Here is a 142652-nt window from a genome sequence, read left to right as displayed (position 1 = left end):
GCCGTCCAAATGTTTCAAACTTCAGTCCATCAGCCTACAAATAATCAAGAATCCTGGTACCTTAAGACATCTGGAAAGCACTCGCTCAAAAAGGACCACAACTTAAACCGTGATAGCTCTATGGATCTCCATCCCATATCACTTTTATTTTTTTATTTTCGCCGTTAAAAAATATACAATGGTCACAGTTTTAAAACTAAAAACAATTAAGCATATTAAAACCAAGATTAAAAACAATGTTTAGAAACAAAATATTTGAAAAGCTATTTGTGATGAAATGCTTCTTTAATTTGTTAGCTTTTTATCTATTAGCCAGTTTCTACCAGAAGCTTTCTAGTACTTGGCCTTAGCCTCTTATCATTTGGATAGCTTGTATTTCTAACCAGCATCATCCTTCACACCAAATTTAATAAGGGTAGGATAAATCACTCTGGTGTTCCAAGAAGCAGAAAGGTCATGATTTTAGCATAGTGCAATTGGAGAACTATTCTCCATGGCTCTATAGTGTTAGCCCTATTCAAGCGTACAACTGCATGAAGGAAATCTACGAACAGAAAACAGCAGTCGGGGTTTACCATTGCCCTTGATTAAAGCCTGTACAGCTTCCTCGTTCCGTGACTGACTTCCACATCTGAATTCTCTACACTTAAGGAGAAACCAATGAATGTGCACCCCAAAACAGGAAGCCTTTCAAAAGAACTGGAATCCTTCATGATTCTGGTACCAACTTCTATAGTAACATTAGGAAGATGCAGGGAATGACACAGAAACCATGCAGTGGCAGGGCTGGGACAAACAACACTACACAACTGCCCTTTTCTTTACATGGATAGGAACCTGGAATGTAAGATCTATGAACCTGGGGAAGCTGGATGTGGTCAAACAGGAGATGGCAAGAATAAACATCGACATCCTGGGCATCAGTGAACTAAAATGGACACAACTACGGGAAGCAGTGGAAGATAGGAGGGCCTGGCGTGCTTTGGTCCATTGGGTCACGAAGAGTTGGACACGACTAAATGACTAAACGATGACTGTAAACTAACATATTTTCAGAGTAAACACAAGTTCTCCTTTGTAACCATTCCCAATGCACTGGTCTAATTAGTAATAACTGTGTGCCATCATGTCAGGCCTCAATTATGGCAACCCTTTTCAGGGTTTCCTAGGGAGACAGTACACAGGAGTGCTTTACCATTCCTTACTTTGGGGGCATCCTGGGACCGTGCAGCTTACTCAAGGCCACATAGGCTGGCCCTTCTGGGATGCACAGCAAGGAATTAAACTCCCAACCTCTGGCTCTGCAGCTAGGAGCCCAAACCACTGAGATATCCAGCCAGCTAATACTGGCCTTTTTATCACAACCCAATTGGTACCTGGCCAAAAGAATACACCTTTTGGACTATTAGTTGAAGGAGCAGAACTTCTGCATGGATCAAACTCCAGATGTACATTTATGTGCTACACTACTGAAAAATGAGGTCCGGAAAGAAAAGTAATTGTGTTTTTTTGGAAAACACACACACCTTCATGAAAATGAGCACATAACCATTTATTCACAAAACGTATTTTGGGATTCCTGGTTCCAGAAACTGTGGTTAGACCCACACTGAGAACAGTGTTCTTTTCTGGGTTTCAATGTGAGCTCATCCCACGGCTCTCGAGGATTTAGAAAGGCAGGATGAATGTATTTCATGGCCAGAAGACACAAAGCACTCACTGGCCTTGCTCAGTCTGCTCGTGAGCCACGATTCACTTCACCTGGAGAAACCAATGAAAATATTTTGTGGGAACATTTAAATACTGACCGCAAGTCCAGGGCAGAGGCATGAACATTGGTCTATAATCCAGCATGGAGATCCCATATCCAGGAAACAGCCACACAACAGTGCAATCCTGAAGTAGATCTAGGTCTAGAAACCTTTGTTGAACCAACAGGGGTGGGATGAGGTTAAGGAATTGAACCTCCACAGGACGTGCAAGCCATTGACATATTATAGAGATAGGTATGGTTGAAACAGAAACAGACTCTCCATTGTCCAAGGAAGAACACTGAGAGTGAAGAGTCCCAGAAATATTAAAAAGCTGCATCCCGTTATAGATGGGGTGCCATAAGCAACAAAATAGAGATCAAATTAATTTGAGCATTTATTGCATGATCACCTGATAGATATGTTCTTTTTCTGGGCAGATGCATACTTACCTTGGCCTGGCAATAAAGTGGTTCTGAATGAAGCAGAGTTAACAACCCAATATTAAGAAAAGAGAGGGATGCAGGCCTGGGACAGTCTTTAAGCCCAAAACAACTATGACTGCTTTGCAACACATTTGCACAATCTAAAGCTGCATGAGGTTCCTAATGGATGTGTTTATTAGTGTTTTATTCAAAACTAAGCCCTACAGCTGTTGAAAACAGAACTGAATAGATCTGTCCTACATAGTCTTCTCCCATTCCTAATAATACAGTATACTTGCACTATGGAGGGAGAGAGTACAAACCAACTGTTGTGTGCACATACTGTATATTGAACAACAAAGATGTCACCTGAGCTTGTAAAGACTCTAGGGTCTAAAAATCAATTAGCACCACTTGTTCTCGAAGTCCTTTGGCAAACACTGACCAGGGGAACAGTGCACAAAAGCAAAGGTCTGGACCTCAACTCCAAATGTCAGTAACGACCCATCACATTAGTCTTTTTGTGGTATTTTCCGGGTGCCAACAACTCCAATGCTAATTCAGTTATTATAGCTGTGAGACCCCACACACGGTGAGGACCACGTGGGAAGACGGGCAACGTGTAGCTGTAGACACCATTGTAGCAGTAGTGGGTGTAGCCCTGGTTCTCTTCTTGCAGGAGGTGGGAAATGGAGAGGGTGAAGGCAGCCTCAACCTGGAAATCAAACAACAAAGATCACCACCCTCCACAGGGATACAGACTCACTCTCATGTCTTCCACCCAAATGTTTAGGACTAGGTAGCCAGGAAAGCACTTCATGGCTAGTGCTGAGCCTTGCCTTCCCCAAGCATCTCCCTGGTAGCACATCCAACAAAAGGTAACCATGAGAGGATCCCATGGCATTCTTGCCACCCTCTGTCTCACCTCCTGGGCGTTAGGCTTCAGAACCAGGTGCTCCAAAGGACCCAAGTTTGCTAGCACTGGAACCACTATAATTTTTGTCTGAAAGGGAATAACAGGCAAACACAAATGACTTCCAGACCACTCCATATTCTCTCTTGCAAGGCATGCCTCGAGGTAATAAACCTTTACATCAATAATTGCCCTCTGACAAGCCCTCTGATCCACTGCAATATCCTGAAACGTCTTCCATTTTCTGCACCAATAGATATTGCTCCATGAGGATCCCCCTCCTCAAGTAACCCCATTAAAAATGGAGCATCAGCCGCTGCTCCCTTAAAGAAACCCCTAAAAATACTGTGATTCCAAATGCAACATTACCCTGTCAGGCAGAGGTCTCATGATCCCCCAGACGCAGTCCTCCCCTAACTGCACGCCCAGCTCTTCTTGAGTCTCCCTGAGTGCCGTGGCGATGATATCCCGGTCAGAGGCCTCACGCTTGCCGCCTGGGAAACTGCATGAGCAAATCACCGTGTGAGACAGAAGGCGAGAGGGATGCCCCACTCGATGGAGAGCCGTCCCTCCCCCCATAACAAGAATAAGGAGGAGAGTCCCCAGCCAGCACCAGAACCTGCGGCAGAAGCTCAGCAAGGGACAGAAAGAGGGGAGTTGACTGAGAACTTGCAGGGTGTGACAATGAGAGAGGTCCATGAGGAAAAGGTGGGAAAAGAGAGGAAGAAAAGGGTGGAGTTTGAGGCAGGAACAGGAGAAGTAAAAAGGAAGAAAAGTCAATTGCCAGCAGGCTGGGGATGGGTGTGGATGGAGGACCCCCTGGACAGGATTCTGGGAGAGGCTGAGAGTGCCTAAAGAGGAGGTGGATTACAGAAGAAGAAGGGAAATTCCCCCCAGACCCTCTTATTGGGGAGAAGCTGAGGTGAGAGAGTGGAGGAGGGGGTTGAGAGAAGAGAAGGAAAGAGTAGAGAGAGAAAGGAGAGAGAGGCTAGAAGGGAGAATGAGAGATGAAGAAGTACTACAGGGAGGACTCTGGGAGGACCGAGACCCTGAGGGACGAACCCTGTGGAATGGCGATGGGGATGACGAGACCGTGCCCTTGGTGGAAGGTTCAACGGGGCAGACCGTGAGAGACTGCGACTCTGCTGATTTACCAGGACCATGGAACAATAGTTATGGCAACCCGTTCCTGTTTGAAGATTGGAGACCCCTTCCGGACCCATTGGCAGAAGGACAAAAGACTCACAATCATGTAACAGACAATTGTTTATCGTTAAATGCACCAATGAATCTTTCGCCTGTTTTCAAGCAACAAAAATCTACTGATTTCTTTGGACTGAAAGAGGAGCCTAAAGCTGAACCCTCACTCATAGTTCCTTTAAAAAGGAAAAAAATTAAGAGTGGAAAGCCAGGGGGCTCTTAAGATTACTGAGGAGTTCTGAAAGCCTCAAGGGGAAAAAAAATCTTAAGAGCTTAGTGGAGATCTTGAAGATGTCCAAATCTCACATCACTACAGGATCTACACTGAAGACTGCAAATTATACCACATCTGACCAGTATCCCACCTTCTGTTTTAATATCTTTGGTGAAGGAGTGGCCTCAGTTTCCTAATACAGGCCATTCCATTTCCAAGTTCTCCTAAAGTTTACCCAAAATCTGCATCCTGGTCATTTTCACTCATTGATTCCAGCCCTGGCCTCTGCACCAAAAGAGGACAAGCCTGCTCCATCTTGTGCACATCAGCCCTTGAGATACCTGAAAACCACTAATAATATTTTCCACATAATCTTTCCTTTTTGAGTTACATATACTTAGCTCTTTCAACAGCTCCTCACAAGACTTTGTCTCATGTCCCTCTAAGAGACCAATCTGAGAGGAGGTACATAGAGACTGGTCACAAGGTACCCCCGAGTCCACCAGGAAAAAACATGAACGGGCCTGCCAAGTACCTGACATCTCCTTTGTGCAAACCACTCAGGGTGCTGGACCGCAGCGTGTACAAGATGGCTGGCTCCCCAGCCACAGAGCACAAAGACACCAGAACAGCTGCGGAGGCAGCTTCTTGTTCTTTCCTGTACTGGTTGGCAGATGCTTCTAGCAGCCCTCGGCACCGCTGCTCATTTTCCCAGGATAGGTACCTACGAACTGGGCCCATGTTGGGTAGAGAGATAGAGGACACACCCTGGCAGAGGTGGCGAAGAGCTGGAAGCATAGTGCCCTAGGGGGGAAAGAAGAAGAAGAAGAAGAAGCCGCCTTGAGTGCTCCTCTCCATCGCAGCTGGAATAACCACCAAGGTATGAAGAAAAGTTGCCACCTTGTCGGAAACTCCCGTCCATGACAAAAAGACACCTTTTTGTGTCAGTCTGGGGTAGCTTGGTTACTCAGTACTCACATGGTTTGTCCCACTTGATCAACGGCTTAGACCAGTAATGTGTTTTTTTTACAGTTAGACCATGCTACATGCCTGTGTTGGCTAGAGTGCCAAGGATGGGGGAAAAGATAATTGCCCAGGAAGCATATGACTCAGTAAAGCAGCGGGCAAGTGGCAAACCTATATAGATGGAACCCATGCAGCTGTCCAGTATGGAATTTACACCAAGGACAACCTCAATCATTTTGGAATTGAAGGTCACCCAAAATGAAAGAAAAGAAAGAAAAGCATATACACACGTCAACGGGAAACATCTTTCCAGGCTTTTCAAACCATCCACAAGCACAAGAGATACCCCCCCCCCTTATTTTATCAATATTGCACAAAAAGCCAACACTTCAGTGCTGTTGTTATTTATATGGTACCACCCAGGAGGGGCAGAGGTGGACCAAGCACGTCCCTCCAAATACGGTATCGACTGCAGCACAGCCAATGGTGAGAAATGCTGGGATTTGTAGTCCAGCAACATCTGAACGGCTACTCCAGGGTCTAGGAGAACACATACACGCACGGAGGGGAAAAACATTTAAATCCGAAGAGCAAGGAGTCTTGTGGCACTTTTAAGAGTCGATCAAGTTTTATTTGGCATAACTTTTCATGGACTATAGCCCATATCTCCCGAGGCTGTGGAAGACTGGCATAACTATTCACCCACTCACCCTCCTCCGGAAAAAAAAATACCTCTTAGCTCTTCTTGACCTTCGCACTTTGAAAAACATCCACCTCTCCCGATCCTTCAGTTCTGCCTCTTCCGCTTAGAAGGCTTCTGAGCCTGTGCGCTCCTTGCACATGCTCAGAACAGGCTCCGGCAGTGCTCCATTCATGCAGGGAGGAGCCTCCGAGATTGCCCGGGAGAGCTCCTGGCAAATTACTTCACCGAGGGCTTCTGAGCATGCCCAGACAGCAAACCATTCAGAACTTCTCTAGCGTCAGAATCGAGAACAGCCAGCGTTGCCACGCCCATGTCAGCTTCGAAGCACCCTCCTTGTATCTGCTCAGAAAGGGAATTTGTTGCTGTGGCGCGATAGTATTCATGACGTTCAAGTTGTCGATCCACTTGCTAATACTGTAGGAAGGGTCAATATCATCCTAGGGAAGGCAGTCCAACCATAAGTGGCTATAATGTTATAATCTCTTGAGTTCCCTGCTCTTCCGAGACTCCCTGCCATAAAGAAGGAGGGCGGGCGCAGCAACAGGAGTGTGGCTCTGACTTTTCTTAACTTCTATTGCTGAAAGAATTATTATTCAATGCATTATTCATATGCAGAGAAAGAAGAACAACCATTTCTGTACCTTCTCACAGGGAGCAATTATCAGAAAAAGGCAGGTATCCTCCATGCAATTTTGTCCTGATCAATTAGGCATACAAACTACCAAGCTAATTTGCACAGGGTTATAGAACTGTAGGGACTCCCAAAGGCAATTCAACCCAACCCTCCACAAACGCAGACTATCACGAATAATCATTTAACTGGTTTGTTCATGTATGACATTGTCCTGCCTTACACTTGGGTGGTGCATTTGATTTTTGTTTCTACTTTTGTGCATTTTTCTTGCCCTAACTGCCTCCTCAGTGGGATTTTAAGGAAAAGCAGACTTGTCAAGTGGGTTGCTTTGGCATCCTGAAACTGTTTGATTGGGTTGGATTCACTCACAAACCACTAATTCGGTGCTATCCTTTCCCTTCAGATCTAACTCCACCTGTCCTGTTAACAAAGTGGATCTTGAGAATTTTACAGCCATGAACACCACAGCAGCGCACCAGCAAACTCCTCCAGGCTCACAAGCTGCAAGTGAAACCAATGGGAATGGAGAGACATGACGGGGCCCTCTAGCAAGCTTCCAGTGACAGAGGCAAAGACTGCATTCAGACATTAAATGCTTCATGGCACTCTAAGAAATTGCTTCTTGTAAGACTCAATATTTGTTCTGCTTTTCTTGCTTACAGTTTTGATGGATGAGAAGTTATGGACAGGAGTCAGAGGCCTAATGCACCTCACAGAAAAAGTTGAGATATGACACAGCCGGGATACATATGGTCAGCTGTCTGCAGCTGTTGGGGTGAGACAGAGCACATAGTGCAGAGAAAGTGAGTGAAACTGCCAGTGAGGAAGGATAAATTGGGGAGGGGAGAATGACAGGCATCTCCTTTTATTCCCCAGAATCCTGCTGCAATTTTACTCCAGAATAAGTAACAGAGTGTAATTTGTGATAATTAATAAGGTACCAGTTGTGCGCCTGGGCATGATCAGGACTCTTAATTAGCTGCAATTTGCTGCTGCAACTTAACACAATTTCACTGACTCCAAAATAGAGATGGGGGTATTTCTATACAAATACCCTCGCACAGCTGGACTTAACGACGCATGACCATCCACTCATGTGTACAGCAGTGGTAGAAGTCTCGGTCAGCCTTCCAATTGCTCCAGAGCACCGCACTTTCCGCTCATCTAACCAACTCCAGGAAGGGGGAGAGAGGATGAGTCCCCCTGCATGGCTGCCGAGTGGCTAGATGAGTAGAGAGTGGCACTTTGGGAATGATTGGAAGGCTGATTGAGGCTGCTACTACCAGCGGACACGTGAGTGGACGGTCCGGCCCCAGGAGCTAGACCCTTGTTAAGTCCAGCTATGAATGCCCCCATCACTATTTCAGAATAAGTTCCAGGTAGGATTTTGGCCCCTGACTGTGTATAATTCTGTGGAGCCTGAACTGGTTCTTCATGGACCACCAGATTCTACAGATCCATTTTTCAAGACGAATCTTTTGGCAACCAAGTGCTACAGTGTTCAGAGGTGCTTCAAATACCATATAAAAGGAACTACTGGATGGGATTTTAAAAGCAGCAAAAATTCGTGACACAGCAGCTGAAGAAAACAGGCTAATTACACCACAGGTACCTCCATACACAGTCAACATGTCAGTTTCCCATTACACCAGTGAAGAAGGCTCAGCAGTGGAACAGTTTTGAGATTTACTCAGCTGCAAGACTCTCAGTCAGAAAGTGTTTCTAAAGTTTGCTTTGGCACCTGATGGAGTTGTTCACAGTGACAGGAAAAAAAACTGACCACCCAGAACTGTGATGGATCACTTCCAGAATCTTAGTTGCCCAGAGACAAGATATGAACTGAGCAGATTTATGTGCAAAAGACCCTAATATATTCAGACATCCACTGTGTTCACTGCTATGCATATTAGTTGAATCTGGTCATGCAACAAGCAGTATCCATGATCACAGGACTGGCTTTCTTTTTGGATACTTTCAGAGTCCTGACATTTCTTTTCCTGAAACAGAAAATGAAATTCTGGAGGAAGGAGGTAGAAGGCATTTCCCAAGATCAGTGCAGACACAATGTTATTTCAGCATCAAAACAGTGAAGGTGGCTGAGAAATCAGAATTTACCAAAAGCTTTCAGCAGGTAAGAACTTGGAAGCTAGACTGGATTGTTGCCCAGGCCAATTTCTTTCAGATGCTACAAGATGGTAAGTTCCCATTGCTTTCACCATTCATAGAATCACACCACACTTGGTGTATCCTTACCTCTGCAGTCATATCCACATGTGCTGAACAGAGAGGAAAGGGACTTTGGATTTTGTCATTGCCATAAATGCTGAGAGTCCATCTGCAGCTTGTTATCTGAGTCACCTTCAAAATCTTAGTTGCCCAAAGACAAGAGGCCATGGAATTACAGTGGTGCCTCGCACAACGAGTGCCTCACACAACGATGAATTCACACAACGATGCCTTTTTCTGTTAAATTTGCTGCCTCACACAGTGATGTTTCCTATGGGGGATTTTCACACAACGATCTCCCTTTTCGCTCCTGTAAAAGTGTCTTACAATGTTTGGAAGCTGTTTTAAATGATTGCAATGGTTAGTCCACCTCCTGAAACCTATGCAAACTGATTTTGGTGTTGTTCTGACACTTCGTTAATTTATGATGATTTTTTGAATTTTCTCCATTGGAAACCATTGGATGGTCTGTCTAATGGTTTCCAATGGAAAAAACAAAAAATCATCATAAATTAACGAAGTGTCAGAACAACACCAAAATCAGTTTGCATAGGTTTCAGGAGGTGGACTAACCATTGCAATCATTTAAAACAGCTTCCAAACATTGTAAGACACTTTTACAGGAGCGAAAAAGGACTTCGCAAAGGCATTGAAATGTATTGAGTCGGCTTCAATACATTCCAATATAGGAAACATTGTTTCACTCAACGATGTTTCCTATGGGGATTTTCACTGAACGATGGCAATCCGTTCCAATTGGAACGGATTAACCGGTTTTCAATGCATTCCTATGGGAAATGGTGTTTCACAGAACGATGTTTCACACAACGTTGATTTTTTTGGAACCAATTAACATCGTTGTGTGAGGCACCACTGTAATTGCAAATGATGCCTGCAACATCACACACACCAAGGAAAATTTTGTCTTCACCACTTTTCAGCTGCAGTTCTTATACAAGGAAATTTTTTACAGCACACAACTAGATATTTCTAGGAGGTATTCAAGCAGTAGAGGAGGTGGGAGTGAGCCACATTTCTAAGGGAAGAAAGTAGGCTGGCATGTCCCACCTCCAGTGGTACACTAATAAATGCTGCCTAAAAACACTCCAACACAGTGAGGAGCAAACAGAGCATCTGCCCTGGCTATGTTAATGTTGTATTTATGGGTATCATTCTATCTACAATCCAAAAAGTATAGTCCACTCTAGAATGCAAAGAGAAACTGAATAGAGCTTCAAGGCATTTAGAAGCCTCAGAATCTTGATTCCCGTTTTACTCCCAACTGTGCTATACAGAAAGATAAAGGCACTTTATATAATATGGAGCGATCCACCTTATTTTCCCTATGATAAGAAAGTCCACAACAGAGGAAAGTCACAGGGCTTTAATAGATAATTTGTACTGTAAAGAAGCAAAAGAAAAACAGTAACAGAGGCAGGCTGTCACCAGTATGACAGGATCACATAGGTGCACTGCGTTCCCAATACCCAAGGCCACAACAGCGACTGGCCTGTTCACCCAATCATAGGAGTGACTTGAGTAAGGTGGGTGTTCTAGCTATTCATCCAGATGCCTGCTGTGCCTTAGATGCATTATATTGTCTCATTCGTTCCTCCAGCTCCGGACGAAAATGACGAATCAGTCCCTGCATGAAGGAACCAGGCAGAATTAGCAAAATATACATTCATAAAATAAATCCATTCCCCACTTTGCATTCATTCATCTCTAGACCATAATCAGAAGTTATCTGATTTGTTCTCATGCCCTTGTCAGGCTAAGTAAGATATAAGGAAGTAAGGACGTTACCTGCACAGGCCAAGCAGCTCCATCACCCAGAGCACAGATGGTATGTCCCTCAATCTGTTTGCTAATTTCCCATAAGGAATCAATCTCTGCCACTTGCGCATTGCCACTCACAAACCGCCACATCACCTTGTTCATCCAGTCAACACCTATAGGAACAAAATAAAGAAAACCAAGCACAACGCCATCATTCTTGAAAGGACAATTAGTTCAAAGACAGAGATCAAACTACAGCCCAATACCAAGCAGAAAAGATTAAGTAGACTTTTCACATTGGCCTGTTAGTTTTAACCTGACAACTTGTGCCATTCCTTTTCAGAGAGCTTTAGGGAGATGCTGATAGCACCCCTTGCCTGGGAGGTAAGAGATTTGGAGCTTTGCACTAAAACCCTTCTCTCCCCTCCACCCCAAATCCTTGTTCTAGAGAAGAACTGCAGTGGAGTCATGAGCTGCAATGCTCACCTTCTCGGCACGGTGTGCACTGCCCACAGCTCTCATGCTTGTAGAATTCAATAAGACGTGCAATGGCTCGAACTATGTCTGTCTGGGAAAGAAGACAACAATGAAGACCTGCTCAGCAGGAAGACACAGAGGCAGGATCAAAGGACTGTCCTTACCGATTTGTCCATGACAATGACAGCTGCAGTCCCAAGCCCAGACTGTGCCTGCACCAATCCGTCAAAATCCATTGGCACTGTCTCACATACTGACTTGGGGATGAGGGGAGTGGATGAACCTCCAGGAATCACAGCAAGCAGGTTATCCCAGCCACCTCTAACACCCCCTAGATGGAAAGCAGAGATACGGTCAGGCCTGACTCACCTGCCTATCTCAGAACACAACAGAAAGCACACAGCACTGCAGAATTTTACCCACTAATACAAAATATTTGAGGCGGACTAATGGCCATTTCCTTATGACATGCAAGACCAGATGGCTGTCACCTGCATGGAGTTCGATGAGGTCACGCAGTGGTATTGACATCTCCTCTTCTACAGTACAGGGTGTATTGACATGGCCTGAGATATTGAAAAGCTTGGTTCCAGAGTTACGCTCACGTCCAAAGCTAGCAAACCAGGTACCCCCTCGCCGACAGATGGTAGGTGCCACCGCAACTGTCTCTACGTTGGCCACTGTAGTTGGGCAACCAAAAACCCCTAGAGGCAGGAAGAAAAGTGAGGTAGCTTTAATCACTTTTACAGCTAACTACTGAATTAAGATAATGGGAAATGAGCAATGAGTGTTGTAATTTTCTTCTATCTATACCATAATTTCAAAAAGAAATCCCTGGGTAGCAGGAACAACTATGGAAAGTTCCAAGGATAGAACTCTTGTAGCTGTTTTGGGTTGGGAAACCTATTTTGCAAATGTCACAAGGAACGAGACATAATAAGGGTTCTTAAGGGGCTGAGGTTGCATACTCAAGCTGACCAATATAGGCATTTGGAGGCCATGTTTAAGTATGCAGGAAAATATCATACCCACACCAACCGCCACAGAGGGAGCATTTAAGATGCCGTACCCACATCAGCTGGGAAAGGAGGCTTGAGGCGTGGCTTCCCCTGCTTGCCCTCAAGGGATTCAATGAGTGCGGTCTCTTCGCCACAGATGTAGGCACCTGCCCCTCTTGCCACAAAGACATCAAAGTCATAGCCGGAGCCACAAGCGTTCTTGCCCACCAGTCCTGCCTCATAGGCCTCTCGGATTGCCACCTAATGAGACACCAGGAGCACAGCTAAGAGCCAGACCACAGAAACAGTTCAAATGGTTTTCCAACAACAGTAAAACACGTAGGCATGAAAGATAGAACATAAAAGCTATCCCAAGTAAAGGCTAAGAGATTAATCAACTATTTCTAGCACTTTTCACAAAATGGTGTAAGAATACTGCTCAGCTACACACCATAATGAGAGCAGTGACTCACTTGCAAGTTTGAGGCTTCATTATAGAACTCCCCGCGAATGTAGATGTAGGCAGCTCGGGCTCCCATAGCCCGTCCTGCTACAAGGCAGCCCTCCACCAGCTTATGGGGGTCATGACGCATGATCTCCCTGTCCTTACAGGTTCCTGGCTCCCCCTCATCTGCATTTACCACCAAGTACTTGGGTCTGAAACACAGGAAAAGTTATGTAAAGTTCCCTGGGAAACAAAGTCTCTCATAAAAAAGCACCTGCTCTATTGAAAACTGTATGCTAATCAATCTGTTTAATTCATACTCAGGATACAGACCAAGTAGTCAGGCCAACAATCCATCATGTTTAAGATCCTGCTTCTGTTCATGGTCAGGGAACTGAGACCTCACTCACAAGCTGTTTTTGCTGTTGGAATTCTGTGAGCATTCAGATGCATTTCCAAAGGACTGTTTATTACTGGGACATCTGTGTCCCCAAATCTTCCAAAACACAGAATATTTTAAATTAAGAACAAGTCTATGAGTTAGGGTATGCTTGCCAAGGCTGATTGTTCTGCAGTGACTTTAGTACACTGCTGTTCTAACCTCACTTTTGTGAGCACAATATACATTTTCACAGTTCCTTTTGTGTTACACTCCCTTAACTATTTTAGCACTCTATACATACAGGCTTTCAAACTCTGACAACCTCAGCAAGACCTCTATCTCCAATGTTATTTAAAACTGCACTTCTCAAGTCTAATCTGAAAATATGTACCCTGTGTCAAACTGTGCCTTTAGCATATGTGAGTGATTTCTATGATGAACAGCATGAAATTTGAAGGTACTCTTTTGCCAATGTAAAGATGTTTGTAAGATTAGAGGTAAAGCAATTGCATAGTTCCAGATTATTGTTCAGCGTGCAGGCATATACAGCACAGAACTTGACACCAGACTGGAATTTGTTCCCACTACAACACACCTGCCATCTGGGGGCTTATTCATGAAGCTCCATTTGAGACCTGTGGGGAAGCCAGCCCCTCCACGGCCCCTTAGGCCTGAAATCTTTATCTCATTCAAGATCCAGTCAACACCTTTCAGCAAGATTTCCTTAGTTTTATACCAGTCACCACGGCTCAAAGCCCCTTTCAGCCTACGGAAAATAGAAAGATTAGGTAAGAAAAACTATCCACATTATTTCATTTAGCAAACCAATTTGTAGAAGGTGACATCATCAATATTATCTTCATGCAGAGCACAAAGACTGAGAGAAATCTGAGTAATTGCAATATAGTATTAATCTGCATTTGGACAGAGCAAAACCTTAGTTAACAACACAGTAGTTGCATTGCAAAATCCTTTCAGAAGTCTATCAAAAATTGACAGGATTTTTAAAGATGTTTTAACACCCACAACATGTTGACTTTCCTTTCCTACATTAATAACAGTGAGTATACAGATTATTTATCATTAGTACACAACACAGACATACCATACTTGGACAACTCTCACCTCCAGTCATGTCGTCCATAAAGATTTGTAAAGATACGATCCTGATCCTTCAGGGGCCCAAACTTTGTTTTCTTGGGAGGTGCCTACAGAACAGAACAAAACAGCTTAAGTCTGCAATGAAACGCCTCTGCCGGGCCCATCCTAACTCTCGATAGAGGACAACACCAAAGAAGGAGGAGAGGGACGTTGTTATGTAACTACTCACAGCAACGATCAGTCTTCAGAGCAAACAAAGCTTGTCAAAGAAGGTCAGAAAAACTCACCGGCTGGGAAAACAGGGGCGAAGTTCAAAGCACCGCATGGCCAGCCACCTATTGTTTCCAGTGCTTAGAAACGTTACTTTGTTGGCCTACGAAAAGTAACGTTCCCAAGCCCTGGTTTCTAGACTAATCTTTCCTCCCCACAAGTTGTCAGGAGGAAGGAGGGCCACAAGCCTACCAAGAACTCACCGACTCCGGAGCAGCGGCAGCGGCTGAAAGGAAGCGAGCTTGAGCGCAAGACCTGCGGAGCCACAGATGCCGAGCCACCCACATCTCGCCGGTGGGGGGGCAGGAAAGGGGGGGGGCGCTCCCTGCTTTTGGTGCAGCCGCCGACCGTGTCACCTTAGCGCAGTGATTCTACGTCACGACTTCGGGCGGCGCTCCCTAATGTCGTGTAGCCCGAAAAGACACATGCGTGCCTCCCCTCCTGGCGCTCGGTTCGCGCGAGGGATTATGGAGATTGTAGTTCAGGTTTGCCGCCTTTATCGGGCTGCTGAGAGGCTTGCTTCCGTACCAGACCTGAAAACCCAGGCTGGTTTCGAGATACAGGAGGCCCTGAAAAAAACTAGAGTCAAGACACTTTATTCTGGGAGGCCTTGAATGATCGCTGTCATCAACAGCAGGTCGTGAAAGCTCTGTTCGGTAATAGCAGAACCGAATCTTCTTGGGGAAATGAGGGTGATAATGATATTGACGCAGCTGGAGCCATCTCCGACAAGACGCCCTCCCAGAGTTTTCTAGGCATGAAGCATTCAGAAGTGACTGACGAGTTCCTTCTTTTGGGGATGCTCTCGCGTCATGCACCTTGGCCAAGGCCACAGAGACCCTGTGTCACCCCATCATCAGCCACACACGCTCGGGATGATCTCAACTGTACCAAACTTTCTCCCAAGAGACTCCCTGGGGATTCAAAACTCTTGGCACCTGACACTCCAGTCCGCTGAAGTTACACCAGCTTCTCGTGGAATCAGAGCCATAACTCGCCGTTTTTGGCACCTGGGTTGGGTCGTGCTTTTCCCCACCCGTTGCCCTGAGGCGTGTTCATGAGCCCTCCGTAAAAATGAGGACCTGCCTTTCCATAAGAATGGGATAGTTAATGCTTTACCAAAAAAAGAAAGTGTTGCCATTTGTTTCTAACACTCATGAGCAGGGTCATCTGTAGGTTTTGCTGTTCTCTAAATTTTGGTGCCCTGGGACAAAGTACCAGTAGCTCCACTGGTTACAATCATGCTTGGAGTATATAAAATTGTGGCTAAAATCCAGTTGTAAGTTGCAACTAAAGTAAGCCTATCGAATCAATGAAACTTACAAAGATTTGACTCACAAAATTACTCCTAATGCAATCGGCCCACTCTAGTTGTGATTTACTATTGGAATTCAGCCCAAAATTACTAGAGTACTGTAGTTCTTTGTAAGCAGTTTGCCTTTTCCTCAGCAATAAACATCCCTTATCCATCTTTCTGCATAGAAGGCATTTTCACATGCAGTGGGGTCTTCCCTCATGCTCTATTAATTATTAAATATTAATGCATACCAGAAATCTGAGGTTGTACATATGAGTCCTATACTTATGTGACAGTAGGCCCCACTGAAATCTATGAGACTTAATTTCTGGACATCTATACAATTCTGCTGTACTTAAATGCATGTTCTCACCAATTATCTCACCAATTGAAAATGTAGAAAATGTAGAAGGGTTTCTTATACACTCTTCCATGAAGGTCCTCTACAGATCAATTAGATTGACTTCCAAATAAAAATGTTCTTGGTGCTTTTGGATATTCTTGAAGCTCACCTTGTTAAGATTTTGGTGCCTCTCATTAAAAGCCGATGTTGTGATGCAAAACATGTTTGCTAAGTAGTAATTCATGTTTCTTTTTAATGGATCTTATTTCTGAGTAGATATATCTTGAATCAAGATGCATCCTGCATATGCATTCCTTCAGATCCAAACTTTGTTGAGTGGAGTTTATTGCCAACTGTATGCAGAGAACTGAAGCTTTATGTGGAGGTCTCAAGTTGGGACTCAGCAGGACTTTTTTAAAATGAGGGATGAAGAATTCCAGCTTCCGTCAGCTCTACCTAGCCTAGTTAAGGGTGCACAGTCAGGGAAGATGCAGCCCTACAGATCTGGGAGGCCATGGTTGCCCACATGTGCTTTGAAATAAATATGGATAGGATTGACTGCAAGAACAAACCTATCCATTCTGGAATGATCCACTGGAAGGACAGATCCTGAAGCTGAGGCTCCAATACTTTGGCCATCTCATGAGAAGAGAAGACTCCCTGGAAAAGACCCTGATGTTAGGAAAGTGTGAAGGCAAGAGGAGAAGGGGACGACAGAGGATGAGATGGCTGGACAGTGTCATCGAAGCTACCAGAATGAATGTGACCCAACTCTAGGAAGCAGTGGAAGACAAGAGGGCCTGGCGTGCTCTGGTCCATGGGGCCACGAAGAGTCAGACATGACTAAATGACTAAACAACAACAAGGATTGAGCCGCAAGTTTGCAATCAGTGAATTCAGTGGATTTGACTTCTGAGTCTATATGCCTGGGATGCTCCTTCTTGTTTACGATATACAAACATCCTATGATATATGAGAAGGAAATCTGCCATATGTACATTTTTAACTTCAGTTAGCTATGTGCTGTCAAGTCAGAACTGATTTATAGCAACCCCAATAGGGCTTTCAAGGTAGGTGAGATATTTAAGAAGTGGTTTTACCAGTTCCATTCCCCCAGTGAATTTCTATGGCCATGTAGGGATTCAAACCATGGTCTCCAGAGTCCTAGTCTGTCACTTGATCCACTATACCACATGGAGTAACCATTTTTAATTTTAGTTCTTGTATATCCTTATTCCCTTCTTGCAAGTACATCTTAACATGGTGTAGGGGTTTGTGTGCATCAGAGAAGCAGAAAGCAATGCTATCATTGCAAGCCTGGACAGCAGGATCACTCAAGGCGGACATTTCACAGCAGAACCCCAAGATGAAGATGCACTTGCCCTCTTCAAGAGTTATGACCTCATCAGCAGCAGAGAATGGATAGTTCCAACAGTGATGGGGGTGGAAAAACCTCTGGAGGACAGCTACTGGGCAGCAGTGGTAGCTGAAGGTGAGGCTGATGGAGGATCTTTCACAGACAACAATAGTGACACACAAGTTAACTTCATGAGAAGTAAAAGGTGACAAAAACGCGAGTTCAGTTTTTCAGCAACTGTCACGTAGAGATAAAGAGAACGGTGTAGAGTGCCAGTGTATAGGAACAGAAGAGAATAATAAAAAAGGAAAAACAGAAGAACCACAAAATCAAAAGGAAATTTAAGCTTGGATTAGGAATGCTGAAAGACCAATTAGTAAACATATTCTCTCACCAGGATAAAATAAATACAAGGTAGAAACAGTGTGTTCAAGATGTATACAGAATATTTGGTCTTCATTTTAATTCCCCTCCCCATTGAATCATCATTCTGCGCTCTGAGAATATGCTCATAATATACTCATGCATGCACCTGTGCTGTACAAGCGTGTAAGACACTGAGAGGCTGCACTTTAGTGATAATGATCTTTGTCTATTGACAGAAGACTTGGGGCTCTATAGCCCTCAATTTCCTTTTATTCTGGAAAGGCTTGGCTTCTACCAGTTTGCCTCATTTTCAAGCAGCTGTTGAGCTGTGTTGCCAAGAGCAGGATTACACAGCTGATCTCTCTGATCCTGTTGATTCTTGGTCTGAGAAGGATGATCCCATTACATTGGGAATGTGTTGTGGAGATAGCCTGGTTAGCACAGTAGTCTGGAACTGCTCCAAGATGCTGTGGGTTCTCCAGCTTCTGCTTGGTCCTTGAAGCACAAACTTTCCAGATTTATTCACAAGGATAGCAAGGTACTCCTAGTTTTAGACTGACAGATAACTGGCCCAGGTGGTAGATGTTGGCAGTGGCAATCCCAAGCTTTTTTCTTCTGAGCCCTCCTTTCAAGCACTCCACACTAACACTCTCCCGTGTTGATACCGGCACCTGCTTGTCATATTCTCGGCTATCTGTTTAACCTGGCTGTCTTTTAATCATTGCATCACATACGATTGGTCTCTTCCCAGCTGTACTAAGTGAGCAGGCAGAGAAGCAAGCATTATTCTGTTAGCATTATGTATGCTATTGTTGTGACAACTGCTGCTGCTTTATGGTATTCACATCAGCATGCAGGAAACATGTGCCCTATGGTGTGGGGAAGGAACAGCAAGGTGCCAGAGGCCATAGCTGCACATGTCATACGGCCTGTTCAGTGTTCCATTGTTACCTTCATATGCAATGAAGAATTTTTCATCAAATGGTGAAGTCTAGCTCACTGTCCCAAAAGACATCCTTGAACTAAGTTAGCCATTTAAACGGGATCCTGAAAGATATGTGCTCAACCAACATGTAATTTTAAGAGTAAATACAGCTCTAGGGGTGTGATTCTAGTGTGTCAAAAATCTCATGGGATGCTTAGCTTCCCTCTTGCCTCATACTATAAATCCATAGTTGAATTTATCCCTTTTAGATCACCTCAAATCATCATGCCTAGTTGCATCCTCATTTGTAGTTTCATTAGCGGAAAGCTATTGGAACTTAAGTCCAGAGCTTGGAAAAGTTACATCTTGGGGCCTATATGGTCCACCCCAACATAGCTATTGGTCAAACTGGCTTGGAAATTCCATATATTATAGAAAAAAACATAACTTTTCCAAGGTCTGCGAAAGCCTAGAAACACCATGAATCAGATAGCCCTTATTGCTCCGCTTCAGAGACCATACTCCAGATTAGTAGCACCTCTCTTGACTACGACAATTTTCTGGCCTCCATTATTTTCCCTTGCAAGCAAAGAGAAGCAAGTTTTTAAATCAGCTTTATTAAATCAAGGAATAGAAAACTTTGGAGGTCACTCATTCACAGGCTTGCCATTGGTGGTACGTGACTTAATAGCACATAACAGAAAACAGCAAAGGATTCCAGGAACCGCTACATAAATTGTATTGTGAAGGAGGAACTGGTTTCACTGCTTCCCATTTCCATTGATAGGGCGCTGTTTGCGGGCATCAGATTCTAAGTAAGCCTTGAGCTGTGGCCGGTTATTAAGGCGCTGCACATAACCAGCCAGCAAAGGAAACGAAGCCAGACAGTCAGGTGCTAGGACCAGATGCAGGTGCAATATGTCCAACAGGTTATAGTCTACAAAGGAGATCTGCAGAAGAACAACAGTAGAGAATCACCTTAGAAGAAGGGGGTTGCAAGTGATCATCGTGTTTTGATATGCTAACTTTAATATACCACAAAGTGGTAAACATGCTAGGGCCAGCTGAGTGTTTTCATCTTTCACAGCAACCACTTGCTAACTTGTGTGCGTATCCTGTACCAACAACAAAAAAAGGGGGGGGGGGACAATTCAAAGCAGCAAGTTCTGTTGAAACTGTACTCCAAAAAGCAAGGAATCCACAGACCAATACCCTCCATCCCTGCTCAAAACAAGGACACAATGAGGGACTCTTCTTTTATCATAATGTCCAACCAAAGTAAACATTACAACATGACCCCACTAGCCGCTCTACTTGTTACCCAGAACATCACTACTGATATGGAAGAGAGGAAATTAAACACAGACTTTAATATTATCAACATATACAAACAGTAGATTTGTACTGTAGTACTATCCAATGACACAATCTTGACATCCAGGTCAAATTCTAATTGATTTGTACTTGGGGGAAGAAAATCTAATTGCATTTAATAGTCTCAGATTTAGGGAATGTTCCTTCTCCTCTTCAGGAAACAAAAGTGGACCTCATCTCTTGTGTTTAGCTGGGGTAGGAATTGCAATACAAGAAGATACAATACAATACAATGGGCCTGTATTTTTAATGAGAATGGCACAGATTAAGCTGTGGTCTGAATGTCCTTGCTTTTCAGAGTATAACTTCAATCATAACTCTTTCCTTTAACTTGAAGGGGATTTTTCCCCATTTGGGAAATTGTATGTTTTGCAAGGTGGGAACACACAGGCATCACTAGTGGGAAAAGAAAGCTTCTCTTTACTGAAAAGCTTAATTTATAAATTCCACTGTATTGCTAAAAGAAAGCAAACTGTTATTAGCAGTAAGTGTACTACACAGGCCAACTTTTCCTAGCCTGGGAGATTGATCGTTACGGAAATCATAGGGGAAGACAAATCTCCTATTTACAACTGTCTTTTAGAGACTTGTAGTGTGTGTTGTAAAGTGCTCCTCATACATTTGCCCATCCCTACATCAACTGTTAGTGTGCTGCTCAGTGTTTTGTCAGAGAAAACATATTCCAGAATCAGATCTCTAATCATACCCAAGGAAGTGAGTAACAGAAACTCGCCATTTTCCTTCCAGAATTGCTACTCTATACTGTCCACTTGGGTAAAGGTTAAGAGCTGACCATGCTTTCAGAAAATAGTACTGAAAGACAAAACTGCAGTCTCAGTGAGTGACAGCTGGAATAAAAATGTTTCCAAAAAATAAAAGAAATCTACATTGTCACAAACACCAATATGAATTTACAAATTGACCAAATTTCTGTTTGCATAATTACACCAATGTAAACTGGATAACTTCCTGTCTCATCCCCCACCCCTCCCTAGATTCTCTTTTGCCCTGGGGAAGCCTTTGGGGGAGTAAGGAGCCTTTCATAATAAAAAAAAATTATGGCCTGGATCAGGCTGGATGGCTGGAAGCAATCCAGCACTGAATTTTTACTATGAAAGGATCCCCACCCCTGTCCTGAAGCTCAGAAAGGGTTTCACAGGGCAAAAGGGAGGCCCTACAGAACCTTGGAAAATGAAAGAGGGGGGATATAAATCTTTTGATTAATTTAAATGGATTATTTCTAATTTGGTTTATGCTGACATAACTATGTGGACCGGATTTTGCCCATCAAGTATCATTATAACTAGTTTTCATTCCTATAAATTTGAAAATGTTGTTTGACGGTTCATAAAATAATAAAACTGAAGCATGTTTTGGGAATAGCATTTTCAATTCTTCATCCTGGGGTAAAATTTGAAAGAAAACATGTAACAAATAGCTGGCTGGGTAGATAGGTGAGTTGGGGATCTGGCTGTGGAGCCAGAGGTTGAAAGTTCAATCCCCCACTGTGCTTCCTGTGAACAGAGCCAGCCTGTATGGCCTTGGGCAAGCTGCACAGTTCCAGGGTACTCCCAGAAGAAGGGAATGACGAACCACTTCTGAGTATTCTCTAGGAAATGCTAAAAAGGATCACCATAAATGAGAATTGACTTGATGGCACATGATTATTATATATAGCACGGAAGTCTCAAATGACTGCATTAAGTAACGGAGTGTGGCATTTAGTATTAGTGCCTTACATAGATTTTTGTCCTTCCCTATGACAAAACATATTATACAAATAAGAAATTATGTTAATTTGCTTAATTTGCAGAAAAGAATTGCAGAAATCTCGATTGTTGAATGAGATGATTTAATTTTTATACCAGATGCATCTTTGGATAGAGGGAATAAAACAAAGTTTAAGGTTCTAAAGGGGGGGGGGGGAATGGCAAAAATAGTTAGGAAGTGTTTCCCCAAAACTGAAAGCAGACTCCAGAATAAATGCAGTACCATCTGAGTATGTTCCAAAAACAGAAGCACAGCCTATACTGGGGGTGCGGGAGGAGAGCTCAGAAATCAAAGCTGGGGAGCAAGAAGATATACCACCCACTTATCAAAAAATGAGATTAATAAACAATAAAACAAAAACACAGTGGAGGAATCTGCACCTACCAATTCAGCATCCAACATGAAGACTGGCTTACCTTTTTGCCCACAATGAAGCCCTTGCCACCATCATTCTGAGCTAGAAGAGTTTCAAAAGGGCGCAGCTGCCCTGGCAGCGCCTCAATGTACTCAGCTTTGCCTGCATCCTATGAAGAAACAACAATTAGCATGGAGAGAAAAAGATCTCACTCCTCTGTCTCCTTGTCTGCCAGAGAACCCCACTGCCCAACCACCTGGGGGAACAACTGTGAGGTATGATGAGCAGTTACAGCTAGACTCAGAGCTATTTATATGATACTGTAAAGATGCAGAAGAATCCTTTGGCTTCTACTTCCTACACCTTGCTGACAAGATTCACTGCACTGGGAGCAAGGAGTCTGGATTCTGAGGGCTTTCACTCTTACACTCCAGCAAAGAAAATGTCAGATAAAGAAGGATGTAGGGCTGTCCTTTCTCCTAGCTTTTGTGCCTCTGTTCCTGAAACTCTTGTGGCCCGAATCTTCTCAGACTTCTGCAAAGGTTGGGGAAAGTTTTTTTTTTTTTGGATCACAATCCCAGAATTCCCCTAACCCATGCCTACACTCTATGTGTGATTCTCAGAGATGTAGCCCAAAGAAAAGAAACAAATGTCCCTAATTCAAACTTTCAATAGAGAGACCAGATTCACTGGGGGCCTAGGTTTTATCTTTCATGTGTGAATATTAAATAGCAAACTCCAAGGTCATTTACTCTTTCAATAAAACTATGTCCCTTACTGATATGCTCTAAGAGAAGCCCAGGACTTATTCTCTGCATTCCTCCTTCTGGTTATCAGAAACTCCTAAGAAACCTTTTACAGTACAGGGCTCACAATTCTAAAGGAGAAAAGCAAAGTTAAGCCTTCCCACACCACAACTCACGTAGTTCTGATAGATGAGGCGAACGTATTTGAGACGCATGTCCTCCACTCCATCATTCACCATGTCTAGCAATGTCGCTTCCCTTGCATTTTCACCATACAGCCCTGAACCACAGCAAAAAGGGGTTGGAAAGAGGTTGTCCTAATGGCCAGCAGACTCCCTCATAGGCATATAGATGAAGAGTCATGCGCTCGCATGTTTTCTCCACAGCCCTCCCCAAAATGCTCACACCTAGCATCTGAGTGTGTTGAAGAAGCTAACTTTACAGCGGCCACCAACCTTACACTGCAAAAGGGGACAGAAACCACAGTGCCCTAGACATAATCTGGTCTGCAAAGCTCCCATCCTGACAGCCGAAAATCTGGCTGAATCCTGACATCTTCCTAAAGGCTCTCCCCCCAAAACACACCCACAAATTGGGAAAGCAAGAGGCAACATGCAGGAAATCCCACTGTTGGGGGGGGGGGGCTATACAGTTACCAAGGACATGCCCTGCTTGACACTGGCTGCTGCCTTCAGATAGTGAAGAACTTGCAACCAAATACATTTTTAGTTTCCAGTTCATTATATTTATGGATTTCACTAACTCTGATCTATAATTTAAGTTTACAGCTTATCATGTATGTCTACATGTTTTTCATCTTACACCTCTCCCTGCCTTTTCTGCTCATGGTTTATATTCATTATCTGTCATCAAGTTGGAGCAGATGTATAGAGACCCTAATAGGGCTTTCAAAATAAGTGAGATATTTGAAGAGTGGGTTTACCAGTTCCTCACTTTCAGTGAACTTCTATGGTTCAGTTGGATTCAAACCCAAGCCCTCTGAGTCCTAGTCTATCACTCTGTCCACTACACCATACTGGGTATCTTCATGGCTTATACTACCACTACTGATAGCATCATCTCACACACCGTGATCTATCCTTACCAACTAAATGAAGAGAAAGCTCTACTTGTGTGCATACTGTGCACACAGGTATCCAACTTTCCCCTTCTTCAAGACACAACATGCACTTGTCTTTGCATAAAATCGCAGCTACATGCAGTTCCTTTCCATGTTCCCCAGTCCACCCAAAACCATACCATGATTCCTAGCCAAGTGGCGCAGGATGGCATTTGACTGGTAGAGTACAAAGTCTCCATCTTGAAATTTTGGCAACTGGCCAAAGAGCTGGTGGAGAAGAGGAAGTTAAGAAAAATGTGTTAGAAGCAGAGTAAATGGCAGAAATTGGGAAAGTTACTTTGCCAATAGCTACACTGGATGGGAGATTCTGGGAACTGTAGTCCAGAGAAATAACACTTCCCGAATAACATTTCCACTGTTTGGCTACAGACTAGTCTGAACAGCTTGGCAGATCCCCTTCCTTTGAAGCACCCCCCCCCAATGCCAATTCCTAAAATAAAACTTCACCCCAGAGATGGTATTACTCACACATGACTTCTTCAGATCTCCCTTCTGCCAAATCTCTCCTGTCACCACATCTTCTGTCCACTGCTGCCCCTGATCAGCCAGCAGCAGGCGAGTGGCCTCACCTCGACCTATGAGAAAGCCAAGTCAAATGTGAACACTTCGCAGGTGGCAAGAGACTGCAGCCCTCCCGTTACCCCAGCCATAATTGGGGAAAGGCATAAACCAGCAGAATGGCTTGCAAAGAAGAAAGCCTCAGATAAATCAACCACAGAAAATTAACAGAAATACAGGGGGCATCTCAGTGTTCATTTACAGTCCAGATCATTACAGAATAAGTTAAAGAGCACTAGGTTTTATGGAGAACCCTGAAGAGCAAATCAGTCTATTGCAAGAACAGACCATTTATTCCTACTGTTTGCTTTCTGCTCTTTTGCCAGTTTCCAGTCCCAAAGAGGACTGCTACTTGTACATCCTAATTGCTAAGTTTGCTCAGGAGCTGTTGGTAAGGATTTTATCACAAACCTTTTGGAAGTCAAAGTACAGTAAACAAACTTGTACCTGCCTACATAGTTACTGACTGATAAGTGAAGTTTATTGCTTTTTAATGATCAGTACTGGCAAAGCAAATGGAGAGGAAACTGGCTCTATATAAAATATCACTCAGGACAGAGAACTAGTGGATCGGGAGAAAAGAAAATATTGCCTCCAGGGTAGAAGTCCATACAGCAGCAGAGTGAGCAGAAGGGTCCTCAAATGCATCACAGATGGCTTGTCACATGTTGAGGTAACAAGTCTCAGAATAGCTCTTTCCCCATATAAGATGGTTAGCTCTACAGTCGAAAATGGATTTACTGCACCACTGAATTCACTTGCCTCATACTTCACCTTTCCTCTTACTTCACCAATGAGTTCAAACTCATTTACGAATTATTTGGAAGCAGCTCAAATATCTTGTTGCTCAGTAACTTAGATAAAATCTGGGCCCAAGGTTTGTAGAGTGTGAGAGAATGGGCCATCTTAAAAATCATTATGCCTAAAGAGCTGGGTGTATTTTTCCTAGAGGAAAAAAAAAAAGCATCTACACAATTATCAGAAAGTGTTCTGGAAAAGAGGAAAAAAACTGGCATGCCAGTGCACACTTACCAGAGAGTACGCTCTACTGAACACAGTGCAACATACCTCTGAATACACTGGAACACAATGGCACAGCATTCTCATTGTGTTCTGCTTCCCTCAAGGCACAGTATCACAGTATATACTGCACCGCTACACCATCTAATCAAGCTAAACAGACAGGTAAAAGGAAGCACTCTCCCTCACAGTAAATGGTGAAATTCACTATCACCTGATGTAGTGAGGGTTGCTAATTTGGCCAGCTTTAAATGGGGACTGGCCAAATTCCTGGAAGACAAGAGGATGCTGATGGCTACTACTCATGGGGTGTTTGTGTCTGTTTGGGACAAGACACAGAGGATGCCTTGTATCCATTTCTGGGAAGCATCAGCATGAGTGGCATTTGTTTGCCACTCCTTTCACCTCTTGCTGGTTGGCTTCTTATGGACAAAACACTGGCCACTGTGTGAACATTACGCTGGGCCAAGACAGGTCTTCTGTTTGGTCAACTCCAGCAGGGCTTTCCTTCTTATTCCAAAACAGTATCCTGGGAGCAGAGAATTTGCAGGATCTGTATTTTGCCCCTCCTCTGAGGAAAAAAGCCTGTTGCCTACAGGCTGTCTGCCTACCAAGTGCGTGCAATCCCTCCTCCTTCCCTCAGCCTTTTGCCAGAACAATGGGCTTTAACTTAAATATTCTTTAAAATTCCATCAGCACCTTTCCTACAAGAAAGCATCCCACCGAGGCTGTCCCTTCTCCAGCCACCCTTATTTCCGGATAATCTGCCGCCCCATTGCAGAAAAATAAAAAGCCCTCTCTCTGCCTCCCCCTTCCCCGCATCTGGCCCATGGGGTGCCTCTGAGCCCGCCTCAGGTGGTGTTGCAGCACTCACCGCGAACGGGGAAGTAGACGAGGGTATATTTGCCAGGCACTAGAAAGGGAACAAGGAGAAAACAAAATGTATTGTTAAGAGACTTCTCAAAAAGCCTCTCCCCCGCCCCCCGCCGACCCATCTCACTGCCCTGCCTTGACCTGCAGCTCTATCGAGAGATTAAAACTGCAGTCCTAATCCTCCTTTACCTGGGACAAACCCGGGGAGCTCGCCCTTAGCATTGCCCCTTTTACGCGGCGTTATCCACTGGGATCAAAGCAACCCCATCTCTCTTCTTCCCCCCCCCCCCGGTCCCGGGGGCGAACGAGGGCCACCCACCCGCCAACCCAGTGGGGGTGGAAAGGGGCGCCATCCTCGCCAGCGCCGCCAGCACCCTACTCACTGTCGGGAGCACCAGCAAAACAAAGATGCAACAGATCCCAAGCTCGTTCTCTCCTTTGTGGGCGGACCCGACCCGAGCGGCTCAATAAATGTTCAGGCAGCAAATGCTGAGTCACGCTGAAGGCGCAAGCCTCGGACCCGCCACGCTTAAAGGAGCAGGCGCCGCCGCCGCCAGAATCCGGCTCCTCGCCTTGGCTTAATTATTCACTGGAGCACGCAACCAGGTCAGGCGCGTTGAGAGGCCGTGGCGCCACAATTCTCGAAATTTCTGGGAATTTCAGAAGCCTCGGAGATTTGCTGCCTTGAGAAAAGAAGACAATTGCCCACTGAATACTGTACGAGTCCATGTATGCCTTCTCCTGACAGCTAGAGGCTCGGTAGAGATCTCCTGCAGTTAGGCTTGTGCCGCATCTCCTTTATGTTAGCGCGCTCTCCGTTGTTTTACTATTTCAGTTCTTCTGTCCAGCGGCTGTACCTGTGGATTTTGTTACAAAGTTAACTGCAAGCGTGCCCAAAAGAGCTTATAACACCTTGGAAAACGCACCCAGCTTTCCCCTGGTGTATTATGACGTTCAAAATGGATGAAAATGCACTGTGTTTTCTTTTAGGAACAAAACCACTCACCCTAGATACTGTTTGAACGCCTACTTTTCCGAAGCTGTGTCTCCTGTGGGCTTTTAAGTTTGTTGTCAGATCATTTGCACTGATTCAGAGCCTTTGATCTTCTACAAGCCATGTCCACTGAGCTGATCCTGTCTGTAGGATGTAGTATGTGCATTGAGTGCAAATGGTAAAATATGCTAGTGGAAGATACATGAACTAGGTATTGTTAGCATGACCTGCAGTGCTGCACAATGTCTTCTGTAAGTCACCAAAATCAGTGGCATTTCCCCACAGGTAAAGCTAGTAAGCATCAGAGAAATGATACCTTTCCCCCTCACACTGCTTTGTACACTTGAATGTACACCAACGTGACCCCTAAGTACAGAGTGTGGGCCAATACACTATAGATACAATCTAACATAGATTCAATCATGTGAAATGCGGGACATGGTGAGATACTGTGCCCAAAGTAGCTGGCTTTGCATGCTGTACCACCCCTGACTTCTGTGTAGTGAAGATGCAGGCCTAATTATATTGCAATTAGCTGTATTCATTACAGCACAGATCTCATGGTTTAGCTGCACATATTTAATGTACAAACATCCTATGATAAAGCGTAGCTAGCACACACTGTGGGCTAGATGTAAAATCCGCTTGTGGATTTATGCTGCCAGCAGCATGGCATATTGTAGTTCCTAAGTGGTCAAAGGTAGGCTAGGTGGAGCAGATCCAGACATTGGTAACCTGCTAGAGTCAACACTACTAAAATTGAGAAGAGAAGGACAGTTGATAAAGCACATATGCTACCAGTCTGTTATATGACTTTAGGATATGTAAGCTGGACTTCCCTAAAGGAAGTCACAGGCTTGACTTTACAAGAACTGGGCAGAACTGTTGAGGACAAGATATTTTGGGGATCACTCATCCATAGGGCCACCTTAAGTTGGAGTTGACTTGGCAGCACATAACAAGCCAAATGACTACTCCAGAATAATTTGTTGCATTATATTGCTTATTAATTTATTATTAGAAGTATTATTATATTTATGTCCCATCCTTCCTGCATGGAGCTAAAAGATAATATACATCATTCTGCTTCCTATGACTTCATACAACAGCCCTGAGAGATATGTCATGCTTAAGGTGAGTAGCCCATAGTTCCTGCAGTGACTGGGCATATGAAACTGAACTGCTCTGCTTTTAGTCTGACCTTTTCACCACTACATTGCGTAGTACACCTACTTTCAGGCAATAAAACATTCACACACACAGTAAACATCCTGTTTCACATTTCTCCCTCCCTATAATCTATAATTAACCCATTCCCCCTTTCCCCTTCTACATGAATTTGTGACTTCTAGCCCTCTGTTTGCTATGCCTGCAGCCATCTCACTGCTACCACTCACCAACTTTTTAAACTCCTTCCGCAAAGCTTTTCTTAGACCAGCAGTTCTTTAACATGGACACCCTTTAAATATCTTTATTTCAGCAGACTACCAAGACTTACCCCTTCATGGATAGCTGTCTTGTCATGGTGAAGGGGCTTGAGTAATTCAGAGAAGTTATGAGCTATGCTGTGCAGGGACACCCAAGATGGACAGGTCATAGTGGAGAGTTCTGACTAAATGCAATCCATCAGGAACAGGAACTGGCAAGCCACTCCAGTATCTTTGCCAAGAAAACTCCATGGAGAGAAACAAAAGGCTAAAAGATATGATGCTAGAAGATGAACCCCTCAGGTCGGAAGGCATCCAAAATCCTACTGAGGAACAGCAGAGGAATTAAAGAACCTCTTAATGAGGGTGAAAGAGGAGAGTGCAAAAAATGGTCTGTTGCTCAACATCAAAAAAACTAAGATCATGGCCACTGGTCCCATCACATCCTGGCAAATAGAAGGGGAAGATATGGAGGCAGTGACAGATTTTACTTTCTTGGGCTCCATGATCACTGCAGATGGAGACAGCAGCCACGAAATTAAAAGACGCCTGCTTCTGGGGAGGAAAGTGATGACAAACCTAGATAGCATCTTAAAAAGCAGAGACATCACCTTGCCGACAAAGGTCCACATAGTCAAAGCTATGGTTTTTCCAGTTGCGATGTATGGAAGTGGGAGCTGGACCATAAAGAAGGCTGGCCACCGAAGAATTGATGCTTTTGAATTGTGGTGCTGGAGGAGACTCTTGAGAGTCCCCTGGACTGCAAAGAGAACAAACCTAGCCATTTTGAAGGAAATGAACCCTGAGTGCTCACTGGAAGGACAGATCTTGAAGCTGAGTCTTCAATAATTTGGCCATCTCGTGAGAAGAAAAAACTCCCTGGATAAGACTCTGATGTTGGGAAAGTGTGAGGGCAAGAGGAGATGAGGATGACAGAGGACGAGATGGTTGGACAGTGTCACTGAAGCTACCAACATGAATTTGACCAAACTCCGGGAGGCAGTGGAAGACAGGAGGGCCTGGCGTGCTCTGGTCCATGGGGTCACGAAGAGTCAGACACAACTTAACGACTAAACAACAGCCAAGACTTAAGTCAAGATTTAAAACCCTAAAGTCCATCAAATACTTATTTAAAGTTTCTCATGAAAGGTCTTCAGCTTTGGAGATAAAGGAGAAATAAGTTACTCTGTTAATGCAAACACTACACTCCTATAATAGTATTTTTATTGTAATGTTTCTGTACAAATTTAAAATTAAAAATTATCGTCGTTGTCGTCTTTTCTCCTTGATGGACACAGGCCTTGTTGAGACGGAGAGGCTTGCGTGCTTCAGTGAGGTTGAGAGCTATGCTGGCAGTAGTCACCACCTGATGGGTCTCCCAAGCCAGACAGGCCTCAGCTGAGAGGCCAAGCCAACGGTGTCCACCAACCACCAATTATGATGAGAGGAAATAAATAGAAATTCATACCAATTTGTCATCTGGATCAACAAGGACTGTGTCAGATGCTAGAGCCCCTGGACATCTGGAGACAAATGGGCTACAGGTTTCAGCAAACCCTGTTGAGGAACAAGGACAGGCTGCTGCAAAGCTATTGGAACAACGTAAACACAAAACATGGACTCCCACAAAAATTATGAAATGCTAATACAAGGCAAACTCAACAGCCTGAGGTTTCAAAAACGAGTGATGGAAATTGAAAATGAAACACCCAAATAGTGTCATAACTGAACAATGAGTAATAGAGAAGGTTTATCATCCAGAGTAAAGTGTTTTCAGAACTGGAATTGCAAGAACTAGAAAAGGTGGCAAAAGAAAAATCAACATACTGTAGAACAATGACCATAGTATGAAGACTAATGGAAGGTAGAGGAGAGACAATAGTGATAGATAATGTGTCAATAGAGGAGCAACTTATGGAACAACCCAAAAAATTATGAGTTGACAGAATGGGAGACATCACTGAGGAAAAAAAAATAGTAACCCTTATTAGCCAAATCAGATCAGTAGATCTTTTACTGGTTTACTTTGTAATTGTGCCAATTACAAGCTAAAGCAGTAAAAGATCTACTGAATAATGCAAATGTAGTGATCAGAACAATCCCAACTAGAGATGGGGACAAAAAAAGGGTGATTTGTTTTGATTTGTGATTCTTCAAGGTTAATGACTCAACAAATATGAATATACGAATATTCTTTGATGAACTTATTTGTTATTTGTCTTTGCTTTAAATGCCTGTAAAACTGACCCCTAAGCACCAAGAGACACCAAATTTGCAGGGAAGCTTCCTCAGATGCATTTCTACAACTCTTGAACGTTTGGTGAACATTGGATAATGGACCCCTGGGTTATATAGTCACAAAGTGGACACCCCCAGGAAAACTCCCCCAGGTACTTAGAGAATCCAGAATCACAACAGAGCTTCCTGTGTCTTTCCCCAACATGCCTGCCAACTTTGGTGAAGATATTTAACAAATTGGCTATTTTCATCAAAAAGCCAATCCGTTTTTATATTCATCCCCATCTCTAATCCCAACCAACCCGTTAAACCAGCTCATGTACAGCAGAGAGACCATAGTAACCATGGAACTTGTACAAGCTGCAAAAAAAAAAACCCTAGAAAACTGCTGGCACTCCGAAATTGAAAATTCAACTGGAAATAAAAATAAATAAATTACATGCAGACATTAGCAACTTAAAACACTTGAAAGATTCAAAACTTAAAAGTGAAAAAGTAAAAGCCAATGGGTAAAAAAAAAGACATAGAAAGGAAAACAACTGTTGAAACTATGGAAGAATTAAAACAACAGTTAATAGCTACAGGAAAGAAAACTGAAAGATATGATGGACACTTGAAGAAATATAGAGAAAACACACAATTTTGAAATAACCAACAATTATTCTATATATCACTAGGAGAAAAAGCAGAGCAAAAGAAATTAGACCCATAATGTTCTAAAACTTTGAAAAGAAATGTGGGAAAGCCCAACTGAACATAATAAAAACACCTCATGGATTAAAGATATTAGTAAATTTATTTATTTATTTATTTATTTATTTATTTATTTATTTATTCATTCATTCATTCATTCATTCATTCATTCATTCATTCATTCATTCATTAGATTCCTATCCCACCCTTCTAGACACAGAAAGAAACTCAAGGAAAAATATGGATGATATTGTAACAAAAACTGAAATTTTTAAGAGGCAAGCAATGGCTGTGAAAAACTGGAGTGCATCTGGTCCAGATAAGCTGCATGGATTTTGGTTAAAGCATTTAACCACTCTACATCAATGTATAGCAGTGCAATTTAACCACTTACTTCAAAATTCTACAATTGAAGACTGGATGACAACAGGCCGCATATTTCTGATAATAAAAGATCATCGAAAGGGCAATGAACCCAGTAATCATCGACCAATTACACACCTCCCAATGATGTTCAAACTCCTCCCAGGAGTACTTGCAAGATCAATACATAATTATTTAACTGAAAACTCCCTATACTCAATTGAACAAAAAGGGAACTTTAAAATGTCAAAAAGGACAAAAGATCAGCTGCTTACTGATAAAAGGATACTAAAAAATGCAAAAAGTTGAAAAACATCTTAACATGGTCTGGACAGACTATAAAAAGGCATTTGACTCATTGCCACACAGCTGGATTAACACCTGCCTAAATTTTTTTTTTTTGAGGACTAGTAAAAATATTCAGAGGTTCCTCAAGAAATATGTGGAAAAATGGAAAACTTTCTTAATGGCTTACGGTGAAGAAACTGGTGACGTTAGCATCAAAAGAGAAATATTGCAAGGACAAGTCTTTGTCACCACTGATGTTTAACATCTCACTAATCTCCATGTCAATAATTTTGAATAAAATTGGATTGGGCTATCATATTTCAGAACAAGCACGAAACACCAATCATCTGTTACACATGGATGACCTAAAATTATATGCAAAAAGTTCTGCTGAGATAGAATCATTGCTAAGCACAGAGCAAATATTTAATGAAGATACAGTATTCAAATGAAATTTGGAATTGAGAAATGTGCAGCTCTGTCTATACAATGTGGCACGATCCAAAAACTAGATGGAATAGAGTTTAAAAATAGCAATATTATAAAATTATTATAAAGTGATGAAAATTATAAATACCTTGGAATATTAGAAGTGGATAACATCCTGCATACAAAAGTTAAAAATCTAACATAAAGGGAATATATTAAAAGACTGCAGAAAATCTTAAAATCAAAATTAAATGGTGGAAATACAATCAAAGCCATAAGCACACGGGCAGTTCCAATAATTAGATACCCAGCTGGAATAATAGATTGGACCCAAAATGAATTAGAAGAATTGGATTGAAAAACATGAAAACTAATGAACATATATCACACACTACATCCAAGAAGTGATGTGGACAGATTATATTTAGCACGAAAAATCAGAGGCAGTGGATCACCACAAATACAATAGGTAGTAAAGGAGGAAAAAAGAAGGCTACATGGTTATATTAGTAAAAGTAGAGTAAAATTACTTAAGGTTATGAAAATTAAGAATATTTAGAGAAGGGAAACAAAGGCTCAATATAAGAAACAACAATTTGAAAATAAATTAAACAACTGGAAAAATAAACCACTACATGGACAGCACCTGAGAATTCAATTCATAATTCAACATGGGCATGGCTTAAACTGGGGATTATTAAGAAAGAGTGGCAAAATTAGTACACTGGTCATTATGCAAAAAATATAACTTGCCAGCCTCCAAAAACCTGTGGGAACATCAGGTAGGGAAGGTGTCAGAAAAATGAGGAAGTCAAGATCTTTTGAGATTTCTGGATGCAAACTGATATATACCTTGAACATAACATACCAGACATAGTAGTAATAGAATGAAGAAATGTCCAGATCATGGACGTTGCAATTCCAGGGGATAACAGAGTTGAAAAAGAATTGGAAAAACTAGCAAAGTACAGAGACCTGGCAATCAAAACATCTTGCCTCTGGAAGAAACACACTTCAGTGGTATCCGTAGTCATTGCGGCTTTGGGAACAATATCAAGAAATTTCACACATTACTATAAGCACTTGCAGAACACAAAAACCATACCATCAGAGCTACAAAAAAGTCAATATTAGGAACAACAAACATACTGTGTCAATATTTAACAGATACTTCGGTTTTTGGTTAAAAGTTGTATTTGTTATATAATACCAGTCAATGTTTTTATAGTTTTGATTGACTATGCTTGGTATTTTTGAATAATATCTTGCTTGAAGAAACCAAAATTACAAGCACATAAAATCATTAATTATGAAAATGAAAGTTAGAAAATGACATGAATATAATTTGTATAAAATTATACCTCATTAAATACAAGTTGGGTGTTCAAAAAAGGAGCATATTATGTTCATATAATTATAATTAATGAGAAGGCTGGTATTGCATTTCACTTACAAGCCTTGTTATATAGCTGAAACTTGTATTCAAATGAGGCCCTCCCTGCATTTTTTATTTTTACAACCAGCTGCAGTTCTTACTGTCCCGAAGCTCATGCTCCTTACTTTTGAAAGAATAGATGCTGTTTGTGGCATGTTCTTTATGTTTAGTATTGAGATGCCTTCGCAATTTTGACTGTTTCATGGCCTCATTGGACAATATCTCATAACACAACACACACTGTGGTAGTTACTTACTGTATCTTCAGAACCTGTACAGTGGTGCCTCGTTTAACGAGCGCACCGTTTAATGACAAATCTGCATAGCGACGTGTTTTGTGCAATCGCTAATGTGATCGCATTGCGATGTTTAGATAGGCTAAACATCGCATTGTGATGATCGGTAAGAATTTTGCTTAGCGATCTTCACATTGCAATGTTTAGAAAACAGCTGATCGGCGGTTCCAAAATGGCCGCCAGGTGCAGAAAATGGCCGCCCGCAGTGTTTTTGCGCCCTGCCCTCGCTTACTGGGCAGCAAAAATGGCGGCCGGATGGGGGAATCTTCGCTTACCAGTGAGTTTCCCCCCAATAGGAACACATTAAATGGAGTTTAATGCGTTCCTATGGGTTCCCCCCTGCATAGCGATGAATCCAGATAGCGACATTAATCCTGAAACGGATTAACATCGCTATGCGGGGCACCACTGTACATGTGAAGCCAACTGACAGATATTCCTTGCTGTAATGGCAACACTTTTTAAGATGTCTGGAAGAAAATTCATTTTGCTTTGAGCAAGATGCGCACTGATCCACATAATCAGTTCTTATACTTTCAGCCAGTGAGCCATTCTGAGGCTCACCCAAAAGACATTGTTACAAAATTCACTGCAATAATATCAAAAAGTCACTTTACCCAACAATAGTCAGTTTTATTAGCAGATATCGAAGAAGCATTATCATGAAGTCTGTCCAAACACTCACACTCTAGCCGCCTAGAGTGGTCCATTGGTCCAGATAGGCGGGGGTATAAATTAAATAAATAAATAAATAAATAAAATACTGACTCCAACTCTCTTCCCGTGGCTTCTGACTGACTGCACAGTAGCAAGAAATGTCACATACTATCTCTCAGCCACTCAGCTTCATTCACTCGCATGTTCTCACTATGTGCAGAAATATCAAACAGTGTTTGCTATGTATCCGTTTTGTTTGCTTTTATTGGAGGCATTAGGTTAGAAAAGACAAGTTTTACACAGGAGTTTGTCCTTCCTTCCTTCCTTCCTTCCTTCCTTCCTTCCTTCCTTCCTTCCTTCCTTCCTTCCTTCCTTCCTTCCTTCCTTCCTTCCTTCCTTCCTTCCTTCCTTCCTTCCTATATCAACTGCAAAAGATCATAACATGTCTTCAAGCCTTCACAAACCCTCTGTGAGGACATCGCAGCCCCCCAGGGATCTGTGGACCACAGGTTAAGAGCCTGTCTTAGACCATGATGGCTCCTCTGCCTCCTACTAGTTATCGTCCTTACACAACCCACCCCTCCAGTGCCACTTTGTGTCTACTCTATCTCTTTCTGTTTGTTCTACCTGGCTTTTCCTACAAAGCAAACCTGCGAGAGGATTTGGTCCCTTTGCTGTGCTGCTTCTAGCACTGAGGCTAAAATAAATGCTATAACATACACAAAGCAGTCAACCACACACGCCAGTTTCTTATTAGGGTTGAACTGCACATAATTTATTCTATATGTGGTTCCTTTCTGTTACTTGGACAAAGAAAAATCCACCCAGCCAGAACAGATGGTACCTCCATTCTTAGATGAGTAGGTATAAGACTGATGTACAGTACACTACTGTTTCCATTGAATCTCTTGTTTGTACTGTATGGAGGAACTTGAATCTGAGACATACAGTACAAAACGGAAGAGAAGGTGTGATCAGAAAGGCCGGCTGTTTGGTCTGCTGCAAGGACAGGTTGGTTTGCTCCTTTTCCCAGCTATCACACAGTGTAGGCCCCAGAGCATTCCTGCCTGCATCTTTCTGCATTCCAGTCAGGGGCTTCTACTTTTTTGGTGCAGGTAGGGTTACCCTGTTTTGACTCATTTCCAGCACATGTTATCAGTGAAAATTTGCTTTGGGCTGTCAAGGCTCCTTCCACTGTCAATTTTCAGTATCCTGAAGTGGCTCAAGATGATATCCACTTCAGGATATTGGAAAATTAATCACTCCCTTTACTCCCTGGAGGGGCAGTGGAAGTGTTTGTTGATTTTTCCAGTTTATCAGGACAGTGCAGATACATTGCATCACTTACATTTTTTTTAAAAAAATATGAAAACATCTGCCCTGTGCCCTGTGTGAGCACTGAGTATCGTTTCAAATGTAATACAAGCTCCCAATCAAATATAGTGTAGTTGCACCCAAAGTCTGATTATTAATGTGAGATACTTTTTGTCATTTTCATGGACGTGGATCTGAATGGGGATGAAGATTTATCCCATTTAGTACTTCAAATAAGCAACTGCAGGTTGGTTTCCCAGACATCTCTGGAGCCCTCTGCTTTCCATTATGTCTCATTCAATATTCATTTATGAGTTTTAGATTCTAGCCCTCTTGTTTCACCAGTTGAGGAGATGCATTGTTCCACCAAAAACTTGGGAAAGATGGGCATGTGAAATAAGTAAGTAAATAGTTAGCTAACTAATTAACTAGATAATGGGTGAAATCCTGTTGCAAATAGAGTACATCCACTGATTCAGTTGAACTGACAGAGGAGTTAACTGACCAAATCTCCATATATTAAATGGACCTACTCTAGTGTGACTTAGCTATGCTAAGCAACAGAACTTCAGCCACTATTGCAGAAAACAACTGAAGGCATAACTTCTAGATATGACATTCTCCAGCATGGACATTGCTCTTTGTTTGTTTGTGTGTTCATTTGTTTGTTTGTTTGTTTGTTTGGAGTCTGCCACATTTTTGTGAGATTTGACGTCCATTCCTTCTCTTCCCTGACAGTTCAGAGTGAAGAAATCACCATAAACATTTTGGAAAATGTGATTTATATCCTTTGAATTAAACCCTGCTGCTCAGATTGCTGAATGGAATCCTCAGTCTTGTCATGGTTAGTTTTGTTTTTATACACTTTAATGTTACATGCAATGGCTAATAAATAAAGATATTTTTAATTTAAATTTATTTTCAGCCTGTCATCCAGCTGATAAAGATATAGGATCCCTGCTTCCCAAAAGTGTCACTATTTCATGTAAGAAAATAGACTCCAATACCAACTGGTATGTTTCCCCTATACTTCTTCCTGCTTGCTTTGTCTGGAGAGAACCAGAGAGAGTTAAGACTCAGCCCAAGAGTCTCAGTATTGTCTAGTTAGGGGGGGTCTAGTTACCATCACCTCTGGAAATGAGCCAGCTTTGCCTTGAATAAACCATGAGCTGTCTGCGCAGTAGCTCTGGTAGGAGAACTGCCAGGTAGTTCATCTCTACTACCCAGAAGGCCGTGGAGGTGCCAGGTATCACAGGTGGGGCCCAACTTATTCTACTGAGCTTCTGAGGCTCCTTAAGAATGGGAGATCCCTGCAGGCTGTGTCTGTGAACCAGGCCGTAAGAGAATGGGCAACAGAAAGGGGTGGGTGACAATCCCCCATGGGAACAGATGAAGAAAGAGCAGGACAGAGGGGAGATCAGTGTCAGAACATTGTGGCAGAACGGCTGAAAGGAGGAAGTAGGGCCATTTTACAGATATGGGTTGAATTGGTTGTTGTTGGAGGGAGAGTGAGGTGGGATAAAAGCATTTTCTATCCAGGGGAATTTTTTTTCCTTCCACCTCATTTCTTTAAAACTTTCCAGCCCTTTCTCAGCGCAGGCTGAGTGAATAATGCAGGGGACGTTGTGGAACCCCACACCGTTGTTCAGTCTGTGTCCCGCCACCTCTGGTACTTCTTGGGTTTCCAGCTCCAGGGGGTTGTTTTACCTCATTTGTGTCATTAGTGAAAAGCAGATCCAGGCTGGGTTGTGTGTCTGACCTGATAAGCTCAGATTCCCTTCCTATCTTCCTGCTTCAATCTCACTCCCTGAAAAATAATAAGAGAACTTGATTAGGTTTGGAGGGAGAGTGGGGAAGGGCTGCCCCCCTCCCACTGCCATGTCAGTCCCTGGATGGACCTGGGGAGCACCAGGGTTGATCCCTTATAAGCCGATTTTACAAGGGAAAGGTCTCTGAGGCTGAGAGCAAAGAGGAAAGGTGCCTCAAGGAGTGAGGAGAGCAGCGGATGAGAGGACAGCACATGGGATGGAGAGGAAGGGGAGAGGAAGGAGTCTGAGGGGCAGTCAGAGAAGAGTGTTGTGAGAAAGAAACCGGAGGGAGCAAGGGAAGCCGTGTAGATAGTGAAGGAAGGAAGGTATACAGCAAGATATTTGAGTTACCTCAGAACTAGGTGTGTGTGTGTGTGTGTGTGTGTGTGTGTGTGTGTGTGTGTGTGTGTGTTTTGGGGAGTGCATGGACATGTGTGGCAGCATAGCATTGTGTGGTAAGCAACCTGCAAGAGGGAACAGTAGTGCAGCATAAAACGCAAGAAGGAAGGAATAAAAGAAAGACAGGAAGACAGTAGATGGGTGAATGTGGGAGGATGGGATCCAGAGAGAAAGGCAGAAGCATCATGGAGAGAAATTAGGCTCCCTAGAGAAAAATCTGGGCCTTTCATCTGGAGCGACAGGTAGAGAAGCTCAGAGGGGTGCCCCCCACGCTTCACCAACTTTCAACATGTTCTTTTTTCTCCGGGAAACCCATCGACTGAGCAGCGAGACAGCAGAGTTGCGAGCATCCCGGGGCCTTTCCCAAGGTGGTTCTCAGCGGCGGTTAGAGAGCAGACGCTCCCGCAAGGCAGGCATTCGGCCCCGGGAGGAAGACAAGCAGTCCATGGAAAGGTCCTGGACCAGGAGCACCACAGAAACGGAAACAGCTTCCACCTCTGTGGCCCTCTATGGTGCCCACCACAAGGTGGAAGGTGGAAGGATCTTGACTGAAGCTGGCACCAAGGATGAGCCATTAGAAGGGGCAGCAGCTGGAAGAGCCAGCTCAACTCATCTAGAAGAGGAATGCTCGAGCATCTGGGAGATGGAGCCTGTCCTCACCGCAGTCTTTGGGCAGGTAACTGGGGTGAAGGGATGGGGAGAAAAGTTACAAGGGAATACAGTGGTCTGTGAAGGAAGAAGCAAAAACAAGCTGAGTACCAGGCTGTTTGACTTGACATTTGAAGGTGTGCACTGATTAGAGTGTTGCCTGAACCATGATACTCCTTTGATGTCCTTAGGGCGGTCATTCTCTCTGCTCAGCTTAGCCTATTTCACAGGGATGTTGTGATGACAAAGTAGGGAAGAAGAGAACCATATACGCTGCTTTCATTCACGAGGGGAAAGGTAGGATAGAAAGGTGACTTAATAAATATGGGGATGAGAGAAACAAGAGATTCTCTTGTTGGTGAGGCCTTTGGTAGCATCCCTGGAGGATTCCACCATCTCTTCCTGCATACAGAAATGCTTAGTCCTCTGCCTTCTCCCCTCTCTCAGATAGGTGGCTAAGAATCTTAATATTTTCTAACCAGAATGTAGTGCTGATGTCCTCATCCTCATCCTCCTCATCATCATTGTGTACCATCAAGTCAATTTTGCCTTATGGTGACCCTTTGTCCTAGAATAAAGAAGAAGCCTATCAGAAGCAGCCCTGATATGTCCAGGGGACTCTCAAGAGCCTCCTCCAGGACCACAGTTCAAAAGCATCAATTTTTTGGAGGTCAGCCTTCTTTATGGTCCAGCTCTCACTTCCATACATCACTACTAGAAAAACCATAGCTTTGACTATGCGGACCTTTGTCGACAAGGTGATGTCTCTGCTTTTTAAGATGCTATCTAGGTCTGTCATCGCTTTCATCTCAAGAAGCAGGTGTCTTTTAATTTCGTGGCTGCTGTCATCACCTGCAGTGATCATGGAGCCCAAGAAGGTAAAATCTGTCACTGCCTCCACATCTTCCCCTTCTATTTGCCAGGAGGTGATGGGACCAGTGGCCATGATCTTACTTTTTTTGATGTTGAATAAAGCTTCAATAGATGTGTGTAAATATTTTCTGAGGAATTGGCAACAGGAAAAATATAGAAAACGTGGTAAGATTGTAGATATGTCATATTTCAAAGATAATATAATCATTTAGAATAATAGTGTAAATTCTGTTGGCGTGTAATGAGTAATATTTTGTTACTTTTTCAATTACTTTTAAAGGGAATTTTTAGAGGCATTTTGAGTGACATTTTCCTGGTTTTATGCCATTCTCTTACATATTCTAAGTTTTCTTTGAAAAACCAGCCAAAACTATGAGGAACCGAAATGAGTAATGCAAAAAACTATTTCACTTTCATAGTAATGATTAAGAACTATGAATTATATTTTAAGACTATAATGGGAATGAATTACAGTTTCTGAAAAGTAAAAAAAAGTAACCTTTTAAAAAAGTAACCTTCTAAACTTTGACTGAATTTCTCTGTCATTGCTGCATGTAACAGGCCTCCTGATTAGGAGCAAATCATTATGTCTAAAAAAAAAATGACCCGACAAACAACGAATTGATTCATTGTTTGTTGGTGGGGTCACTGGGGGACAGTTTGTGCTGTGTGAGTCATCAGGTTTGATGACCCATGAACCAAGACAAAGCCCCATTTGGGGGCTTTGTTCCCCATCTCTATTATTGATCCTTTCCAGCTACTTGATCTGAACCCTGATTTGAAGTAGTGGCAGCTGGTACCCATTGTGGTTGGTGTAGCAGAAGACACAGTAGTCCATGATGGTAGAGAAACAAGCAGAGCTCGGAGCAAAAGTAGGTACTGTATTCATGTTTACATGCGCACATAAGTATTCACTACACAGACTGAGAGACTGACTACACAGACCATTTGGAGTGCTGCAGGGACGGGCTGGTGTACTCTTGGAGATGGTGATCAGACAATATCTTTGCTCCAGCACAACAGCCAACCCCCAGAGCACCTCTACATGCACCTTTCTAGCCTCTGACAAGGGGCTTTTCTGGCATGGGTAGGATGTCTGGTTTGAATCACTTTCAGCAAGTGTAGTCGCTGGAATTGATTCAATGGAAGACTTTCTCTTTCAATTAGCCAATATCATGAAGTGGCTTAATAGCAAGCCAGTTCAGGATACTGGCAAGTTAACCACTTCTCCTGTTCAGCAGATGGCATGTAAAAATGTTTTTGATTGTATGTAGAATGTAAACTATTGCTGATGCACTGCATCAGGTATTTAAAAAATTAACAAATATTTTCTTTGCCTCACCTTAAAGGGTTGGTTGAGAAACAGCCTACAGTTGAATCTATGGTGGTGGCTTTGGCTGCAGACAGTTCCTCAGCTGGGCCTTTAAGATAAGGCAAAGAAAATATTGTTTGTTTTGTTTTGTTTTTGTTTAAAGGTGACAATATTTGGTAGTTGGCAAATTAAAAGAATTTTAGATTTGATATTCAACAACAAAACATCCACAAGGCTAGAACACTTGCATTTCACATTCTGAGGCCTAGTTTAAAAGTCCATAATGCCAGCTTTTGAACATTTGCAAACTATCATTAGCTCTCCTCCCTTGCCCCATCAAATATATGAGCTGATATTCCCAGAGGACAAAATGTCTGCAGCTAAAAGTGAACATGAGAGATACAGCGGTGCCTCGCTAGAAGATTGCTTTGTTTAACAATGAATTTGCTTAACGATTAGTTTTCTGGAGCGATCTTGCGCTCCATTTAACGATGTTTCCTATGGGCGATTTTCACTCTACGATGGTGGGGACCTTGCCTCTCAAGACGGTTAATTTTCGCGCCCCTGTGTTTCGCTTTACGATGGTTTTGACAGCTCGGGTTCGCTTCGCTAAATGGGCGTTTGAATGGTCGCTGTTTCGTTAGACAGCTGTGTTCGCTTGGGAAACGCGTTTCACTTAACGATGTTTCCTATGGCGATTTTCACTTTACGATGGCAATCCATTCCTATTGGAACGGATTATCAGGGTTTCAATGCATTTCAATGGAAAACCGTGTTTCGCTTAACGACAAAATCGCTTGACAGCGATTTTTGCGGAACGCATTAACCTCGTCTTGCGAGGCACCACTGTACAATGTTTTAAGTGTAATATGTTTCAAGGTATTGAAAGCATGTACAAATACTGTATGTGCCATGCTGAAAATGGATCCTCTTCTCGTTATCCTAATTGTGTTAGTGATGGTACACTGAGAAATAATAGTTATAATGGGAAAGGATTAGTGAGGCAACAGATTTTGTTATAATATAAGAGTGGCTGCCTAATTGGTAAGCAAAAGTGGGTCACTCTGAGGTAAATACTGTCCTAGCTTTTGTTTCAGAAGTGGAATAATTGTTCTTGAAAGAGCTGAAAGTAGTGTGATGGTACTAATGACTCATTGTGGCAAAAGCGTATTTCTTTCATTCCGCTGCCCTCTCTGTTGCTTTTCATTTTTAACACACCACTACCACCACCTGTTTGACCAGGTTGTTTACTCAAATGGTTGGCCACTAAAAACTAAAGATGAATACTTTGGCCACCTATTGCTCCAGTACAGGAGGGTACTTGGTAGACTTTGTATGCAGAAGGTATAACAATTTGTTATTATTATTATTACTAAAACAGATGTGCAGTAGGAATTAAAGAACAAGGTGCCTCTAGGCAATTCTTCAACCCAGGTATTTGTGACTGGTGCCAAAACCAAGCTGACAAGTACTTTCATCAGATGTATATCCACTCCTGATTTCCCACAAGCTCTTTCTCTCAGCAAGCTAAGGTAAAGGTAAAGGTTCCCCTTGACATTTTTTATTCCAGTCGCGTCCGATGCTAGGGGGCGGTGCTGATCCCGTTTTCAAGCCATAGAGCCAACGCTTGTCCGAAGACAGTTTTCGTTGCCACGTGGCCATCGTGACTAGGGAACGCCGTTTTACCTTCCCACCGAGGTGGTCCCTATTTATCTACTTGCATTTGCATGCTTTCGAACTGCTAGGTTGGCAAGGAGCTGGGACAAAGCGACGGGAACTCACTCCGTCGCATGGATTCGATCTTACGACTGCTGGTCTTCTGACCTGCAGCACAGAGGCTTCTGCGGTTTAGGCCACAGTGCCACCACGTCCCCTACCTACCTTATAATAAAACCATGTTTTAGTCTTGGCTGGATAGCACAGTGGTTTAGCAATCTGGCTGCAGAGCAAGAGATTGGGAGTTTGATTCCCTGCTGTGGCTCCTGTCAGTAGAGCCAGCCTGTGTGGCTTTGGACAAGCTGCTCAGCCCCAGGGCACCCCCAGGAGAAGGGAATGATAAACCATTCCTGAGTATTCTCTACTGGGAACACCCTGAAAAGGGTCACCAAAATCAGAGCTGACAGCACATGATAATTACTGTTGTTGTTACATAATTAGGAGTTGAAAACCCCTGCTAGTCTACCGCAAATCACACATACTACTGCCTAAAAGAAATTGAATACACTCTTATTTTTTTTTCTGCTGAGATTGTCAAGGAACATGTGGACAGGAAGTGTGATTATAATTAGGATTATGCAATTTTAACAATTAATTTCAAAACGAACCTTTAAAATCTGATTGTATTTTCACAAATGATACAACAGTGTTAGTCTCATTTTTCACATCTGTAAAACAAATGAGTCTCAAAGAACTTGCCTCTGAATATAAAAAGCTGCTATTCCCACCCCCACCTCCCAGTTTCTATCATATTAACAACATTCACAAGCGATGCATTAGATGACCAGCTGTTTTTATCCATGTCTCTTGTGGAAATGGCCTGTGCATCTGCAAAAGCAATGATTTCACTTTCGGTTCACATGTCACACAGAGAAGTGGAAAGTCTGAAATGTGCCTAACTCTTAGTTTGGCACATTTCTCCCTCCCACCGCCTCTGAATCGTGCGTGCCCAGTAACATTGCTAAGTCTTGCATCCTCAGAGCTCAGGGGAAGCAGCCACTCCCCGGGACAAAGATTTGAAAATCTCTTTGATTGTCACAGGAGATTATGGCCTCACTGCTCTCACCAAGGAGGGGAGGATGGACGTTGGAGGGCCACAACAAGCCTTTCCTTCTGCTTATACATAAGCCTCCAAGAGGGGCTTTGGGACAAGGTAGGAAGGACAAGATGGAGACAGGGGAGTGGGCTAGTCTTCTTGGACATGGTGGCGCTGAAAAGCTTTGAGGAAGAGCTGCCTGTCTATCATCCTTTCTGTGCTTTAGCACCATATATGATTGAGTTGCGTATAATCCTGAGGATTATGGCTCTGGCCCACGCCCTCCACCCCACCCCCTGCCGCTCACTTTCCCTTAATATTCTGGAGATATTCAACAATAAAAACCCTGAAAATCCCCAAAGCGTCTAAACCTCCTAGGAAGAGAATCACTTGTTACTATAAAAAAAATTTCTCTCGCTGGCGCCAGCTGCCTTCAGCCCTATACTATGCTCGGTGGGATGGGGGGGCCTTAAGAGCCATGGGCAACTGCACCAAAACCCCAGGCAAACGGCTGTCCAAGGTAGGGAAAGAGGAGGGAGGGGAGGGTGCCCTTTTCATCCTTACACCTTCATCTCTGACCCCCTCTCCCCCCTGCCCCGTTCGTGTGTGTGTGTGTGTCTGTCTGTCTGTCTGTCTGTTTTTTAAAAAATGTCTTTGTCTGTCTACTCTCATTTCTCAGTGCCACCTCCGTTGACTCATGTCAATGGGGGAAGCCTTAGGCCTGGCGGTCTCTTAAGAAACAGGGCAAGAAGGCTGTGCTTTAGTAGCTGTTTATATCTAGGCCCCTGTGGTTGCTGCCACCTCCTTGTCCAACCCCCTCACCTCGTCCATCATTCCTTATCGCAGATTATTAGGAGGAGGCCAGGTTTATTTTTGGTAGAATGCTGTGTAGAATTGTTGGAGAAGATCCCCTTTTCTATGCCCCACCTACTCAGCCCTACTTTGGGATTATATTCTTTCTTCTTGAATCTGAGGAAGAACAAGCAGATATGTCACTATATGCTGTCCCTCTCATCATGGTGTGTTGTAAATGCCCTCTGGGCAAAACGAAATTCCACCAGGTACATTAAGAAAGAATGCAGAGCAAAGTTCTATGGCAGCTTGGTACCACTAATTAGGGTACCTCCAAGATTCCTGAATGTTCTCAAGGATTAAATTTGAGGGGTGAGAGGAGTCCTTAAAACATATCTACATTTTCTCTATATATATTGGTGCTGACTAATGAACAGAAAAAGGATATCGATCAGCATGCCAATGCTTCTTTGTATTAGTGGTTTCTGTATGTAAGACTTAAGACCATTGAGTTGGGCAGGTAATATGCAAAGAGATGAGAGAGAAATAATATTGCCTACATTACGGTATGTCCTAGGAAAGGAAACCTAGAGTTAATATGCATTGGTGTGTGCTGTTATATCAATCTATATCCCTCTATAATTCAAGCAGTCAAGGCAATTTAAAGCAAATCATGACGGCGGATGAGGGTGAATGAGCCACTGTAAGTGACAAGGTGACAGGGTACAGATACAGCCCTCCAGTCAGTGTGGTTTAGTTCCTGCCAATCCATAGAGTGAACAGAAAAGTGAGTTGTAACTTCCATTACTAACACTGTGTTCTGGTGGTTCTAACATGTTTTTGCCTGCCACTGTCCTAGCACATTAAAATGTGATAAATATAAGCAAGAAGTTGAAAATGTTTGGTACGTATATGTACTTGGGCATATGCATCTCTCATCTATGTGTGCTGTACACACTAGTGTGTCCTTTATATGCTGATGTCAGGAGGACTGCTGTTGTGTTAGGTGCTATGTGTTTTATACATGTTATGGTTCATGTAGAAGTTGTGTGTGTATAGAACCTGTGGATAGTTGTACGTTGGATGTACTAGGACATGTGTGCTGGAAAATATAGGTATGTGTTTCGATTTCTCTGACAGGAGTCTTATTTGTATCATTGTGTAGAATGATCATACATGTCTGTTCCTCATTAGAATTCAGAATATCCAGTTGGCTAGCAGGGTGAGCGCTTGTACTGTGTCATCTATGTTCATTCAGAGTTTGGGTGTAAATGGTGGCAAAATTGTGTGTTAGTTTTATTCTGAATTAATGGTCTCCAAAAGCCACCTTGTCCAAAGTGGTACCTGTGACAAACCCAGACCTACTGGGATCTATCACACAGTTACTAAGCTGCCACCAACCATTCCCTATAATAAGTCACACAGACCAGGGATGGATTTTTAAACAATAAAAGAATAAGGTTTATTTTAAATACAAACAGGGTAAATAAAACAATCAGGTGAATAAAATAAAGTAACGTGGCTTATTCTCACACACACAAGCATACAGTTTGGTTCACCTAGAACCTTTAACTTAAAGCACAGACCCTGAACCCATCAGTTCTGGCTAACCAACAGACCCCTGAACCTTTCAGGCTGGTACTCTGACACACAGTAGTACCCTGTCAGACACCCAGACTCCCACAACAGCTTCTTCTCCCCAGCTGCTGCTTCGTCCCAACCCAGTGTCTCACAGTCTGTCTCAGCATCTACTCTCACCACACAGGCATCACATATTTATACAGTACAGCCCCTCCTCCTGATGTCCCGCCTTCCACTCCCCATAGGATGGAACTTTCCCTCCAAACCCATGACAGACAGGTAACATCAGTGCTGTATGTAACACCTCCCCTCTTTATAAGTTGTTTTGTAGGGGGAAAGCTAAAAGTGCTTTTCACCAAAAAAACAACCTGAATAAAACATACAACAACAGTTATACATACCATGTTATACTTACCTACCCTTACACTCTAAGTTAAACCATAGCAAATAAGCATTTAAACATTTACCATATACATTACATCAATTTACCTTTATTCATACAAACCAAATTTAGAAAACAGGTACATTAACTTTTTGTCATCATTATATACATATAGTCCATGTTCTTTCGCCGTCTTCATTCTTCAGGTCTTCTTGATAAGGCGTCAGCAACACAGTTCACTGACCCTCTGACCACCTTCACTTCAAAGTCATAGTCCTGTAGGTTTAAAGCCCACCTCATAAGTTTGCTATTGTGGGTTTTCATTGTCTTTAACCATTGCAATGGTGAATGGTCAGTACACAGAATAAAATGTCTTCCCCAGATGTAAGGCTTGGCCTTCTGGATCGCGTAGACTATGGCCAAACACTCCTTCTCCACGGTTGCCAAATGTCTCTCACCTTTTTGAAGTTTCCTACTCAGGTAGGACACTGGATGCTGGTCACCATTCTCATCCTCCTGGCACAGAACTGCTCCTACCCCGCTGTTAGACGCATCGGTGTAGATGATGAACTCCCGGTCGAAGTCTGGAGCACGCAGGACAGGATAGTTGATTAACGCCTCCTTCAACCTCTGGAACGCCGCCTCACAGTCGCTGGTCCACGGGATGCGGTCATCAGCCGTCTTCTTCGTCAGATCGGTCAGCGGAGCCGCAATCTCGCTAAACCTCGGGATGAACTTTCTGTAGTAGCCCACCAACCCAAGAAATGATTTGACTTTTTTCTTGGTGTTGGGTCTAGGCCAATCACGAACAGCTTCTATTTTGGCCTCCAGGGGTTTTATCCCTCCTCCCCCTACCATGTGACCCAAGTATTTTATTTCTGGGCTACCCAGCTGACACTTGCTGGCCTTTACTGTTAGCCCTGCTGCACTTAACCTCTGCAGCACTAACTCCAGGTGTATCAGGTGATCTTCCCAGGTATTACTGAAGATCCCTATGTCGTCAATGTAGGCCACTGTAAAGTCACTGAGCCCTGCCAAGGTCTGGTCCATCAGCCTTTGGAATGTGGCTGGTGCATTTCTGAGACCAAAGCTCAGGACTCGAAACTCATAGAGACCAAAAGGGCTGCAAAAGGCAGTCTTTTCTTGATCCCTGGGATCAATTCTTAATTGCCAATATCCCTTTACCAGGTCCAATGATGAGATGAACCGACAACCCCCTATGGTTTCAATCAGGTTGTCTAGCCTGGGCATTGGGTAGGCATCAGGAGTGGTTACACGGTTTAATTTCCTGTAATCGACACAAAACCTAATGCTCCCATCAGGCTTGTCCACAAGGACTATCGGAGAGGACCAAGGACTAGAAGAGGGGACGATTATGTTCTCCCTCAGCATTTCGTCCAGCTCCTTCCGCACCTTGTCCCTATAGGGTCCCGTTACTCGGTATGGGGATACTGCCTGCGGGGGTGCATCCCCTGTGTGGATCCGATGCATCACTCCCTTCACTATCCCCGGCTTGTTGGAAAACACCTGCTGATATTTACTAAGCAGCATCTTTAGTTCTTGCTGCTGGTCTTGGGTGAGTGCAGGACTGATCTTTACCTCCTCTGGGTTGTATTTTACTTCCCCTCTACCCTCCCAGAAGGGTAATTCCGCTTCCTCACTCTCAGCTGCCTTTATCGCGAATAAAACCCTCTGTTCCCCTCTGTAGTAGGGTTTTAGGGCATTCACATGAACCACCCTCCTTGCTTGGTTCTCCTCCTGCTCTATTAGGTAGTTCAGGTCTGACATCTTGGAAATGACCCTATATGGTCCTGCCCATTTGAGCTGCAGTTTATTCTCTCTGCAGGGCCTAAGCCAAAGCACTTCCTCCCCTGGGTCAAAGTGCCTCTCTCTAGCTTTGTGGTCATACCATGTTTTCTGTCTGACCTTCTGAGCTTGCAGGTTTTCTGCTGCCAGCTCTAGATTTCTCCTTAGGTCATTCATCAAGGTGTCTATGTATGTCACAACGTCTTGTGGGTCATCCTGGGTGATCTGCTCCCAATTTTGTTTGATCAAATCAAGGGGCCCTTTCACCCTTCTCCCAAATAAAAGTTCAAATGGACTGAACCCGGTACTGGCTTGTGGCACTGATCGATAAGCAAACAAAAGGGATTGCAGCTTCTGGTCCCAATTGTTTGGATTCTCTGCCAAGTAAGCCCTAATCATGCGCATTAGAGTCCCATTGAACTTCTCAGTTAACCCATTACTTTCAGGATGATAGGCAGTGGTTTCCTTGTGCTTAATTCCACAGATTTGCCATAAGCGTTTCATGAGCTTTGATGTGAACGATGCGCCCAAATCTGTGATTATCTCTGAGGCAAATCCCATCCTGGACATATACCCCACCAAAGCATCGGCCACTGTGTTAGTTTCAATGTTAGTCAAGGGTATGGCTTCAGGATACCTTGTGGCATGGTCCACAATTGTTAGAATGAACCTGTTCCCCCTCTTTGTGGCCTTGGGCAAAGGTCCCACAATATCCACCCCTATGCATTTGAACGGAGTGTCAATCACAGGCAAAGGGCACAACTTTGCTTTGGTCCTGTCGCGGTTATTCCCCTGCCTTTGACACACATCACATTGTTTACAGAACTCCCTGATCTGCTTCCCTATGTCAGGCCAGTAGAAATTCTGTGTGATTCTCTGCTGTGTTTTGTTCACTCCTAAGTGCGCAGCAAACATGTCAGAGTGCCCCCTTTGTAAGATCACGGGGCGATACTTTTCAGGTACCACCAGCTGACTTCTGATCCCATCTCCCCCTTTTGAGATATTCCTCAGGGTTTCTCTATATAAAATCCCCTTTTTCTCCAGAAATCTCACTGGGGTTTCAGGTGTTAGCTGGGCGTCAGTCACCTGTTCAAAACACTTTTGGAGAGTGGCGTCTGCCTTTTGCTCCTGTCCAAATCTGCTGTCTGTGGTTAAGGTTTCCACCACAGCTTCTGAACTCCCCTTTGCTTCCGTCTCTGGCTCATCATTACCCCCCTGAACTGTCCCTGTGGTGGCTTGTGAGCGTGTAATCACTAGCACCCGTTTCACATGTTCAGCCAGGTCATTTCCCACGAGCACGGCTGCTGGCAGAGTCGATGAAATCGCTAGCCGCCAAACTCCCCTCCAGCCTTGAAAGTTGACAGGTACCTCTGCTACTGGCAGAGAGATTACCTGCCCCTCAATCCCTGCCACCTTCATGCTCTCATTTGGGATTATAAACTCCCTAGGAATAATATCTGGATGGCACAGGGTTACCTGGGAACAAGTGTCCCGCAGCCCCCTATACTGACGGTCAAGTATTCCTACGTCCACCCCTGCTGTCTCAAACAACTGAGAATCTGTTTTTATCAGCAAGCAGCGCTTTACCTCCACAAGAGGACCATTTTCCTCAGCCTGATCAGCAGAGGTAGCTGTTCCAGACTGAGTAGCCATGGCAACAGGCTCCCTCAGTGACACTGAGCCTTGCTCTTTCTGGACACAGAACACAGCTTTTGGCTTGGTCCCACTAGAATTCTGAGGCACCATTCCTTTTAGCTGCTTTAATTTCTCACACTCTGAGATTAGATGACCCTTTCCCTGACAGAAATAACATTTTCTGGTGTATTTGGATTCTCTCTCATCTTGTTTTGGTTTTCCCTCCAAAATCTGAGGTCTTAGTTTCATGTCTGAGGGCTTCCCTTCACCATGGGCCCCTCCCCCTTGCTGGCTTTTCCCTGGTCCCTGAGAGTACTTGCTGTAGGTTTCTTTGGGTTTACCTACAGATTTCCCCTCACCCAAGGGCTTTCTTATTTGGGAAATAAAATCTGCGACCTCCGCGGCTTCTGCCACAGATTTCGGTTTCCTTTCCCTCACCTGGAATTTCAATTCCCCATGCAGGACTGAATAGAACTGTTCCAGTGCTATCAAGTCTTTAAGCTGCTCATAGGTCTCTGTTCCCTCCTGCGATAGCCATTTCTCAAGCAGCCTCACCAATTGAGCCCCCACTTGGGTAAAAGTCTGTTCTGGCTTCTTGGTTAGGGACCTGAATCTTTGTCTCAGCTGCTCTGCATTTATCCCATGTCTTGCAAACACCAGCTTTTTAAACTCTGCAAAATCTTTCATCAGTTCCTCAGGCATCTCGGCATAAACCTCAGCCAGGCTACCACTGATTAAAGATCGCATGATGGTCATCTTCTCAGTTTCCCTCACTGAGAAGTCCACAAACGCTCTTTCCACTAAGGAAAAGAACACCTCAGGACAATCTCCCTTGTGGTACACAGGGAATTTCTTCAGATCAGCCTTAGACAACTGGCCTCCCTCAGAATCCCTATTGTTATTATTGTTCTGGTTCATCATTTCCAGTTTTTTTAATTCAAACGCCATTTTCTCTCTCTGCAATTCCCTCTCCATTTCCATTCTCTCCCTCTCTAATCTTTCTTCTTTTTCCAATTGCCTCATCCTCAGTTCATGCTGTTGGGCTATGAGCAATTTTCTAAGTTCTGGGTTCTGCTCTCCTGTGCTGTCACCCTGCACTGAGCCAAATTCATCCTCAGAACCTTGGTCAATCTGGGGGTCTTTCACTTCACTCATGTCTGCTACTTGGCTTCGAGTCAAGGGCATACCCCCCCTCAGAACAGGCTGCTTTAAAAAGTCAAGCCTCAAAATAAAACGACCACTTTTTTTCCTTCTTGCCTCAGAACCAGCTCTCCCTAGAGATTGCTGCTGTTCTTCAGCACTAAACTTGTAACAGTATCAAGTCAGAGCCTACCCCCCTCTGCTGGGCCTCTCAGCTGGCAAGCTAGCTCGCTGTTGCTACGCAGTTTTGCCTCAGCGTTTTCCCGCCAAAACTAGGCTGCCTCAGAGCACCTTAATCTAAGTCTCCCCAGTTGGCACGTTCTTCTACTAGCGCACCTCCCCGTGAGGTACACCTAGAAGATTACCTACGCGCCTCAGACTGTCCCTGACTAGACCCCCCTTGCTCTGGGCACACCTGCCAAGGCTTTGCTGGACCGCTGGACAACTGGACCAGTCGTATCCCACCGCTGCCACCAATCAATGTGACAAACCCAGACCTACTGGGATCTGCCACACAGTTTACACTAAGCTGCCACCAACCATTCCCTATAAGAAGTCACACAGACCAGGGATGGATTTTCAAACAATAAAAAGAATAAGGTTTATTTAAATACACACAGGGAAAATAAAACAATCAGGTGAATCAGAATAAAGTAACGTGGCTTAGTTTCACTCATACATACACACAGTTTGGTTCACACAGAACCTTAACTTAAAGCACAGACCCTGAACCTATCAGTTCTGGCTAACCAACGGACACCTGAACCTATCAGGTTGGGCCCCTCCCCCTTGCTGGCTTTTCCCTGGTCCCTGAGAGTACTTGCTGTAGGTTTCTTTGGGTTTACCTACAGATTTCCCCTCACCCAAGGGCTTTCTTATTTGGGAGATAAAATCCGCGATCTCTGCGGCTGCTGCCACAGATTTCGGTTTCCTTTCCCTCACCTGGAATTTCAATTCCCCATGCAGAACTGAATAGAACTGTTCCAGGGCTATCAAGTCTTTAAGCTGTTCATAGGTCTCTGTTCCCTCCTGCGACAGCCATTTCTCAAGCAGCCTCACCAATTGGGCCCCCCACTTGGGTAAACCTGTCAGACACCCAGACTCCCACAACAGCTTCTTCTCCCCAGCTGCTGCTTCGTCCCAACCCAGTGTCTCACAGTCTGTCTCAGCATCTACTCTCACCACACAGGCATCACATATTTATACAGTACAGCCCCTCCTCCTGATGTCCCGCCTTCCACTCCCCATAGGATGGAACTTTCCCTCCAAACCCATGACAGACAGGTAACATCAGTGCTGTATGTAACAGTACCCTCCAAATATTTGGACTACAATTCCCATAGCCTCAGCCAGCATGGCCACATATAGTGGGGGACATCAGCACGGAAGGAATCTGTCTAGTAAAGCTATGGGAATTTAGTTAAAGAATCCTTGTTATCACAAAACCAAAGTTCTCATCGTTCCTAGGAATTAAAAATGCATGTTGAACCAGTTTAGGTGTGTAGTTTGGTATGTAAGGTAAAGGTAAAGGTTGTCCTTGACATTTAGTCCAGTCGTGTCCAACTCTAGGGCGCGGTGCTCATCTCTGTTTCCAAGCCATAGAACGAGCGTTTTTGTCTGAAGACAGATTCCGCGGTCACGTGGCCAGTGCGACTAGACACAGAACACCGTTACCTTCCCACCGAGGTGGTTATCTACTCGCATTTACATGCTTTCGAACTGCTAGGTTGGCAGGAGCTGGGACAAGCGATGGGAGCTCACTCCGATGAATGGATTCGATCTTACGACTGCTTGGTCTTCTGACCTTGCAGCACAGAGGCTTCTGCAGCTTAACCTGCAGTGCCACCACATCCCTAGTTTGGCATGTAGACATGCCCTAAAACAGACAGAGAGACTGGCAAGAGATGCAGGTATTTGTGTGTTGCTGTATTTGTTTATATTTCAGTGTATTTATATGTGTCTCTGCATAGGTGTATATCAGTGCTTTGTTAGCCTCTAAGGATGGGTCAGAACCTCACTGGATTTATATTTAGATGTCGATTTACACAGTCTGGACCTCTTGAAACATGGACTGAAATGAAATCCACACATTCCAGAGACTGAAATGCTATTTGTAACACACACGGAGTTGATTGAGGCATAGGAGAATACATAATTGGGGTGGAAGGGATCATGTCTATTGGAGAACATGTGCAAAAATGCCGATGTCTGGGGAAAAACCACGAAAATACATTTGAATTTTTGCATAGGGACAAACCGTGAGAGGGAAGGATTTCAATCTGATGCAGACCTCAGTTGACCCAAGCTCAAAGGGAGGAAAAAGAGAATCTTGATGAGATTTAGTTTGAGAGACACACTGTTGGCAGTGGCATCTCTCTCTGTGTGTGTGTCCTTTGCAGCATTTATCTCTTAGTCACTGCCAAGTCCCCTTCGTATATAGATATCAGGAATACAGGTATGTGATTCTGCTTGATCTTAGCTTAAATGTCTGCCCCCATTCCAGTACGGATCAAGTCTGCTAATGCATTTGGTTTGCCATCAAGGGTTTTATTGTATAAGCAGTGAAATTTGTCCATAAACCTCTAGAAGAAGAATGTGGGAATTTGTTTTTAACAATCCGCTATTGCACCTTTAGCACACCTTATGTTTGTTCTTTGGCCACTCTCTACCTCCCTGAAATTTCCCAGGAAATAGGGCTCTAAGCACCCAGGCCCTGGCAGGTGGGGAAATCAGGCTCTCTAACTATGCTTAGTTAATTGCGAGCTATGCTACAGGAGAATAAGCAACCTTCCGAGGCTCCCGGCTCCCCTGCCTCAACCAGCAACGATGTGGACGAAATGATTGATGGCGTGCCGTATCCCTCACTGCAGAACTACTCAGTGCTGCATGGCTTAGTGGGGCCAGCTTGCATCTTCTTGCGCCAGAGCATCGCTATCACACAGATCGTACGTACTGCAATTCTATTGCTCTGTTTAGACAGCACTTCATAATATAGCTACTGTTGTTCCCTCCCATAGTATAAGTGGATGCACAGTTGAAATGGATCGTTTCCAATATGTGGCAAGTGAAATGTTTCCTTCATTGAGTCACTTTCAAACAGGCCAAGAGCTAGACAGATCACTCTGTCCTTCCTATATTGGACTTTGAATGACTCAAAGATATCTTGCTGGAATCCTTCCAGTAACCCAGTAAGGTATAATCAGTATAATTATTCAAATATTACAGAAAGGCAATGAGAGAGAGAGAGAGAATGGCATACCTAAGACCATCTAGTGATTTCATGGCAGAAAGAAACCTCCAGGTGATGACTTCTTGATTTACAGTGTAATCTATAACTGGCTTACAATGTAAACTAGCTTTTGGACTACCGGGTCCCACCTAAGGATCTGCTATCACAACAGTCCTTTTGTCGCTCCGCAAGTTGCTGGAGAAGCCTTTCTCCAACTAATCTGTATTCACTGGTCCTGAGATGAGGCTTGCACTGAACTCAAGAGTGAGACACCATGAGACTCTCTTACCCTAGGCCAGTTTACTTAGGAGGAAGCTGCACTGAACATGCTGCATCTTACATCCAAGTAAACATGCACAGGACCAAACTGCAAAAGGAACAGGAGTGATTCACTGAGGGAATACGCTGGGCAAGGTGATGTTTTTGAGACTGAGGGCCTGTCCACACTGGTCCTTTTGGTGTGGGCTGCTGCAGTGTACAATAAATAGTGTTGGTTGAGCTGTGGAGAGAGGAGTGATATGCCATTTGGCACAATTTTCATGTCCTGATGGCATACAGACTTCAAACAATCCTCCAGCGTCTTCCTTCTTTGTAACCTGTACCAGCACACACCACACCTTACACAGAGCCAGACTCCCTACACACACACACACACACACACACCAGTTTTACCCATATTCATTCACTCTGTTTTGCATGGCAATTCTCTGAAACATCTGCTCAGCCATGCCTTCCATTGTCCTTTTGCTGTCTTCCCCCCTCCTCCCTCCTCTCATGTGGAAAACAGCCTCCAACTCTGTTGCCACTTTCCCTTCCCACCCACCCCCATGCTGGCCTTTCCACAGCTGGTTCTGGGAGAAATGCCTCACATTCAGCCACCAACACTGTCCAGGGCCTGGTACTATCATCATTCCTGCCCTTCACACTCAAGCAAGCACACACACTCCAGGAGAGGACAGAACATGGTGGCTGCAGCTCAAGTGGAAGCAGCCACATACCTCCTCCCTCACAGCCTGTGCCTCAGTGGAGCACCTCGGTTCCTTTTCAGCTCCTTCCATTGTCAACTGAACAGTTCACCTGCTTGCCTGCAGAGGGGCAAAGTGAATTGTTTAAATTGGATCTGCTAGATTGTCACTGATGCACTCATTCACTTTGATTAAATTAAAAGAAAACATTTTTCTTTGCCTTTCTGTGTACTGCTAATTGAAACAATAGCTGCAAGCAGTTTCTTGATCAGAAAAACACAGAAAAGCAAAGAAAAATGTTTTAATTTAATCTAGGTGAATCAGCTCATCAGTGACAATTTAGCAGGCACAATAGAAATGATTTCATTTCCCATGCCCCTTTGCAGACAAGCAGGGGAAGTGTTCAATTTGCCAATATCCTTAAGCAGCTTATAACCCACTTCAAGATACCTGAAATTAACACTGGAAGGTGCCTTTGACAGTTGCAAGCTCTGAGTGACCACAGGTGCTGGAACAGACTAAACAAGAGCCCACCAATCCACATCAGAGTAGTAGAACGCCCTGAAAAGAGTTCAGAAAGTTGCAGGTTAAGGCAAATTGGGCTGCTCCAGCAATTAATGTATGTGGACTCCAGAAAAAAGAGCAGACCAACCCACACCATCAGCACACCAAATAATGGACATATACCCACGTGGAAAGCCTTTGAGTCAGAGATAACCTCTGGGTAATAGGTCAGTAGCAAAAGGCTATAGGATGGATGAGAGTAGCCAAAGCTACCACCCGTGTTTTCTTTTCACTGGACTCTCTTTGCCTTTTCCCTCCAGGACAGAGAACTACGACCAGAGGAAATTGAAGGTAAAATGAAACTATCCTCAAATCTTTCATTTCCAGGACGCTGTATCATCTACACCTCACTCAGTCCCCTTTACTCAGGCTGCAACTGCAATGACAATTCAGGAAATGATGTGTGATAAGGACAGTCTGGTTCACATTATTTTCCTCTGACTACATTTGAATCAGACCACTGCTAGTTAATTCCCCCGATCTCTGCTGGGACTTCTACTTTTAAAAAAAGAATTGAATGCATGTGCAACTGTTCAGACAGTGTGATCACTTGAACCAGTGCAATGGGTGATCAGAGGTTGGCTTTCTAAGCTTCCTAGTTTAAGGTCAGAAGAAAGGAAGCGAAAAGGTATTCATGGGGATGTCCATTCCCCTCAACCTAACATCCGTCTGTCTCCAAATTGGCTTCTTTAAAGAGTTGGTGCCAGAGCTGGTGCACTACAGCATCTAGGAAGCATTTAAAAAAGTGAGCAAGTGAGTGAGCAAGGAATAAATCTACAGAGGAAGAAATCAGCATTCAATTCTTGTTTGCAGCTTGTTAAGGTAGCTCTGCTGTTGTCATGCCTCCTGCAGTAGAGACACCTTAACAAGGTGCTAGTAAGTGCAGTTTAGCAATGTCCTCTTTTCTCTTTGCTGACTGCTGTGTGATCCAGCAAAGCAAATTCACCCAATAAAACCTGACTTCTCATATGGGATTTCACTATTTTTGCTGTTGTGTTGCCGCACTCTCAGTTAATGCTTTATCTTGTTATTTTTTCCTGGTTTCCTGGCCTTCTTGTGCTTTATTCCCTTGCCTATTTTTGACACTCTCCCTGTGCATTCATTTGATCCTTTTGTCTCTAATTGGCTTATCACAACAGCTGATGATGAAGCTATCAGATATGTTGTTTAAATACCTTGACTCAGAAGTGTGAATTCAGCCCTTCTATGAAAGCTCTGATTGGCCTTACACTGGATACTTTGATGTGGAGGATTCCTAGCACTGATAATCAAAATATACTGTGCACCAATTCTGTCATTTTTTCAACATATTTTTTTCTGGTAAGCACAGAAGAGTTGAAAATAAAGACAGAAGGTGACATCATCTGGAGCTAACTCAGTAAAATGCTGTATTTGAGGCAAGACAATAGTGGAATAAAAACCTGGTCTTAGAGCATCCAGTATGCCTCAGCATTCCCGGCAGTCCCTACGGCTCTACTGTTTCTTTGGAGTAGAGCTCCACAGTCAGGCAAGGATACTATTAGAGTTGCGAAGTATAACCATTTTTAATTGCCTATAACACATCTAGTATACCTCATTTCATGGGCAAGTCTTCTACTTCCTATTTACATGCTTGTTTGTAAGACACAGATAGATTACCTGATTTACAAGAGAAACTAGTTAATCAATGCATTAGGAAAGGATAATAACTAACAATAGCTCAGTGGTAAGAATCTGCATAGGCTACAATTCTTTCCTTCTTCTTTGGCATCCTTCACTCTCGAGACACTATGGTAACATGCTCTGTATGGAGGAGCTGGAGGGTCCTCTCCAGAGCACGAAACCTGGGTAAAATAATATGGAGGATAGGCTGTTACCTAAGCAGCAAATCCCCCCTCTCCACGTCGCTAGGTATGCTTAATATGGAGAAACTTCTGTTCTATGGAAGTGGAACTCTTACAGCATCACTTCTTTTTCCAGAGCTAAAGGAGGCCTTCCGGGAGTTTGACAAAGACCATGATGGCTACATCAGCTACAAGGACCTGGGAGAATGTATGCGCACCATGGGCTACATGCCCACTGAGATGGAGCTTATTGAATTGTCCCAGCAGATCAGTACGTACCTAGAGTTACTACCCTGTTTCCCTGAAAATAAGATCCAACCTGAAAATAAGCCCTAGTATGATTTTTTAAGGATGCTCATAATATAAGCCCTACCCCAAAAAATAAGCCCTAGTTAAGTGAAACCCTGCCCTCCACCATTGTGTAGGAACCAGAAGATAACATGACTCTATTTGAATAAATGCAGATGGTTGTACATGGGAAAAAAAAATAAAACATCCCCTGAAAATAAGCCCTCCTGCATTTTTGGAGCAAAAATTAATATAAGACCCTGTCGTATTTTTGGGAAAACATGGTAAGCCAACCCAGTGCCCCAGCTTCTAATGGCATTAGGCAGACCTTGTGCCCTTTCTTTCTTTCCTTTTGCCTTCCATGGTTGGAATTGTGTCATGTCAGGAACTGACTTTTACTTCTCCACTGTGGTGCTGTTGTCTAAAGCAACATTCACTGTTTGAGCTCTCTAATTCTTCTTCAGCCATGCAGTAGAGGAATGCACCCATGAGGTTATTCTGGCCCCAATGAAGAACATCTCAAGTTCCTCTTCCTGCTTTAGTAAAATGTCTGTGATACCGCTCAACACGAACAATAGCCTTTGACCAGAAATATTCGTAGTGGGAAAGCTCTTGCCTTGTCTCATTTGGGTCAAAACCAAGACGGTTCTCCTTCCCTATTACAGATAAAGGCTTGACTTGTACACTTTAGGAAAGCTTCTGCTCCTCTCCTCTCCAGTTATATATTAATTTAGAAGCTACTTTAGATGGATTAAGATGGAAGAGCTCTGCTTATTTTGCTTCCCATCCCCTGAATCTGACATTAGGTTGATTCTTCCTTTAGTGGGAGCATCAGCCCCCTACAAGAGAGTATGTTGTAAGGGGAATGTCTACTCAACAGGGTAAATACAACTAGGAGTGTTGCAAAAATTTCACCAAGGTTGCAGTACTCAAGCACATGCTCACCCTGTCCATATGCAATTCCTCTGAGTAGAATCAAGTTACTCCTGTTGTGGACTCCCTACTGACAGCCACTCTGTCCTTTCTTCCAAGGAGCAAAGAATTCACACCGGAGACTAGAAATAGGGTAATGGGCCATGGAAGACATTGGCTAAAATACAGTAGAAAATTGCAACTAGAATAGGCCCACTGAATCAGTGGAACTTACTAAGTGATGACTCACCAACTTCCCATTGATTCAATGTGCTTACTGTAGTTGCAGCTTACTGCTGGATTTCAGTCATAGTCAGAGACAGGTGAAAATTCCACTGGGTCTCTTTTCCTTTCCAACTCTTTGCAAGGAGAAGAGGCTGGCAGTCCAGGCTTCTGACTTCCTTCTGAGGATCTTCAAGCACATATAGTTAGAAGGGGAAAATGTCAGCAGGGTCTTTTGTAAACAGCTTGTGACAAGAAGGAATGACCAACAAACCACTCCTGTCTTTATGGGTGCTGACCCCCCCACCTACTTTGGTGAGGGTAGGCAGCCCCCTTCTTTTCCTCTGGAGGTAATGAAACAGGAAGTGGAAGGAACTTGGGTCATTTGGCTCAGTCCATTCTAGAGTTGAGCACAAAGTTCCTTCCTGACCCATCTCTAGACACACGTAGTAGAGATGAGGGAGTCCAGGGGCACCCGTGGTTTTCAAATTGTGCACGTTCACGGCTCTTGCCTCCAAGAAGATAGACAAAATCACTTGGGAATATGAACTCTCATTTGGAACATCTGAAGCTCCGCAACTCCACGAATGCTTAGATTCTCCTGCATTTCCCAATCTGCTCCTTTGCATGGCATAGTAGACTCACAGAATCATAGAATCATGAAGTTGGAAGGGGCCTAGAAGGCCATTGGATCCAACCCCCTCTTCAGTGCAGGAGTACAAATCAAAGCATATCTGCCAGGTGGTTGTGTAAATTTCTCTTGAATGCCTCCAGTGTTGGAGCACTCACCACCTCTTAAAGTAAATTGGTCCCATTGCTGTACTCCTACTGCTCTAATAAAGCAGTATAACAACACTAGCAGTTTACACAAATATGCACACCAGATAAAAGGGAAAGTACATTGGTTATTTAGAGATACCTTAATACAGATAAGAGAATTCAGTGTCATAACAACTCTTTGTTGAGGAAGGAAATGTCAGGGAGGACAAGAGGACAGCACTTGGCATTGCGGGATCACAAGCATTTCATGACTTTCCTGCCAGCAAGAGGAAGAGTTGGGAAATATTATTTTTTGTACTACAACTCCCAGAAACCCACCCACCCCCCAATACTGGCTAGAGACCATGTTCACTAGGGGATTCTGGGAATTGTAAATCTTAGAATATAACACGTCTGACCTCTGGGCAGAAGGCAACTGTTACAATTTGAGCAGAAACTGAATTACAAGATGGTTAAGTTGAACATACAGTATATTAGTCTGTATGTCTAGAAGTATTACCCCTGTATTACTCAAAAGGCTTTTACACACTGTCAATTTCCCAGGGCTACTGTTTTGAACGCATAGAGTGGATATGTCCCACACTATTTGATGAGAGTTTTGAATTACAGACAAAAGAGCCATGAAATAGCTAAAAAGAGTCCAATGGCGTTTTAAAATCACGTTTGTATTATAAGCTTACATGGGGAGCCTCATATTCCTCAGCTACAGGCTATTCATGGTGAATTTCCTTGAACATTTCTTTCACATCAGCCCAGGTTATCTTTCATTGTTCAAAACTGAGGGTGCAAAATGGTGGTGTGAATCAGAAGTTATAAAGCCAAACCATTAACTATATGGCTTTTCTAACATAACTCAGAGTTCATGTTCTGATTATTTGCATTCGTAGAAGCCAATTCCTCTTCCTAGTTTGCTACAATAATAATGTAATCAATACCAGAGTTAGACCAAGATAGGGCAAGAAAGGCAGCACAGGAGGTCTGTTTGGAAGACGATTCAGTTCACACTTTATGAGTTGACCCACAGTATGAAATACTTGTGCTTTGTGCCAGACAAGTCAGAACTCACAGTGAGGTAAGTAATAATTTAAATAGCTTTACTAGGTGCACCCCCCATCAGTGAGTGTGTGACGAGATGGCCCAATTATCCTGGCCTGTATCAGTCTAGATTGTAATAAACAGGGTTGCTTTGAGATGTGATATGTTATTTGGGGCATTCCTTGCATCCACATGTGAGGATCAACCATGCTGCACCTCAAGCGATACTGTTTAGCACAGTCTAGACTGGTCTTTTCCTTTAAAGGGAAAGAAAAACAAACAAACAAAATTCCCATCTTATCTCCTTCTCTATGCTGTGTTTAAGCCACTGAATAATCTTGAGAAATGGAAAGCTTCCTTTCTGCACATCTGCAGAGAGGGAGAGGAAATTTTCCATTTCTTTTCAATTGTTGCTAATTGGGACAGCGCATCAGCGATTCCTGAAATAACTTTTTTTGTAAAAGCCTTTTCAAGGCTCCACTATTGCATTAATAGCAATTTAAAAGAAACTGAAATCTTCCTGTCCTTTCTCCTCTACAGGTGAGCAGGAAGGAAGCTTTCAATTTCTCAAGATTGTTCAGCAATTTATGCAGATTGACAGCTTAAACCACCCACTTTGGTTCAGCCTCAGATATCACATATGCTGGAACCAAAACATGCAATCCTACCTGCACCAAAAACACAGTAACCCTTAACAGTGACCCAAAATGGTGCATGTAGGCATGAATTAGGGATGGAATGGTTTGCGATGGCACATACGTCATGTGGTCACTGGGAAAAGGACTGAACTGCAGGACAAATCCCCACCTGGTTGCATCCTGAGTTTTCAACCCAGGACTCCTGAGTGCCAGTTCAACCCTATCTGTTTCTCCACACTGGATATCTATACTTAAATACTTCAGTCCTCTTCTGGCTGAAACTGTTTTTTTTTTCCCCTTTGCAGCCGGAGGGAAGGTGGATTTTGATGACTTTGTCGAACTTATGGGTCCAAAGATGCTGGCAGAGACAGCAGACATGATTGGGGTAAAAGAACTGCGGGATGCTTTCCGAGAGGTAAGACTTTGGCGCAAAGAGATAGCCTATAAACCAAAAGAACCTTAACGTCTGCGTAAGATGACTAGGGCAGTCTTTCCCTGTTTGTGAAATCAGACTTGAAAGGAATCCCATCCTTAAGTAAGCCCTGAAGACCTATTACCAAACAAAGCACACTAATCTGCATAATCCCGGAAGTGAGAGAACCACATGTGATGCCACTGTGTCACAGGGCATGATCACACAGAAAAACAGATTGCATTTTGGACTGCTCATGGAGCAGTCAGATACAGTCTATTTCCCAGTAATCACATGATGCATGGGAGTCCAGTTGTAGTGTTTCTACTTTTGGGGAATCACATGATAAACCTTATAAGGTGGTGCATGAAGAATTTTTTCAAGTCTGTGACCCCTTCAAATGTGCCAGGGCCCTCAGGTGGCCATATTGACTGTGTTGAGAATGGCTGGTTTAAACCATCATGCCCAGCTTAGTATGTCACCAGAATACCACCCACAGTCTCATCCCCTATCCTTTTGGAGAAGGAAAGAACTGATCACATGGGGAATGTCTGTTCAAACCATTCTGGCTTGAAAAAAAGTGGAAGCCCCCAGCATCAGAGAGAGAAAAAACCCTCTGCATCAGGAGCAAAAAGGACTGGACTGATTCAAATTGCTCTTTGTGTTGTGTGATCAGTTAGAAAAAGTGTATTAGTCTGTTTCATACCTGCAGCAAAGTCCACAGAGTCTGACCATGTAGCTGCAGCCTAGTATGTACCTCTGGGCATCAACAGACAGAATCCTATAGACTTCTGTGATCATGTAATGGCAGTCAAGTAAGTTTTTCCTCCTCTGCAGCAGACTCTGTATTGCTTGTCTGATGTTGTATATGATTGCAAAATTGGTCGTGCAATTGGTAATTTGCCCAAATGTGCAAAGGAAAACACAAAGAACCCTCCCAGTGTAATTGCCTCGCACATGCAATGGCTGTCATACAAGAAGGTAGCTTTTCAACTGTACTTCAGTTTTCCTGTAGCTTTTGAGACTATTTTGAGAAGGAAAGGTGTTTTTTTTTTTTAAAATCCTTGCCCAACATTTATTCCCTTAGGGGTGGGCACAATTGGGAATAGCTTTTTCATATATGAAAACTCTCTGCAGACATTCTCCCAAATCCTTTCTTTTTATACTTCTTATATCCATTCCTCTGCCATTTCCTGATTAAACTGACATGGTCAGGAGAAAGGTATTTCAGATATACTGATATTGAACATCTACACTCTTTCCCCTGCTGGCCTTTGTATCTTCTGCTCTTGAAAATGAGGGTTTTGAGTTTTTAGATACCCTGTCCAGATAAACTGAAGAGAAAGCATTTGAAAAAACTGATAAACATTATTGATGAAGCTGCAACAACTTAAGCAGCATGATGACCTTCTCACTTTCATCAGAGTTGAGGCAGTATAGGAAACAGTGATATGGTGTGCTATGAAGATACACATGGAATTGCCTTTTAGTTGGGTCAGAGGATACTACTGTCTGGTATCCAGTTTAGGCAGATAGTGAAATCTTGTTTGCTGCGCTAGTTTGAAAACATGATGATATTTAAAGAGAGGAAATTTTTGTGTGTTAAGGGAAGATGACAATCAAAATTCTTTCAGCAAAATGCAATTTGACGGCAGCTTCCAAGTGGCAGGGTTCCATCTGTATCCATTGTAATCTGTTTGAAATGTATGCTGTAATTATGTTCTTGTAGAAGAGCACAGTCTGTATTTCACATAAGTCCCAAACACGCTACTGTCTTTTCTTATTGTTTTTTAAGAAGTGGTATCTTCAAGTTTTGGTTCGGGCAGGAGACACAGAACAAAAGAACAGAAAATGTATGAGTTTTGCGGACTGCTAAACAAGTTGCTGAAATGAATAATACAGTACTATTTTTCTTCTTGTCTTCCAGTTTGACACAAATGGTGATGGGCAGATTAGCATAGCTGAACTACGAGAAGCAATGCGTAAGCTCTTGGGGCAACAGCTGAACTACCGTGAGGTGGATGAAATTCTCAAGGATGTTGATCTGAATGGAGATGGCCTTGTAGACTTTGAAGGTACCAGAAAAGATAGTAGTCCTTCCTCTTCGCTCAGTTGCAGTCCTTCCCCACTGAAATGGGATGCGAAGACTGGCAGTGGTAGAGTATTCTTGACTTTTGGAAGTAGGGGTATCTAAAATCTTCATGAGAGAGAAAAAAGTAAATACAGAATTCATGACTCTCACTTTTATTTCTCCCAGTTTGGGAATGATCATGGAGAATCTGATCATAAAGTTAACTTTGCAAGGATTTCTAGCAAATCAACATATTCTCATCAGTATATTGCAATATATTCAGTGAGCTCCATTAAAAGTATGTAGCCAGGAAAATGGAATGTTTAAACATTGCAGTGCTTGTCAGTGAACTAAAGTGGACTGGAATGTGAAATTTTCAGTCAGGCAATTACAAACTGTTTTACTGTGGAAATTACAAACTCAGAAAAAAATTTGGTGGCTCTAACACTGAGACAAATGAAACATAGGCAGTTAGGAACTATAATGCAAAGTCTGACTAAACAATATCAGTCAGACTCCTGGGAAAACCCATCAACATGGCCATCATTCAAGTCTATGCTCCCTTGCATGGACTTTGCCCTACAGATGATGAAGATGATGAAATTGAAAGCTTCAATGCAAGCATCAAGGAGGAAATTGACCACACACCAAAAGAAGACATGCTTATAATCATAGGTAAAGAGAACACAAACGTAGAAAACACAGCAGAACCAGATGTTGTTGGAAAATTTGATCTAGAAGTCAGAAATGAAGAAAGATAATGACTCAAGAGTTTGGAGAAGCCAACAATATGTTTATTGCAAATACGTGCTTCAAGCAAGTATACACATACACATCACCAATGGCCAATACAGAAATCAAATAGATTACATAATTGGAAGCAGAATATTGAGAAGCTGTAGCAAAGGTGATAGAAGCAGGGTCAGAATCCTGAATGCAGCTTTTCAGCAACTGTCATATAGAGATGAAGAGAACTATTACAAGAACCAGTGCAAAGAAATACTGAAGGGGAAAAGCAATAGATCTCTTCCAGAAGATCAAAGACAGCAAAGAGAAATATAAAGCTAGTTTAGGAATGCTGAAAAACCAACAGGGAATCTCACTATCTGACTAGAATAAAATAAAGAGGTTAGAAACAGTATACTGAAGACCCATACAGAAGAGATAAAAGGATGGAGGAGGAGTGAAAACTGGTAGAAGAAACACCAGTGATTTAAGATATGGAAATGACCCCATCATACTGGCAGAAAGCAGCAATAACCTGAAATGATTTTTGGTAAAAGAAGAAAGTGCCAAAGCACGACTGTAGTTGAACATTAAGAAGATAAAAATCATGACTACAGAAGAACTATACAACTTTGACATTGACAATGAAGAAAATGAAGTAATGAAACATTTTGTATTCCTTGGTTCAATCATCAGTCCAAACAGAGACTTGCAGAAAAAAGACTCCAGTCTCAGTCTTTAGTAGGGCAGCAATGAAGGAATTAGGAAAGATTATCAAGTGTAAGGATGTGTCATCCATACTCTTGCATTCCCGATCACCATGTATGGATATGAAAGCTGGAGAGTTAAGAAAGCTGACAGGGAAAAAAATGATTCCTTTGAAATATGGTACTGGGGTAGAGCTTTGTGGATACCCTGGATTCTTAGGAAGATGTATAAGCAGTTCCTAGATCAAATCAAGACCAAACTGTCTCTGGTGGCAAAAATGTTGAAACTGAGGCTATCCTACTTTGGACACATAGTGAGAAAGCAAAATTCTCTGGAAAAGACAAGAATGCTGGGAAAGGTGGAAGGCAGCAGGAAAAGAGGAATACCAAATACAAGATGGACTGACTCCCTAAATGAACCCACAGCCTTGAGTTTGGTATAGCTGAGCAGGGCAGTTGAGGACATGACATTTTGGAGATCTCTCATTCATAAGACCACCATAAATCAAAGGCAACTTGATGGCACATAACAGTAACAACTACAACTAGGGATGTCACTCTGTTCATATTGAAATCTGCACTTCATGAATCAAAATCCTTAGATTTTGCCCTCTCTTAACAGTGGTCCTGGAGGGATTATAGAGCCTCCATGGTTCACAGCCACTGCAGCCCTTGCACCTAGTTTCATTACATTCTGTGGGAACTGCGAATTCATGAGCATCCTTTGGCATAGCTGTGTCTTGGGCCCTATTTCCTGGTCACATGAAGTGTTGCAGAATTTTTGAAGAGTGAGATGCAATATTAGGAACTGAGGAGGGAGGGAGGGGTGGATCGAGAGAGAGACATGACAAATTCTGCTGGATTCTGCACTCTTTGAGACTATCTATAAAATATGGCAACTGATACCCTTCTTCAATACCCTCCTTCCTTTTTATGAGCAATGCAATTATGTTTTTCCTCCCTTTCTGTTATGACTATATCTTTGGATTTTCCTCCTGCAGAGTTTGTACGGATGATGTCTCGCTGAGAGCAGCTAGTAGCAGCCTGGGGCTGATGTGCCTTATTGAAAGAAAAGACTTTACACTTCCATATATTCCAATGGATCTAACCACCAGGAGTCAATAAGCAACTTGCTATTGGAGTGGCCCACACACCCCTGTGCACCCTGCCCGGAGCCAAACAGTCATTCCTAAAGCGCAGAGACCCACATGAACATCAGATCTTTCAATGGCATCCTGGACCAGAGCCTACTAAAGCTACTGTATTAGATATAAAAAACAAGCTTCTACCCTAAGTTTTCTCAAGGTCTGGCTATCATCATACTTCGCCTTTGAACTGTTTGGTGTAATGCTGATCTTTGTTACGGAGGGAGCAGGGTTAACCAACCAATCTCCTTGATTGGTTCTGCGTGCAGTTGTTTAAAATATTCCGAATGCCAAGCTATCCTTTTGCAAGACAGGATGCTTCTCTTCACTTTTCTCTCTTCTAAATGGTGTTTGTGTCTATAAACGCATATTGTTTCCTACTGTGGCCTGAATCATAACATCATCACCCCTTCTCTGGGGTATCACTGTAAATGATATTATTAATAGCTTCCCTTCCTTGACATGATAGAAGTTCAAGAACAATGCCCAGTGGTGATAAGGGGCTGCCTTGTGGCCCAAAACAGCACATGATACAGTATGTTCTAGAAATTGGACAGGCTGGTGACTGGTGCTTGTTCTGAAGACACCCCAGTGGAGTGGGATCTGTTGTACCTGAATATTTTTAGGGGTACAGCTGTGATTCCTGAAGTACTTCTCCACTAACAGATCTAGAAATCTAATACCTCATTCCTCTACCTGCAGGACCTACTTCTGCTTTCCCAGGCTCTGCAGATGTTAGGTTCCTCTATAGATTGTCCTTTGATTAAGTGAATGCGGCACATTGACCATTCATAGCTGAGTTCAGAATCCTATATCCTTGTGGTTTTCAAACTGCTCTGAAGAATTCTGGAGTCTGTTGTAAGCTTATTTGCTCAATGAGAAAATCAGTAACAATGGATAAACTTTTCCAATTGTATTCTACACAACAAAATACTTAGGGAGTACTTGGTGAGCTATATAGATAAGATTCCCTGTTTAGGTCCCATTGCTCCACTTTTGAAAATAAGTGCAGAACATTGCAGAAAATATCCAATTCAAAACTGAGATGGTTGTTGCTCTTTTTCTCATTTCAACTCTGTTTTTTTATTAATTTTTTTGTTTTGGAGAGAAGTCAAATACACTTGGAAAAAGATTGTGCCATTGCATAAATTATTCCTCAACTGTGCATGTGACTGACATTGTTTATCTCACAGATGCAAGGCCACACAATTGGCTGTATCAGAGCACATCTTCAAACAAGTTTAGTGAACCTAGGTTTCACTGTGTATTAGCATATTATTAACCATCACCATGATGCATATTATTAACAATGCTGAAGTAAGCTTATACATCTTCTATCAAGAATGTTATACAGTACTGTTGACACTGAAAGACAGGATGATTAACCTTAGCTATTAACAAATGAACTGGCTGGATAGCTTAATGGTTTAGGTATGGGAGTTCAATTCCCCTCTGTGTGAGCCGAGCCAGCCTGTGTGGCCTTGGGCAAGATGCATAGTTTTAGGATACCTCCAGAAGAAGGGAACGGTAAACCACATTTAAGTGCTCTACCTAAAAACCCCTGAGAAGAACTGCCATAAGTCAGAATTGACTTAATGGCATGTTTGTTTGTTTGTTTGTTTGTTTATTATATCAGACAAAATCATATGCCCTATTATTTATCTATTTATTTATTTTCTGGGTGTCACCCTATTAAAAAAGCTAAAAGATTAACTTTATGTGTTATGATTGATTAGTAAGCTAAATCTGTAAGCAGTTACAGATCACAACAATGACTTGGGAATAAAAATCACTTTCATTCTTTTCAAGTGAAACAGAAATGTTTCACAAAAGTCACTGTCCTAGAAGATTCAATAAGCAGTATCCTATTGAGTAACTTTGTGTCCAGCACAACAGATTAGGCACCAGAAATGTTAAACTTACACTAATTAGAAACTTCCTCTCCCATTCTTTCCTGCTTTAGGTTCCAAGTCTCCCTCGGGCTTCCTTTTTCCCTGGGGAAGCTTCCAGGAGCCTTGAGACGGACATGTGTATGAAACCTTTAAATGTGGCACCAGCCTAAGGTTCTCAACAGTTTTCCTAAGCCAAAAGGGAGCCTCAGAGCCTAAAGGGGGTGGGGCAAGAATCTTTTAATTAGTGTGTTAAATGCTTCTAGTGCCCAATCTGAGTTGTGCTGAAGGCAAAGTAATGCAACAGGATTTTGCCCATTCCATCTTAACTTGTTTGAGTTATTTAATTTATATAGGCATCACCAACAGTTCTTCTAGGTTCAGTCTCTATGTCAAGAGTAATACAATAAGATAAAACAATAAAACAAATAAATAAAGTTCCTTCCTAAAGAGTCAGCATAAAACAACCAGCAGCTCAGCTTGAAAACTAACTACGTAACACAAGTGCCCAAGGATGTTTTAAAAGTCTGGGCAAATAAAATTTGGCGCGCATACATCCCTTGATCTAGAAAATCTACTGGAAATTCCAAATATTAGGGATGAGTGGTAGTTACTTAGTGGCAAGGGACACTATACATGCTCAGAGGCATTTCCCTCTCCACCCCCCTTCTTCATATACCTAAGGCAGAGTTCTGGTAATCGTCAGCTACTGTAATTCCCATTCAAACTTGTTAAGAACAATATCTATTAGCAAGTTATAATTAGAGTTTAACCTGTGTAATTGAATATGCTCAATTGATTCTGTACCATTTTTATTGTCTATTAAAATGTATGAAACTAAATCAAGTTGCTTACAAAAAATACCAATCAGCCATTTTTATTATTCTTTAGAGGTGTGCTCTCCAAAAATATTTAGAGGAATGATTAGAGAAATATCTCCCAAAAAAGTATTCATTTACTGTTCTTTAAAATGTATTGATTTTTTTCTTGCCATGGTTATCCTCAAGGCTCATAAACATCTCATCATTTCATAGCAGACAGGTGATGATGTCCTGTTGCTCTTTTTAAAATTCTGAACCATTAAAAGAGATGATGGCTGGGCTTGCCATCAGAGACAGCAAAGCATCTGTCAGGGCAAGGGGCTCACTGCCCTCCTTGTCCTCCCCCAGCCAGTGTGCCATGACAGTAAAGAGAAGCGCAGCAACCTCCACTTACAACTTACCTTGTCCTCTCCTTCCACGTTAGAATGTGTAGGCATCCTTCCGTCTCGAGAGACTATGGTAACATGCTCTGAATAGAGGTCTTGGAACAGAGTCTAGTGTGGCTGAGAAGGCCAATTCGAGAGTGACAATCCCTTCCACACTGAAGACAAATGCAATCTGTCCCCTGTCCAGCTCCCCAATTTTGCTGGTTTCAGGATTACCTCTGCCTCGGCCTGCTGAACAAGTGTCTCTTCAAACTGGGAGAGGCCACGCCTGCCTCCAGGCTGAGCGCTCAGATGTCAACATTTCCCATCTATTGAGGTCCAGTCCTAAGGCCTTCAGATCCTGCTTGCAGATATGCTTGTATCGCTGTGGCCTCCCTCTGAGGCACTTTCCCTGCACTAATTCTCCATACAGGAGATCTTTTGGAATTCGACTGTCAGCCATTCTCACAACATGCCCAAGCCAATGTAGACATCACTGTTTCAGTAATGTATGCATTCTAAAAATTCCAGCGCATTCTAGGGCTACTCTGTTTGGAACTTTGTCCTGCCTGGTGATACCAAAAACATGTAGTATCACCAGACAACACATATGAAACGTGTTCTGCTTCCTCTCCTGCCATGCACAAAGCGTCCAGGACTCACTGCAGTACAGGAATGTGCTCAGGACACAGGCTCTATAGACCTGGATCTTGGTATACAGTATTAGCTTCTTATTAAGCTATACTCTTTTTGTGAATCTAGAGAACATGGTAGCTGCTTTGCCAATGTGTTTATCCAGCTCAACATCTAGAGAGAGAGTGTCAGAGATCATTGAGCCAAGGTACACAAAATCATGAACAACCTCTGATCTTGTGTAGAGATGGTAGTAAAGGGAGGTGGGTCCACACCCTGGCCCATGACTTATGTTTTCTTCAGGCTGATTGTTAATCTAAAATCTTGGCAGGCCTTGCTAAAGTGGTTCATAAATGGTTGGAGTTCTTCAGCAGAATCGGCAACGACAGCTGCATCACAGCTGTAAGAATGACAGGTTAGAATGACAAGGGAGGTAAATGGGCAGCAGCAACTGCTGAGCAAGAAAAAGTGGAGTGCTCTATGTGGGGGTGGAAGCTTCCCTCTTGGGACAACCTTGTCCAAGCCTGCCAGCCCACATCTGCAACTGGCACTAATCACTGACACAAGCAATAAATAGTGCACAGAATATTTACTAAGCAAACAAATCACTGAGGATTCCAAAATGCATTGCATGGCAAACACTCCTTCAAGGCAACATATTATGCAACGAGCGCACCTATGATTAAAACATTCAGATAGCCAAAGTAATTGTCTTTGTCAAAACAGCCCATTACTGGACCCAGTCATCACATGCTGTTCATTTTTATGGAATCCATTCTAAATATTGTCGTCATTTCACAACAGGCTGAGAAAACAACAAGAGTTATCCAGAGATTCTTAGATAATTTTCTTTTTATAAAACAAAATCCTCACTTATTACAAGCTACTAATCAGCACCGGTTTTAAAATGTATTTTAGTAGATACTGCTTATCCTTTCCCTTTCTCAATGCTGGACAGAGTAGTTTTTTATTATCACTGCAGAACATTAATCTATCATCCTAATCTCTTGTAAATACAAATCAAAAACATTCCTGGAATATTGGTCTTTTGTTTTTGTTGCATCACAACTGACCAGTTTGGGCATCCTTATCTAATCACAGGATTTCTTCCCAATTATGCTTAACAAGTAGAAGCTTGCAGTCATTTGCTGAAAGGTTTAATTCTAATTACAGTAGTCATAGGCAGAGCACAAAGCCCTAGATGTTTCATAATAAAATATCTCATTAAGACTTAAAATGAATACACTATTGAAATTTAACAACACAACAAACTTTGTTATACAATTAAAATAACTGTTATACAACAAATTAAGGTCATTAAAATGGATATGACACCTCTCTCTATACCTGTAGTCGATGGACTTATTTTTTAAGTTCTTTGTCAACCTCTTTTACATTAGCAGAGTTTATCATGTACCATTTAAAACTGGAAAGACATTTGTTAAGGGAAATTAATTTTAGCTTCTTATCAACCCCTGTATTTTCCACAGCTTTGTGTCACTTTTAAAAAATATACACATAAACAAAACCAAGCAGCAGTACCTTCTCCCTCTCTCTCTATTAAATGTTTGATTAGGTTTAGAGTCTTAAAAGAATAATAAAACAAAGTTGCATATAGTAACTCTGAATAAGTGAATCCCCAAGGCCTGCTTGTAGCTTTGTCTCTATGGAAAGTCAGATATTTCTGCAACATAGTGATTAAAAACAGTACTGCAGCTACTGATACTGTAGATGGTACCCTGCTTCCCTGAAAATAAGACCTAACCTGAAAATAAAGCAAACAAAGCAAAGGAAAAGCGTGCTGCTTATATACCGCCCCATAGCGCTTCGAGCACTCTCTGGGCAGTTTACAAGTTAATTATGCAGGCTACACATTGCCCCCCCCCCCAGCGAGCTGGGTACTCATTTTACCGACCTCAGAAGGATAGAAGGCTGAGTCAACCTTGAGTCGCTACCTGGGATTGAACCCCAGGCCGTGAGTACAGTTTTGGCTGCAGTACAGCAGTTTAGCCACTGCATCACAAGGCTCATAAGCCTTAGTATGATTTTTCAGGATGCTCGTAATATAAGCCCTACCCGAAAAATAAGCCCTGCTTAAGTGAAACCCCACCCTCCACCATTGTGCAGCAGCCAGAAGAAGATAACATGACTGTATTTGAATAAATGTAGATTGTTGTACATGAAAAAAAAAATCCCCTGAAAATAAGCCCTAATGTGTTATTTTGAGCAAAAATTAATATAAGACCCTCTTATTTTCAGGGAAACACTGTAGTTGGGAGTAGACATGGGGGATTCGTCTTCACTTGATGAAGAAAAATCCTACTGGCACACGTGGCTGGCCTGATTAACAGCCACTCCTAGAACGCGGCAGACCACTTACAGCCCAGTGTGTGGCTCATGCGTCTGGCATCATCAACAGCACTCCCTGCCTTGCTGGCCACTCCAGCAAGGGAGCAGGATGACAAGTCTTCCTGCTCAGCTGCTGAGTGGCTGGCCGAGCAGGTTGCACCAACTGAGCTACTGCTGTGATTGGCTTGCTATTGACTATGCGAGACATGCACACCACATGGTAAGTGGTCCGGCAGGTTCTGGGGGCAGGTGTTAATCAGACTGGCCACCTGTGCTGGAGGGATTTGTCTTAGTCAATGAAGACGAATCTCCCACGTCCAGTTGGGATTGAATAAAAGCTGGAGCAGAATGGAACAGGGACTTCCTGATAAAAACTGATGCCAAAAATAATGGGATATGTTAGACAAATATTAAAACAATATTTTAGATCTAAAACCCAATGAATATTACTCTTTCATTAACCCTTTATTGCCCCCAAACCTGCCAGAACAGAACACAATGACCCAGAATGGCAACTTCTAAATAGGATAACCCAACCAAATTTACAACACACACAACTAGATGAGACAGATAGAGCAAGCAGCAAATAATCTTAAGGAATAACATTTCACTACTAGTTCTGGGTAAAAAATATCACTATTGCAAGCAATGGCCCAGAATGGTTAGGACAGCACAACCAAGCTCATCCGCCCCATTCAAGTACAGGTGACTTGTGAAACTAGCCAAAAATGCTGCCTGGAACAACATTCCTGTACCTGTTCCAGACAGAAAATCAATATTATAAAAAACAGCCAGAACTGTGACTTCCAAGTAGGCTAGCTCAACTAAATTCACTCATCCCATCCAGCAAGAGGGGAATGATGCAACCAGCCACAAAATTCCCCTGGGAACATCATTCCAGTACCCATTCAAGGCAGAAAATCAGTATTGCAAAAAACAGTCCAAATTGGTGACTTCCAAGTAGCATAACCCAACCGAATTTACAACACACACGTGACTAGATGAGATGGATGCTGAAAGCCATAAATCACCTGTATAATTCTGGTACCCATTCCGGGCAGAAAATCAATACTGCAAAAATCAGTATTACCTGAAATGGCAACTTGTAAGAAGCAAAAACAAACAAAGAAAAAAACACATCCTCAGGAACCACATTCCACTATCCATTCCAGGCAGGAAGCCTAGTGCAAGACAGCCAGGAACAGCAACTACTGTTCTAGGCCCAAATTCCATGTTTTCGAAATGGCCAATGAACAGCAGTTTTAGAGTCAGTGACACCAACTGTGACGGCTGCGATGACGTCACCTGCCTGTCACTGGTAGTGCTGGAGCTCATCTGCCTATAGCAGGGCAGGAGGTGGGACTCCAGGGGGTGGAGTTATGTATATAAGGGGGGAGTGAATGATGTGTGAAAAAAGAGGGACCAGATAGGGACTGGCTAGGGACTTGGTTAGGTCTTGAAAGGAACTGAAGGCATGTACAAGTTATGAAGCACTGAGTATATAAGGTATGAGTGTTAGTGTGTTTGAGGGGATACTTTATTTATGTATTGATTATAGTGATTAACTTATTTACTTGTATCAATAAACGATCATTTTCCTTTTTAAAATCCATACCTTTGTCTGAGGAGTCAGATATATGTGTGTGGTTGGTGGCAGCGTGTGTAGAGAGAGTGTGAAGTGGCGTCCCCTCTGTGACGTATGAGGAGGGGGCCACACCAACTAATTCATCAGTCACTTATGACTGGATGGGAGTAACACATCCAACCACCAGCCTTCCACAGGAACCATAATCTACACAGAGAAACACAAATTGTGGCTTTATGCTTTCCCAGTAGTAAAACTGCCAAATATTAGTGCTCTTGGTTTAATAACAGAAATATTCACTTAAATTAAGTCAACAGGTATAATAAACAAAAAAAGCAAATATTTAGTAGTGTGGTATATTGGATATCACATCAGGACTCAGAAAACTCAAATTTCAGTCTCCAGTCTATGAGGGAAACTCATCATGCTTAGATTAGGGATTCGTCAATCTTGAGAGATGATGGTAACATGCTCTATATGGAGGACTAGTGTGGCTGAGAAAGCCAGTTTGAGAGTGACAATCCCTTCCACACTGAAGACAAATACAATCTGTCCCCTGTCCAGCTCCCCGATTTTGCTGGATTCGGATTGCCTCTTTGCTTCAGCCTGCTGGACAAGGGTCTCTTCAAAATGGGAGAGGCCATGATGCACCGCCTGTCTCCAGGCTGAACGCTCAGATGTCAAGGTTTCCCAATTTTATTGTCATGAACTTTAACATTTAACATGCTAGCTGAGGCCTTTAGAGTCCAAGATGTAACTCTTGCAGTTTTTGCAGTTCTCTGAACATTGTACAGTCTGACCTTGGGGTGAATTTGTGTGGATGTCCAGTCCTGGGAAGATTGGCAACTGTCTTGTATATTTTCCACTTATGAATAATCATCCTCACTGCAGAATGATGGACTTTAAATTGTTCGGAAATGGCCTTATAACCCTTCACAGATTGATGGACAGCAAAAATTGCTTCTCTGTGATCATTGTGAATGTGTTTCCTCCTTGGTATTGTGTTAACAGACACCTGAATGCTCCAGACCAGCAAACTGCTAAAATTTCAGCTTTTATAGAGTTGGTCATACTTGCTGATGATCAATTAGTCAAGGACATTTGGTTAGCAGCACCTGACTGCTACTTAGTTTCTTAATCCCTATGGAAGCAATAAGGGTGTACAGTACTTACTGTTTTCCCACATGGCTTCTCCATTTTGGCTTTATTTTTGTATAATGAATGATGATATGGTATAATACATCATGTGTTGCTGTTCATCTGAGATTGTGTTTACCTAATTTTCAGACCTGCTAAGAACCAGATGATTTTTATTATGTCCTGACACATAAAACCATAGAATTCAAAGAGTGTGTTTTTTCTTTTTTACATAATTGTATCTTGAAAGCCCTGATGGTACAGGTCCCAGCATGTGGTTCCTGGGGCTTTTTTTTTTTTTTTTTTTTTTTGCTTGATACATCTGTATTCCTTCTAGTCCAATGGGAGGGATGAATCTTGTCATACTGTCGTATGTGAAAGCTGCTGTTCCAAGCTGTCTTGCAAAATGTTGGTTTCCTCCTTGGACTGGTTACTGGAATGTGGTTCCTGAGGATGTTTTCTGGCTTGTTACATCATTCACTTCTCATTTGATGGGAAAGATGAATATCACTGTCCCAAGTAGTTTCGTGCAATATTGATTTTCTGCCCAGAATGAGTACTGGAATGTTGTTCCCGGCAGCATTTTGTAGTTGGTTCCATCAATCCTACATGGATGAGGTGGGTGAATTTTGTTGAGCTGTCCTACTCAGAATTTGCCATTCTGGGCTATTGCTTTCAATACTGATTTTATGCCTGTAACTAGTTTTGAAATGTCATTACCGGGGGCATTTGTGGTCGGTTGCACCAATCCCCTCTAGCTGGATGGGACAGATTAATTTTATTCTGCTGTTCTACTCAGAAATTCCCGCTCCTGGCTATTATTCACAAAACTGATTTTCTGCCCAGAATAGGTACTGGGATGTTGGAATGTTGTTCCCAGGGGAATTTTGTGGATGTTTCTATCAGTCCCCTCTAGCTTGTTTAAGCACAGCTAGTGGTGAAGGCTTCTGGGAGTTGCAGTCCAAGAATGTCTGGGGACTCAAGGCTGGGAACCACTGGTCTACAAGGTACCCATTTCTGCTCACTACCATTCGCAAAGTGATACCACACAAGGGAAAATCTCAAAGCTGACTCTTTTTTCCCCATCTATCAATCACTTCTCACCCAAACACAGAACTATTTTCAGGGCTGTTTTTCAACAAGTGTGAATGGTAGTGAGCATAAGAGAGTATCCTGTAGACCAGTGGGTCCCAAATTTTGACACCAGGGACCGGTTTAGTTGAAGACCATTCTTCAAAGGACCTGGGGGTGGTGGTACTTGTGGCAAGCAGAAGCAGGAGGTGAGCCGCAATTGAAGCTCCGCCTCCTGTCAGATCAGCAGCGTCATTAGAACTTAATAGGATCGTGCTGACAGGAGGCAGAGCTTCACTTGCTTCTCACCTCCTGCTCGCTGCTCATCTGTCCTGGCGACCCAGCCCTTCCAAGGCCACAGACTGGGACCGGTCCATAGCCCAGGGGTTGGGGATCCATGCTATAGACCATCTTGACTTCTGCTATTAGTGTTGTCAACATTCAGGCTGCCCTTTGATAGGTACAATATGGCATCTTTTTTTCTGCTGGCAACAAGGGCACAATATTGTGCAGCAATATTGGGCCATTTCCTGAAGTTTTGAATCTTGAATAGAAACCAAAAACAAAGCAAAATATGCTGCTTATATATCACCCCATAGTGCTTACAGGAAGGACTCTCTAGGCAGTTTGCAAATTAATTATACAGGCTGCACACTGTCCTCCCACGAACTAGGTACTCAGTTTACGGACCTCAGAAGAATGGAAGGTTGAGTCAAGCTCAAAGCTGGCTATCCGAATCTGTCAGAATTGAACTCAGGTTATGAGCAGAGTCTTCACTGCAGTATTGCAGTTTAACCATTGCACCACAAGAAGCACAATATCCTACATTCATAAACCAGAATTTTAAAAAAATTTAGTGTCTTGGCTTTTTAGAATGGAAGTTTGCATATACTACACATACATACCAACAGAAACTTCCCTCATGTAGAATGACTCAATACTGGAAGATCCCAGAAGAGGAGCACATGATCTGTACCATGGTTGCTGGGAGAAGACAAGCAAGAATTGTTGGGATGTGGCTGTAATCCCTCTGTGCCGAAATATTTTGAAGGGCTGTTTTGGGGCTTAATGAAATGGTGAAGCAAAGATGTGTGTAGGTACAACACATACAATGGAGAAACGTACACATCCTTGAGCCTCTCAAGCAGGGCCGGACTGGGACCAAAAATCGGCCCTGGCATTTAGAGCACACAGGCCCACCGGCTGTGGGGACACAGGTCCACCTGTTGTGGGCTCCATTCACGATATTGTGGCGCGCTGAAAGGGCGTTGCTGGTATAGTGGTATTGGTATATGCTTACGAGTTCTCCCTATCCCAATCATTGCCCTGGTTGTATAAATAACAAGGAGCATCAGGAAATCTAAACCTATAAAATCATCACGTTTAACAAAAAGTGTAATTAAAATTTAATGTTTAAATTTGTCAATGCTAGTGCTCTCTAAACAAAAAACACCAACAGTACAATGTGAGATCTTATAGCTATTTTAATGTATTGAAACATTAGATCATTAAACATAACTGCAATGAAACGTTCAATGTGAACAAGCCATAAGTAGCAGATCCTCCTACATCAACACTTCCACCAGGAACAAAAAGGCTCGGCTCAAGAACTTTCCACCTTGTTTATGATTTGAACATTTTAAATTTGAACCCTACTAATACTGGAAAGACTTAGGAATGATACGTTATCAAGGAATAAGAAGACTTTGCAGGGCTTCACTACTCTCTGCAACTCTGTTGATGATGGCATCCACATCAAGACTCATGAGGATTTCTTTTTCTGTAGCCATTAACATGAATGAATCCAAATGGTCCTGGGATACAGTATTCCTCAGTCGATTCTTGATGAACCTCAAGGTGGAGAAGCTTCTCTCACAAGCAACTTGAGTAAATGGTAGAGTCAGTAGGAATTTGTAGGCTAGACCTATCACATTATAGGCATCTGTTAATAAATTGTAGCGCCGTAGAATTTGATAGCAACAAATGGCACAGTTCTTACATGTTGCACATGGCTTATTTAACAGCTCCATTTCATCAAATTGTTGACTTAGATCTTCCATGGGCATTTCTCTTGACACCCTTACAGTGTATTCTTCTAGCGCTGATGTCTTCAATTTGTCCCAATGCAAAGCTAGACTAGTTAATTCACACCACAAATTTTCAGCTGTGGCATTCTCATTAAATTTGATCAAGACTTTACTTAAATCTTCCATTGCAGATATATGAAGCCCTTGTTCTCTTATGTTTGAAAAGTTCCTAGGGTCTAGGCATGCTGTGCTTAAAAGTGGGCTGGGGGGGGGGTCTTCGCTTTGCATCCTTTTTGTTTAAAAAAGCGGTTGCATGGTTTTAAGTGATTTTCTGCAGAATGCTAGTGTTTGGTGTGGCCTGAATATTTAAGATTTCGGTGTGTTCTGGTGTTTCTTGTTACCGATCTTAATGGAAAAAGAATTCAGAGGCTCCACCGCCTCAAGTTTGCGTTTCCACGACCGTCCTGTGAACCTTGACTGGCAGGGGTTAGCCTTAAAAAGTCAATACTACTGTATATAGTAGGGCTTACTCCTTAAGCATGTATGTATGGGATCGGAGCCTAAATAAAGAAGCCACGTGGCTGGACCTTTCCACAGCGCCCACCACAGGCAGTAGTTACCTAGGAGTAAATCCTATTGCATACAGTGGCGGTTCCGGTGATTAAAAGCACGATGCTTTTGGCAGAGATTTCTCCCGGGGTTGGAAGGATCCGTTTGCTAGTTTGCTAAGAATGTATTTTTATTTTATTTTTTTGCACGAATTTTGCCTTGGCGATTGCACACCCTCCTTAAAAACCTGTTGCCTCTCCAGCCCCGCGCATGCATTTTCTTTATTTCCTGCACTGCAATGCCGCTTCTGGTTCACGCTCCCCCCTCCCTCTTCCGGGAACAAGGAGACGATGCGTTACTTTACAGAAACTAAGGAACTGCAGGGTGTCTGGGAGTGAATTTGTTTTCCCCACCCCATTCACTACCTTGGCTTTGCAACAGGAGGGAGCCCCAATTGGGCTCCCCTGCAGCCTGTTGCATGCAAGGGTCTGAGGTCCCCGCCGCCCTCTGATCTCCGCCCCCCCGCGGATGGCCGCCCTTCCCGCGGATCCCGGCCCGGGGCCAGCGCCGATGTAAACATTCCACAAAAGGGCTCCCCAGAGAAGGGGCGGGGCCTCTGGGCCACCGCACGGGGCGGGGCCTGGAAAGGGTAGGCGGTAGGCGGGGCTTTTCCCTCTCCTCCCCTCTTGGGGAGATGGGCAAGTCCTTGGGCCAAAGGCGAGCCGGTTCCTCGAGCCCGCCTGCCAATAAGCGTGCCGCGAGGGCGGGGTGCCGCCTCTCATATGGACATTTTGGCTCCTCGCAGCTTTGCCCCTCCCTCTCTCTCTCTCTCTTTTCCCTCACAACCCTCCTTTTTAGCATCCCCTTCCTGGGAGCTGGCACCCAATCACGGCGTCAGCGGCCAGCCAGCGCCGGCCGCTGATTGGCGCCCGAGTTGGAGCGGCGGCGGCGGCTCCCAATCGCGGCGCGGGAGGTCTCCACGGGGCAGCGGAGGGGCGGGATTTCCCAGGGAACAGAGAAGCGGGCAGCGCTCGGCGGCGGTGGCGGCCGTCCTGAGGCGGTTGGCTCTGTAGTCCTTGGGCTTCCCTTTTCCCCCCTTCCCTCCCTCCCTGCCCCCCAGTCCTCTCCACCCACATCATACAGGGATGTATGCCTGAGGCAGGAACCGGCCGTTCTGACCATCGGCCCTTCTGGCATTTGCCAGAACTGCCAGATGGCCAGTCCGGCCCTGCTCTCAAGTAAACTAATGTTGCCATGCTCATTCTGCAGAATGCAGACTAGAAAATTGTGTTCCACTTTCCAAACCCTTTCCTTGGGGTAGCCAATCTGAGGAAGAAAAGCTATATTGGAACACAAGCTTTACAAATATGTTTTGTGCATGTTTACCAAAATATGCCCCCACAACTTTTGAAGTTAAAAAGAGAGAGAGAGCAGGGGGGTAGCAAAGATTGCAACTGGAAACCAAGGTCAGAATCACCCATACTATGTGAAAAAAAGACAAGGAAGAAAGACAGTGACAAAAAATCAACACTTGAAATGTGGGGTTGGTACAGATACTAAACAGCCAGAAAAGCAGAAAAGTAGGTACTCAATCAAGTCAAGTCTGAACTCTCACTGAAGAAAAAAATGAGTCAACGGACCCTATCCTACCATGCAAATACAATAAAAATATAGAACTGACTAGAAAAGACTATATTGTCTGGATAAGTTGGACAGATCATTAGGAAAAGAGGAAGAACTAGCATTAGGTGTATCATTTCTATTTTCATGTATTTTAAAAATGCAATATCAGGCTTGGCCACAAGAGAGGAGAGCAATTTGGGTGTTATTGAGACAATATAATGTCTCAATAACACCCAAAGTAACCTATTATTTTGGTGAAGGGAGCAAGCATAACAGCAGCAATTATCTGGCTATTCCAAGGTAAAGAATAATGCAATCAGTCCCTTTTAAATAATAACACTAAGTTCTGACAAAAGCTGAGGACTTCCAAATGATAGTACCACGTGGAAAGAGATGTGACCCTCTCAGAAACTTTAGAGGCTAGATTAGAACCCTACTTTCACTATCCTTGCCACAAGCAAAGCCAAAGTGCTAGGAAGTGGCACCAAAAATATTTACTCCACTCTCCCTCCATGCAAAGATCCTAACAACACTTAAGAAAAGTATTGTTGTTTAGTCATTAAGTACTGACCAACTCTTTGTGTCCCTATGGACCAGAGCACGCCAGGCCCTCCTGTCTTCCACTGCCTCCCGGAGTTTGGTCAAATTCATGTTGGTAGCTTCGATGACCCTGTCCAACCATCTCATCCTCTGTCGTCCCCTTCTCCTCTTGCCTTCACACTCTCCCAACATCAGGGGCTTTTCCAGGCAGTCTTCTTCTCAGGAGATGGCCAAAATATTGGAGCCTCAGCTTCAGGATCTGTCCTTCCAGTGAGCACTCAGGGTTGATTTCCTTCAGAATGGATAGGTTTGATCTTGCAGTCCAGGGGACTCTCAAGAGTCTCCTCCAGCACCATAATTCAAAAGCATACATTTTTTGGTGGTCAGAATTCTTTATGGTCCAACTCTCACTTCCATACATCACTACTGGGAAAAACTATAACTTTGACTATGCGGACCTTTGTCAGCAAGTTGACGTCTCTGCTTTTTAAGATGCTATCTAGGTTTGTCATCATTTTCCTCCCAAGAGCAGGTGTCTTTTAATTTTGTGGCTGCTGTCACCATCTGCAGTGATCATGGAGCCCAAGAAAGTAAAAATCTGCCACTGCCTCCATATCTTCCCCTTCTATTTGCCAGGAGGTGATAGGACCAGTGGCCATGAACTTAGGGTTTTTTTTTTTTTGATGTTGAGCTTCAGACCAATTTTTTCGCTTGTTGTGGCAAAGGGGCTTGAGTAACTCAGAGAAGCTATGGGCTATGCCGTGCAGGGCCACCCAAGACAGACAGGTCATAGTGGAGAGTACTGACTAAATGTGGTCCACCTGGAGCAGGAACTGGCAAGCCACTCCAGTATCCCTGCCAAGAAAACTCCATGGCCAGAAACAAAAGAAATGTATTAAATTCAATTAAATTGAACAACAGTGTCTTATTTTGGTATACAGGAATTATGTCCTGTCATACTTGGTTCTGTACTAGAGAAAAGGATATGTGACTTCAACCACCAACAATAGAACCTCCAGTTATGCATACTGCTCCTTGAATGAAGAATGCTAAATAGTACTGAAAAAGCTGTTTTGCACATGCTCCCACACCACAGGCAATGGAACAAGGAGAAAAACAGTATCTGGAGCAGAACACTTGGTAGTATGCTGAGAGAAATCACATGTAGCTGCCCACATTGTTTACCACCACTTCAGTTGTCTGGTTAGATACCACCACGTCTTGAAGGAGGAGGCAGAAAATGTAAGACAAAAAAGCAGAAACAAAGTGACCTACTGTGAGACAGGAGGCGAGAGGGGTATCCCACTCGCTGGAGTGTCATCCCTCATCCGTACTGCAGAGAAGGAAGTGCAGACCCAACGTACCTCACCCCCCCCCAAAGGGACAGAGCAGCGAGGGACAGAAACAGAGGAGATAGGAGGAACAAAAAATTAACCATTGAAAGGGTCCAGGGAAAAATGTTGGGAATGGAACGGAAGAAGAGGATGGAGATAGAGGCGGGGGCTGCAGATATAAAAAGAGGGGAAGAGCAGGCTGGGAATGGGTTTGGATGGAAGACCCATGGATAGGTGCATTGGAAAGACTAAGAGTGCCCAAGGAGGCAGCGGATTATAGGAAGAGAAGGGAGATCCCACCACAACCATCCTATTGGGGCGAGGCAGAGGCCTGAGAGTGGAGAAGGAAGCTGAGAGAAGAAAAGGAGGGAGTAGAGAGAGAAAGGAGAGAGAGACTGGAATGAAATGAGGAGGAAGGAGTTCAGAGAGGACCATGGACGACTCCCACACCTGAAAGACGTCTCGTGTGGGGTGATGGCCAGGATGATGAGACCGTGCCCCTGCTGGAAGGCCAAAAGGGACAGACTGTGAACCCGAACACCTTGGCAGACTGGCCGGGTCCATAGAACTCCGGTGGGAAGGACCTGTTCCTAGACGATGAATGGAAGCCCCTTCCTGACCTGTTGTCCAAATGAGAAAAACGTTGGAATCACTTCATAGACACTGGTTATTTGTTAAACACACCAATAAAAATTTCACCTGTTTCTAAACAACAACAATCTCCTGATTTCTTTGAAACAAGGAAGGAGCCCAAGATCGAAACCTCACACCTGCATAGAGATTGTAAAAAATTCTGCATGGAACCCGAAAAAACAGTGCAACAAAGGATAAGACTATGCAGTGAGCAGGAACGTTATACACTGTTTTACAGAACAGAAAGACTAGGGTGTCTCAAATGGTATGTCCCATTGTATCTTCACCCACTGTTTCTCTCATTGCACTCCCACCCTGACTCCACACTCCTATTCAAAGTATACATCCCACTTATTTGCCCACCTCAATGTCTCATCTCACTTGCTCAGATGTGCCACTTCTTAATAAAATGTATTCTGAGTGCTCTCTCTCATTAAATGACTGGAACAATAACCACCTTTGCTCTTTCTGCTCCTGTGCAGAAAGAAAACTTTCTGAAATAATTCTGGGTGCCACTTTACCACCCATTTTGGTTCTTTTGCTCAGCAGATCCCTCGTGCTGGGGAGGGATACTTATGAATATACAAAGAATCTAAGAAGGTCAGCATTCCCAGGAACCCTTTTGCCTTGTTGCTTGTTTCCGTGCTTCATAGCTGTTGGCTTACTGGAAAATGTAGCATCTGCAAAGTTCTTCTCCTTTGTTTGTGCATAGATCTAAGGAGATCCAGCCCTTGGACTGTGGCTTGATATGCAGCATCCTAACAGGAAAACAAGTACTGTAATGTGTTGGGGATGCAGATAGTGTTGGCTATGAGTTACATTTTCCTCTGCCACCACTCTAGTACCTTGTTACAGTGAACAACTGTAGCTACAACTCAATTCAGGTGGCGAAGTGGATCGTCTTAATGGCAGATATGCCCACATCATTGAAACAAATACAGTATTAACGAATGACAGAGAACAAATGCATAAATTAGCAAAATCTGAATATTCCATGTCTTGTATCCAGTGTGGAGATAAAACTATTTTTCCACTTGCATTTGTTTGTTCCCTTTCCCCAGTAAATATGCCTAGCAAACGAGTGGAATGGCTTTGAGAGCTGCCATGTATTGGGTGTTTCTGATATCGATGCTAAGGAAGCTTTTAATCACCTGGAATCTGCCCCTAAGGAAATTTGGTTTTAGACAATTGAGGGTAAAACTCATTTATAAGTGGATTTTACACACGGAATGCAACTAACAATTGATTTGTAATGAGGCCTAACTTTGAAATGATCTTTAAAAAATAATTCCACCCCCCCCCCCCCGCCCTTCCAAGAAAACAACTCCCGTTCTTGTTCTTGCCTTAAGGACACTGACGGCAGCCTAAAACATGAATTGGCACTGCCCGCTGACCTAAGGCACCTGCTGGCGAGACAGACAACATGGTCGCGACATCACTCTCTACATATAGTTCAGACACAACTACCACAGCACGAAAAGAGATGACAAGGGGTCTAGGACTAGGCCACAGTCAGGGACTCTCGTTACTATGGTGACAGACGAGAAGGGTGTAATACTACGCAGTGAGGTCACAGGGGGAGGGAGCGGGACACGTAGGCGCGGGACGAAAGCGTAATCGGCAGCCGCCGCTCGCGGGGGCTCTGTTCTGAGCGCGAGGAGGAAGGAGAGCGAAGGGGGGTGTTGGAGGTGCGCGTGCTCGCTCTCCCTTCAAAGGTCCGTTCCCTGGATCTGTCGGGCGCGAGAAGAGCGGGAGGACACGCTCGAGGGGCTTCGCTGTCAGGGGCGCGCGCGCCTATTAGCATCTGCCCGGGCGCCAGGAAGAAACCCCCTCACTTGCCGGGGACTAAGCCGGGGCAAGGCAAGAGACGACAGGAGGAAGAGGAAAAGACTGACGCAACCACCTGGAAGGTGGGACTAGACGTTCTCCCGCCAATCCCGGGCAAGCGGAGGAAAGACGCCAGCCAACCAAGGCAGCGCTTCTGGGAGCCACCACACCAATCGGAGGAGCGGCAGTCGCGGCCGAAGCCGGAGCAGCGCGCCAATCGCGGGCTTGCCAGCACCAGAGAGCGCGGAGTCGGGGATGTCCTACAAGCCTATCGCGCCTGCCCCCACCAGCTCCGGAGCCGCCGGCACCAGCAGTAGCAGCGCCAGCCCCGCCCCCGGAGCCCCGCCGGTCGGTAAGAGCCTCCGCCAGTCAGCCTTTCGGGCTCCCCCCCCCCGCCACTTTATACCTTCTCTCTCGACCCAAATAGAAGGGGGTGGGCGGGGGGGGGGGAGAGGGAGGAATTGGGGGAAGCAAAAAAGAACGGACAGCTCCGCGGCCGGAGCCGCCTGGGCGACGGCCGGCGTGGGAGGTCGCCTCAGCTCTCTCCCCCCTCCCCCCCTTCGTCTTTCCTTGAGAAGGCTTTTCGTGGGCCATCTTCCGCGACTGCCTGACAATGCAGAGGGCTCGGAGGAGGCCGGTTTTGCTCTCACAAAAGACGAAGGGGGGGAGTAAGAGGCAGAGATTAAAAGGAACACTAGAATTAACTGTGTGTGTGTGTTTTTTTTAAAAAAATTAAATCATCACTGACTAATGCAAACAATGCAAATGTATGGGTTTCCCTGTAAGCAGTATGGGCATTACGTTTGGAAACAGCAGGTGTTGAAAGTCCCTGCTAGAATGGGAAAAAAAAAAGAAATTACTGTAAAGTTGAATTGCTGAGACGGCCATGTGACCTGGAAAAGTGGAGGTGAGAAATGAATGGGTAGAGCAGTTTCACATTCACAGTTTGCAGAAGTAACTCCCAGTACAGTATATCTGTATGAATGAGGCTTTGTTGGCCTAGTGACCAACAAAAGTATTGTTGAAAAATAGGGAATTATGACTTGGTTTTGGAGCATCCTGTAGCAGCAATAGCAATTTGTAGATGCTCTAGAGGAAAAGCCTATTCTGGATATGAATGGCAATTTCATGTTCCCAAAGGGATTGATTTCTAGTATTGGAATTTGATTTCTCTTGTTATTCTTCAATCAGGAAGATTCCGATTGGGTTTTACTCAGTGTCTCACTGCCAGTTATAGAATAGGGAATACTTTTTTCCAGGCACATTGGCTTTTAATCTTTATATGTTGGCTTGTTCAAAGGAGGCTTCTGGAGTATTTCATTTATCAGGATTTAACTCTCTGCCTCTCCTTTTGGCAAACTTTAGTCCAGTTTGTGTAAGCTTGTAGTTGTGAGCAGCTGAATAACCTTTTTTCCTTCTATGTTTGAGATCTAATTTCACTCGACTTTCTGGTTGTGCAGCTGTATGAAGGGTATTCTGTGTGGTGTAGTCAATAGCGTAATGGACTAGGACTCAAGAAAACAGGGTCTAATTCCATTGCTCTGCCATGCAAACTCACAGGTGTGTGGGTGGAACTGGTAAATCCACTCTTATATACCTAATTTACCTTGAAAACCTTATCAGGGTTGGTATCAGTCAGTTCTGACTTGATGGCACATAACAACAACTGATAGATATGTGGAACATCCTTGTATATAAGTGTGGGGAAAATGCTGCACAAATAAGGACGGACTGAGAGCAGAGTGCATACTGACCTTGCATCCTGAAGGGCCTTAGCATCTTTAGCTCAGAGGGATCTCAGTCCTTGCTAGTTCCAGCTAATAAGAATCTCAGGTAGTATGACAAACAAAAGTTCCTACCTGGTATCACTGGGCACTGTTGCTACTTAAAGTAGACAGCAGTGGGCTAGACCGCCAAAATTGCTGTAAGGTTGACTTCATAAATTGTAACTCATGCAAAATTTTATTAACCTGTCCACCAAGCGTGTTAGTAATTTGTGGGGGGGGGGAATATTGAGGGGAGGTGAGAATGCCTTCTTTCTTGGTAGGCAACTTTTGCCTCCATATAATTCAGGAATCAGTACTCATTATCTTTATTGTCTCAATTAGAACACTATGTGGTTTGCACAGTGGATTTGGAAGAGCTGTGTTCTTTGAAACTGTTCCTACCATGTTATGTGTGGTTTTGTTTGCTTTGCTTACAATAGCCCTACTTAAGAAAATTTATTGCAAAAGCAAAAATGTAACTAAATGGAACAAAAAAAATAGTTTTGGCTTTCTACTGTAGTAAGAAAAAGAGTTAGCAAATAATCTCTCTAAGGGCCGAATCTCTAGCTGTCCAAAGTAATCTTCTAGATGAGGTAGCTGCTGTTCTTTTTCTGTACCTTTCAAATCTGAGTTACTGTATTAACTTGCTTTCACTGTCCTCCCCCCCTGCAAATTAATTCCATATGTTTCTGACTACATATATGCTTATTACTTATACAATAACTCCCATTTTTTTTCACAGTTAAAGGTTCTGTATTTTCAAGTCATTTACAGTATTCTTATAAACTTGTCCTAAGTCAAATAATCTCACTAGTTCTTACTGTAATGATATAGTGATGACCAGCATGTGTGCATGTGATTTATCAACACAATCTGCAAGATATTTAACAAGAGAGTTCTTCACTTTGAGAATGAAGAAATGTTAAAATGATGGTGTCATGCTATAAGCAAGGACTTATAGGGACACATAAGATGGTGTTTGCCAAAAAATGATGGCTAGATTCAGTAGAGGGCAGTGGTAGGTACAGTACTTACTGTCTCACGAAAGTGACTGCTCTTTTCATCTCTTCCTTTTTCTCTTCAAGAGAAGAAAAATTGTCTTAAACGTTGAACTGCAGGAAATTAAAGCAAAACCACAAGTTTGTGGTCAAGACCACAGGGTTGGGACAGGAAGAAGTTATGTGTTTGCATGACCTGAACATATGTGTTGTTAATTTTCTGTGCTCAATTTTTCAGAAGGCTTTACAGTATTTTCAGGAGATGTTGTTGATACTCTCAAGGGAAGTAGTTGAAGCAGGACAGTAGCCTGTGGATGTAATGTAATAATCCAAAGTGAGAGACAAATTGAAGTTCTAAAGACTACAGTGAGAGGCGGGTTGATTTATTTTATTTTGGGTATGACAAAACAAACCAAATGACTAAAACACAGACAAACAGTTATAAAGTAACTGTTTAGTCCAAGATTGGCAAAAGTAAATCAGAATGAGTTGAGAATCCTTAAATTGCCTACAAGTTTAACACCCAAACCATAATGGAAGAATCTCTTTTTTTAAAAGTGTTTATGAATTAATAGTTTAGCTATTTGTTTTAAGGGCTTTGTATTCATTGCTACTGAAATGCTTTCCTTTCTTTTGATGTTTGAAAGGAATGGCCATTATATGCTTAATTTTAGTAGCAATAAGGCTATATATTTAGAAATAACATAGAATATTTTAAATATTTTTTCTGAATATTTTAATTTTTTAAGCTGTTGAATCAAACCAACATTGATATGTTAATGAAGGCAGACCAGTTATTCTAAAATTTTAAGAGTCAAAGTTTATGGAATATATTTATATATGCAAGTGTAACATAAATAAAACAAAACCAATTATTCTGGCATCTGTAAGACTTATTCCACCATGAGCTTTCTTGAATTAAAAATCCCCTTCCATAAGTATATGGAATATATTATTGAGGCTGCAGTTTTATTGCACTGCATGTAACTGAGAAAGTAGATTGTAATCCACATAAACTCACACTGGAATAAACCTATTAGTATTTAAGGTTCTATAATACGCTTGGTTTGGTTTTGCTTTTTCATACATGCTGCCTTAAGAACCTTTACAGCATCACTGAGATTTAGCAGCCTTGAATTTAACCATTTTACTTACAAGATACCCCAGCTATTAATGTAATTGCACCTGTCCTTGAAAGACCACTTACAATTTTTTGCTTCTTATACACAATCTAAATAGAAATCATGATAAATTAGTGTTGTTTCTATTTTTATGCCTACTCGCATATATTTTTATCAGGCTGACAGTTCCCTTGCTAGGCTAGCGGTATGAAGTCACTTGTGCTCTTTCATGTCACTGCCAGTGCATGTTCACAGTGAAATGGTGCTCCATATGGAGGCCCCTACCCAAAAGGATACATGGATGATTTGTTCCTTCCAGAAGTAAAGGGAGAAAAGATTACCAGTGCATTAAGCCTTTCTGTATTGTCTCAAACATTTATCAACTTCCATAGTTTCTGACTTCTAGCCATGGTAACTAGGGCTGATAGAGTTTATAGTCCAGAACACCAAGAAGACACCAGCTTGTTTCACCACCTTCAACTTTATTATTATTATTATTACAACCATAATTGTATAAGTTAGTTATTTTGGGTTAATTGATTGTTTGCACTTAGTTGTTTTCTCTTCTTCCCCCTCCTTTTTTCTCCTTAATTTTTTTTCTTTCTTCTGATATGGTATAGAAGGCCTGCCCTCCCAGCGAGGGGCCCCAGAATATTTCTGTGATTACGGGTAGGGGGAGATATGGCGTTGGCTCCGTCCCTGCTCGTGTTGGAAGAACCAGGGACAGATGTTTAAAGGCTGTTCCTTGTTCTGAGACGGAGACCAGCCCCCAGTATCGTGGTAGCCAGACCAGCCTGCCTTCCACTCTACGCCTGGTGTTGTTGAACGCCAGGTCTGTATCCAATAAGGCTCACGTAATTCAAGACCTTATCCTGGAGGAGGATGCAGACCTGGCTTGCATAACCGAAACTTGGATTGGCGGAGAGGGGGGTCCCCCTCTAGCTCTCATCTGTCCGCCCGGTTATGCTGTCCAACACCAGGGTAGACTGGAGGGCCGGGGGGGGGGAGTAGCCATTGTCCATAAATCCAGCTTGGAGGTCACTAGGCGCTCCTCGGTGATAAAGCCGGGTCTTGAGGCCCTCCACGTGTCTATCAGGGCCAGGGATGGTATTGGGATCTTGCTGGGCTACCGTGCTCCCCGCGACCCAGCCACCTCCCTACCGGAGCTGGTGGACTTCATCTCCGCGGCACTGTTGGGTTCCCCGAACCTACTGGTTCTGGGGGATTTCAACGTGCACGGGGGGGCGGAGACCTCTGGTCCAGCTCTTGAGTTCTTGGAGACCATGGCCTTCTTGAACATGTCCCAACATGTCAACGGCCCCACTCACGTGGGGGGGTCATACACTTGACCTAGTTTTTTCTACCAATGGGAGTGAGAGTGGTCCGATGGTGACTGACCTTGAGTCGGTACCCTTGTCATGGTCGGACCACCACCTAATAAAGTGTACCATTAAAATGGCTCTCCCCCCCTGCCCCTGCAGGGAGCAGGGATCTATTGTTATGGTCCGCCCTCGAAGGCTACTGGATCCGGTTGGATTCCAGGATGCCATGAGAGGTGTTACGGCTGACCTGGCTGGCGCCCCTGTCGAGGCTCTGGTGGATGGCTGGTTTGCTGCCGCGACTAGGGCTGTTGACATGATCGCACCTAAACGCCCTCTCCACTGCAGAGACCGCCCGGCACCCTGGTTTAATCGGGACCTCCGGGTGAGGAAGCGGGTCAGGAGACGGCTAGAGCGCAAATGGAGAAAGGTCCCGACGGATTTCAATAGGATAGCTGTCAGGGTCGCTACTAACCTTTATCTTGCTAAGGTAAAGGCTGCTAGTAGATCATACCTCGCTAACCGGATAAGCGAGGCGTCCAACCAGCAGGCGGAGTTATTCCGTATAGTACGCGACCTTTACGGAATTGGTCCGGGCGATGGGCCTCCCCCTAGTTTTTCGCCGGACCAATTTGCAGCATTTTTAAAATCAAAAGTGGAGGCCATCCGCTGGGACCTGTCTCCTTTTTTGAGCACAGTGAGTCGAGCTGAGATGTCCAGCGCTCCGTCTTGCCCGGTGATCCTGGACACCTTTCAGCCTGTTACGCCTGACACTGTCTCCAGGGCGCTTGACCGCTGTCGTGGCACCACCTCCTCTTTGGACCCTTGCCCGGCCTGGCTAATCAAAGCAGCCAGGCCGCTAACAACAGAGTGGGCCACGGCTATAATAAATGGGTCTCTCCTTGAGGGCAGATTTCCATCTGCCCTGAAGGACACACTCATTAGGCCCATCAGGAAGAAACCTAGTTTGGCGGCGGACGAAATTGGCAACTATAGGCCCGTCGCCAACATTTCTTTCCTTAGCAAGGTAGTCGAGAGGGTGGTGGCCGACCAGCTTCAAGCGCTCCTGGATGAAACAGATGCTCTGGATCCATTCCAGTCGGGCTTCAGGCCGCGCCACGGCACAGAAACGGCTTTGGTCGCCCTGTGTGATGACCTATTGAGGGAGGCCGATAGGGGCAAAGTGTCCCTGTTGGTTCTCCTCGACATCTCAGCGGCCTTTGATACCATTGACCACGGTATCCTCCTGGGGAGGCTCTCCGAGTTGGGAATAGGTGGCCTGGCACTGTCCTGGCTCCGTTCCTTCTTGGAGGACCGCCCATCCTATGTAACAGGGTCAAAGGGGACAGTAATTTTTCCTCCACTGCTCTTGCCCATCCTAAAATCAGAGTGCTAAAACAATAGGATTACGTTTTTACTTCAGCCAAAAACTGATTATTTGAAGCCAACCAGCTTAAATACTTCCATGGCTCCCCAATGTCACTAACCTGAAAAAATATGTAAACAAGCCCAGTGTTGGGTTTAAACATTTCTCCCCTTCTTTTCCCTGTATTCATCTTGTGCGTTCAACACAGTGGTTGATTGAAACTGAATAGCAGTTGTAATACTAATGAAGTGAGAAGTTAACATGCTGTTCTTTGCACTTGCTCTAACTTTGGAATCTAAATGCAACCAACCATAAGTAATGGAAGGGTATACTCTAAATAATAACAAACAAGCCAGATATTAGTCTGTGATGGGGTGTTAAGTACTTTATCGAGGAAACAGCAGTAGCATTAAACAAACGAAGTGCTGTTTGGCTGTGTACGTGAACACTTGAGGCACTTTTCTGTAAGGTAAACATTCCAGTTTAACCATTTTAAATGCAAATAAATCCTCCCCTGGATTGCCAACCCTTATGCTTATACATGCTTTGCTTTTATAATTATTTGTGACGTAACAGATGTAATAAGAGGAGGTAGACATGCAACACATTTTCTTATTTAGTTCCTGGAAGAATGTTTAGGAAGTAATTCATCATGTCCTGTGGAAGAAATAAACGAGCTGAATAATCAGAAGTAAACCATCACCTTCAATGGTTAAGATTCTGTGATGGTCTTTTAAGATTGCCTTTCAAGCAGTATATTGTCCTTAATCTAAATGTACCACACCCACTCCCTTTTCTTTTACTTTATACTTAGAGGACAGGTTGGAACAAGGAGAATCCATCTGTTGCCAGCTTACGTCAACCACATTGTACAGGTATTCAGAGAAGAACTACGATGACTATTTGAGAATCAGATGCCAGTTGTTTGGCTGCAGAGAGTTCAGAAGGCATACAAAGCTTGCACTAAATAAAATACTAACAGTTCTTAGTCTACTCTCCAACTCCCTCAGCTATTGGCTTGATTAGAAATGACCTTGACCACACTGGGAAGACACATAAAAGATGCAGTGTTGTATCTTCGAAGAGCTTAATGGGCATTGTGAGTCAATGGTATTGGAGAACCTTTGACACTCTTGGCTAAAATGCTATCTTTTTTTCTTGTTACTTGCAGCAACCAGTGTCCCATCTCCTTCTGGATCTGCACCTGGAGCTTCTGCCCCATTCCGGCCTCTCTTCAACGATTTTGGGCCCCCATCAATGGGCTACGTGCAGGTGGGTTTCTGTTCTGGGATTGGGGAAGGTTCTTTCTATAATGGGAGAAGAGTTTCCTTAACTTTTTCTACCTTTAATTTTGTAGGCTATGAAGCCACCAGGTGCCCAAGGCTCACAGAGCACATACACAGACTTGCTTTCTGTCATTGAGGAGATGGGCAAGGAAATCCGACCTACCTATGCAGGCAGTAAGAGCGCTATGGAGAGGCTGAAAAGAGGTACAGAACACCTCTAGAGCAGTAGTTCCTGACCTTGGATAACGCAGGTGTTCTTAGATGGCAATTCCCAGATGCCTTCACCACCAGCTGTGCTGGCTGAGGTTTCTGGGAGCTGCAGTTCAAGAACACCCGGGTTAGCCAAGGTTGGGAACCACTGCTCTAGGAAATTATTGCCTTCTGATCATGTGATATGAAAATACATGAAGTATACTTACCTGGCAGAGGAGATACCTGATCATGAAAATACATGAAGTAAAATATTTTTCTCTGAAAGTAGAAGAATTCTTGAAGTTCCAAATATAATTTCACATAAATAGGATTTATTTTTCCCAGAAATTCTAAAGCATCAGTTTCCAAAATTAATTATTTCAGGGTGTTACTTTTTTGTTTGTTTCTGTGTCTAATTCTAACCAATTTTAAATGATTGATTGGACAATATCACATAGTTCTTCCTGTGAATTCATTTCCATCTGACTTCTTTTTTAATCTCTTTGTCCAGAGATGAATAAGAAGTTATCTTCTACCTCTAATCTAAAAACCTGGCCACCTCTGCACATTGTAGGGCAGACAGCTGAGTCATGTTGGGAACAGGGAGAACCTGCCTGATTAGACTCTGTAGCCAGTGGGTGGAATCCTTGCTTAGCAATGAAGTATTGACCTACTTCTCCAAGCAAGTTGTCTACCTGTCCTGTGGTTTCTTTTTGCTATCCTACGTGTTACCAACAAGCACTGTATTCTCCCACTTAGGAAAACATACTCTCTTCTTCATCTGGTTCTGTAAAAGGCCACTCAATACAGAATATTTTTCCTTCATAAATAATGTTTATAATCTTTTCAGTTCCATTCAGTGTTGTACCTCTTGTCAGTGTAAATTTTAAGAGGCAAATCAAAACATAAATTTTTGGAGTGTAATAGCAGATGACTTGGGGTGCAGCAACAAATGCCCACACAATCTTCTGAACTTGTAGCAGTATGCTGAAAAAGTTTATACAACTTGAGTTGTCCCAGCGGGTATTACTAACAGGAATCTGTCCATTATTTATGAAATCAAAATATCTTCTAGACAGAGTGACCTTTTATAGAATTGGCTGAAGAAGCAAGTTGTGTAATATGATTCCAGCCAATATTACAGCTTAGCAGGGAATGCAGTGTGATGACTAACACAAGTCCACTATGTGTATAAAATACGGTTTATTAGTGAAATCTGCCAAGCAGACTTGTATTCTGAAGCTGATGGATTGGTGTATCTTAGTCTGTGTGTTTCCTTCACAGGGATTATTCATGCCCGGGCACTGGTAAGAGAGTGTCTGGCAGAAACAGAGCGTAATGCCCGTACGTAACAGTTGCTTCCTCCTGGCATTTCCTCCAGAGGACCCTGGCACTTTCCTGCCAACCAGCATTTTGGAATCTGCAAGTTTTCCTCCTGCCCCTTCAATCCTTTCCACCAATCAATGTCTCAAGTCCTAGAACTATAATCACCTTCAAGGACTTTATACCAATCAGCATCTGAGAATCTCAGGCTTCTGCTCTGCATCACCAATTGGCTTTCTGGGAACATATGCAGAGAAAAATTATTGCACACACCTTTCGGTCAACCCGTGGGGAGGGTGAAATGGCCGGTGACAAGTCTTACATCTTTATAGAATGCGTGGGTTCGGGGTTTTTTTTATAATAAAAGGAAAGCTGTGGCATTTGGATTATTTCTTCTTCACTGTGGTTTTCTAGTATCTTTTTCATGTGGTGTGGAAGGAAATGTTCTCTTCCTCCTAAGACATTATCAGGGGTCTGCAGTGCAAGACATATTTCCTTAATACAGCATAAGGCCCTTGCTGCCACTTGTAATGGAAATTCAACCAACAGTCACTGAATCTGCTTTGGAAAACTTGTAATAAAATATTTCTACTCTTAAATAATCTGTGCTTCTGCTGTTATTACTACATCAGGAATTGGTAGAAAAATCTAAAGTTCTTTTGCAAAGAACCGAGTGGTGATTGCCCCTAATACTTTTCCTCTACTCATTGTATTTTGTTCTCAGGCTTCAATATTTTCAGCTTATTTTATTTGTTGTTATATGAGTTGGCAAAGTTATTTTAAAACATGAGCCCAGGTACTTTATTTGCAAATAAAATTATCTCAGACATAGAGATGATAACTAGTTTTAGGTTGTCCTCTGTATTTACTTATCTTGAGCCTCATAGACTCGATTACACTTACTAATGAGTAAGCAGATGCAAAATTATATTCTTGGTATCTTGAGTTCAAATGCCTTTTTAATTCATCAGTTTCAGCATTGTTATACATTGACTGAAATCTCATTACATAACTTATGCCTGTAGAAGGGTAAAGGGAACAATTTTCTGTAATTAAAAAGCTTATATCCCTGTCCAGCTGCTTTGATTTCTATGTAATCCCTTTTATCATATGGGAGCAGTGGGAGATTTTTCATTATTTAAAGATTTCTTCTGTATTATTGCTCCCAAGCAGTGAAAGGGATTACACAGGAGCCATAAAAGCTGCAGGACAGAAGTACAAATTTTTTCATTATCAAAAATTGTCCTCTGTTGGTGATGCCCTCACCCATAACAAGTTATGTAAGAAGGTTACCTGCTTAACTCATTCTCCATCTCTTTTCTTGAGAAATAACACATCTAATTAAAAATGCTGAGTCTAGGTGATGGAAGAGAAGGTCTAGGAGGGACTGAAGGAAGAATGTAATTGACAGAGGCATTAAGTGCTCCCTCCCTGCTTGCTGATCTTTTCCCAGATGTTTTTGCTTTATTGATGAGAAGCAAGGACGAATTTGGGAACTACCTGGTTCCTGATGTGACATGCAGTTCAGCTGCTACGACTTCCATGGATCAAATCATTTATCATGTACCCAAAAGTCAGATTAAAATGCTCCTGGGAAATGACCAAACTATGCCATCCTGGATTTGGGCAGGATGTGGAAATATTCCGTGTTGGCCCCCAAATGCTTCGATTTTGCATTTCTTTATTCTTATTAAACAGTTTCTAGCCACTTGGTAAATAGGTGGGGTAGGTTGCTCCATCAAATATACTTAAGCTTCAAATTCATAGCTTTTATTAGAATACTACAGAATTTGTGTTAATTATTTTATACATTTAAAAGATGTTGAAAGTAGAATCTGTTCAGTCATTGGAATTCTTGGTTTCATCAGCATGGCTATAGGGGAGCACCTAGCCCTGCCCTTTTTCCATTGCTCTGTTAACCTGAAGACAGTGACCTCAGAACAGAAAAGGTCCCTCATATTGTGTAGGCTCTACATGCCTGCAAGAATCCAGATTTTCTAGAGACTGCATGTGGAACATTTCCTGTTCAGACTCTTCCATCAGGCATAAACAATATGGTGATGGAGTGGGGCAGAGGCAGATGCTTCTCACTAACTATGTTGAAGAAACCAGGAATTCTGAGTAGAGTTAAGGTCTGTTGACTGATACACAGGTTACTTTGGAAGTGAGTATTAAGATCAATAATTATTCCCCAAAACGTGAAAGACCATTGAGTAGAAGGGGTTTGGCTTTTGTATTTTACAAACCCTCTTGAGTAAATAAACCATTGAATATTGCACTTCCAGATTTATCCTTCCAGTATGACTGTTGGCCATATGACTGTTCACTTTCTTTCATTTAATGAAAGATATATTATGGTTGCTGAATAATGGTGATTTTGCATGCTTTTAAAGAAACCTTCATGTGCTCAGTACGACCACAGTCTGCATATTCAGTGCACCAACAGCATTTTACTATGTTCCTATGTGCCCTCCTTCGTAGACAATTGCACTTATTTATCTGTTTATTCATTAAATATGTGTCCTGTCCTCCCACTATGCACAGTATCTTGTCCATTCATATTAATAGTCATTGGGATAGCTGGGCTTGTCTCTGTGTGTAAGTCTGGTAAAATATACTGTATATTCAAATTCATGGAAAATAGTAGTTATTGGGGTGTAGATGTAATTATATACCGGTAGGTCAGAATGCTCTGGGAATGTGAGCAGGGACTGCATAATTCACCGTAGATCATTGATAATGGGCTGGGCCCCTATTATTTACATACTCGGCCATGCACACAGTATGAGTCCTGGTAACTCATCAGTTAGCCACAATTCATCGTAGGAAGTTGCACAGTTCCTCCACACACATCAACTGGACTTCAGCCATAACATTTGAAAATATGAGTTGAAAACACATGAAAAGCCTAAAGAAGATGCAGCTGCAATAAATTGTTTTCTGTAGAGAGATGGGATGCTAAGGCAAAACATGATGTAGAACGGGGTAATCAGTAGGTGTCTTTATCACAGGAATCATCCTCTAAAACCAACAAATGGCCTGCAAATTTGAAATAGGATTTAGTTTCTAAAATGTCTTTATCTAATGTAGTTAAAAAAGGTGTTTGAACAGATTCAAGTTGTTAACTCTGTAATTTAACTGCAACAACTCTTGTCTTGTTAGCTGCCTGGTCTGGGAGATTGACATGCAAGGCAAGAAGTCACTTACGATATGTTGTTTTATAATGAAGTATGATTTAGAGGTCTGAGAGTGGAGATGAAAAAATGCATGTGAAATCTGCATTTTGGAGTATCTTAAGAAGAGTTATACTTTAAAGGCACATTCCCTTGAGATTAAGTCCAGCTGAACTTGGAGATGTTTATTACTAAATAGCACTGCAAAGAAACAGGCTTGCCCTATTTTCATGAGAACACAAGGTTATAAACTGCTCCCCAGCTAGTAATGGTTCCTATAGGCATTTATGTATCTATACATTCCACTTAAATAAGATAATAGACTTCTATTCAGTGATTGCAGGCACAGAAAAATGAAGGCTTTGTTAAAACAGTTCTGAACCAATACAGTATATAGAAACATTAAGCTGAAATTACTGTAGTAAACTAGGCCAGGTCTTGGTACAAAACAAAAGGACCTGCCAAACTATGCCACCATTAAAGCAGGCTGCAAAACTATATACTGTATAAACAAGACTGTGGTGCAGGTGCACACTATCCAGATTTGCAATTTGCTAAATTCATATCATAAATTTATACAAAGACATGGTACTTACCTGCTACTCCCCAACCCCCCATTTGATTTTTTAAGGGCACCAAAAAGGACACTGTGACCCACAAAATACTTTGTGTACAGACTCTGAGGAATGATTTGTCTTTTCCCTTGCAGCCCTTGACTGGTGCATGCCTTTAGGCAATGCAGCTCTGCCTAAGGTGGGGGGGGGGAGGTAATATTTCTTTAGAGCTTAGAAGAAATTTGTTATGGTATCTTTTCCGTAATAGCAATTGTTGTGTTATTTTTAAGTGTAACAAGAAGCAGTCAAGTTACACAGGTGTAACGAGTGAGAGGTTATTTTCAAATTTTAGTTTTAAAGGTGCCTTTTACAATATTTTACCAGGAATTTCAGCTCTTGCGGTATTCTGTTACCAATTCTAAGTAGTAAGAGAAATGTTCTTTGCTTTTGTCCTTTCTTATTACTTTGTAATTATTTCCAGAGTGCAGTATCAGAATTGGGAACTAGATGGAATCAGAGTACTGTATTCTGCTGCATTTTTCTGACCTCTTAGTAATAACAAGGCAAAAAGGAAATAGAATGACTTCTGTGATTAGAGAAAGAAAAACCGCAGCATGGCTTCTCAAAAGTAAAGTATTCCTTTTAAAATTTAAGATTTCTGCTGTTGTTATTATCAGTTTCTTATTCCTTGTGTGTCATTTGCTCTATGACCATTAAGGAAATAATTCTCTGGACTCGTATTTGGGAATAAAACTGCAATGAATTCCTTCAATCTCTAGCCCAGCAGAATGAAGATCACACTCATCTGTTTTTTAAAAAATGACTACAGAACTCAGTTGCCTACTCTGGACAGAATAGGTTAGTGGGTTAGGACTTGGGGCTTGCAAGGATTGTGAATTCAAATCCTCACGGTGTCTCCCCAAAGAGCAGCCAGCCAGGATCACCTGGAACATGCATGGCTGATCGGGCTATTAGCAAAATTCCTGTTTTACAAGTCAACTCCAGTTTAATGAATGCTATTGTTAATAAGCATCCTCTGTTTTCAGTGGTGGATTAGATAGAAGGCAGCAACATGGGAGGTCTGGGAGTGGCCGAGGGCATGCACAAACTTTCTTCCATTTTGACACTGTCTGGAAGACGTATTGGACTGTCACAAAACTGAGGAACCATGGGGCACTATGTCACAGTTCTCCCATCAAGCCTCTTTTCTACAGTCACTCGGCCACATGCCCCCTGCTGAGCCTGAGCCAGGAGAGGGCAGGGTGTGCAGACATGGAGAGATCCTGTGAGTCTTGGCAAAGAATATTTGACTCCCCAGAACACTGTCCAGTCTGCTTGAACAAAAGTGCTATAAGAAGTTTAATGTAATGCAAAGATTCCCAAGGTTGGCATATAAAGTTAGTGCACCCAGCTTGTAAGATAGGCTGCCACCATTCCCATAAAAACATTGAAAACTTAGTAGCTTGGTTGAGCATTATCTTGCTGTTTATTTGACTTTAGTACCGCACTCCGGAACCAGAAATCCAGACAAATGCTTGAAAGGATTTTTGTATTTTATTAAAAGAAGGAGGAAAGGAAAAAAGGGCAATGTAAAAGAATACAAGCTCTACACAATACAAAGAAAGGTTACTCAGAAACCAAGATCAAATGTGATTACAGGATTACAGAATTAAACTAATCAGAAAATAATAAAATTTAATTTACACTATCTGACATACCTAAGCAGAGAGTATGTATGTAAATATTTATTTATTTACTTAATTTATTTTACAGTGGTGCCTCAACTTACGAACCTAATTGGTTCCGGAATTCCGGTTGTAACTCGAAATGGTCATAAATCGAAGCACCATTTCCCATAGGAATGCATTGAAATGCAATTAATCTGTTCTGGCCAAAGAAAAAATCACCAAAAAAATCACTGCAAGACCCATTGGAAACGCAATTAATCCCTTCCAGCCGAAGGGAAAGCGGAGAAAAGCAAGCAAAGCATGCAAGACCCATCGGAAATGCAAAGAAAGCAAAGCAAAAATCAAGCAGAGCACACTGGAAATGCAAAGAAAGCAAACAAAAAGCAAGTGAAGCAAGCAGAGCACATTGGAAATGCAAAGAAAGCAAACAAAAAGCAAGTGAAGCAAGCAGAGCACATTGGAAATGCAAAGAAAGCAAAGCAAAAAGCAAGGGAAGCATGCAAGACCCATTAGAAATGGGGAAAACTCCCCCAAAAAGCAACCAACTTCCCCAAGACCCATCGGAAATGGGGGGGGACTCCAAAAAGCAACCAAATCCCCCCCAAAAGGGGAAAAAAACAAAAAAGCAAGCAACCCCCCAAGACCCATCGGAAATGGGGAAAAAACCAACTAACAAGCAAACCCCCCAAAACCCATCACAGCGCAGAAACATAACCCCTCCAGCCCAAAACCACGCTGCAAAACCCATCCAGAACAGTTTTTTAAAAGCAGAATGCAGCACCTTAGCTTACCAGGCAGTCCAAAGCCTCCTCTGATCCCACACTCTCTAACTGCTGGGGCAAAAGAGCTACAAAGAAGCAGCCTCGTCACCACCTACAGTTAGAAATTTGAATTTCCTGCCTTTTTCCCCTGCCTTTTTGTGTTTGTAACTGGACGCTCCGGCCAAAAGTCGAAGCAAAAATTTGCGGCCAGAGCAGGTCGTAACTTGAAATGGTCGTATGTCAGGATGTTCATAAGTTGGCACCACTGTATTTTATTTATTTATTTATTTAATTCAATTTGTATCCTGCTCCCATTAGTATCACAGCAGTACTCTGGGTGCATTACAACATGTATAATAGAAAACAAAAATAAAACTGGAGACATTAAAACCAGCAACAATAAACCTTAAGAAGAAGAAAAAAACACCAGATGACACCTCCCCGGAGTGGATGGAGGAAAAATAGGAGGAGAAAGAAGAAGTGTGTGTGGGGGGGAGAGGTGGTCAGCTGGGGTTGATGTGGAAAGCCTTCCTGAAAAGCATTGTCTTTAATTGCTTCCTAAAAGTCCATAGGGAGGGGGCTAGGTGGAGCTCCTCTGGAAGCTGGTTCCATAAAGTTAGAGTCACCCTGAAGAAGGCCCTATCTCTTGCAGAGGATTTATGGGCCTCCTTAATGCAAATGACATTAAGGAAAGACGCTCCAACAAGTAACATGGGCCCAAACTGTGGAGGGCTTTGTGTCAAAACCTTGAACCTTGTGAGCAAAGGAATGAAAGTGAGCCGTCCTCACAGACATCTAAAGAAGAAGCAAATGAGGGATGTGTTGTGGGGGAATTGATCAAACTGGACGATGATGAATGTATGACTAATAAAGCGATAGAGGTGTTTCTGGCAGAGAGGACGAAAGACTGGGGGGAGGAGTCAGGAGAGTGGAGATGGGACGAGGTTATAAAGGAGGAGAGAGGAGAAAGAGCAGCAGATGGAGGAAAGGAGGAAAAGAGTACACAGACCAAAGAGACAGGCGCAGAGAGAGAGAAGATCGTAACACTGGTAAAGAATTTCCCGAACTTAATGAAAGAAGATGGTCTGTTGCCTTTACCAAAAGAGACAGGAAAGATTGGAACTGGTGAGCATCCAGGGGGATGGAAGCCGGGAGTGGGTTTGGCTTCTCGCCCAGCGGTGGACGGAGGGACCCTTGGTGGAGCCAGCCCTTTCCTACCCAGGCTGGAGGGATCGGTTGTGGTCCATCCTTGCTGCAGGACTACCTGCTCGGTGCTGACAGTGCCAACCGTGAATCAGAACACAACCATTCATTTTGGGGGGAAGAAACAGTAAAAACCAAAGATGTGGGACCTGGGGTGAAACCCAAGAAGTATAACATGTTAACAAACAAAGAGTTGCCGGACCCGTTTGGTCCAGAGTTACTTGATGGAAAAGTTAATAAAACTAATCCTTTCTTGACCATTACTTCGACTCTGGCTGTCATTCCCGCCGAATCCCTTGGCCCGCCCATCCTAGAAAAGGAACCCAATCACAAACCTCATCCAGGATGCCATGGGCAACCAGTGAAGGTGGGCCAGAACTGGAGTCCTGTGGTCACTTGCAGAGTCTGGCTGCCGCATTCTGGATCCGCTGAAGTCTCTGGGTCAGGTTCAAGGGGAGCCCCACATAGAGTGCTGCAGTAGTCAATCCTGGAGATGACCGGGACTGCACTGAAATCCTGACGGAGTCCTTGTCTAGGTAGGGGCAAAGTTGGGTGTGGTGTTCGCCCTTGTAGCCCCTGCTTATTTTGCCCTCACAAAGGCACAGGTTGTTTTATCTTCTCGATACCACCACTTGTGGTGTTCACCCAGTGCCCCTGTTTAATCTCCCTTAAGCATAGGTTCACCTTCTGGGTGCGTTTCCACTTTACACGCTGCCACCAGGTGGTATTCACCTAATACCAATTATGTATTTCAGACATGTGTGCTGCCAAGTATAGCAGGTTTATTGAACATTTGAGTTTGAGAATCAGAGGTTTAAATTATAGAGGTTCTTTTATTGTCATGTAGATCACAATGGACAAATCACATGTTCAGTATAGTTCATTAAATAGGATTTGTTTATGCATTGGTTTGATGATACTTTTATTTAGAACAATATACTTTTACTAATGATCTATTCTCTATTACTTATAACTCGTTCTCTATTCCCTTTATCATTCCAACTGTTCAATCTATGTATTAACCTCAATTCCCTCTCCTAACTCTCCCACTCCAAATCACTATCTATCTTCTGCCTCTCTCTAACTTCTGTCATTTTTCTTCTCTCTCTAACTCTTAACTGTCATTTTCACTCAACTGTCCCTTTGACCCCGCCCCTCCTGTCCTATCATTGGCTCCTCCCTTTGGATCTTTCATGATGGACAGATAGGAGTGACGTCATGTGTTGGCATTTCACCACACAGGGCGATTAGCCTAAGCTGTTTAAAGGCTTCTCTGGAAACTGCTGCAATCTGGGACTACCAAGAAAGAGCTGGATCCAGAAGAACACTCGGATGAACCACTTGGTCCCTAAACTGGAGAGGAGTACCATCCAGCACAGAGACCATCTCCTCTAACCTATTGGAGGTCCCTCCCAGGCGCAAAATCTTTGTTTGTCCAGATTCAGTTTGAGCCTGTTAGCCCTTGTACTGCAGCCAGGCAACACTCCAGCATCTGGATGGCATCCACTGCAGATGTGGTAACAGAGAAATAGAGTTGGGTGTCATCAGCATACTGATGACACCTTACTCCAAAACTCCTGATGATCTCCCACATGGAGAACATAAATATTAAATAGCATCAGGAATAGTACCAATCCCTGAGGAATCTCATACTGTAGGAAGGATCAGAGGCAGCTCAATGCTAAATTCCCAATCCCAACCTCAGAGAGCCTATCCAGGATACTGTGGTCGATGGTATCAAAAGCCGCAGAAGTAGCAGTTCTGGAGCACATGACTGCATCAAAATGCCAGATGCAGGGGAGTGGTATCAGGAGACAGGTATCTAGATTTCTCATGTGCTCCTAGAGGCATCTAGTGGGGACACTGTGAGATATAGGGAGCTGGGCTAGATGGGCCCTTGGCCTGATCCAGCAGGGCTCTTCTTATGTTCCCTGGCACAGCTTCATAAAATGGCAGGCAGAGGACTCCTTGGGGGTCACACTACAGACAGGAAGCAAAGCATGGTCTCCACAGAGGTATGCTAGGCCCAAAAGCTCTGTTTCCAAATTCCCATTTTTATACAAATGAATCATTGTTGCCTGTGGTGTGGCCTACCATCACATAACTGCTATTAATCCTCTGTGATCCTTCTGTAAGACAAAAGGCAGCTTTCCTGACCTGCCAGATCTGTGTACATCTCTGGGAAAGGAAGTAATCTGATTCCCCTCAGGCCAAAGGTCACAGCCAGAGATGCTAGTGTCCTCTTGATAGAAGGCAAGCAATGAAGTATTTGCTCATCTCATCTTAGAAGTTACAGGCAAGAAGTGGAAGGTACCAACTGCTTGTTTCCTATTTCATCTCTAGTTAAGTGATTTAAGATCACATACCCTCAGAAACACACAGAATTCCATTTTTCACGTTCCCCAAGACCGTAATTTTCTTCATATACCTCCTGTTACTTTCAGCTAGGATGATGACCTTAAAGTGAACACAGCTGGATGTCAGATTAATGGGGCAACGATGATTAAACTTTTTTTTACCAACGTACAGCCTCATGTTCTTAAAACAGCCTCCTCTATACCCAAATGTAGGTAAAAGATTTGTGTCCGTTAATCTTTTTTTCATTCTGGCAGGTAGGCATTACTGCAATAAAGAGGTCACACCAGCTGCATCTTAAAGCTATCGCTGTTTTTGGCCAACCTGAGCTGTGATCCAAAGCACAAGTTTTCTCAACAGGACAGCTGCTTTTTGCATCCATATTTAACGTCGATCTTTGAGGGACTTGCGTACAAATTTGTTCTCGAGGTTTCCTTCGCCCCACAACAGCTCCCTTTTTGGTTATTGATGTCACCGCTATCCGACGTCACTGGCGTTTCCCAGGTAATGAACTGTGATGTCACAGAAGGCGGAGCGGGAACAGAGAGAGAGGGAGAGAGAGAGCGCGCTTTAGCGCTGCTCTGCCTTTGTGCCCGCTCCAGGTCGCAGTTTCTATGGCAACCTAAACCTGTGCTAAAAAAGAAGACGGGCCGGCGGGAGGTCTCTCGCTTCGCCTCGTCTTGAAATCTGAACAGGGAGGGAACCCCCGCGGGCTCAGGAGGCGGCCAACCGTACTCTCTTCCCTCGGGCGTGCCTTTGGAGGAGGCGAGACCCAGGCATCCCGTTGAATAATAGCAGACCCCTGAAGCGCCTTTGCTCTGCGACGCCTTCCTCTTTCGCGGTGCAAATGAGAACTCAGGGGCCGAGTAATAAACTTCCCCTCCCTCCCTCTCGCCCTCCCTCTCTCTCCCCTACCCCCTGAAGCACTGGGGAAGCCTTCCCGCCTAAGACACACGGGCAAGTGCAACATATGGACCCGGAAGCATCCCTGACCACCACCGCCGGCGCGCCCCCCCCGTCCCCGTGTTCGCCTCCCTCCCCGCCCCGCGTGTGCCCCCACCTCTGCACTCCTTCACACGAGCGGCGCTTCCTCGACTCGCCCGCCCCCACTCCCAGTCGCGCTCGCTCCCTGCTCCCTTCCCCCCTCCCCTCCCTCCCCTGCAAAGGCTCGGGGAGACTGCGGCTGAGCGCGCTTCTCGGCGGCGGTGACGCGGGAGGCAGCGGCCGGTCGGTCGGTCGGTCGGCGTGTCCGTCCGCGCGTCCCTTCCCGAAGAGCGCCGACCCACCACGTCCCCCCCGTCGGCCCTCGCCCAGCGATGGTCCCGCCGCCGCCGGAGGAGCCGAGCCCTGGCAGCGCCCAGGAAGCCCACGGCCGCGAAGGGGCGGTCGGAGGGAGGACTTAGTGGGGGCCGGAGCCGCCCGCCTTGCTCGTGCAACTCCCCTCCTCTCCCGCCCCCTCCTCCTCTCTCCCCGTCGTAGCATACCGTTGCTTGCACCGCCGGCATCCCTACCTCGAGCCGCAGGTCTGGACCTAGCAGAAGGGGGGCGGCGGGGGCGGGAGGGAGTGGATGGGGAGCCGGGCGGGAATATTCGCGGGCGAGCAATAGCCGTGGGGCGAAGAGAACCGGGGAAAGCATGCGCTGCATGGAGGGAGAGGACGGGAGGGAAGGCGCCCCGGGAGGGCAGAACCGATCAAACCCTAGGGCTGGAGAGGAGGATCTCCGAAAGGGGGGTGCAGAACGAAGGGGCGTAGGATGGCCGGTAAAGAGATCCGCCGAGGGCCTGAACGTGGACCCGTGTGATCCAGCGCGACTTTTACCCCCTTGTGCTCATGTAGGTCGGGAGCGAGACCCTAGGTCACTATAAGCCACCTTCCTTGTTGTGTGCGTGTGTTCTTCATTCCTTAACGTTAGACCAGCGTGGTAAATAGGAAGGGGGCGTTTGTCTGAAGGAAGGCATGTGGTGGCAAGCAAGGAGAGTCCCAGCCCCACCTCTCCTCCAAACCTTCAGGAGAGGTTTTCCCCTCTCTCTTCTTCACAGTCTGGGGAAGGCTTGGTTTTCATTGGCTCTGGCATAAGCTGGAGTTGTTTGCCTTGAAGCCTGGCCTTAGCTGAACCTCAGACAGGGTGACAAACGCTTGAGATTGCTTTGACAGTCAGGTTGTCACCCTTTTTTTTTCCTGGCAGGGCTCCTGTGCCTTTAAAGGCTGTCCTCTGTGCATGAACTGGCAAGCTGAAGCTTTTTCAAAAGTGGAGGTGTAGTGGTAGGGTAAATTGCACCTGCTGACTTCTGTCCCATCTGTGCTTTCTAAAGGTGTAATAGGTCTGCCAGGGGAAAAAAATACTGTACAGCAATGTTTCCTGCAAGGGAAATCTATTGAAGCCGGAGCTTGGTGTGCGTACTAGGTGAGTGTAGATTCAGGCTGGTTTCTTAAGGCAAAAATGTTTTATGAACTATGACCGTTCATTGTTTATTCCTTCAAAAATCCACTATGAAATGTAAGGACAAATGCAAACCGTATTTTAACATAAGCTAAACTATTCAAAGACTGTACAGTACAAACAATAATCCTGTTCATGTGCTACCCAGAGGTACATTCATTTCTTCCTAATAAGTGGGTGTGCTGCAGTTTATATTTGTGCAGCCCAGTCCTTCACATGTTTGCCAAGTAACTGCTCTTTTTTTCCCCTGAGCCTTAGCTTTGTCCCTTTCTTGCAATAGCCCACTTAAATTGCTGGCATTTATTAGGCCTAGATGAACAAAAGTATGTTCTGAAAAAGGATGTGTGGGTGTGTTGTGTGCGTTTGCAGGAATTTCGATAGCTAAAGCTGGAGGAAGAAGGCTTATTTGAGATAAAAATTATGCATGTTAAATACGTAGCAAACCAAGTGACTTGTGGCTGAGACATGGGAATGTTTGGATGTGAAACTACTGCCGCTGGACATGGCTTTATAAGGGAGTTTATTTCTGGAATGGTCTCCCTTGTGCATTCATGGGAGCAGTTGGTCTTCATTCATATTAAATATGAGTTGGTTTGTCAAGGGTAAAGAATAGGATATTTTATCTTATGACTCGGTCTGAATTCCCATCTCTCCCTTAATTTGGTGCTGCGTTGCTGCTCAAAATGAAAACAGTGCATGAAGGTGGTTCTCTGTGTTGCTTGAGAGGAAGCATTTGGCTTTGTACTCAGTGTCTTAAATTGGTTGAGGTATTTGACCCTGAGAAGTTTCCTCAAAAATATTGAATGTATAGTGATTTTGGAGGACGACAGTATCACCTTCACTTGACTCTTTGATCTGCCTTGGAGTGTTTTCTGAAACATGACCATTTTCTTACAGGCTTTTCTCACTTATGGTACTTCTTGCTAACTTCTGCTTTGCCGTCTGTGCGACAAATGAATGACAAGAAAATCTAGTTCTAACTCTTTTGCAGGAAGAGTATCAAGTGTAAGCATTTGCAAAGACTGATGTGAGGTAGAGTTTTTCAAAAGTGTAAGCTGTGATCCAGACAATCCCAGTCATCTACACATAGGGATAACAGTTCTGCCTGACCTACAGGTCTGTTATATGGATAACTGGTGCAAAGTGTTAAGAGTTGAGAAGAAGAACAGGATGTGCATGAGACAGAAAATAAATGTGAGAGTGGTTTACGACTAAGTTCAGTGATTTTTTGGGGGGAAGGGGCTATGGTGCCATTCTCATAACAGCTTCATGACAGAGAGATATTTCATCGTTTTCCCAGTCAGCACATGGACAAAGCAGTCATGTTGAGAGTCTGCCTGTTGTGCAGCTGCAAAAAGGCATAGGACATAAAAAGATTGTGACTCTTTAAGTCCTCAGCAAATTGTAAGCAAAGAGTGTAAAGGGAAAGAACTGCCATTGCCAAAAGCATCAGTGATGGTATGGACTGATGATGGAGACAGGACATGTTTTTCTGTGGATGTTTACCCAGGGGGCAAGCTGCTTAATGAGAGCTGTTTGATAATGAAGTGGTTTGTCATGGATGGTGATGGAGTTTCCCTTGTTGGAGGGTTTTAAACAGAAGTTGGATGACTGACTATGAATTTCCTGCCTCAGCAGAGGCTGGACTAGAGTGCCTGTTGGGTTTCCATCCATTTCTGAAATTCTGTGAATCTCTGATTCTAATAGGGATTGAGAACTGAAGCATTAATGTGGCAAGATACACAAACGGACTTGATCAGCTCCATGCTCAGCAACAGGATGGTGAAGCTGTTGGCTGTCCAGACAGTTTCTCCTGCAGGTCCCCTCAGTCCAGTTGTAACAGATGGTGGAATATATAGCCTAAAATATTTGGAGGGCCAAAGGTTCACCAGTAACCTTGCTCTAGAACAGTGGTTCCTAAACTTGGGTAACCCAGGTGTTCTTAGATGGCAGTTCCCAGAAGCCGTCACCAACAGATGTGCTGGCTGAGGTTTCTGGAAGTTGTAGTCCAAGAACACCTGGATTATCCAAGGTTGGGAACCACTGCTCTAGAGGGAAGTGGATTAACCCCATCTGTGGGGGGAAAAACAAGCCCTGAACAATAAGAAGCTATTGTTTGCTGTCCTCAAGATGCACCTCTAAAGGAGTATGTAGGGTGCCTTGCCCATAGGAGTGGCAGCAAGATCCACAAGTTGCAAAGGTAGGTAAGAGCACCGAAAGGACACTGAGGATTAGAGCAGTGTCAAAATGGTGCTGCTGTTCCCTTACTTCCCCGCCTCCCTGTCCACATTTCCTTTGCAACATGTTGAAACTCCCTAGCCTCACATTAGCCCACAGTTGCTATGGAAACGTACCCAGTGGGTTGTATTTTGAAAGAAGGTCAGATGTGGATTTCCTCCGAGCTTCTCTCCCTTTTGAGGAAGTGTAAACATGGTCTGAGATGTCACTCTTTCTCTTAGAACACTTGTTACCCAGGAAGAGTCACACCATGTGCCCAAAGGATATTGACCACAATTGTCCAGCCGTTTCACTTTCCTAACACCAGAGAAGAACAGTTTAATTCTAAGTCAATTTTAGTAGTTCTTACTTTCACCAGGAGAAGGTCTTAATTGCCTGTTTTAAGACCAAGGCAGCTCAAAATAACTTGCATTGCAACATAGAGAGCTCATAAGAATACATAGGTGGGGGTGCCCCTGCTGTGAAGTGCACAGCTGAGTTCAAAGGGAATAGAGAATCCTAGGAGGGAGAGTGACAGGTGGCATTTGCCATCCCTGCTGATCCATATGTACCTGTGATTGGACCTTGACAGCCTTTCTTCCATTACACAACTGCTCTGACCTCTAGCTTGGCTTTACAGCCTTATCCCCTGCTCTGTCTCAACTCATAGGGCCTGATTGCCAAAATGCTGATCAAGGAATATCACATCCTGCTGCCCATGAGCCTGAACGAGTACCAGGTGGCTCAGCTTTACATGATCCAGGTAACATCAGCATGCCAGGCGTGGAAAACAGAGAGGTGTCCTTGCAGCAAGATAAGGCCCTCTCGTTGGCAGGGTTGTGGGGTCAGACGGTGAGCAGGGCCAAGGAATGCAAGAGTGCGATGTGGGGATCACGGGGCATGAGATGTTCTAGGGCACAGGCTGAGCAGGGCTGGCTCTCCTGCTCCCCAGAAGAAGAGCCGTGAGGAGTCGAGCGGCGAGGGCAGTGGGGTTGAGATCCTCTCCAACCGGCCCTACAGCGACGGCCCAGGCGGGAGTGGTCAGTATACACACAAGATCTACCACGTGGGCTCTCACATCCCCAGCTGGTTCCGTGCCCTCCTACCCAAGGCAGCTCTGCAGGTGGAAGAAGAATCCTGGAACGCTTATCCCTACACACGCACCAGGTAAATGGTGGAACATCGAAAGGAGGATAGAGAGGTGGAATGGGCCTTGTACACTAGGTCAGGGAGGGCTGTCATTTCCTCCTGTCCCTCCTACAGATACACCTGCCCTTTTGTGGAGAAATTTTCTATTGAGATCGAGACCTATTACCGACCAGATGCTGGAAAGCAGACCAATATTTTCAACCTAAGTTCTGCGGAGCGTAGGCAAAGGATTGTGGGTGAGTGTCCATTTGCTTTATGCCAAGTGCGTAGGAAGTATTAACAGGGAGAAGGCTTTCTCCCAGATTGCTCCCAGAGTCCTCAGGTTGTATTCAGTTCCCACTCTTGCCACTTTTAAGAAAGGCATGAAAATGCCCATCTTCAGATTACCTTTCAGAACTGCTTTGATGTCATTGGTTCTTGCAATTTTTTTAACATCTTGCAATTTTTAACATCTTGCAATTTTTTTAAACATCATCTTAACTGTTTATTTCATTTTTAGTGACATGTGTTGGTTTCCTTGATTCTGTTTTCCTTTTGTAGAAAGATGGAGGAAAATATAATAAAAGTAATGGTATGCTAAGTATTTAAACTCAGTTAAACTGGAGTGTGGATTGTGGTGGAACAGAAGAGACTAATAAGGGATATCTGATGACCTTTTGAGTTTCTGAGATAGGATGATTCAGATGTAAGTTTGCCATTTAGTTCATAGCATTGCTGTGGCTTTACTAAAAGCAGAAAATTAGAATTTTGAAGTAAAGTGGGGGGAAGAGGGCTCCCTGGTGGCAGGGAAATACAGATTTATGGACTGCCTTAGGAGCAAAGGAGGAATCTCTTCATCATGAGTGTGAACAAACTCTGTTACATGAGACAAAAGGAGAGTTGAAAAATTGGAAGGGAGGCCAATCGTAGTTTCCAGGAAAGACCCAGTGCGTTCTTTCAGTTCATCCTCTCTTCAACTCACTCACAGATACTATTGACATTGTACGGGACCCCATCTCACCCAGTGAATACAAGGCAGAGGAAGACCCACGGCTTTATCACTCTGTCAAAACTGGACGCGGGCCTCTGGGAGATGACTGGCTGGAGAATGCAGTTTCTGGGCCTTTCATGTGTGCCTATAAGCTTTGTAAGGTGGAGTTTCGATACTGGGGCATGCAGTCCAAGATCGAACAGTTCATCCATGATGTGGGTGAGTGTGTGGCAATATCTTTCTCATTTTCCAAATTTTGTAGTCCTTCTCCATCAAGACGAATGGATTTGGGTCCAGGGAACTGGTTAGTTCAGGCTGCATTAATTCCAAGCAGAGGATGGTGATGGTAAACCTTCCAATTATGGGTGGCAGAGACACTTTACCTATTCTTTCCCCTTTGGTAGCATTTGTATAATCCTTCACCACTGAACTCCCTTTTATATTAATGTCTTCAGAGCACCTTCAGTGTGACTGCCCAGTGATCAATCAGCATTTTTAAGCATCCCTGGTAGAATTTGCATTAAAGGAAGCTGACTTCAAATCCTTGAGAGGAAAAGCTGTCTGATTATGAGCTTTGGCAAATCGGCCTGCATTTGTTTTGTAATTGTTTAGTAGAGAGATAGCAATACTTTGTTGGCATCTGTGATGTCTTGGGCACATAATTCTGAAACTTCGGCATGCTTTTTAAGAGGAGGAAATATTGCCTTAACAGTGAGATCTGACCCTAAAGCTATTTCTGTAGTCTGGGTAATTTTTTCCAAGTGCCTGAGAAAAAATAATTGAGTTTCTTGTTTCTGCATTTGTCTGCTAGTGAGAAAGGACAGTCCTGGAGATTAAAGTGTTTATTAATTGGCAGAGCTTTTTTTTTTTTAAGTACTGTTTTAGAACCACAACTCCTAGAACACACCAGCCAGCATGACCCAATGGCTTGGAAGTTCTGAGAAGTGTGCCCCCCCCCCAAAAAAAAACACTTTTCCAGAGCGGGTTTAGGACCCACCCACCTTAGGCTGTTAGGCTGGAGCTTGCATCATCTAGAACAGTGGTTCTTAACCTTGGGTTACTCAGGTGTTTTTGAACTGCAACTCCCAGAAACCCCAGCCAGCACAGCTGGTGGTGAAGGCTTCTGGGAGTTGCAGTCCAAAAACACCTGAGTAACCCAAGGTTAAGAACCACTGATCTAGAACAAAGTTGACAAGAGAGGCCAGATCCCTCCATAAACTGTCTAATCAAATTGTGCACAGGACAATGCCCATGTTCAGCTTATTTTGGGTTAAGAGCAGTGCCAAGACCAAATAAAGGAAGAAATTCTGGAGCTTGGAAAAGTTCCTTTTCTGGACTATATGGATTATGCTAGATGGGAAATTATAAGGCTCTTGGCAAATTTGCACATGAGTGGGGAGAAGATGTGCAATTCAGCCAACTTAGTTTTTCTTACAGATGTCTTACAAATCTGAATTGGGCTTTAATGCTTTCCTTCACTGTGCGGAAGAAACATTTCATGGTACAAAATTTAATGTTTTCCCTGAATGAGTTGGGGCCTAAGCCCATTCATTCATTCATTCATTCATTCATTCATTCATTCATTCATTCATTCATTCATTCATTCATTCACAATAAACAAACACAATTAATTAATAAGGTGTGAGAAGATATGGTTTTCTAGGGGCTTGTGGGAAAAGTTGGGATTTGACTACCCGGATGTGTACTGCAGGGCTCCGAAAAGTTATGCTTCGGGCACACCGTCAAGCTTGGTGTTGGCAGGATGAGTGGATAAATCTCACCATGGATGACATCCGGAGGCTGGAAGAAGAGACGGCACGCATGCTGGCTCAGAAAATGGCCATCTGTGCTGAGCCTGATGCAGGCCCCGTGGTGCCCAGCCCTGAGCACCCGGCTGAGATAGGTATCTGTGAGAAGCAGGATAGAGTGGACAGCCTAAGAGCCCCTGATTCCTCTCCAGATGATCCATTTGCCAAGCAGTGGTCAGCATCTTCTCGCTCATCATATTCTTCACAGCATGGTGGTAAGCAATCATTATATCAAGTGGAAACAAACCAAAATGCTTGGAAGGGGTGGGGTAAAGTTATTGTCAAGGAGGTATTTTCCTCCTCACATTATGTTGGAAACTCCAGCAGAAGCAGCCATGTTCTCCTTTTGCTGTGGCCACATTCTACGTATACATGTATATTTTAGAAAGCGATAATTGGGAACATCCTGTTGGACAGCTCTTTGCCTGTGAGGTTAATGATGTCTTTAGCCTTATGGGCACCGAGCTATGCCAATAGGATTCCAGCCAGCCAATACTATCTGTGATACAGTGCATTTGTTCTCCTTCCTTCATCCTTTGCGACACATTATCCTATGCTTTAGAAACTGTGAGGTTTTTTTTAAAAAATCATTAATTGGATGAATGGAATTCATACCCATGTATACATTCACGTAGTTCAGGGATGAAGAACCTTAGGCCTTTGGGGCTGAATCTGAGGTCACTCTTCTCTTCTGTTTGTTAGCCATTTTTTCTGTGGCTTTTCTCTTCTCACTCTGGAAAGACCTTTCTTAAGACCTAGTTACTGGCATAAAGAACTTTACACCAGCATATCCTGAGGTTTTTGGTTTCCCTTTGCCCTATCTGCCGAACCCTGGAGTGCAGGACCTCAGACTGTATCTGAAAGTGAATTCAGTAAGAGGCTGAAAAGGCTTCCCCAACATTGACATGGACCAGGGTGGATGGATGTGGCTCTCCAGATAACTTTGGCATACAACTCCCATCATTCTTAGCTGGAGAATTATGGGAGCTGCAGGCCAAAGACATCTGCAGGACCTCGGTTGCCTACCTCTGTATAGACTTTAAAGGAAGTTGGATGATGCATGACTGCAGAAGCTCTTTTTTTTAATTACAGTTCTTTTTGCTTCTGGTGTGGTTATTCACCATTTACTGGTGTTAGACAAAGGGAAGCTGGTTTAAGGTTGAGGGAACAGGCTTCCTGCAGTTGAACATCCCTTTTCTATTTGTAGGGTAAGCTGGGGATGCTGAAGGCCACCATTAGATAAGGGTGATGCCGTTCCTATTGCTTCACAGAAATAATAAGCTGTGCATAGCCTAAGAAGATAAGTGTTGCTTGGATGGAGAGGGCTTTTGTGAAGGCTTCTAGACAGTGCTTCTATTATGCAAGTGCATGACTTTACAGGAAGTTTAGTTGACCTGTTTTTGCCTTCCCCATGCTTTGTTACCATTTCAATGGATTAAGGAGGGCAAATTGTTGGAGATAGAATTTCTGCTTATTGTTGGACGTCTACAAAATGAATTATCTGGGCCTTTTTGGTCATGAGATCTCTTCTTTGCTTTGATGTGCTCCTGCAGCTGCAGCATCTCCTCACAGTTTATCAGAGTGGCGGATGCAAAACATTGCACGGGACTCCGAGAACAGCTCTGAAGATGAATTCTTTGATGCTCATGGTATGTAGCACAGGGTAGAGGAACATCTGTGTGCCCCTTTTTCTTTGAGGGTGTAGAACTGAGAGGGCCATCTGTAACCAGCCTGTGCTTGTAGAGGGTGTTTCTGATGGCTGCAGTTCCAGGTGTCATAAAGGCAGCAATGTGTTAGAAGTGGAAAGGTTTTGACAACTGTGCCTACAGCTATGTTTGAGGTTGGCTTGCAGAGGCATGCGTGAACAAGTGTTACACTGTGTATGTATAAAGTTGTCTCTCTTTTGGATTAATCTGCCCTGACCCGTCAAAGCATAATTTTTTTTGGAGCAGAGAGGGAGGATCAGAATATTTGTCCTTAATCTTTTTTGTACAGCAGTATATGTACATGTGCAGGCCTTCACCAGACCTGATTCTCTCTCTTTCTCTCTGTGGGACTACATCTCCTATCATCTCCAGGAACCATGGCCATGGTATTCTGTGTAGCTTACGGGGATAGGGGGTGTTGAATTTGGGATTTTTTAAATTTTATTAACAGGCAATAGCTATAGCAGGAAAGACACCTTCCTGAGAGTCTGAAGCACAGTTTTTGTAAGAAGTTGTATTGGACCCATGTTCTAACATAAGAAACATCTTTCCTGTATCTTTAACATTTGTATATGGCTTGTGACTGCTGTTTGCAGTGATTTGGGCAGTATATTCACGCTATCTATATTGTGGTTGCTTCTCACTTACTTATCTTCCCCTAGAGGATTTCTCCGATAGTGATGACGTTTTTGCCAAGGAAATAACTAAGTGGAACTCGAATGATTTTCTCGACTCTCTAGAAAGGCCTAGTGAGCCAGATGATGTGCTTGGTAAGTGTGCAGTTCAGTTCTTCCATGAAGAGTGGAATGGACCTTGTGTGTCAGGCTAGGAGATCCCACTTCATGTGGCAATTGATCGAAATTCTGCAGAGGCTTAGGGTGTAAAATTAGGGCAAATGTTGGCTCTGGGAGATTTTTTAAAAGGCGCTATGTGTCTGTCCTTCTCTTATGGGATGATTAATATATCACACCACCTCCTTCTTTTCCTTAACCACTGGCTCTCATATTTAGACCTTGTATGTTCTTTTTTCTGTGTTTTTTGCAGAGAAAAGATAGAAGGAAAACAAGTAAACAAAGAAAAGTAACAGTTTGTGGCTTTGCTCTGTTATCATAAGGTCTAGATACTTGCGATATGAAAAGAAAAAGACTCTAAAAGTACATGATGTTAGCTTTTTATTAGATGTTGTGTTCTATCTTCTGAACCATAAATGTAGCCATGGAGATTTCTAGCTCAGTAGTACCCAACTTTTTGTTTCTAAATTTGCTAGATAATGACTCTCAGAATCCTCAGAATTGACCATGCTAGCTCAGGTTTCTGGAAACTGAAATCCATCAATACAAGAGGACCCACAGTTGGGAAAGACCACCCTAGATTTCCTTGGAGTTCTGATGACATGTTTCTCTCTCTCCCTCTTCATTCAATGATGTTTGAGGGCAATTCTTCCTCTTTCTTTCTCCAATTCTGATTGCTGTCTTGCATGCCCTTTCGATCCTGCTGTTGCTATCTCTTCTACACATTGCTGGTCACTGAAATATTCTGGTCTTTGCAGTTGATGTTGCTGGGGTAGCCAAGCCAGAGGGCGATGGGATCACTGCTCCTATTCCGTCAGAGGTAAGTTAACCCATCCCCACCATGCTACCTTCCTACTTCAACATACTTTCAAAACCAGCCACAGAAGATGGCTTGTGGTTATAAAACAGTTTTGGGTCTGTATCCACAGTATTTCTAGATCCCTAACTAAATTATGTAGTATAGTTCCCCACTGTGGCTTGAATGATAGCAACCTCTCCACCATCGACTACAATCACTTGCTTCGTTCTTTCCAATGTCTCTTTCCATAGGCTGGCCCAGAAGACCTGTCCAGGACATGCCGCATCCATGCGCTGTTCCTGATCCTCCACAGTGGCAACATCCTAGACCAGGGTGTTGGAGAGCCTGGCTCCAAGCAGGCTGATGTGCACACCCTCACTGCCACCTTGGACTCGGTCACCCGCCTACATTTCCCTGAGGCCTTGGGGCACATTGCATTGCGCCTGGTGCCTTGCCCACCTATCTGTGCTGCCGCCTACGCTCTTGTATCAAAGTAGGAAGCATGTTCTGTCTGACTCTTCAGTATTTTGTGGAGGGCTGGGCTTTCCCTCCTTTCTTGTGTGTCTAATGATCCAGAGCTTCAAGAAGTGGAGTCTGAAGAGGCTCAGTAAAATCAATGTTGCCTTTTCTGTTTAGGCAGTATGGAGAACCATCCAATGTGAAGATGAACCCATTCGGTTTGGTGTGTGCTATACAGAAAAGCAGGAGACCTTTATTGATGATGGCATATGCATAGAAATACATATGTCTTGGTTTCCTGAAATGGGAGAAAAGTGGAATAGAAATGAAATTTAAAAAAAAACACATAGAAATAGGCCAGGAAGGTTATGTAGATGGTGCACTAGTGAAAATATCCAGGAGAGGGCACTGTGGTTGGAGGATGGAGATTTTGGGGCAGCAGTTTCATGAGATAATTCTTCTCCCCCTTTTCAGCACCCTGGATGTCTTTCTTCAGATGCTCAGGAACTTCAGATATTGGGGTAGAATTTGACCACGTGTCCCGCCACTTCTCTTGGAATGGCTGTTGGCTTTAGGCCTGACTGTACACTGCCAGTGCCTTCCTTTTTTATTGGCCCAGCTGGCCAGAGGTGCCTCAGTTAGGCTCCAGAGGTGTGCCAAGAAGGTGATCTGAATGTCAAAGGGACGAACCACTTTTGGAGCTCTGTGTCAAAGCTTGAACCATGTGGGGAGTACATAGGCCTGAGGCTTGAGTCCTGATTATATCTCTCCTCTTCTTTTCCCAGACTCAGTCCTTACAGTCATGATGGCGACAGTCTGTCCAGTAGCCAGGATCACATCCCACTGGCCGCTCTGCCTCTCCTGGCCACCTCCTCAGGCAATTACCAGAATGCAGTTGCAGTGGTCATTTCCCGGACCAACCAGGCCTATGCCAATTTCATCCATTCCCCTGATGGAGCTGGCTTCTGTGGCCAGGTCAGAGGACTCGGGAATAAAGAGGACTGGCTTGGAAGAGGGAAGATCTAGAAATACATTACAGGGTGGATTTGAGAACATGGAGTTCTAGAGATGATCTTGAACTGAACTTCCTGCTTTCCCTCGTCATTGGCTACACTGGCACAGGCTGATGATAGTCTAATAATAACTGGGAGGATACACGTGGTTATAAGGAACACATCCACCCACACACTCTTTAATTTCTGAAACCCAAATACTCCAGCTGAAACAAATAGCTTAATCTGCATGCTATGGTCTTGTTCTGTTCTTTTTCTTCTTTTAAAAGAGAATAAAGCATCTCCTCTTTTTTGTTGTTTGAGAGAAGGAGGGCTAGAATCCCCAAGATTTGGGAGCAATAGGTATTTGGAATCAGAAAACGGGAGATCACTTGGAACTAGTACTACGTAGGCTTGCTATTAGCTTTGTTCAAATAATCTACAATTAATGAGAGCATAGCTCAGGTACAAATTCAAACCAATTTGATGTCATGACTTTCCCCAAGGAACAGCTGCAGTCTTAGGAAAGTGGCGAGACTTCTGAGTTATTATCCTGCTTCCTTTCATAAAGCTAAAATATCCACATTTCTTCAGTGAGATTTAATACTGTATAGAGAGCGTCACTTGATGAAGGTGTGATTTCAGAATGATGTGTTTCTCTACAGTCTTAAGGCTTGGAGCAGCAGCTCAGATTCTAAGGTTTCTACATTAGAGCATGTTGGAAGTTGTGGCCTGTGTTCTGTTGGGCACTTACAGCACCCGTGGGATCTGGACCATCGCTCCTGGTCTCTTCTAAGCAGAGGCCTCTCTAGCATTCAGCTTTTTTTTGCCTTGTAACATTTTTTAACAAGTTATAGATTGGATAAGATTGAAGAGTCCGTTCTTGAGCTGAAATTAACAATTATGGCTTCCATATGTCTTATGTTTTCCATAAACCCTTATAATTGGCTGTATGGATTAGGACTGATGGGGTTCTAGGCCCAAAATATCTGGAGGCCCACAGTTGCCCACCTTCACTCTTGAGAACAATCTCAGCCAGTCCCAAGAGCTGTGTAGGGAACGGGAGAGAAGGCAGTGAATGGATCCCATCTTCCGGTGCTTACTTCACAAGTTACTAAAGCTTCTGCTTCCTCTGGTTAGTCACCAGTGGGTTATGCTGACACCGTGTTCATGTTTCCTCTTGCAGGTCCTGCTAATTGGAGATGGCGTTGGGGGCATCCTGGCTTTTGATGCCCTCTGCCATAGTCGTGCGGGAGGGTCCGGCAGTCGTGGGAGCAGCCGCCGTGGGAGCATGGTCAGTTTCTGAGCCCCAGCACATAGTTCCTTATGGGTGCCAAAGATTTGCCTCTCCTCTCTTGCCCTCTAGGAAATAGGGTGTGTGTTGGGGATGGTTGCCAAAGTGGATTTAAGGGAACAGTAAAAAGACAGAATTGAGATGGGAGTAATGTGATGTGATCCTGATTTCATTCTAGCAGTGGGCAGCCCAAACTATGTTTACCCTCTACCTTGCTCTCTGTGTAGTATTATATGTGTTGTAATTTGAGCAGACCTTGGAAAAGCTACTTTTTGGCTGTTTCCTGGAATCTCCTGCAAGCACAAGTGGCCTCTAGATTTGAAAGTGTTTTTCTTTTTTAAAAAGGGCTTTCAAAGGGGTATGGTGAAACAATGGCTTGTCTTGTTTTGGCGCCTAACTGGGCTCTCCTACTGAAAGAAGTACGAATGTGTGCCCCATAGTAGAAAAAGTGGGCGAATCTCTACAGTAGGAGAACCTGTTGAACTCCATCCTTTTTTCAGAATGCTGAGCTGCTTTCTCCAGAGAACGCCATGGGGCGAGACCCGCTCCTTGAGAAGGCAGAAGTACTGGGAGGAATGGGCCGTGCCAGTCCTGAGCCAGGAGTGCTTCCACCTAGCCTGAAACGCAGTGACCACGTGGCACAGGAGGGCGACTCTTTACCGCAGCAGCCTCAGTTTCTGTCCAGGTGAGAGGACAGGAGAGGGGGGTCATGAAGCAGAGCAGCCTGCTGGTTGAAAGAATGGCTAAGAACCAGCAAGAAGGGAGTCTTTAATTGCCTGAAGCACACCTGCCTGACTTCAAGGATGGGGAACCTCTTTCAGGCTGAGGCTGAACTTAATTTCAGACAGGGTCTCAGGGGCTCATGTTCCTGTGTTGGGCAAGGGCAAAAACGTGGAGCCAAAATGCTAGTATGTTTCAACATAGAGCTCTTACTGCCAGTAGTTAAGCCATCAGAGAAGCATTGCAATTTTTCTCAAAGGTAGGGGGACAAAAGCTAGGCAGCCAGCAGATGGTGGTTTCATTGTAAGGGGATTGTAGCCATCTGGTGAACTCCAAAGAGATGGATTTGATCCTAGGAGGGCGAGGTTCAGCCTAAAGGTTTGAGACACCCTGTTCCCCAACACTATTTGATAACAGGGCCTGTTGTGGTAGATTACTCCAGAACTGAAGAGTGTGCACAGAGGTGGGCACCGGCAGCCCCCTGACCTCTGGACATTGCCCACCACTCTTGTAGATGGTATGAAAAATGCTAGCCCTAAATTTATTTTTCATAGGCAAGGTAGTCTTGGTGGGAAAGAGTTATGAGCACCTCCTGGCCGTGACAGAAACTTTTGCCGCTGTTTCCAGCCTGCAGGCTAGCCTACAGGCCTCAGATGCTGAAGGAGACCCACGACGTAGCAGTAACTCTTCATCCTCAATGGTGGAAAACTTGGAGGGGCCCAGCCTGGTTGGGAAGTTAGAGTTCAAGGTGTCTGGCTTCTTCTTGTTTGGCTCACCCCTGGGGCTGGTCCTTGCACTTCGTAAGACAGTGATGCCCGCCATGGATGGTAAGCACCACCTTTCTCCCTGCTTCTGATGTCCTTTTGTCTTCCTGTTCTGTTGCTGATGCAGAGAGGATTTCTAGGTACTTTCCTCCTCTCCCTGCAGTGGCTCAGATGCGTCCAGCCTGCGAGCAAGTTTACAACTTGTTCCATGCTGCTGATCCCTGTGCTTCTCGTCTGGAACCTCTGCTGGCCCAACAGTTCCATGCTGTGCCTCCTTTTGGAGTGCCCCGCTACCAGAAATATCCCCTGGGAGATGGATCCTCCACTTCACTGGGTAAGGGGAATGCCATGGGCTAGCTTTGGGGACACTGCCGAAAGGTTGGTTCTGTCCCATGGAGGAGTGTGGGTGTGGAAGAGGAGGCTGTTGGAGGAATGAAAGAGCAAGTCCCAGAGGTAAAGGAATCTGTACAGTTTTGCATTCACTGGTTTTGTGTTTCTTCAGTACGTCAGAACAGAATGGATTTATATAATTTGGGGCACTGTGGAATAGGCAGAGGTGATGGTGTTTGTTTGTTTGTTTATTTATTTATTTTATTTATTTTATTTATTTATTTATTTATTTATTTATTTATTTATTTATTTATTTATTTATTTATTTATTTATTTATTTATTTATTTATTTATTTATTTATTTATTTATTTATTTAATATGTGGTTCCACGAAGAAGACATGGATATCTCTTTTAAGGAACGCAGACTGCTGCATTAGGAATTCTGGCATGTGCAGCCATGTCCTTATTTTGCAGTGATGGGGAAAACTACACGTGTAGAATAACATCTTAAGCTGAATGTTTGGTGGGTGGTGGTAAGTAGGGTTATATCTAAATCTGTTTGTTACTGAACCAGAGTAGACCCACTGAAGCAATTGCTGAATGATATGTGAACACATTTGTAAATCCCATGCAGGCCTGTTCTAACTGGGACTAGTAATCAGAGTAAGGTCATAGATTGCAGCGATTCAGATTTGAGGTGTATGTGATAGTTATATTAATTAAATTGTTTTTATTAATATAATGGAGCAGAAATGGTTCCTAGAGCAGCTTGCATAAGATCTATGGCAATTAGGACTTGCAGTTCAAAACGCATAGCACAAAAAGAAGGAATGCAAAGGGAGGAGGAAAGCAGGCAAATGCATGTGTCAGATCTTAAAAGTTGCAAAGTTCTATTTTGAGCTTAAACTGGAAGTATTTGTGTGATGAGGAATTTGATAGTGCTGATACCTCATTAGAGAGGATGGCATCAGCTTTGCTTCTCTCCTACAGCCAGATGGAATGGGTGATGTATTCCCTTGCCTGAAGTACTCCCTGCAAATGCAAATTCAAAAAACAAAGCTAGAACCTTTCTATGCTAGATATCTAGTTATAGGGAATTTTATATAATTTTTATATTATAAAATTTTCTAATCTGATTACCTGAAATTTGATGTTATATAGCCGCTATATTCTGCTTTGTGCATCCCTCTAACCTTCAGTCCTCATCTCCACTTTAAAAACTTGGTATTCTGCAAGAGATAGTATACATTCTAACATATGGGTGGCCTATTACCAGTGTAACAAGTATTTGAAACTATATATCTGTCAGGTTCAAAATTAGAAGACTCTTCTTCCATCCTCTGTATTTTTTCATTCTGTCAGAAGAGGGCAAGAACAAGAATTTTCTTGCTTGGTTCTTTTTGGCAATGAAAAGCTTGAGTGTGGAATATCTATTTGTTTCTTCCACTGACGAGAGAAATATAACTAAATGCATAAAGTTCAGTTATACCCCCTCCTCCACCTTTTCCTTTTAGGACTGTATATTTTGGTTCTCCACCTATTTTTCAATTATTTATAGAGCATGTGGGTGTTAGATTTGTAAAAGATACTTATTATTATAGAAAGTATAAGAGATTGTATTAAGCAGAATTAACTAGAAATACAAATAAGTTTTGTACTTTTGTCTGACATGTGCCTGAGATGTGTTTCATATCATATCTGGAAACCACAACATGCCCTTGGTGTACATGCCCACCATGGATGTGCTGTTGTTGTGGTGTGATCTCATACCACAGGTGAATATCATATCTATATAGGGGGGCAGCATTTATTGAAGGAATCAATCAATCAGTCAGTCAGGCATCAGTACTGAAGGGAGAGAGTGCTAAGTCTGTGGAATTGACCACAGCCTCAAGGTCATGTTATTTTGTTCTGTGTAGCTCAGTGACACACACACACACACACAGTGTGCTTGAAGCTGCTCTGGGTTAGTGTGTGAGAGCAGCGCTTTCCTCTGAACTGTATCCAAAAGAATGGTGGTTCTCTCAGCCGTGGGCGCAGGGGGTTCATCTCTGCTTCCTTTTCTCCTTGGCCTAGCGGAGGCCTTGCAGAGCCACTCTTCCCTCTTTGTGGATGAACTAGACCTTGTGACGCCTCCCACTCCAACAGGCAACTTTGGGGGTTTCTGGAAAGGGAACGAAGCAGCCACAGGCGAGAACACAGTCACCAGTACCAATGAGGTTGTCAAGAGTGAGTGCCCTTCTTACCTGTTTTTTTTTCTTTTTTCCTCATTTCCTCACATGTTCAGGTTTATCTTGTGTGTATAGTCCATATGTAGCAGAGATAGGCTGGGAATGGGGTTTGGTTTCTCCATTTGAGGCAGAATTGTTTTTCTAAGGGACATGGCAGCGAATTTGCAGGAAATGCAATGGGATTTCATTCCACTTCGTTTTCTGTCACCACAGCCCCATATTTGGCAATAGTGGCAGGGATGTAAGGGCTGTGTGTTAAAAGCAGCTGTCAGGCTGCAGGCAGGCTCTGCGGCCATGTATTGCTCATCCCAGCACAGTAACCAGTTCATTTGGTAATATCAGGCCATTTGGAGTCAGAGCTTTTCCTCTGTGACATTTTAAACAGTTTTTTAAAAAAGAAATGAACATCCATTACTTTTTGTAGTACTAAATGCTCAGTTCTTACTGTTGTAGCTATTTCAAACAGCAGACGATAGCAAAATTGTTTCATACATTCATGAGGCTGAAGTAATTTGAACCTACTGCCTATATGAGCACTGATAATTTCAGGAAGTGGATTTCCCTTTACCCCTCACATCTTACGGTGTAGTTGTGTCAAACTGCTTCTTTGACCCCAGCAGTTCAAGAAATGTTAGCAGTCCTTTCCAAACATATTATCTGCAGATTCAAATTGGCACCTGAACAATGACTCTTGTGTTCGCAAGTCATATGAGTTCATTTTGCAAGTGTGGAGTATTTGTTGCGCTGCCAGCAAAATGCTTGTTCTTTGGCTGATTTCTATGGGGATACCATAGCATGGCCATATTGTGTCACTTGCACCATTCATTCAGAACAGAAGTGTTGCTCCAGTCTTTTGGCTCTGCCAAGCTATTGGGTTCATGTCTGTAATGCTAATAAATCCAGCAAATGTATAACACTAAATAAAGCATAAAAAGATGTGTTCATATGTAGTACAACCAGGACACTTACATTCCACCAAAGTAGAATTTTAAAAAGCCATTGAAAGAGATTTAATAGAAGAACTGCAGCCCAAGATTGGATTCCCATATGGTTTTAAATTAAGCTGTATATTAAAAGCTTATCTATGTGTTTTTTAAAAATGCAGACAGCATTACTTGCAGGTTGGGGGGGGCAAATATTGTTCTTGTTGCTGTTAGGGTATTTCAAATATTGCTGGGTTATTATTTGGTATTGCCACAAAGCAAGTAACAGTTGTACAGGAGGGGTTATGATGGGGAGGAAAGTGTTAAATTAACCCTACTGTAATCCTGATAATTATTGATGTGCTTGCCTAGATAGGATTGCATTTTTAAAAAACTTCCATGTAAAATTTGAAGATGTATTTAGTGACAAAATCGGTTTTGTACTTGGGTATACATTCCAAGTTTAGAGGGCATTGAGGGTTTTGTTTAAACTTAAAGAAGTTTAAAAGAAGGAGATAATGCTGGATTGGAATCTTGGAGAAGAGAGGTATTAGGGTATAAAAGCCTTTTGAGTGTGATGGATTTTCACTTAGGAATGTTTGTTTATTTACAATATTTGTACCCTGCTTTTGCCTTAAAAGGACCCAAGGACTTTTTATTAAGAATGTATGTGAACTAGAATGCTGGGGAATAAAATGGAACATCTGTACAGTTGGGGGTGAAATATGATGCACTCTTGCAGATGTTGCTTTTAGTTCCTACGCCCTGCACAACTATTTGTGGAAAATTACACATGCATGTATAATAGTAGCCTTGCTTCCCAAGGTGGTGTTTGCCCTTTGGGCATGTGCTCTCTGTAATTACAAATAGAATTATGATTACAATGATGCATTATATAAATATTTTTAGTTACTGTGTCATCATGTCTGGCAATAGAGAAGATGTGTGGATCACTGATGTTTATACCCATATTGTTCATTTCCCAAAACTAGCATCTGGGCTCCCTGCTAAAGAGTTATGTTGTTAATAAAGCCAAGTGCCTCTTAAGAGATTATGTGTTTGGCTCTGTAAAAAGACAGTTTCTGTCATGTATTATTCATTATTTTTGTATGACCTGTGTGCGACTAGAGAGATGAAGGGAATCTGGGCGGGGGGGGGGGATGTGAGCCGAAAGTTCCCTTCTTTGACCCTAATCTCTCTAGAGTGAGGTAGAGTGGAAATGGGGCCTGGCAAGAAGGGCCACCAGTCATGCCAATGGCGTCGTTAGCAGGTGTGGTGAGGAGACGAGTAGGGCAAGAGGCATCGGAAGGACCACTTAATTTCGTTTCTTTTCCCTCTGTGTCTAGTCCTGGATCGTTGGTGGGGAGCTAAACGCATTGACTACTCTCTTTATTGCCCTGAGGCACTGACAGCTTTTCCCACCATCACCTTGCCTCATCTTTTCCATGCCAGCTATTGGGAAAGTGCTGATGTGGCTGCTTTCATCTTACGCCAGGTATCAAGTTTGCAACAGTCCAGATGTCAGGGGGAAATGTCACAGTAGTGGGGAATGAGGAACTGTGGGTGCTCCTCCGGAGGGAAGTGGGTATTTGAAAAGAGGTTTTGTGGCAGATGAAAGTGGCAGCATCAGAGGGATCTAGCTCAAGCAGAGCACATTGGATTTGATTGGCGGAGATGTTTTAGTGCAGACGTGGAGAACTTCCAGACCTCTACCTCCCAGTCCACCCTGTGCTCTGTCCTACCCTGTCATGGCGACAGCATTCAGGCTTGTTGCAGTGGTAGCAAAAATCCCTGTGATTTTCCTAGATAAATAAAGAGAATAGGGAATATATGCCTTTCTTTTTTAAAAAAAAAAGTCAAATCATGGGTGCAGGAAATTTTTGGAAGCATGATTTAGCTTGAAATCAAGACACATGTTTTAAAGGGAAATTGTGGGATCTTTGTTTCGGTGGCAGCAAATTTAGAGGTAGTATATGGGGAGATAGGTGGGAAGGCAGAATCTAAGACTGGCAAGGGAGGTGGCAAATGCAGGCCATACTGTGGGTTGCCATCTTTTGTTTTATTAGGAAAGCACAACACGAACACCTGTCAGCTAATATATGTTGGGTGAACTGCATGAGAGAATGCCACTGTGATAAACATTCTGGAGAGGATAGAGATATTTTTTTTTTAGAGGGTTCTCTTTCCTCCATATCGAAGAGCATGAATTAATGAATGATTTTGTTGTGGGAGGCAAAGGAGAGTGCTAATGGAGGGACAATCGTAGTGCTACTGGTTGAGAGAAATAAAACCAAACAGGAGTTTATAAAAGTGGTTCCTACAGAATGGTGGTAAAGTGTGTGCTTCTCTGTGCAGAAGATCCTGGGTTCAATACCTGTTAAAAAATATCTAATGGAAGGAAAAGCAGGGGTGAGTTTGTGGAGCGTAGACAATACTGGGCTAGTTGAAGAATCACTCTTATCTGGTGCAAAGCACTTTCCTCCATTTCCCCAGTTAATAAACACAGCATGGCCACTTGCCTCCTGCAGTTACAAGAGCATATAAAGGAAGGACATTGTCCTCCCCAGGAGGGGGCATCTGCATAGGCCTTGCAACAGAAGGAGCTATAGTTCAAGAACAGTCCTCATTTCTGCCTGACACTGATGTTATGTGGTCTCAGGTGATTGAAACAGAGCAGCACCAAGTGACAGAGAATGAGGAGAGTTCCATCTACAGTCCAGCCTTTCCCCGTGAAAAGTGGCAGCGCAAGCGGACGCAAGTGAAGATACGGGTATGCAGTTTTGTCCCCCTATAGTGGCAGCTGCCTCGCCTTACCTCTTTTATGCTTGCACGGGAAACTGTTATCTGGTTTTGGCCAAGGCAGTGTGATCTGTCTTTTGTGCAGGCCTCCTATTTTTTTTTTTTTATGTCATGTAAGTTTAAGGATATATTTGCAAAAGTGACCTTACTGCCAGGCCTTGTCTCTCTTCCTCTTTTGCTATTTACCCTTCCACTGCATGCCAAAAATAGTTTGAATGCTATAGAAAATCAGTATTGCTATTTCAGTGAACAAAGCCGATTGGAGCGCCACTACGTTTACAAAATGGGTTCAGAGCAAAAGCTATAGGTTCGGCATGGAGAGGCCACTTTCCCAGTTTGTGCCTTCATAGTCATATATTTCTCCCTTTTATTCCAGAGGCAGAAATGAAAAGGAAATTGGTAGCCCTTTTTCAAATTACCTACATAGATCTTTTTTATTTATTTATTTAACTTATATGCCGCCCACACTACCCGAAGGTAGTAGTGGTAGTAGTAAATTTTTGTCTTAATCTGTTTTTCATAGTCTGGGAAAAGATGTTAATACCTTTTACTGTGTATGCCCCTGTAGTTGAAATGAAATCATACCATGTTGTATAAAAAATTTAATTATTGAAGTGAACTATTCAACATGTTTAAATGGAGATGCTATTTAAACAAAACCTCTTTCCTCAGGGCTCTGGAGATGTGATAATTTTTAAGGCAGAGCTTGGAAAGCTTACTTTGTTGGACTAAACCTCACCAGAATCCCCTAGCCAGCATGCCTGGTGGCCATGTTAGCTGGGAGATTCTAGTCCAGAAAAGTAACTTTCCCAGGCTGTGGTTGCAGATTTGGCATTTGGTCCAGAGGACAAGATCCTTCACTTGAATACCCTGTATCCTTGGTTTCATTTCCTCATACACGACTGCTATCTTTTGTAGAGTAGTATAACGCGGGCAATGGTTGGTCAGAAGGGAAACTTCAACAGAAGAAATCCCTGTAATATTTAGTGACTTCCAGTTCCACTTCTGTGCAGTCAAGTAGACAAATAAGCAGGGAAAATAAGAGGAGGTATGATTCCTGTCAAAAACAGTTCCACAGATTTGTGTAAGGATACATTTCTGGGAACATAACCGTCAAGTATGATGAAATCCTACCTCCTCTCAGTCCTAAAAGTATATTTTAAGCTGTCAGTTTATTCCTCCTCGTGTGAGGGAGTTGGAACAATTGTATCCTCCATCCAGTTCCGTTGCTGCCTTTCGTCAATGCCTCTGGTTTTTTTCTTTTCTTTGCTAAGGTAAGTTGACTCAAAGCTGCTGGCTGTTTTGTTTTGCAGAATGTCACAGCAAACCACCGTGCCAGTGATGTCATTGTGTGTGAGGGACGACCCCAGGTTCTCAATGGGCGCTTCATGTACGGTCCTTTGGATGTGGTGACTTTGACTGGGGAGAAGGTAAAAAAAAAGTGCCTGGCTACACAAAACTTGAAAACGGATGAAAAAGTGGGGAGATATGAGCTGGAGCAAGTAGCGTTACTTGCTATGAGGTCTCCGTGTCCCAGATGGATGCTTAAGCACTGCACACAGTTTTGAATGGACAAAGTGCTAAGACTGATAGTGTGATGCTTCTTGTCCTCATGACAAGACATTTTGCTTTGGAGGGCAAGGCCATCTTTCCCTCCATTAGGCATTGTGAGGCATCTGCCTCAAATGGCAGCTCTGTGGGTAAAAGCAGTCATCTGGCAGTTTGTCCTGAACTCTTGGAGCCATCCTCCAGAGTTGTAAGGTAGAGCTGTGTGTGTGCCCCATGGCCTGTCCAGCATAACCTAAACTACGTTGCTTCCTTTGAGTGTCATGGAGGACACACTTGCATCTCCGACGATGAAATACATTTGAACTACCGGTATAGTTAACTCTGTAGTTGGAACTGGGGCTTGGGGAACTGCCATCTTGTACTTTGCCTCAGACAACAAAACCTCCTCGGCAAGCTATGTTGAAGGTACAGTTGCCTCCAAAGCTAAGAGGGAGAAAAGACTCTTTGGAGGTAAATGAGAAGGACAGGAACAAGTAGCTTGCATTTAGGAGTAAGCAGAATCCAGCTGAGCACAGGACATTGGCCACAGGGCTGATTTTGAATTGTGAGAACTTATCTTGCATTCTAGTGACTGTGGCATTCCACTGTTGTCACTGAAGGCAATCACACAGGGGAGAGTAAAGTGCAGTTTCTAGGCTGATTTTCCAGTCTTCTCCCTGTTTCAGACTCCCTCTTCCCTCCAAGCAAAAAAATTGTGAACTGCCACTCCTGGAAGTTTCTGAGGGTAGCATTTCACCATATAATAGGCAAGAACCAATCGTCTGCACCATTTCAAACCCCCAGTACTGATTTTTCAAAACTGGAAGTGATTTCCAGCCTCTTCTACTATCTGTCTGTGTCCCTGCAGGAGAGAGGAAATTGCTCCTTGGACTCACAGAAATTGGCAAGCCCTGCTATTGGAGAACCTCACTCACTCTTCAGACCCTCTTGCCCCATAGACATCTTCCCATTTTACCAGTTTACTTTGGAATTATGCTGAGAACACCACTAATAGCCTAGAGACAGAATTCCAAAAACTGGCAGAGGGGGTTAAAAATAGAAAGTAGGCCATGGAGATACAAATTGTAGAGGAGAAACAGATCTTAGGTTATAAGAGCAAAGATAAAATCATTGAGCCAAATTCCAAATTGTAGAGGCAAGGAACAGAAACTTCTCACAGGTGATGAGGAGGTATTAGAAAGGTTAATAGAAAAAGAGGCTGAAATGCCGTGTGCAGAAGGGCAACTGCACAAGTGCTTTTTGCATTTTGCCACCCACCCATTCATTGCCTGATCAGTTGTGGAATCAGAGTGCTAATGAACACAACACGGACAGTCCACAAGGTAGTGTACACGCCATCTGTGGGCTTGCCCCGTTTAACCTTTGAATCCAAGAGGATTCTTGCCTTTGCATGTAAGCAAAACAGAAGATGGATATACGTAGATATGAACAAAACATGGGAGTAAAGGGAGTTTGGAATTAAGGGCAAAATTGTGCCGCCTTCCCCGCAGTTCTAGCGCTGAGTGTGACTGGACAGTTCTAAGAGGTCAGCTGAGTTTTGAGGGCAGGCAGTGCAGTAGGAGAGAACATGTGCAGTGGACTAAATCAGTGGTTCTTAACCTTGGGTTACTCAGGTGTTTTTGGACTGCAACTCCCAGAAGCCTTCACCACCAGCTGCGCTGGCTGGGGTTTCTGGGAGTTGCAGTTCAAAAACACCTGAGTAACTCAAGGTTAAGAACCACTGGACTAAATGATGCAACTGCCTCTGATGTCTTCTCACAGGTTGATATCTACATCATGGCACAGCCACTGTCGGGAAAATGGGTACACTATGGCACAGAGGTGACAAGTGGCAGTGGAAGGCTTTCCTACACCCTCCCTGAGGATAAGATGCTGGGCATCGGCATGTATCCTGTCCGCATGGTAGTAAGGTGAGAACACATTGTTCCCTGCCCCCCCCGCCCCCGTGTAGCTGACCTCTTGAGCAGCCTGCTCTGAGCTGGATATTCTCATCTCAGTCCAGCTTGGCTTGTTGCACTATTCACTTGGTACCAGAAGCCTAAAGGACAGATGATTCTCAGATGTGTAGGAATAATGCTGACCATAGCTGTGGGTAGGCTGACCCCATTTTACATCTGCTTGCAGGGGGGATCACACCTATGCTGAGTGCTTTCTAACTGTGGTAGCCAAGACCACTCCTTGTGTCGTCTTCAGTATTGATGGCTCCTTCACAGCCAGTGTTTCCATTATGGGCAGTGATCCGAAGGTGCGCGCTGGTGCAGTTGATGTCGTAAGGTGTGTAGTCGATCTTTGCAGGGAGCCCTGTTTATTTTTCTGGCTGGTTCTTTCTTTCCACTAAGGGCTTCAGAGTGTATGCCTGGAATAGACCTTTGGTCTAGATGAGTGGGGTAGAAGTCTAATAAATAAATAAATAAATAAATAGTTCTGATAATCCCACAAGAACGTCTCTGCTAGGTTTCTTCATTTCTGCAAAATCCCCCTATCCCTCATTTTAAAGAGCATTGAGGTACTTATCCTGGTAATATGAAAACCCAGAGTAATTAAAAATCAAGCTTACTGAAACATACACTCTAGCATTCTATTTTAGTTTGCCTAATTTCTTTTTAAAAGGGTTAAATTTTTAAACACCTTAGCTCTTCATATCAGTAATAAAAAGATACCTTAAAAAACCAATTAGAGAAACAGCTCTGTTGTTCTCCTTTGCACTTCTTATATTAAGTCTACCAGTTTCTATTTTTTCAATGCCAAGGTGCTATGAAAATGGATTTATTGGAATAAGCTTTTGTTAAATTAACTGGATTTTCTTCTGAGAGTCACATGTGCTTAACATAGCTTTGTAAGTTCTGCTTTTTTTTTTTTTATGAAAAGCAGAGTTAGAAGGCCTCTGTCTCTTTCTCTAGGCCAGAAGTGTTACTATTTTGGTTTTAAGGGGCCAGAATCCTGCAGCCAGCAGAACTAAGAATTCTGGCACAAGGAAGTAACTTTTCTGGGTTTTGGTTTAAAATTCTCATAGCTGAAAATTGAGTGTCCGAATGAGACTGCAATAAATGCATTTGCTACAGAATACTGCTTCATTCTGTTGTTCAAACCAACTCTGTATGAAAAGATACACTTTTCAATAGGTGTTTATGACCAGAGTAGCAAAGTGGGGCTTCCTTGTTCAGAGCCCACTCTCCTTTGAGAAAGATACAGCACAGGCCCTTCACTTTCATGTCCTCTTTTTGAGCTTCATGAAGGCATCTGCATTGATTGATTGACTCACTGACTGACTGACTGACTGACTGACTGACTTCCTTGCTTCGCATGAACACTGTTGTAGGTTGATAAATAAACAAATCCTTTGCCTTATGACCTAACACAGTTGTTCCTTGGGGGTGTAACAAAAGTACTACCTCAATGTTATAAAAAGGCCTTATGTTCTTGGTGACCTACAGTTAATTTGTTACCATCTTGCCCAGTCCAGCCATCTTGCTACAGCCTTTACAGTCTACAACAGGGATAAGGAAGTCAACATTGACTCTGTTAGCTAGGGCTGCTGGGAAATACAGTCCAGTAACATCCGGTGTACTGCACATTTTCCAGTCCTCCTCAAGAGATGGCAGCCTAAGCAATCCAATGTCCATAAAGACTCTTTTCTTTAGGCATTGGCAAGATTCTGGTTTCATGATCATCTACGTGACTGGCCGCCCAGACATGCAGAAGCATCGTGTGGTGGCCTGGCTTACCCAGCACAACTTTCCTCATGGCATTGTCTCATTCTGTGATGGCCTCACACACGACCCCCTCCGCCAGAAAGCTGCCTTTCTCCAAGGTCTTCAGCAGGAGGTATGTGAGCACCTGCAGGAGGCTGAGGTAGTGTTTGCTTGTGAAGCACAGTAGGGGGAGGTGCTGTAGGAGGGCAACTCTGGCACAAGCAGGGGTACAACTGGGAGCAGCTGAAGCTTACCACAACAGAAAGGGGAGGAAAACACAGCGTGAAGATAACTGTTGTCTTAATTTGTTGCAGGCAGAGGTCACCATTGTGGCTGGCTATGGTTCCACCAAGGATATCTCGGTCTACAGCTCCTTAGGGCTCCCCCCATCTCAAATCTACATTGTGGGCCGGGCTGTGAAAAAACTACAAAACCAGTGCCAGGTATGGACTTTATTTTATAGAAAAGCCTTCAGTTCAGCTGTGGTCATAAACCGCATGAGGTTTATGGAGGTTACAGTGTGACAGAGAATCATGCAGTCTGTGGGCTCCTCAAGAAGTGACATGGGGGAGCATGATGAACAGAGCAAATGTCAGCTTCCTTAATCTCTTTTCTCCTGCAGTTCCTGTCAGACGGTTATGTGGCACATCTGGCACAGCTGGAAGCAGCCTCCCTTGCCCATTCACCAAAGGGGACAACAAGACCCACACTGGGCAAAGGCAGCTACGGCTGCCCTGCTCCTGTGGACTTCCTGCGCAAGCAGAGTCAGCTGTTGCGCTCACGGGGACAGAGCCAGGCTGAGCGAGAAGGAGCAGGGAGTGCTCAGCCCCGAGCCAAAGCACGCAGCGTCAGCCTCAAACTGGAGAGTGAGGAGTAGGCCCCCGTGGGAGACGGTCTGCATTTTCTGACTTGCCATGGCAGGTGCCGAGATTGGGCGTGTGAGATGCCGCAGATAGGAGAGAAGGAACACCAGGCAGAGAAAGAAAGAAAGAAAGGGGGAAAGAATGGGCTCTGCCCAGCAGAGGCTGCAACCTGGCATACAGTGCCCCTTAGACAGGAGGAGAGAACCTCTGTATAAACCCAGAGGTTGCTTTCATTCCCCTCAGCTCCTTTCTGGCTGCTGTTTGTGGTCTCCTTTGAGCCACCGTTCAGCCAACATCCCTCAACTCATACCTCCTAGGGATTGGGGGGGAGGGGGGAGGGGGCAGTGGGAGTGTGTTCATATTAGCCTGACTTTAACTGTGTTACATTATTTGTGAATTGACTGTTCACATCTCTCTCCTTTTCCCTCCAGATTTTGAGATCTCTTGAGACTGGGATCTATTTCACTCTCCCAGTTGGATGCCAAGTGAGGTGGTAGTGGTTCTAGCCCCATCAGTTTCCCCAGATCTTTCCATATCTCTCTTTGATCTAGGTTGGCTGGGTAGTGGTTAGGGAAATCTAGTCATCAGGGATCCCAGCCCCTTTCCAGAGCACTTTGCTCCAGTCCAAGTCCAGTTCTCAGTCCAATCCTACCTGTGCCCTCGTCTCTGGGTGTCTGCATGATACTGCCCCTCCTGTGCAGTTATTGTGTCCGGTGTGAGAGCACAGGATAGCCAGGAGTAAAGATCAACCTGTACACCCTTCTCAACATAGGAGGGTTTGGTATTTATTTCATCATGTCACAATTTTTGGAAAGTAGGGAGTTGGGGAGTCAAATCCTGTTTTGAAGGATATTTGTTCCTGGGGGGTGGGGGGTTTACATTTATCTTTAAATGTATTCTAAAACTGAAAAATAAAAAAAATGATTAAATCCTGAATGTATTGTCTTGAAGTAGTAACCTAGTAGTAGTAATAGTTGAGATTTGTAGTTCAGTACTCTTTGGCCATAACCTTATTGCAAAATACTGTGTACAATAAGGGCAATCATAGAAATGGCTTTCACATTTTTCTGGGCATCCAGTCATATGCCTGAGTGCACAACTGATCGCATGACTTAGAGATGTCCAAGCATGTGACAGACATGTGAAAGTTGGTTGACCTTTAGCATTTGCATCATTGAATGAACACTGAAAATTCCAAGTGGTGGCATTGTACACTAGTTGGGAATTCTTCATGGCCCATACACACTACCTGTTATCTGAGAAGTACATGGGCACTAGAAACTCAGTCTCCTTCGTAACGTGGTTTGTGGAATGGTGATTATGCAATTATTATTGTATTATAGTGGTACCTCGAGTTACGAACTTAATCCATATTGGAACAGTGTCCATAACTTGAAATGTTCGTAAATTGAAGCACCATTTCCCATAGGAATACACTGAAAACCGATTAAGCCGTTCCAGCCTAAGAAAAAAATACTCAAGTATAGCATTGCAATAAGTAACTACAACTTAACCAATGATTAAAACCCACAACTTTAAATAGCTATAAAGCAGCAAGAAAATAAGTAATTCAATTAAAAAGAAGTTGTGGTACTTTCCCAATGTTTTATGGGCAAAAAGCCCCATACATTTTGAATACTTCTAATAAAGGGTGGATGGGAGTGCCAAACTTCCCTGGGGAGGGAGTTTCAAAGAGATGGTATGACCTGTGCTGATAAATACCTGAGAATGTATGTGAAGCACATCTAACATCAGGAAGACATTCCATACATCATATACAAATGCATCTTGAGGTACTAAGTAATCTTCGCAATTTTACAAAACACTTCTAAAAAGTTAATGGCCATCAGTTCTGGACCCAGAGGTGACAATATCCCCTTTCCTTTCACTAATACAAATTCAACAAATCTACCCCAAATAGCATAAAAGATATTTGAACTTATTTCCCCTCTTTCCATCTTAAGTTCAGTAGTTAATTTATCATTTAATGCAGTATCCTGGCACCCTTGCAATTCTGTCAGAAAATTCAACACTTCTCTCAGAAAATTGTTGCAGTTGCAAATGTTGTGGTGCTCACATGTTCATTTCGTAGGTTTGTAATCACACTTGCAACCAGTTAAGATGAAGAAAAGTTGACTCAACCCTTGTGTTGTGTGTGACACTGAGCATGGAGAAAAGAATGAAGTGTAAAGAGTTGTCTGTGGATTTGAGTGAAAAAAATGTGGGAAAACATTGACAATCTCAAGGCTACAAGTCCATCGCCAGAGATCTTAATGTTCCTGTGTCCACTGTGCACAATATCATCAAGAGGTTTACAGCCCATGGCACTGTAGCTAAGTTCCCTGCACGTAGATGGAAGAGCAAAATTATTGAAAAATTACAATGAAGGGTTGTTTGAATGGTGGATACAGAACCTAGATTAACTTCCAAACAAATTCAAGCTGATCTGCAGACACACGGTAGAACAGTGTCAACTTGCACTATCTGTCGCCATCTGAATGAAAAGGGACGCTACGGTAGGAGACCCAGGAGGATACCACTGCTGACACAGAGGCGTAAAAAAAAAAAATCAAGACTGGAGTATGTCAAAATGTATGTGACATAACCACAATCCTTCTGGAAGAACGTACTGTGAACAGATGAGACAAAAGTAGAGCTTCTTGGTCAAGGACATCATGGCACTGTTTACAGAAAAAGAAATGAGGCATTCAAAGGAAAGAACACAGTCCCTACAGTCAAACATGGTGGAGGTTCAAAGATGTTTTGGGGTTGTTTTGCTGCTTCTGGCACTGGATGCCTTGACTGTGTGAGTGACTGGTATCATGAAATCTGATGATTGTCAAAGAATTTTGGGGCGTGATGTAGTGGCCAGTGTCAGAAAGCTGCATCTCCACCAGAGGTCATGGGTCTTCCAACAGGACAATGACCCGAAACACACTTCAAAAAGCACTCAGAAATGGTTACAAACAAAGCACCGGAGAGTTCTGAAATGGCCAGCAATGAGTCCAGAACTGACTCCCATTGAACAGAGGTCCCCAACCCCGGGTCCACAGCCCAGTGCCAGTCCGTGGTCTGAGCTGGACTGAGCCACCAAGACAGACCTTCTGCCCGCCCCACACACACTCACCCCTGCACACTCCACACTCCGTGTGGGCACGAGCACGCCTGGGCCCATGCAAAAGAGAGAGAGCGCTTGTTCATGCATGCGTGTGAGCGCCGGGGGTGCCCTGCCTTCCCCAGCTGGTCCGTGGACCGACAAAGATTGGGGACCGCTGCCATAGAACACTTTTGGAGAGATCTCAAAACAACAGTTGGGAGAAGGCATTCTTCAAATCTGAAGGCCCTGGAGCAGTTTGCAAAAGAAAAGTGGTCCAAAATTCCAGTAGAGAGTTGTAAGAAACTCATTCATGGTTACAGGAAGTGATTGATTTCACTTATTTTTTCCAAAGGGGGTGTGACCAAATATTAAGCTAAGGGTGCCACTAATTTTAGCCAGTGAATTTTTGGGTTTCCATGTGGGCTTGTATCAGATTTGCCTTTTCTTCTCTGTTTTTTGTGTTGTTCCAACACAAACCAAATAAATGAACATGTGAGTACCAATACATTTGCAACTGCAACAATTTTCTGAGAGAAGGGTTGCATTTTCTGACAGAATTGCAAGGGTGCCAATATTTTTTGCCATGACTGTATTCCTTAAAACAAGTGAGTGAGCTTGTAGTCAGGGTGGGATTTGAACCAAGGAACCTCTGCCTCACATTTGAATTGCACCACACAAGTCTGAAATCACTTTGTGATGTGAATGGAAAAGGGACATTTGCCAGGGTGCACATTTCATCACATATACCTCTTTTCTGTTACAACAAAATCACATTACCCAGCTGGCAATTTAAATGTGCTAACATACTCCAAGACCAGAATTACACTGTTTTCTGAGGTGCTCACAGGTGGTAGGGATGCCACACTTGTGAGCTGTGACAACCATTCCACACAGGCAGACCTGCTACTGTGTAGGGCTGAAGTCATCCAGCAATTGCCATGAATGTGTAAGGAGTCTTGTGAGATTTCTTGTTCTGCAGGTCCCTTGGGATACAGACGGCACTGATGAAACACCAGCAGCCAACGTACATACAATGTTAAAGCCTAATTTATATTATGAGCTGCTTGGATTCTTACCGAGTTGGACCGGAGAATTGAAAAAGCATTCTCAATCTGGATGGCAGTGAAGATTAGCATCACACACAGCTTCCCCTGCATGAATCAAGAAAAGACATTAAAGAGTAGGAGTGAATTCCACATATCCCTCTCTCTCTCCTTTTACATTTACCTATGTGTGTCCAATCGTCTGTTTAGTTTGGGGTCCCTTGCCATATGCAGACAAGGTGCTTGGAATCTAATATTAAAGGCAGGCAATAATAGCAACAAATAGGCATGTATTATCTGAAGACTATCAGACTGATAATGTCCAGCTTTAAGGTGCAATGAGATTCCTTGTTTTTGCTGCAACGGATAAGTGTGCCTCACTCCTATGAAAAATGAAGTAATGGGAAGAAGGCAGCGTCAACAGAGGAAAGTGAAAATGATAATGGAATCAGATGGAGAGAGAGTAAGGTGGGATACCGTGGGCCACCACCAAGGCCTTTAACGTGTGTATGCCAAGAAAACCCATTAACAAAGATGGCAATTTCCGTATTGCCTCTAATGAAGCTCAGAAGCTTGAGCATGGCTGCTGTAGTGTTTTCTTTCTAGTGGCTTATCCTGTACCAACAACAACTATGTGAAATGCGTCAGGCTGCCCAGGGATTTCCAATAAGAATTTGAGCCTATGGCAGCAGGTGGGAGACTGTTTCCACCACCATCCCAGAAAGTTGAAAGCCATTTGAAAGAGGGACTACTATTGATGGGCCGTAGAATGTCCATTTTGGTTTTATTGAAGAGATTTCATTGGGGATTTTTTTCCCTTCAGTTACTTGCAAGATCAGTTGACCAGAAGGCGACTGTGAAAAAAGAAACATGGGTAGACATCCCATGGAAAGCATCCTTTCAATGCTCTTCAGAGGGTTCTGTGTAAAAGGGAAGGACTCACGTGACCCTGGCCCAACTCACTGAAATAACATAGTTGGAAGCTGTGAGGAGATTGTCATGCTGTTCACATGATCAGTTGGCAAAGAAAATAAGTCATTTTCCTCTGTAAGGGGGTGGAGGTCTGGCCCAATCAGGGCAGGGCGGTGTAGATGGGTTTCTGTGGCAGTGGGAGTGTGCATCAAACCATTGGGGCTACTGGACATTCTCTTTCGGTAGAAGCATCTGACAAAGATCCGTTTCCAAGTTATGAGCACAAAAGGAACACTAATCTGACAGATCTGGGCTATAAGAAGCAGAGGTAGGATTAATAATGTAAGGGCTGGGGGGAGAGGGGGGACCTGGAAAAGTTCAGGAGAAAGCTGCCCTCCCCAATTCTGTTTCCCAAGAAGTAAGTTTCTATTTTTCCTAGGGCAAAAGAATAGAAACATTGTCAAACATAGAAAAGAATACAAATGAAACATTTCCTCTGAAATACTTTTTAAAGCAAGGTTGTCTTCATTCAAAAGGCCAGGAACTGCATGCATAATACAGTATGAGGATGTCTATGCAACACCAATCTACAGAATTAGAGAATTAAAAAATCCTGTGCGTATGTGGTGCAGATAGCAGAGTGATACCAACCAGTAAATAATGAAGTTGCTTTTCAACATGGATGATACTGAAACCCAAAATGCTTTTCTACACCTAGCAGATGATGTCCTCTTCATGAGAGGGGCATAAGGAGGACCATTGTGGCTTGCAGCTTGCTTTCTTCTGGCAACATTTGTTCTAGTGTGGTGGAAATGGTTACAATTGAATGAACACTGCTGATGCCAAAATATGACTACTGTATTAATTTTGTTTATGACAAAATTTGTAGGTTTTCTTTTTCTACTTCTCAGAACATTAACAATAAAGTATCAGAGAGTTAAGCAGTTTATATCACTTTCTTAAGTATAAGATATATTTATAATTTGGTTTGTACAAAATGTGGGCTTATATATTTTTAAATTTAATAAATATGTCAAACAATGGAATTTTCTCTGCTAAGTTCTGAATGAAACAGTATAATAGGTTTAAGAGTGATAAGTAGGTAAGTAATGCTATTTCATTCTTTAGTTTCCCCAATCCCCACGGCTTCAGAATTTCTGGAACTCTTATACATATATCTGCACAGAAGTGCTCCTAGTAATCAGTGTCTTGAGAAACGGGGTTTTTAAAATCAGCATTTAAAATATCTACTATACCCTCAATTTGTTTTTGATGCAAGGTTTCCAGAAATGAAGAACTGTAGAGGGAAAGTAGACAACCAAGAAATAAATTAAATCAAGTAAATAAACAAATAAATCACACATTTAAAGTCCCCACTTATTTATTCTAGTTTATGAATTGTAACAAAGATTAGCAGAATTGTATAGTTTGACCCTGAGACTCTTTTTAAAAAATACAGTACGAGCAAATAAAATGTTTATTGAGAACAGGCTAAGAGGTTATGGTACCTCAAAGAGTAAAAAATTTATCACAGCCTTCTGTAGCATGCAAGTTAAAATCTGATGAATAGGGCTGCAATCTATTAAAGTTTATGCTGTAATGAATTTCCTAGCATTTAATGTGCTACAAGACTCTGTGTGTCAGAAGGTTAATGTGTCACAATACCATCTATTTAATAGTGTTATAGTTTCAAAGTGTGTTGCTACAATTTTCTCATCCATTCTTACAATGACATTGTGAAGGGGAGCATTATTATTTCCATTTTACAGATTAAGAATTGACTAGAATTACCCTGTCAGGACACACTGGTCCACATCAAACCTCTCTTCACTAAATCATGTTTGCTCACAATTACATGATGGCTACAGGTCAGCAATAATTCGATTTATTCTACTTACAAGCCCGCCCGCTCCAAAAGGGAGACAGTCATGGTGAGGGACATAAATTCTTTTGAAGAAAAGAACAAAATGCCTCCAAGTGCAATATATATCATTGCAAAAACAATCTGCACATTAGGTGGAAAGATGACAGAATAATGGAAATCAATAACCTTAACATAGCTGGAACAAGCAGTAATCCAGCTAAGAGCACTTCATACACATATTATTAATTGAGCTTTATAATCCCTGTTATCTAGATGGTGATTACATTATTCCCCAGGTTCCAAACATTAAAACGAAGACATTGATTAAGCAACTTCCTCTTCTGTTATACTGTAACATAGAGAGTAAGGTGCATCTGATATTGGTTTTAGAATAAACAGGCAAATGATTGCATAACAATAGAAAGGTTGGCTTTTAAAAATATTTAAGTTAATCTATTTTTTAAAAATTGAGAGTTTTACAAAGGTTTTTTTTTTTTTAAAGGAAAGGAAATACGTTGAAGTGAAGTGGCCTTAGATCATTTGGCTGCTGGTGGCAGGGGTCAAGATGGAATGGAGCGACTCCTCTGTTGGTGGACTTGAACTCCAGGAGTGGTGATGGGAATGTGTGCCTTGGAGGCCCCCAAAATAGTTTGTGGGCACAGGCAGCATTTCTGCCTCTGGCTGGTCATAAAAACACAAGGAGAGCCCTGTTGGATCAGGCCAAGGGCCCACCTAGTCCCGCTCCCTTTATCTCACGGTGGCCCCACCAGATGCCTCTGGAAGCACACGAGACGACTAGATACCTGTCTCCTGATACCCCTCCTCTTCATCTGGCATTTTGAAGTACCTTCCTTTTAAGCCTGGAGATGGACTTTTCCTCCAGAAATCTATCCAAACCCTTTTTAAAGGCATCTAGGCCAGATGCCATCACCACATCCTGTGCAAGGAGTTCCACAGACTAACAACACACTGGGTCAAGAAATCTTTTCTTTCATCTGTTCTCTCTCCCAGCACTGAATTTGAGTGGATGTCCCCTGATTCTAGTCTTGTGTGAGAGGGAAAAGAGTGTCCCTCTATCCACTTTATCCATCCTCTGCTTAATTTAATATGTCTCAGTCATGTACCCCCCCACCTCAGGCACCTTTTCTCTGGAGTCTAAACTAAAGAGCCCCAAATGCTGTAGCCTCTCCTCATAAGGGAGGTGCCCCAGCCCAGTCATCATTTTAGCTGCTCTCTTCTGAAATTATTAGAGGGATTTACAATTTTGGCACATAGTAAAACATAGGGGGAAAACTGCCCCCTATTATTATACTTCACTGCTAGCCGCCTAGAGTGGACGAGTAGTCCAGATAGGCAGGGTATGTATAAATAAATAAATAAATAAATAAATAAATAAATAAATAAATAAATAAATAAATAAATAAATAAATAAATAAATAAATAAATAAATAAATAAATAAATAAATAAATAAATAAATAAATAAATAAATAAATAGGGAAGTGTTCAGTTTGCTGATATCCTGAAGTGGCTCACTTAGTAAGTCATCTCATGATATCAGAAATTGACAATGGATGGAGTCAGATTAAATAGGGTCACTTAAGATCCATATGTTATTTGGATGAAAGGATTGCACCAAAAGATATATTGCACCTCCACCCAAGCAACCTTATTTAGACCAGCGTGCCCCAAAAAGCCCAGTTTAGATGAGCCTTCAGATGGCTGCTCATAAATGGAGACTATACCTGTACTATATACTGCTTTGATTTGTATGGCTGTAATCCTGAGCCCAGTTATCTGGGAGAAGTTCCAGTAAACTTTGTAAAGGTTACTTAAAATAAACTTGCGTGCAAGTACATTTTAGTCATAGATGGCTCATGATTTGGATGGGAGCAACCCATGAGATTTTGGGACATGCTCCCTCCCACTTGGTTCTCCTAGTTTCACTGGGGGAAAATGTAGCAAAATGTTGATTTGAGCCAAACAGGTGGTCCACAGGAATTTTTCCAGGGTGGGTGAAGCTTTTTTCACATAATTGACAATTCTACTACAACATGTACATGTAAATAAGTACATCATTTAGGATTCCATAGTTGAAATGTCGTCAGTGATGGCTCTTGTTGACATAATTTTAAAAAAGTCATCTGGGATTGAGTTTTCAAACTTCCTGTCAGTAACAAATGGTGTGCAACTATTTCCTTCACATGTAACCTCAAAGCAACAAGAAAAGCAAAAGCAGGATATCATTCATAAATGGAATTTTCCAGACAGAAACCAAGAGTCCTGAGAGATCTTGCTGGATGGCTTGGAAATTGATAGAGACATTTGCAACATTACTGTGGC

General features: G+C 43.4%; 6 protein-coding genes across 20 annotated transcripts in view; 3 read left to right on the top strand and 3 right to left on the bottom strand.

Moving 5' to 3' along the window:
* NUDT8 (nudix hydrolase 8) overlaps positions 1-6357 on the bottom strand; it is a 16633-nt gene extending 10276 nt beyond the window's left edge. The window contains exons 1-5 of one of the 5 annotated variants that reach the window (XM_020792238.3): positions 6202-6357; positions 5039-5307; positions 3459-3591; positions 3102-3179; positions 1-2891 (exon numbers count right to left, since the gene is read on the bottom strand). The exon at positions 1-2891 is cut by the window's left edge and continues 10276 nt beyond it. In XM_020792238.3, coding sequence (XP_020647897.3) covers positions 2670-2891; positions 3102-3179; positions 3459-3591; positions 5039-5301 — 696 coding nt within the window. In that variant the 5' untranslated portion in view covers positions 5302-5307; positions 6202-6357 and the 3' untranslated portion in view covers positions 1-2669. Of the gene's footprint in view, positions 2892-3101; positions 3180-3458; positions 3592-5038; positions 5308-6179 lie in introns of all 5 variants that reach the window. The other 4 variants (XM_078383559.1, XM_078383558.1, XM_020792240.3 and 1 more) reach the window with 4 other exon arrangements.
* A 4044-nt stretch (positions 6358-10401) lies between these two features.
* Positions 10402-14853, bottom strand: NDUFV1 (NADH:ubiquinone oxidoreductase core subunit V1). Its single transcript, XM_020792425.3, has 10 exons — positions 14688-14853; positions 14239-14321; positions 13709-13879; positions 12760-12943; positions 12358-12547; positions 11780-11992; positions 11453-11619; positions 11298-11379; positions 10839-10984; positions 10402-10677 (listed from the first exon to the last, which is right to left on the bottom strand). Exons 1-10 carry the CDS (start codon positions 14769-14771, stop codon positions 10594-10596), a joined length of 1404 nt encoding a protein of 467 aa, XP_020648084.3. The 5' UTR covers positions 14772-14853; the 3' UTR covers positions 10402-10593.
* A 4520-nt stretch (positions 14854-19373) lies between these two features.
* On the bottom strand, positions 19374-27367 carry GSTP1 (glutathione S-transferase pi 1). The gene is made up of 7 exons (XM_020792424.3): positions 26993-27367; positions 26611-26649; positions 24627-24733; positions 24278-24365; positions 23194-23297; positions 22333-22440; positions 19374-19722 (listed from the first exon to the last, which is right to left on the bottom strand). Coding segments are annotated over exons 1-7 (636 nt in total). The 5' UTR covers positions 26994-27367; the 3' UTR covers positions 19374-19533.
* A 25921-nt stretch (positions 27368-53288) lies between these two features.
* On the top strand, positions 53289-69444 carry CABP2 (calcium binding protein 2). The gene is made up of 6 exons (XM_020792423.3): positions 53289-54816; positions 56890-56920; positions 58589-58723; positions 62633-62742; positions 64667-64814; positions 67245-69444. Exons 1-6 carry the CDS (start codon positions 54637-54639, stop codon positions 67268-67270), a joined length of 630 nt encoding a protein of 209 aa, XP_020648082.3. The 5' UTR covers positions 53289-54636; the 3' UTR covers positions 67271-69444.
* Positions 69445-85884: 16440 nt separating this feature from the next.
* On the top strand, positions 85885-95744 carry CDK2AP2 (cyclin dependent kinase 2 associated protein 2). Of its 3 annotated transcripts, none has more exons than XM_020792411.3 (4): positions 85885-86123; positions 93513-93613; positions 93699-93831; positions 95104-95744. In XM_020792411.3, exons 1-4 carry the CDS (start codon positions 86027-86029, stop codon positions 95169-95171), a joined length of 399 nt encoding a protein of 132 aa, XP_020648070.1. In that variant the 5' UTR covers positions 85885-86026; the 3' UTR covers positions 95172-95744. The 3 variants fall into 3 exon arrangements, with proteins under 3 accessions (XP_020648070.1, XP_020648071.1, XP_072841574.1); XM_020792412.3 differs by having other exon boundaries at positions 85983-86119; XM_072985473.2 differs by lacking the exon at positions 85885-86123 and adding an exon at positions 86636-86678.
* A 10520-nt stretch (positions 95745-106264) lies between these two features.
* Positions 106265-134331, top strand: PITPNM1 (phosphatidylinositol transfer protein membrane associated 1). Of its 9 annotated transcripts, XM_078383550.1 has the most exons (26): positions 106265-106399; positions 107190-107281; positions 108215-108322; positions 110205-110297; positions 110487-110701; positions 110798-110919; positions 111651-111872; positions 113365-113676; positions 115015-115110; positions 115830-115937; positions 116717-116778; positions 117009-117250; positions 118002-118191; positions 119395-119502; positions 120003-120187; positions 120850-121049; positions 121150-121320; positions 123395-123547; positions 125819-125967; positions 127132-127242; positions 128585-128701; positions 130602-130750; positions 130965-131114; positions 132482-132665; positions 132847-132975; positions 133155-134331. In XM_078383550.1, the coding sequence occupies exons 3-26, from the start codon at positions 108275-108277 to the stop codon at positions 133407-133409; spliced, it is 3771 nt and encodes a 1256-aa protein (XP_078239676.1). In that variant the 5' UTR covers positions 106265-106399; positions 107190-107281; positions 108215-108274; the 3' UTR covers positions 133410-134331. The 9 variants fall into 9 exon arrangements, with proteins under 9 accessions (XP_078239676.1, XP_072841571.2, XP_078239679.1 ...); XM_072985470.2 differs by lacking the exon at positions 108215-108322; XM_078383552.1 differs by lacking the exon at positions 108215-108322 and having other exon boundaries at positions 106274-106399; positions 107063-107281.
* Positions 134332-142652: the final 8321 nt, after the last annotated feature.

The sequence above is a fragment of the Pogona vitticeps genome, chromosome 1 (assembly GCF_051106095.1).
Source record: "Pogona vitticeps strain Pit_001003342236 chromosome 1, PviZW2.1, whole genome shotgun sequence".
Classification (NCBI taxonomy): Eukaryota; Metazoa; Chordata; class Lepidosauria; order Squamata; family Agamidae; genus Pogona; species Pogona vitticeps.
Note: the sequence above shows the minus strand (reverse complement) of the source record. Positions and strands in the feature narration are given on the sequence as shown.

Coding starts and splice junctions, on each gene's coding strand:
- NDUFV1 (XM_020792425.3), bottom strand. CDS start 14,771: ATGTGGGTGGCTCGGCATCTGTGGCTCCGCAGGTCTTGCGCTCAAGCT. Junction 14,322..14,687: donor CTGCCGCTGCTCCGGAGTCG/GTGAGTTCTTGG, acceptor TCTGTTCTGTAG/GCACCTCCCAAGAAAACAAA. Junction 11,620..11,779: donor CCTCATCGAACTCCATGCAG/GTGACAGCCATC, acceptor CTTTCCATCTAG/GGGGTGTTAGAGGTGGCTGG.
- GSTP1 (XM_020792424.3), bottom strand. Junction 24,366..24,626: donor GAGATCTGAAGAAGTCATGT/GTGAGTAATACC, acceptor CTTCTCCACCAG/CTCTTTGGCCAGTTGCCAAA. Junction 19,723..22,332: donor GCTTCATTGTGGGCAAAAAG/GTAAGCCAGTCT, acceptor GTTCTTCTGCAG/ATCTCCTTTGTAGACTATAA.
- CABP2 (XM_020792423.3), top strand. CDS start 54,637: ATGCTACAGGAGAATAAGCAACCTTCCGAGGCTCCCGGCTCCCCTGCC. Junction 56,921..58,588: donor ACGACCAGAGGAAATTGAAG/GTAAAATGAAAC, acceptor TTCTTTTTCCAG/AGCTAAAGGAGGCCTTCCGG. Junction 58,724..62,632: donor TGAATTGTCCCAGCAGATCA/GTACGTACCTAG, acceptor TCCCCTTTGCAG/CCGGAGGGAAGGTGGATTTT.
- CDK2AP2 (XM_020792411.3), top strand. CDS start 86,027: ATGTCCTACAAGCCTATCGCGCCTGCCCCCACCAGCTCCGGAGCCGCC. Junction 93,614..93,698: donor CATCAATGGGCTACGTGCAG/GTGGGTTTCTGT, acceptor TTAATTTTGTAG/GCTATGAAGCCACCAGGTGC. Junction 93,832..95,103: donor TATGGAGAGGCTGAAAAGAG/GTACAGAACACC, acceptor TTTCCTTCACAG/GGATTATTCATGCCCGGGCA.
- PITPNM1 (XM_078383550.1), top strand. CDS start 108,275: ATGACAAGAAAATCTAGTTCTAACTCTTTTGCAGGAAGAGTATCAAGT. Junction 127,243..128,584: donor GGACGCAAGTGAAGATACGG/GTATGCAGTTTT, acceptor TTTGTTTTGCAG/AATGTCACAGCAAACCACCG. Junction 130,751..130,964: donor CCTGTCCGCATGGTAGTAAG/GTGAGAACACAT, acceptor ATCTGCTTGCAG/GGGGGATCACACCTATGCTG.